The 139,915-nt window shown below is 48.0% G+C and overlaps 6 protein-coding genes and 1 long non-coding RNA gene across 11 annotated transcripts in view; 5 read left to right on the top strand and 2 right to left on the bottom strand.

The window, feature by feature from the left end:
* Positions 1 to 3,123, top strand: part of RPP25 (ribonuclease P/MRP subunit p25) — a 4,659-nt gene extending 1,536 nt beyond the window's left edge. The window contains exon 1 of the mRNA XM_081876060.1: positions 1 to 3,123. This exon is cut by the window's left edge and continues 1,536 nt beyond it. The gene's annotated coding sequence lies outside the window, so the exon portion shown is untranslated.
* A 29,695-nt stretch (positions 3,124 to 32,818) lies between these two features.
* On the top strand, positions 32,819 to 43,349 carry COX5A (cytochrome c oxidase subunit 5A). 2 transcript variants are annotated; one of them, XM_081877502.1, is made up of 5 exons: positions 32,819 to 32,914; positions 38,348 to 38,464; positions 39,598 to 39,719; positions 40,715 to 40,837; positions 43,185 to 43,349. In XM_081877502.1, exons 1-4 carry the CDS (start codon positions 32,830 to 32,832, stop codon positions 40,826 to 40,828), a joined length of 438 nt encoding a protein of 145 aa, XP_081733628.1. In that variant the 5' UTR covers positions 32,819 to 32,829; the 3' UTR covers positions 40,829 to 40,837; positions 43,185 to 43,349. The 2 variants fall into 2 exon arrangements, with proteins under 2 accessions (XP_081733628.1, XP_081733629.1); XM_081877503.1 differs by lacking the exon at positions 32,819 to 32,914 and adding an exon at positions 33,529 to 33,547.
* Positions 43,350 to 46,190: 2,841 nt separating this feature from the next.
* On the top strand, positions 46,191 to 54,700 carry FAM219B (family with sequence similarity 219 member B). 2 transcript variants are annotated; one of them, XM_081876495.1, is made up of 6 exons: positions 46,191 to 46,355; positions 47,936 to 48,032; positions 49,498 to 49,591; positions 50,398 to 50,475; positions 50,904 to 50,952; positions 51,771 to 54,700. In XM_081876495.1, the coding sequence occupies exons 1-6, from the start codon at positions 46,260 to 46,262 to the stop codon at positions 51,924 to 51,926; spliced, it is 570 nt and encodes a 189-aa protein (XP_081732621.1). In that variant the 5' UTR covers positions 46,191 to 46,259; the 3' UTR covers positions 51,927 to 54,700. The 2 variants fall into 2 exon arrangements, with proteins under 2 accessions (XP_081732621.1, XP_081732622.1); XM_081876496.1 differs by having other exon boundaries at positions 50,904 to 51,043; positions 51,771 to 51,907.
* Positions 54,701 to 55,011: 311 nt separating this feature from the next.
* MPI (mannose phosphate isomerase) lies at positions 55,012 to 70,210 on the bottom strand. 2 transcript variants are annotated; one of them, XM_081876369.1, is made up of 9 exons: positions 70,086 to 70,210; positions 67,790 to 67,911; positions 66,622 to 66,749; positions 65,078 to 65,278; positions 64,476 to 64,617; positions 62,210 to 62,392; positions 61,822 to 61,995; positions 59,414 to 59,622; positions 55,012 to 58,196 (listed from the first exon to the last, which is right to left on the bottom strand). In XM_081876369.1, the coding sequence occupies exons 1-9, from the start codon at positions 70,112 to 70,114 to the stop codon at positions 57,978 to 57,980; spliced, it is 1,407 nt and encodes a 468-aa protein (XP_081732495.1). In that variant the 5' UTR covers positions 70,115 to 70,210; the 3' UTR covers positions 55,012 to 57,977. The 2 variants fall into 2 exon arrangements, with proteins under 2 accessions (XP_081732495.1, XP_081732496.1); XM_081876370.1 differs by having other exon boundaries at positions 70,042 to 70,207.
* A 130-nt stretch (positions 70,211 to 70,340) lies between these two features.
* Positions 70,341 to 102,995, top strand: SCAMP2 (secretory carrier membrane protein 2). Of its 2 annotated transcripts, XM_081876416.1 has the most exons (10): positions 70,341 to 70,525; positions 87,573 to 87,653; positions 89,371 to 89,460; positions 90,002 to 90,118; positions 92,484 to 92,601; positions 93,650 to 93,778; positions 94,373 to 94,532; positions 96,035 to 96,136; positions 99,195 to 99,312; positions 100,694 to 102,995. In XM_081876416.1, the coding sequence occupies exons 1-10, from the start codon at positions 70,469 to 70,471 to the stop codon at positions 100,838 to 100,840; spliced, it is 1,119 nt and encodes a 372-aa protein (XP_081732542.1). In that variant the 5' UTR covers positions 70,341 to 70,468; the 3' UTR covers positions 100,841 to 102,995. The 2 variants fall into 2 exon arrangements, with proteins under 2 accessions (XP_081732542.1, XP_081732543.1); XM_081876417.1 differs by lacking the exon at positions 90,002 to 90,118.
* Positions 101,305 to 105,228, bottom strand: LOC309349999. Its single transcript, XR_014160234.1, has 2 exons — positions 104,965 to 105,228; positions 101,305 to 101,432 (listed from the first exon to the last, which is right to left on the bottom strand). It is a non-coding gene; the product is annotated as an uncharacterized lncRNA (long non-coding RNA).
* ULK3 (unc-51 like kinase 3) lies at positions 104,319 to 126,001 on the top strand. Its single transcript, XM_081876290.1, has 16 exons — positions 104,319 to 104,515; positions 106,509 to 106,649; positions 108,076 to 108,196; positions 108,697 to 108,801; positions 109,574 to 109,717; positions 110,882 to 110,964; positions 111,831 to 111,986; positions 112,965 to 113,070; positions 114,947 to 114,987; positions 115,618 to 115,720; positions 118,164 to 118,228; positions 118,665 to 118,743; positions 119,726 to 119,766; positions 120,332 to 120,379; positions 121,708 to 121,774; positions 125,479 to 126,001. Exons 1-16 carry the CDS (start codon positions 104,420 to 104,422, stop codon positions 125,493 to 125,495), a joined length of 1,413 nt encoding a protein of 470 aa, XP_081732416.1. The 5' UTR covers positions 104,319 to 104,419; the 3' UTR covers positions 125,496 to 126,001.
* Positions 126,002 to 139,915: the final 13,914 nt, after the last annotated feature.

Below are 139,915 nucleotides of genomic sequence, written 5' to 3'. Positions count from 1 at the left end.
AATCCTGCCAGCTCAGGTTGGGTGGAGCAAAGGATTCTGCTCCATATACCAGGCAATCAAAGGATGGTCCATTCAGACAGGCCGCTGAGTGTGGAAAACAGCCCAGGAGAGAGGAAGACACAGTTTGGGTGCTGACTGCACGCAGGATGTTTTCACACGCCAGGTGAAGTGGAGGACTCAAGACGTGGGTTGCTCAAAACCACTGACAGCACCTGTGGCTTGTTGCTGGGTTGTGTGTGGGGGGGTGTTAAAGGTCCCAGTAAGAGGCAAAGGCGTTGGCTGTAAACCTGAGAATGGAAACATATTGCTCTATCCAGGACTAAGTGTGTGTGTTTTAAATGGTCTTATGACCAGGGCCATGGTTTCTGTGCCCCTTCCCCTACCCCTTTTAAACTTAAAAGATTGCATTGCTTCCATGGAAGTTTTCCCTCTGAAAGTTGACTTAAATTTGCATCTCCGCCTATAGAGTTGCATATGCACATTTTAGGAAAGTATATGCTGTTGCCTGAGTCTTGTAAGGTCTTAGCAGCCCCCATGTTTATCGTCGCTTTCTAATGAAGTAGGTGGGTGCCCTTGTATTGGAGAGGGCTGGACCACATCCTATGAAATGCTCTGTCCTGCAGAATCCTCTCATATCTGTTCTGTTTTGTAAGAGTTTCTCTGTTTTACTGAAGCTGGAGGTGAATCAGAGGAGACATTCCAAAAAGAAAAGGGGGAAAGCATGATTTGGAGAAAACCGGCAGCAGATTTCTCTCTCTTTTCCATCACACTGGAACTCAGGGTCACCCAGCAAAATTGGCTGGGCGTGGATTTGAGATAGGCAGGAGCAAGAACTGCTTCACACAACACAGAACGGACGTCTGGAATTTTCCACCCCCGGCATAAGTGGCCTGAAAGAAGGATTGGGCACATTTGTGGAGGGCAGAATGCCACTGAAATGCCAGCTTTGGGGGGGGGGGGAGCAGATGAGCAGACCAGTGCAGCCTTCATGGTGTGCGGATGGCCTTTTGTTTGTGCCTCTTAGCAGCCCGTGTGGAAAACTAGATCGATGTGTGGCTTTGGTCAGTATGGTCAGGCATCTGCTGAGGACCCACACCCCAGCAGGGGCCTCGCTGCCAAGAGCCCCCTGGACTTGCTAAAGTGGGGAGATGAACTCAGTGAATGAGGAGGCCCCACAGGAGCAGTCTTGTTCAAGGGTCCTCCAAAGCCTGGAGCAGACACACTGGATCAGGCCCATCCAGCAGAGCTCTTCTTAAGTCGGTAGTCCTGTTTCTAAGCTGTCCCTCTATCTGCTGCTAGGAGGTTCTCCTTATATCAATCCTGAGAGGTATGTGATTGCAGGGGGCTGGGGGGAATATAATGTTGGGTCTCTCTGCCCCCCCTGCCCTTGTGAAATCTTTCCTTCTGACTCTCTCTGGAACAGTTGCAGCCCTCCTACAGCTTCTGTATGGAGCATTATCTTCCTGGCTGGATAAAAAGAAATCTTGCTTCTCCGCCAGGAATGGGTGGGGGTAGAAGAGGCTGTGCAAAGCAGGCAGTTCTGTATCTCTTCAACACTTTGCAATGAGGTTGCTCTTATCAGACACTTTGTAGAACACAAAACTCATTGCAATGGATTTATTCCTTTCCGGAGCTCAGAAGGTGCAGGTTAAGTTGTATTGATTCAGAGTGGGATCATTGTAACTAAAGAATGCTTTTGTCTCATTTCACCGCCTCTCCTTCACATTGCAGTGGGTCCTTCTTTCTTTCTTTTTCTGCTACATAATGTATTTCTTGAGAACAAGGATCTATATGGGCATTTCCCCCCCTCAAGGAATGACTTGATTATTGTATCTTTTTGCCAGGAACACATCACTGTTGAAGACCTCTGCAACATAGTTCTAGAAAGCAAGAGAGAGCTCTGTTAAAACTAAACATCCATTCTAGTCAGTGCAGGCTTTTCATTAGCTTTGTACAGTCATACCTCGGGTTACAGACACTTCGGCTTACGCAATTTCGGGTTGTGCACCGCTCCAAACCCTGAAGTACCGGAACGGGTTACTTCCAGGTTTCAGCGCTTGCACATGTGCAGAAGCGCTAAATCACACTTTGCGCATGCACAGAAGCGGCAAATCGTGACTCACACGTGCACAGATGCAGCACTGCAGGTTGCAGACACTGTGGGTTGCGAATGTGTTTCCCACACGGATCACGTTTGCAACCCGAGCCTTCACTGTATAGATAACCACATTTTAAAAAATCAATACCTGCTTTTCAGGTAAGGTTTTAAAATAAGTTTACAAGGTATGATATGGATGCATGCCATCCCAATCTCTGAGCAGTGTGAGTTTCCAGGCACTCACCCAGCGTTTGTGTTTCCTTTGGAACGAGGCCCAGAGGAGACTGTGGTGTCTTTAGGATATACAGTTTATTTACACATATTTACAATCTGAGTCTAGATGGAGGGGTTCACAGCATTGACACTCCAATATGGTCTTGCTTCTCCCATAGCCACCACCTTGGATTCAAGCAGAAATCAGTCATTGCTCTGACCTTCTGGCTTCCCAGTCTGTTTCGCACTTCCAGCTTCTAGCTCACATAACTCAACTCTCTCCTCTGGCCTTTGTCAAGTTGAGGGAAGGAGATCCTCCAATTTTTCATCTGGCACAGAGCCACTTCCTTTGTTATCATAATGGTCCATACTTAATAGGGACCCACTAACAAGAAACTTGTCTGGCTATTTCAACAATTTGAATCCTTGCTTAGCTGTTAACACTTGCAGAATCCAGGAATTAGAAGGGGGTCCAGGTATATAGCCTACCTCCCCCAAACTCATAACAATGTAAAACCTAGCTAGTCAAATGGGAAACTGTCATGTACTGATTGGACTATTTGTCTATCTAGTTCAGGATTTTCTGAGTGGCAGCAGCTTTCTAGGGTTTCCCAGCCCTACCTGAATATGCTGAGGGTTGAACCTGAGTCTTCTGTGTGCAAAGCAGGGTCCTCTGCCCCTGAAGCGGGTGGTGCTGTGGTCTAAACCACTGAGCCTCTTGGGCTTGCTGATCGGAAGGTCGGCGGTTCGAATCCGCGCGATGAGGTGAGCTCCTGTTGCTCTGTCCCAGCTCCTGCCAACCTAGCAGTTCGAAAGCAGGCAGTGCAAGTAGATAAATAGATACCACTCTGGCGGGAATGTAAACAGCGTTTCCATGCACTCTGGTTTCCATCATGGTGTTCCGTTGCACCAGAAGCGGTTTAGTCATGCTGGCCGCATGGCCCAGAAAGCTGTCTGTGGATAAACTCTGGCTCCTTCGGTCTGAAAGCAAGATGAGCACCGCAACCCCATAGTTGCCTTTGACTGGACTTAACCATCCAGAGGTCCTTTACCCTCCCCCTTTTTTTTACTCTGCCCCTGAGCTATATCCCCCTCTGCACTCGCTAGAAACTTAGGAAGCTGCCTTATGCCTTATCAGTTATGCCTTATTCCTAGTCAGTTTAACTGTCTATCTTACTCAGTACGGTCTCCACTAACCATTGGTGCCAGCTCCCTGGGGCCCTGGGTGCCCAAGTAACCAAAAGGGGCCGGACACCCACAAATTTCAACACCAGGGCCATGCATGCTGCTTGGCACCCATGGCCCTGGGCAGTCTCGGTTGCAGGATCAAGCTGGCACTCCTGCCACTAACTGGGAGCAACTCCCAAGGAAGCCTTATTCAGCCTGAGGACCACACTCCCTTCTGGGGATGGTCCCAAGGAGCCATATTCCAGTGGTGGGTGGGGCCAGAGGCAAAAGAGGGGAGAGCAAGAAAGGTAAATTCAACCTTTGCACAATTGGCTATTTTTTTGCGCACGCACGCATACACAGACACACACACACAGGCATGGGCGTAGCCAGGATTTTTGTTAGGGGGGGCAGAGAGGTGCTCCCCTGCCCCCCTGGCTATGCCCATGCACAGAGGCACACCTCTCTACTCTCCATTCAGACAAACAAGAGGCATTTTCAGAGTTCCATTCCATCCAGGCAAAAGTACAGTGGTACCTCGGGTTAAGAACTTAATTCGTTCTGGAGGTCCGTTCTTAACCTGAAACTGTTCTTAACCTGAAGCACCACTTTAGCTAATGGGGCCTCCCACTGCTGCCGCGCCGCCAGAGCACGATTTCTGTTCTCATCCTGAAGCAAAGTTCTTAACCTGAAGCACTATTTCTGGGTTAGCAGAGTCTGTAACCTGAAGCATCTGTAACCTGAAGCATATGTAACCCGAGGTGCCACTGTATTTGAATTGTGAAGAAGGGATATTGAGGTGTGTGGCTTGGGAAGAGTCCTGAGGGCCTGGTAGAGGTTCCTCTTGCCTGCTCTAGGGTTTCAGAGAGGGCTTTTTCTCAGTCCTGCCTGGACAATCCAGGTTCTGAACCTAGGACTTTTTGCAAGCAAAGCATGTGCTCACTCACAGTGTGCCACACAACCAGAATGTATCCTGAGAAATGGCACATTCCCACCCCCTGCAGAAGGCGCTAGCATGTTCACCACAGGGAATCACCTACAGAAGTTGCACCAATCCCACACTCATCTCACTAGTCAGGGATGTTCATGCATGCTGCATTTTTTTAGTGAAACTAGGCATAAAATTTGGCGTCTCCTTAAGACTGTGAAGCGAGCCTTGAAAGTGTTTGGGGGGGGGTGTCTTGAGTTCCTTGGAAGAACAATGTGACATAAATGTACTGTAGTGAAGAAATATGTTTCCAGTTCAACAAGCAACCACTGTGGACAAGGTGAGAGAGGGCTGACAACAACTGCAAATGGCTTGATAGTTCCTACCGAGTGGGGCTGCAAACTGGTTGGTTTCTCGTCCCAACTATTTTCCAAGTAGACTCTCAAAGATGCCAAAATTGGTGAGAACAGTATTAGTAAGAGGGATTAGCCCCATCTGATGTACTTGGCAAAGTGTTAGCAGGCTGCACCCATCATAATGGAGGAAATTTGCTGATAAAGATCCTGGATCCTGTGAGTTGAAATGTGAACAATAAGACGTTTGGACGTGGGACAATGTGCTTCTCTTCGTCAAAGCTGAGATCACTTAACAAGTACAGGAGATATTATCTAGAGGCTCTACTTACAAAAGGAGTTCATTCCCTTCAGGGAAAAAAGAAACACTCTCATTTTCTTAACTGTTTGTCAGACTTCCCCAACAGGTGCCCTCCAGATCCCATCATCCCTCACCATTGGCCTTGCTTGCTGGGGTTGGCAGGAGCTGAGAGTCCAATCCATGGTAGCTCCATGGTGGAGCATCTGCTTTGCATACAAGTGGTCCTGAGTTCAGTTCCCACCAACATCTCCAGGTGGAGCTAGGAATGCTTCCTGCTTGAAATCCTGGGGGCTGCTGCCAGATAGTGTGGACAACACTATGACCTATGAGGATCAATGGTTTGACTCGGCAGAAGACAGCTTCCTGTTTTCTTACCATCTGGAAGGCACAAAATCAGGAAAGTCTGGTCCCATAAGATCCATAGCAGGGGTGGGCAATCTGCGGTTTTATGGTTGTGTGTGGCCCTTGGCTGAATTTCACAATGCCTATTTAAAAATAAAACACTGAAAGCAATCAGTTCAGACTTCTGGCAAGAGTGATCTGCCAGACTGTGATCTGGCAGGTGGGAAGCAAAAGAGTGAAGGATGAGGCAGGAAGAGGGCTCTAGCCTTGTACACCACTGCCTTCCGGACCCCACCACCACCTCACTCCCAACAGATTACATCTGAGGGACAGGAAGCCTCTCACCCTACCCCACTCTGATGGTTGATCACCCCTAGCTTGTTCTCGAAGTTACAAACATGAGTCTGACCAAACTGCAGGAGGCAGTGGAAGACAGAAGTGCCTGGCGTGCTCTGGTCCATGGGGTCACGAAGAGTCGGGCCGACTAAACGACTAAACAACAACAAAGCTTGGAGCAAGGTTTTGCTGAGTGTGCAATTGGATGCAAAACATTGAGTTGGTGGTGGGAAAGTGCAGTTAGAAAGCTGGCAATGCTCCCATTTGGAAAAAAAGGAGCAGAGAAATTAGCTACTTTAGTTTATAAGTGTTTATTAAGCAGTCAAGGAACAGGCAATGCCAGGGCCAGCATGTGCCCAGGTTATAGAATGTGCTACATTCTTCCAATCAAATGCCCAAGCCAGACCAAAACACCTGCTTCTTCAGGGATGGAAGCTTCTCTACTGCGCTGTCTTCTGGCAGAAAATGCTTTATTTCACCCTTGCAAATACCTTAGTTACTGAACTAAGGCAGATTCATAAATGAATTGTCACTGCAGAGTAGATAAGAACTGCTGACTCCTATAGAGAAACTGTCACGGATAGAGGGTGTAAGCAAGGAGCAAAGCACGCTTTGTGCTTTTTCTTGTTTTGGTGTGGGGTGTCTGATGGAGAATTTGTGCAGTTGGAAAAACTGCTTTTTAAAAAATACTGTAAAAAAGGAAAGCCTGCCTGGCTTGGAGAAGCCAATCCAGAGTGCTTGCTGCTGAATGTTTTTGTTCTGCAATAGGGTGGTGAACGTTTTGTGTTTTGAGTCTTCACTCCTGGGATGGTCTTCAGCAAGCAAGAATTATCCCATCTCTACCTGCTGAATTTCTGCCTGTTGGGCACAGTTTAAGGCACAGGAACTCTGGGGGCTGGGAGGGAGCTGGCAACTATTCCATGTCCCTGCCCGTGCGTCTGTCTCTGCTTCTCAAAAACTAGCCTGTAGAAAACAGGCTCGGATTTTGGCTTCTACTGTCTCTACATACAAAGGACAGTTCCAATCTTCTAGTACTTGTCCATAATTAATTTTTAAAATATTTTTTTGGGAACTTCTTGCTACAACAAGTTGCTAGAGTTGTTATTCTCAGGGTCCAGCTACATACACACAACAATTTATTCTAGAGTGAATGAGGACAGAGCACTCATTTTTTCCTAAATGGTCTGTGCAGCTGATCCAGTGCATATTTTTTGACTCTGAAAAGTGCTTCTCAATAAACTGGTTTCATTCTGAAAATAAAGAAAGGTGGGCACCTTTTTCTTTTTCTTCCTCCTCCTGTACCTGCAGATGGAGCCAAGGAGGATCTGCAACAAAATGTTCCATATGGATTTGTGGCTGTGTGTGTGTTTCTCTGTCCCTCCAGACAAGTGAGGTTTTTTAATCCAGGGCGGCAGTTCAGCTGAGCATGCATTTATTTCTCTTGATTTCCCTCTCCTGTTTTCTGCATGCTACTACACACATGCACAGTCAGTCTTTGTTTTCCTCCCACCCCATCTTATAAAGATTATTATCCGTGTCTGCAAAGCTTGAGATTCCTCCAAGCAAGCCTTTAGATAGCTCCCTCTTAGTCATTGCTGCAGCTGTTTTGTCAGCACTTCACCCCTGAACACTGCAAATATAAGGAACAGTGTTTTCCTAGTGTATCTTGGATCAAAGGAACAAATATAAACCTGGCTTTTAAATTGGGGGGAAATGGAAGATCACAGAGCAAATAAGCACAGCATGGAAAAGGGAGTGTAAATGTTCCAGCAACACCCCCCTTAGTGTGAGAAGCAAAGTTTTACAGATTTGCCCCTATTTCTGCTTGTAAAATGTTGGGGAGTAGGCTAAACTTAGGAAAACTTTCGTAATCAGGAAACACCAGATCGAAACCTTAAGAAAGCTCTGGCATAGCACAGCAAAGAATGCAGGATTCAAATCCTGCTCCAACCATACATCCACTAGGTCTGAAGCCAGCCTTTCCCAGCCCTGTGCTTTCTGCATGCTTTGGACTACAGTTCCCATCCTCCTTGACCATTGGCCACGCTGGCTGCTGGGAGTTGTAGTCTGAAAAATCTGGAGGGCAGGAGGCTGGGGAAAGGTTGTCTTGAGTGAACCTCTCAGCTTCAGTTGTATGAGCACAGACACTGAACAGGGAAGCTGCATCTGGCTCTCGTGGATGCACAGGAGGAGGGCCATTTTTTGAAATGTGGCAACCCATTTTAAAAAGAGCTCTGCCTTGCACTCTCTCTTCCCTGGGGTGCTGGGTGCTCTGGGGCAGCCTGAGGTCTACCAAACATACCCCTGTGCCTGGCATCCTGGGGAGGGTGCAGGGAATGCAGAAAAGCTGCCAGCCGCAGCCGGTTCTTTGCATGGAGTGGCAGGGAGCTGACAGGCGCACATTGAGACATCTGGGCTGCCAGGAAGTGTGGCTCTCTTGAAGCCTGCCGAACTGCGCCTTCATTATCGGCAGGCGGAGAAGGAGCTGTCAGGGTTATTAATGGGCGGCTCAGGGCTCAGGGCCAAATGGTTTGTTTTGAATAAAACACACAAACAGGCAGATGGGTTTGCTTTCCTCCTCCCTCCCTCCCCCCCCTTTATTGCAGAGCATCAGGCCAGGCGCTGCCATGACTTATGAGCTGCCGGCCACACCAGTGCTGGGGGCTGCCGCTGTTCCTTTTACTCTGCTCGCTAATAGGGGGGTGGGGTGAGGAAGGGCCAATGCAGCTTAGTAGCAGGGCATTTGTGCTGCATGCAGAGAGGCCCAGATTCAATCCCCGGTGGCAGCACCTCCAACTACAGTATTGCCTTGCCTGAAGCCCTACAGAGCTGCTACAGGGGTGCAGGCAATACTGGGTTAATGGTCTGACAGCAGCTTTCTATGGGTGCAACCAGCAAACATTTAAAGCACATGACTCCTCCCCCACCTCAACAAACCTGGGAACTGTAGTTTCCCACACAGTGCTACAATTCCCAGCACCCTTAAAAGCTACAGGTTCCAGGATTATTTGGGAAAAACCACAACAGCTAAAGGAAGCAGTGTGTGAAGAGCACCTGCCCTTCCTTGTGGCAGATCTGTTTGGTGCCATGGTATCCTCCTGCCCTCCACCTGCCTTGTACCAGGTAAGGCTACTTATCTATCAAAATATTGTAGGTATTGCCTACTTGGGCAGTGGCTTCCCAAGATCTCAGGCAGAGGTCAGCTGCTCCCGTAAACTGGAGAGGCCTTGTGAAACAGAGAGCAAAGCGCAGCCTCTCGTGCCCTGCCAGGAGCAGGGCCAGCCAAGCAGATGTGACTGTATCACGTTCAGCCCCATTCTGTGAAAGGTGTGGAACTCAGCTCATCAGGTGTCCAGGCCAGGTTACCAGGTGGACTGATGCCAGGCTGCCTTGGCCTTCAGCTACAACAGGGCATGAACTTCTGCTTTCTGTTTATCTGGGGTTGTCCTCCGAGGCAGGAGGAAGGATAAAGGATTACAGTCATACCACAGGTTGAAATTGCTTCAGGTTGAACGTTTTCAGGTTGCACTCCGCAACGACCCGGAAGTAACGGAACAGGTTACTTCTGCTTCTCCACTCACGTATGCGCAGACTGTCAAAATGACACCACACGCATGCACGGAAGCAGTGAATCGTGACCCACGCACGCGCAGATGCACAGACATGGGTTGCGTTCACTTCCAGATCCCGTTCATATCCAGAGGTATCACTGTATCTCCTTTCTTACAGAATTCACACCCAGAGGAGGCAGGGGAAATGAGCACACCAAGGGTCAGCAACCTTTTTCAGCCATGGGCCAGTCCACTGTCTCTCAGACCTTGTGGGGGGCCGGACTATATTTTTTTGGGGGGGAATTAATGAATTCCTATGCCCCACAAATAACCCAGCGATACATTTTAAATAAAAGGACACATTCTACTTATGTAAAAACACGCTGATTCCCAAACCGTCTGTGGGCCGGATTGAGAAGGCAATTGGGCCGCATCCTGCCCACGGGCCTTAGGTTGCCTACCCCTCCTCTAGGAAATCTCTCTGTACAAGTCCTGTGCTTGTTTAGCAAGATGGAGCAGCCCCACTTTGTGGAAGGGCTCTTTCCATGCATATTGACAGGCATGCTCACAGGACCTTTGAACATGTTGCTGCTGCTGCTGCTGCTGTGCTGTCCAGCTGGCAGAGGGCACAGCAATGGGACCCACCATGCCTGCCTTGGGCATGCTTTAAATCAGGGGTGGAGAACCTGTGTCAGCCCAAGGGCCACATTCCCTTCTGGGGGCCACATGCCATTGCTGGGCAGGGCCAGACGGGAAAGCGAGTGGAGCATTGGATACAATTTGGTCAGTCGGGTAAATTCTACACTCTCTCTTACACACCCCTGTATCTTTTTTTCTAAGGTATTATCAGAGTTTAAGAGAACATTTCTGCCAGTGAGTGGTGTGGCGGCGACCCAGTTATTTTAAGAGGCAAACAAATAGCTTTACATTAAGATTCTGGAGACACATTAACAAAGAAAGCTTGATTTTATGAAATGAAAATGACAGAATCCATGCATGCTGTTCCAGACAGTAAAATTACAAATTAGGCAGGCAGCAAATCCTACCATGCCTTGATCTAAAGAGTGAAAGAACCCTTAAAAGGTAAAGGGACCCCTGACCATTAGGTCCAGTTGTGGCCGACTCTGGGGTTGCGGCACTCATCTCGCTTTATTGGCCGAGGGAGCCAACATACAGTTTCCGGGTCATGTGGCCAGCATGACTAAACCGCTTCTGGCGAACCAGAGCAGCGCACGGAAATGCCGTTTGCCTTTCCGCCGGAGTGGTACCTATTTATCTACTTGCACTTTGACGTGCTTTCAAACTGCTAGGTTGGCAGGATTCGAACTGCTGACCTTCTGATCGGCAAGTCCTAGGCTCTGTGATTTAACCCACAGCGCCACCAGCATCCCCTGCAAGAACCCTTACCTATTCTCAAAAGCCTACAGAAGGGAGCCTGACAATTTTGCCAGCGGGACTCACATTAATAGCAAGTTAAGAGATGGACAGGGGTGGGCTGGGAGAAGAGTCAACTTGTCCTTAAGCGAAGTGGACATGTGCTGATTCCAGGGGAGCGCTGAGTGAGTTCTTTTAGTTGCAGCTAGCAGAGTCCGTTTTGTGCTTGTTTGCTATGTACCACTATATAACATGAAGTAAATGAAAATGAAAATAAATGGAGAAAAGCAAACAGAGCGTGTGAGGGGGTGGGGGGCCCTGGAAGAGGAGGAAGAGGAGGCTTCTTCACGGCCTGCTCCTGGAATTTGAAGAGGCAGGTGAAGCTCATTACGATGGGGAGGTAAGACAAGAATGGTAACAATCTGCACCAGTGTGGAAGGGCTTAATATTTCCTGGCTGTAAAAAGGGGGGGGGCTGCTGAAGATGGAAGAGAGTGGAGGAACGTTGCCTCTGTTTATCCACTGACACCCCCCCCCCCAATTCAGAATTTATCTGGGAGACACAGATGGCGGGGGTGGGGAGCTGTCCGCCCCCTCTTTCTTTGCTCCTTTGGTGAGCCCAGAGCAGCAAACTCTGCCCAGGGCACTTCACTGCATGGCTAATTTCTCATCAGAGTTATAAAAAGCCGTCTCTCTGCCAGCGCCTCTGGTCCCGCTTGTCAGCTGGGGTTGCAGCTCAAGTGCTTTCGCCTCTCCTGCTTTCGCCTCGCATTGGTGGTGGTGGCCTCCCTCAGGGCAGGGAAAAGCAGTGGCAGGGATGTCATCAAATGTCGGGCAGGCAAAAGGGCGAGGGAAGGAGCTGTGGCCTCAGCAGCTCTCCAGCCAGATTATAATGCGCACAGATCACCGTCTCCACTGTAATGAGGCCTAGAGCATCAGATATATATAAGGAAATGCACAAAATGTGGTTCCTCAGCATGTGCTTCTCAGCCACTTTTGGCTTCTGCAGAGCTTCTAGAAAAACACTGCTCTGCTCCAGGAGGGTCTAGCACCCTTCTTTTAACCCTGGGGCACATTCCCTTGGGGCTGTCCAGCAGGAGCTGCATCCTGGTGACAGGTTGGAGTTCAAAGTGGGTATTTAATTTTGATTTTTTTTTTATCCCCCCCCCCCACCTACATATACACTGGTGTCTTTGTCCATGGAGTTTTCTTGGCAGGGATACTGGAGTGGCTTGCCGGTTCCTGCTCCAGGTGGATCACGTTTGGTCAAAACTCTCCACCATGACCTGTCCATCTTGGGCGGCCCTGCATGGCATAGCTCATAGCTTCTCTGAGTTATTCAAGCCCCTTCGCCATGACAAGGCAGTGATCCATGAAGGGGATCCGTATAGTCAAAGCTATGGTTTTCCCAGTAGTGATGTATGGAAGTGAGAGCTGGACCATAAAGAAGGCTGATCACCAAAGAATTGATGCTTTTGAATTATGGTGTTGGAGGAGACTCTTGAGAGTCCCATGGACTGCAAGAAGATCAAACCTCTCCATTCTGAAGCAAATCAGCTCTGAGTGCTCACTGGAAGGACAGATCCTGAAGCTGAGGCTCCAATACTTGGGCCACCTCATGAGAAGAGAAGACTCCCTGGAAAAGACCCTGATGTTGGGAAAGATGGAGGGCACAAGGAGAAGGGGACGACAGAGGACGAGATGGTTGGACAGTGTTCTCGAAGCTACCAGCATGAGTTTGACCAAACTGTGGGAGGCAGTGGAAGACAGGAGGGGCTAGCGTGCTCTGGTCCAGGGGGTCACGAAGAGTCGGACATGACTAAACGACTAAACAACAACATTTACACACCCTCTTCTTTCCTCCAAGGAGCTCAGTGTCTCCCCATTTAATCCCCACAACACCCCGTGAGGTAAGTTAAGCTGAGAGAGGCAGTGAGTAGCGCAAGTTCACCCAGTCAGCTTCCTGGCCAAGTGGGGCATTGAATCCTGGTCTCCCATTTCCTAGTCTTACACTCTAACCATCACACCACACTGTCAGATATGGACTACAGCAGGGGTGGGGAACCATTTTTCAGTCAGAAGGCCACATCCCCTTCTGCACAACCTTCGGGGAGCCAAAAGTGGGCAGAGCAATTGATGTAAATTTTATCTCTGTACCAGAGGCTAGTTTCTGTGGGATGTAAACACAGGAGCAGTCAATGACAACATTCCTAGAGTGTACATGTTAGAACATGGGGAGGGATGTCTGTCCAGCAAGCAGGTAAACTTCCTGGGGACGGACTTCCTCCGCATGTGACCAGAGGTGGGTGTGGCCTCACCTGTGCAGGTAATGATAAAAGCACAGGGCAGGCAGCCATTCTCTCTCTTGCCTCTTGTCTCTTGCCTCTTGCCTCTCTGCCATCTTCATCTTCTGAAGGAGCAACATGCCCTCTTGGCTCCCAGCCAAGAGAGGACAGTACTATCTTGCTACAAGATAGATTCTAACTGCATGTAACCTTTTTAAGCCTGCCTACCTTCTGGGATCATATTGTGAACAGAACGTGAGTAAACTCTTTTATACTTTTATAAAGACTGTGTCGTGTCTTGTATTTTAAGAGGGAACAAAGGGGAAATTACCAGAGTAATTATTATAGAGGTTCTAGCGAACCTGTGCAAGCGTTACCGTTGCGAACTTAAAGGGGAATGTCTATAAACTCTGCTGATATTTTGGGAACTTGTTAGCACAAGTTGGATAAGGATATAATTAGTCAATATATCCTCTCCTGCACCCCAGAACATTCCCACAAAGGGTTATTGGCCCCAGTATTGTATATTTCTGCGTATTTTTGAAGGATTGCGTTGGATTGTGATTTTGAGTTGAGTAGTATTTTTCTGAGTTAACTTCCTGGTAAGCACATGGTCCTTTGTTCCATTGTGCAGTGGGGATTAAGCAACCCCCCCCCCTTCCCTCAGAGTTCACAGTGACCCAAGGCAGTGAAGAATTGTTTTGTATTTTGAGATTTTTGAGATTTTGATTTTAAAATTTTGAGAAATTTTGAAATTTTGAAGAATTTTTCAAATTTTTGGATTTTAAGATGGCTAGAGCAGCTTTTGATAGTGATGCAAAGCTAGGAATGCCTGTGCTGAATGAACACAATTTCATACACTGGAAGCAGCGCTTGATAGCATGTTTAGATTATAAGCACATTTTGGAAGCTTTAAACCCTCAACCTACGGGATCGTCTGAGGAAGCTTTAGCCAAGATAAGTGCTTGGAAACGCATGAACAGCGAAGCTAGACACATAATTTTGAGTGGACTTCGTGATGAGCAGCTATCATTAATAAATAGTACAGATGATGCATCTCAAATCTTAAGAGATATTGAGCGCGTGTATGGAGAATCTAGCATAAACTGCTTCAGAAACTTGGTGTGTAAATTAACCAGAGTGAGGATGAATTCAAAAGAGGAATTCACAGAGCACATCAACAAGTTTACTGAGATTATTCAAAGAATTGATCTGACTCCCAAAGCTTTTGATGAAGATACAAAGATAGCATTTTTGTTATCATCACTTGGACCACGCTTTAGCGCATTTGTAAGTTTGATGGATCATAGACAAGGTCTGACTTTTAAAGACTTGATTGGTTATTTAAAAGAAGAATGCAGAGATAGAGCTGAATCTCCAGGGAGAAATGCTAGAAGCAAGGACAGCAGTTATGCATCTAGGCAATGTACAAAGTCCAAAGAGATGCCTAAGAAAGTGATTTGTTTCAATTGTAACAAAGAAGGACACATTGCAAAGAATTGCAAGGCTCCTAAAGCCAAGAAACCCCACCCCTTTCAGCCAAAAGGAGAAAAGAAGGGGAAATGTGAATGCACATGGCTACTGCAAGAAAGGAATTTAACTGTCCAGAATCGTGAGAATAAACGTAATAAATGGATTTTAGATTCAGGTGCCAGTTCGCATTTTTCATATAAAAAGGACTATTTTAATGAGATAAATGATGAAGAAGGATCTGAAATTGAAATTGCAGATGGCAACATTGTTAAAGCAAAAGGTGCAGGTTCCATGAGTCTGAAATGCAATATAAACAATGAATGCATTGAGAACACAATCTCTAGAGTTTTGTATGTACCAGAGCTGAGCTGCAATTTAATCAGCGTGTCCACACTGGACAAGAAAGGTTTCCAGATCACATTTGGAAATGGAGAATGCAAGGTGACTAGAAATGGCAAAGTGTTTGCTCAAGCAGAGCTAATCAATGGTGTATATGAGCTTGATCTTTCAGAGAATCAGTCTGCAAAAGTGGCACATTCCAGCCAGAAGGATGAAGCAGATCTGGACCTGTGGCACAGAAGGCTTGGACATAGAGACACCAACGTCATTCTGGATCTACAGAAAAGAGATCTTGTAAGAGGTTTGCAGGTAAAGCAGAGCAACAAAGCTCCAGCAAAGTGCATAAGCTGTATTACTGAGAAGGCTGTAAAACCTTCATTTCCACGTTGTGCAGAACAAAGAAGCAACAAAGTGCTTGACATAGTGCACACTGACATATGTGGACCCATGAGTGTTCCCTCACTGGGAAAGAATAGATATATTTTAATATTTCTGGATGACTTTTCAAGATTTTGTGTTGTGTATTTCCTCAAAGAGAAAAGTGAGACAGTGGACAAGCTCCAGGAATACATTGCCATGGTCAAGAATAAATTCCAAAGAGCTCCAGCTGTGCTAATGAGCGACAATGGAGGTGAGTACTGCTCAAATGAAATGCAGGCTCTCCTGGCCAAGGAAGGAATTGCACACGTAACCACAATTCCTTACACACCACAGCAGAATGCCATAGCTGAGAGAAAGTTTAGGTCCATTATGGACATGACAAGGTGCATGCTAAAGGATGCATGTTTGCCACAGAAGCTGTGGGCCGAAGGAGTGTACACATCGGTCTATTTGCAGAATAGACTGCCAACTAAAGGTGCAGAGCGCACACCATTTGAACTTTGGCATGGGAAAGCTCCCAATCTGTCGCACATACGTGTGTTTGGAAGTCCGTGTTACTTCCACGTGCCCAAGGAACACAGACACAAGCTTGACTCCAGGGCAAAAGCAGGTATCCTTGTGGGATACGCCTCTGGAGGCAAAGGATATAGAATTATGGACTTACAAACTGGTAAGACAAATGCATACCATGCGGTTTATTTTGATGAATATGGAAAAGTAGACACTAAGAACACTGTTGTGGATTCTTCTGATGAGTCAGAAAGGACTCAAGAATTTGTATATTTCCCTTTTGAGACCCCACAAAGTAATAATCTGCCTTCAAGTGTTACAGCGCCCCCTACAGGCGACACACCAGAAGACGCAGAGGACCAGAACCCTGGCGGCACCAGAGACGAAGATGAGGACTCAGATGGGGACATGCCTGCGTTGGAGGAGGATGAGGAAGCTGATGCGGTCGCAGAACCAGAGGTCAGGCGCTCGTCCAGAACCAACAAAGGTGTCCCACCATTACGGTTGTCCTACTTTGCAGGGTCGGCGTTTCCACAAGAACCTTCCACTTGGGAAGAGATACAGGAGATGCCAGCTGCAGAAGCCAGTCTCTGGAGGAAGGCCGCGCAGGAGGAGATGGATGCACTGCATCAGAACAAGACCTGGACACTCACTGAGCTGCCTCCCGGTAAGAAGGCCATTGGCAGTAAATGGGTTTTCAAGGTTAAGAAGGGGTCAGAAGGAGAAGTGCAGCGCTACAAAGCTAGACTTGTAGCACAGGGATTTTCACAGCGTTTTGGTGAAGATTATGATGAAGTTTTTGCACCAACTGTGAGGTACAGCAGCGTAAGAATGCTTCTAAGCATTGCAGCCTCCAAGAAAATGAGAGTGAAACACATAGACATTGCTACCGCTTTTCTACATGGGCAGATTTCTGAAGAAATTTACATGAAGCAGCCTAAAGGTTTTGTGAAACCACATGAGGCACATTTAGTGTGCAAACTGCAGAAAGGACTTTATGGACTTAAACAGGCTGCTAGAGCCTGGAACCAGAAGTTGCATAAAATGCTGACGCAACTTGGGTACAAGCAAGGCGACGCTGACAAGTGCTTGTACAGTAAGTCAAATAATGGACAATTCTCATATATCTTAGCATTTGTTGATGACCTGATTATTGCCACAGCAAGTGAGAAAGACTATACACAGATAGTAAAACACCTTAGCAAAGAGGTGGAGGTCAAGGAGCTAGGAGATGTCCAGTACTACCTCGGGATCCAGGTGGAAAGAGAAGAGGACGGCTCATTTCTTCTCAGCCAAAGACAGAAGATCCACGAGCTGATTGAGCACATGCAGATGCAAGACGCACATCCAGTTGCTACACCGATGGCTACTGACTTCCTGAAGAATCAGCAGGATTCGAAGCAGTTGCCAGACAACAATGACTACAGGTCGGCGATTGGTAAACTTTTGTATTTAGTTACCACATGTAGACCTGACTTAGCAAATGCTGTGGGGATTCTTAGCAGAAAAGTGAATTCTCCCACTGAGCATGATTGGGCAGGTGTAAAGAGGGTGGTGCGATATTTGAAGGGTACCATGAATTGTAAATTAAGGTTACCAGCCGTCAGAGACCCTAAGTTGGTTGGGTATACTGATGCGGATTGGGCTGGGGATAATGCTGATTATAAATCAACAAGTGGTCATGTTTTCATGTTTGGTGATGGACCTGTTTCATGGGGCAGTTATAAACAGAGCTGTGTAGCATTATCTTCCACAGAATCAGAATACGTTGCAGCAACAGAAGCCTGCAGAGAGATCGCCTGGCTTGATCAACTCATAAAGGACTTTGGGTTGGTGAGAAAAGGGCCTGTCAGCTTGCTAGAGGACAATCAAAGTTGCCTGAAGCTGACGCAGAGTGAGAAGTTCCTGGCCAGAACAAAACACATTGGGGTTAAATACCACTACATACGCCAGATGATCCAGGATGGACTTGTGGAGCTATCCTACTGCAGCACCCAAGAGATGACTGCTGACATCCTGACGAAACCCCTACCAAGAGAGAGTTTCCAGAATCTACGTGTCAAGCTGGGACTCTGGGTGGTTGAATAAAAGTTGTTTATGTTTTGTGTATGTTGTATTGCCTGAGAAGGGGTATGTGGGATGTAAACACAGGAGCAGTCAATGACAACATTCCTAGAGTGTACATGTTAGAACATGGGGAGGGATGTCTGTCCAGCAAGCAGGTAAACTTCCTGGGGACGGACTTCCTCCGCATGTGACCAGAGGTGGGTGTGGCCTCACCTGTGCAGGTAATGATAAAAGCACAGGGCAGGCAGCCATTCTCTCTCTTGCCTCTTGTCTCTTGCCTCTTGCCTCTCTGCCATCTTCATCTTCTGAAGGAGCAACATGCCCTCTTGGCTCCCAGCCAAGAGAGGACAGTACTATCTTGCTACAAGATAGATTCTAACTGCATGTAACCTTTTTAAGCCTGCCTACCTTCTGGGATCATATTGTGAACAGAACGTGAGTAAACTCTTTTATACTTTTATAAAGACTGTGTCGTGTCTTGTATTTTAAGAGGGAACAAAGGGGAAATTACCAGAGTAATTATTATAGAGGTTCTAGCGAACCTGTGCAAGCGTTACCGTTGCGAACTTAAAGGGGAATGTCTATAAACTCTGCTGATATTTTGGGAACTTGTTAGCACAAGTTGGATAAGGATATAATTAGTCAATATATCCTCTCCTGCACCCCAGAACATTCCCACAGTTTCTGCACAGATCTCCCTCTCTCCTCCAACCAGGCAAGTAAAGGTAAAGGGACCCCTGACCATTAGGTCCAGTCGTGACCGACTCTGGGGTTGCGGTACTCATCTCGCTTTATTGGCCGAGGGAGCCGGCGTACAGCTTCCGGGTCATGTGGCCAGCATGACTAAGCTGCTTCTGGTGAACCAGAGCAGCGCATGGAAACGCCGTTTACCTTCCTGCCGGAGTGGTACCTATTTATCTACTTGCACTTTGAGGTGCTTTCGAACTGCTAGGTTGGCAGGAGCAGGGACCGAGCAATAGGAGCTCACCCTGTCACAGGGATTCGAACCGCCGACCTGATCAGCAAGTCCTAGGCTCTGTTAGAGTTCAAGAGCACAGTCCAGCCAGGCAAAAACCACACAAGGACGGTGCCAAGCAGCTGCAGCTGCTGAGGAAGGTGGTTTGGGAGGGTCTCTGGTTTGGGGAGAGTCCCAAGGGCCAGATACAAAGGTTGGTGTGGGCGGCATTTGGCCTGCCAGGCCTCAGGTTCCTTATTCCTGGGCCTAGAGCCAAAGGTGGATGAGGTTACCATTTTCTCTCTCTCTTTCTGTCAGTCCCTTCTCTGTTCTCCCTTCCTTTTTCTGCCATCACCCCTCTCTTCTCTCTCTCTCTCTCCTCTTTTTCTTTCTCCTCCCCGCTTCCTTGCTCCCTCTTTTCCTCATACCCTCTTTTTCTCCTTGAGACTCAGCCCTGTAAGAGCTGGTAGCTCTTCCAAAGGGAGGCAAAAAAGAGGTTGCTGACTTAGGAGCTGTCCTTGGTGCTGTCATGACTGACCAGCTTTGCAGACTCTTCTCCAGGACCAGAGCAGGACAGCTTTGCTCAGGGCGAGTTGGGTCCTTGGAGTTGCCCAAGGTTGTGAGATTCTGGCTGCCTCATCCCATTGATTCCCACTTTAGACAGGACAGAACAACTGCCCAGATCAGGCCAGGGATCCACCTAGTCTGGCATCCTGTTTCCCTCACTGCCCACCTAGAAGAAGGACCGCTGCTCATTGGTAGAGCATCTTCCTTGCATGCAGAAAGGCCCTAGCCACAATCCCTGGTGGTGTCTCCAGGCAGGGCTGGGGAAAATCCTGGAGAGTCCTTGCTGCCAGTCAGCTTGGGCAATACTGAGCCAGGTGGAACAGTGGGCCTGACTCAGCTTTCCTGTATTCCTCATACCCCTGGGGAGACCTTAAGCAGGGCTTATGGGCAGCAGCCCTTCCCTGTGATTAACCCCTGCAATGGGTATTCAGAGATGAGCTGAATGGAGGTTCCATCTAGCCACCACTAGCAGCCATAGAGTTCCTTGAAACTGAGGCATGGACAGAAAGGATGATCAATTGCAAAGGAGGGAAGCTCCTCTATCTTTGTAGTTGCACAGGAGATGGTGCCATGAATGGTGCAACTTGTTTGGTGCTGCCTGGCAGGCTGCAGCTGGTACCATGACTTCAGGATCCAACTTCCCCTCTTTGGGGGATGAGGCCATGGACCTAGAATGGAACTGCTAACAGAGCTACCCAGGACCCCAGAATGCCAGCAGAGGAAGAGGCTGTTCTGCCAACACCCCTCCAGGATGCGGCCCTCCAGGTTTGGCGATGCCGGGTTAGATGTGCTGCTGAAATGTGCAGCTAGAGAAACAAAAATGCAGAGACAACATTTGTTACGGCGCTCACTTTGGCTTCTGCACCCACCACTGGCATGCGGCCCTCAGAAGAGAGGTGTAGGTCATTTCTGCAAAGGGGTTTCTCCCCTTCATACACAGTAAATGTGCAGGGGATTGCCATTTATTTTGTGGAATCCAAACACTTTCCTGTTGCGTTCCAAAAGCAAGAAAGGATTGGACTCTGATTAATAAAATACACACGAGGCTTGACCAGCAAGACTCTGGGAGGCAGTGCGAATAATAATCTGTCACACCCTGGCCCAGGCCCCTTTTATGAACAAACGAACTTATGGTATAACACAGTGCTTGTAAGAACCAATCAGGTGTCCTTTGAGCATTTCAAAAACGCTCCCCACATGGGACAAAGTTATATCAGAGAAATCCTTGTAACTACAAAGAAACTATTTCCTACTTGAGCATGCATACATACGTAAAGGTAAAGGGACCCCTGACCATTAGGTCCAGTCGTGACCGACTCTGGGGTTGTGGCGCTCATCTCCCTTTATTGGCCAAGGGAGCCGCGTACAGCTTCCGGGTCATGTGGCCAGCATGACTAAGCCGCTTCTGGCAAACCAGAGCAGCACACGGAAACGCTGTTTACCTTCCCGCCGGAGTGGTACCTATTTATCTACTTGCACTTTGAGGTGCTTTCAAACTGCTAGGTTGGCAGGAGCAGGGACCGAGCAACGGGAGCTCACCCCATGGCGGGGATTCAAACCGCCGACCTTCTGATCGGCAAGTCCTAGGTCCTGTGGTTTAACTCACAGCGCCACCCGCGTCCCGTGATGCATGCATACATAGTTCAGAGTAAATAAAATAGGAATCAAGGAGGAATGATTTTAAAACCCAGAGCTCATAAACAGCAATAAACAGGAGAGGAAGGACAGGTAGTATTTACCATCTCCTTGTGAACTCTCTTCCTGGCCCTAAGATTAACAAAACTAACAATAGCTACATCAAAGCTACCTTCTATCTTTATGATCCAGGATGCCTGTGTTTTAGAATGCTTATACGTGCCTGTCAAGCGTAGAAAATGAACAGTAGAGAAGATGGGCAGAGATGCAGAGGCTTATGGGATTTAATCAGAAATTATTGTCAATGAATCAAGCCCAGTCAATGTAATGCTTTCATTGCAGACACAATGGCTTGCTCCATATTTTCATAATTCCTCATAGCAATCCCACCTGACCCCCACATCTTCCCTCAGAGCATTGTGCACAGTAAGGATTTGCCTTGCTGAGTCAGGTCAAAGGCCCACCTCATTAACCAGTCTCTTTTTGACAGGAACTTGCCACAAGACTCCAGGTTTCAATCCGGTCCTGCTGAGCCCCAGGAACCATCAGTGAACATCAGAGCAACCACAAGGGACCAAAACGGAAAATGGCAACTCAGCTCTATACAAACGTTGCTAAGGGAAAGCGATAGACAGCATGAGACTTGGCACCTGGGAGGAGGGAGAGGTCTGTGTTTGCTTGGAGGCTGTGGAGAGAATTGCTAGGCAGCAGAGCACAGAGAGAAAGGACAACACCCCTGCTTTGAGGAGATGCTGACACATGAGGAGATGGCTGTCCCATGGGCACCTTGGAAGCATCTTGCAGCCATTGGCCCACGGCAGTTAAGCAGTCCTGTCCTGTCTCCTAGGAATTCACTATCTAAGGTATTGACTGCCCCCACTGTTTGACCTCAGTGTCACTGCTTTGAACATGGAGGCTCCATTTAGTAACCCTAGGTAAGAGCTTCTCTTGAGGGCAGATCATATTCCTTATGTGTTGGAGCATGATATCTTGTTCCGTGGAAAATGTGATTCTTCCCCAAGATAGCAAAGCTATCACCAATGCAGGTGGCCATTGGAAAATGTGATTGCCTGAGTGTTGTGCCCCAGCTGGACGCATTGCTTGCATCTTGAATGGCAGAGAGGCAGTGTATCTCTCTCCAGCAAGGACTGACCCCCACCCATTGTGGGATTTGTTAACAAAACAAGGCACAGGGTGGGAAACACCTGGGAGTCACCTCCCTCACCTCAGAGCTAAAGAGCATAGCAGCATTGGGGGCTTTTCCGTTTAGGAAAAAGGTGAGCAAGGGGGCACAGGATGGAGGTGATAACACTATGCATAGGGTTGAGAAGTTCCCGCTTGGTGCTGTCTGCTGGCTTGCTGCTTGACCTTCTGGGGTCAGCCGGAAAGTGTAAAGTGAAAGGTAAAGTGAACCTGCTGACTCAGGTAGCAGGTGGTTGGGCAATGGGTGACGTTGGAGCAGGGATGGAGAGCCTCAGGACGAGGGCCAAGTACCTCTCTGCAGCCCTCTTCATCATCATCATCATCATCATCATTATTATTATTAATTTATACCCTGCCCATCTGGCAGGGTTTCCCCAGCCACTCTGGGTGGCTTCCAACAAAATATTAAAATACAATAGTCCATCAAACACTAAAAGCTTCCCTAAACAAGGCTGCCTTCAGATGTCTTCTAAAAGTATGGTAGACATCTGGTGGGAGGGTGTTCCACAGGGCGGGTGCCACTACCGAGAAGGCCCTCTGCCTGGTTCCCTGTAACTTGGCTTCTTGCAGTGAGGGAACCGCCAGAAGGCCCTCGGTGCTGGACCTCAGTGTCCGGGCAGAAGGATGGGGGTGGAGACACTCCTTCAGGTATACTGGAGCCTTTGGGACTCTCCCCAGGCCACACCCTCTAATAAGCCATGCCCCTCACCTTGCTGTCTCCTGGAGTGTTTTGGTCCCGTTGGAATGTGTGTCCGTGAACTCTGATTGTGGTTCTCACTTGCGAGAAGGGAGGATAGAAAAGGATATGTTGGTGCTAAGGAATCAGCTTATTGACTACTGGCTTTGCCCTACATTTCGTGGGTCCCACCTCATGGCTCACCTCCGATGGCTACCCACAGCCCACCTTAGACAACCTGAGTAGTTCATTCCTTCCCACAATAGGTGAACATAGCCTACAGGACCAAACAATTCTGATTTGCTCATTGGCACTGATATATTCCCAGAGCAGCCTCTTGTTCAAGTCTATAACATTTTTATGGGGGCGGCGGGCAGTTGAATTATAGAATAAAACTGTAAATCCAACCCATTGAAATAAACAAAAGCACCCTCCCTTTCTGGGAGCATATAATATTTTCCCCTTTACTTTATGTATCACTTTTACAGTAACAAGACAATCACAGCAATCTATTCAAAGGTTTAAGTACTCGCCATAGTGCAATTCCGGGTCACTCAATGAAACTGATTGACAGTATATCCAGGGAGGAGGAAATAAGATATTCCTCTACATAGCAGGCACTTTATTTATGGCTCTGGCTGGGATTGAACCTGGGACCTTCTGCATTCAAAGCAGATTCTCTACTGTTGAGCTACATCCCTTCCCTGCTGTTGAGAAAGGCTCCTGAATGAATGAAGAGGCAGCCAGGCCAGGCCACATATTCCACGCACACATGCTTCTGCAACGCATTCTGGGGCTTGCATTCCAGTTAAGCCCGGAGTGGCCCCCAGTGGGGGTGGGGACAGCAAACCCCCCACTCCCAAAGCAGCTGAGCTGGGGACAAAGGTGTCATTTGTCCAATGGGCAGCCAGTGCTTTTTCTGAGGCCTAGCAGGATCACCAACCAGTTGAGGTGCTTTCGACACACCTGGCCTGGCATCTTACTCTAAGCTGTACCCCTTCCCTGCACCTTCTCAGCAGCTCTGTTGTCCTTATCCCTACATCTCTGCTTTTCAGGGTTTTACAGCCCTGCTCACAAGCTGACTGCAAAAGTCGGAAAGGATGCTGTGTGCGCAGATGGCATCCCCTCCAGCCCCTGAACCGCAAAATCTGCACACCTCCTCCCAATTCCCTATCAGCATCCGCAGGCCGTCAGATGCATTAATTGTTTCCCTAAGCTCTGAGCCAGTGGAGAGATATCAACCCTCCCAGCTCAGCCATTCTGCCCCTATCTCCCCATTCATCACCCAGCTCCCTCTTCTAATCCAGCTGCAGGCCATGGAGCCATGCAAGGAAGAATGACAGATTCTGCCATGGAAAATGTGCAGCCTTTTGGGGAAGGGAGGGCCCTGGCTGCCCACTGTCTCCCGTCTCCTGCCTAGAAGGACTCCTCCCTTTGAAAACAAAAGCCCTGCTGTACGGGATAGTGGAGGGGAAGCGAGAGGGGAGGCTGGATGGGCCATGGGGTGTCCTGGGGAGGGATGAGAGAGGAGGCTTTGTTTTTGTTCTCCTTGCTATCTGCCAGCAAGCAGCAGCTCCTCGCGGCTGGAGGCAGCGGCTTATCTCCTTGCAACACAGATTGATTCATTTCACTTCTCTTGCGTCTGCATAATTGAATATTAATTGTCAGGTGTTGTTGTTATTGTCTTTCCCTCATGCTCTCCCTTCCTCCAGAACCACGCCAGGGCAGGAGGGCAAGGCCTGCAGCAAGGATAGGACAGGTGCCCCCTTACTCTGAGTGCCTCAGGCCTTGGGACAAGAAGGCAGGCAGAGAGAAGGTGGCAGGCGAGGTTGAGGGATGGAGAGTTAATTCGCCCTCCAGGTCTGGAGACTCCAGCAGCCCATCACTCACTGGGCATTCTCTTGCTATAAAGGAGGGAGGCTTATTGCCAGCCCCAGCTCTGACACTGTTTGTACAGAGTGCAAATGCTGCAAGGCATGGCGGAGACCAGGGCCTTGCAGAGCCAGGCAGAGGCCTGGGCCAGGTAGATAATGCGGCCCCCCCTTTTTTTTACCCTGGGGATAACTGAAGTCTTATTTATAAATAATAGTATATATAGTATATAATAGTATATAAATAAGTATATAAATAATTTTCTCAAAAGTTATGCTGACAAATAATTTTATTTCAAGGTTTGAACCGTATCTGCATATAAAGACAAAATGGAAAATATAGATAAATATGCTGACAGAGGCCCCCTTTGGAATCGGAGGCCCGGGCCAAGTGGCCCATATGCCCCCCCCCTCTGTTTGGGCCTGTCAGAGACTGCCTCTTCCTGACACCGGCCTTGACCTGACAACAGGGGCAAAACTAGGCTTTATTCACCCTGATCAAAGACCCAGTTTGGCAGTGCCCGCCCATGCGCATTTGCATACACACACATGCTGGGAGCCTCAGTGGCTCCTCTGGAGGCTTGGCCCAGGGCAAAAAACATGGCTAGCCCCCCCTGCCCCGTAGCTACAGCGCTGCCAGACTGGTTGTACAACCCACCTCTGGCGAGTTGAACAACCCACCTCTGTACCCTAAAGTAACCTTTAAAAAGATAAAGGGTAAAGGGACCCCTGACCATTAGGTCCAGTTGTGGCTGACTCTGGGCTTGCGGCACTCATCTCGCTTTATTGGCCAAGGGAGCCGGCATACAGCTTCCGGGTCATGTGGCCAGCATGACTAAGCCGCTTCTTGCGAAACCAGAGCAGCGCACAGAAACACCGTTTACCTTCCCGCCGGAGCGGGACCTATTTATCTACTTGCACTTTGATGTGCTTTCGAACTGCTAGGTTGGCAGGAGCAGGGACCGAGCAATGTAGCTCACCCCGTTGCAGGGATTTGAACCGCCGACCTTCTGATCAGCAAGCCCTAGGCTCTGTGGTTTAACCCACAGCACCACCCGCGTCCCTCATAAAGTAACCTTTAAGGTACCCCAAATCATAGCCCTCATATATTGGAGAATGCCTATTACAGGTGTTGAGAACCTTAATATCTCCCTCTCCCACTGCATTCCTTTCAGGATAATCTGTTGCAGGCCATATGCCCCCGTATCCCTGCTGGCCCCAAAATTTGCTTTTTTGCAATATGCCCTCGCACCAATCATTGCAGCCACAACCAAGCGTAAGGGATTGGGAGTGGGCGCTTTGTGCCTTACACCAGAGGATGAGGAAAGAGGGGGACTCCCTGCCTGTCACTGTCTCTGGCTCCGCCAATGCTGGCCTCCCTGCTTTCGGCCACACCCTGCTCAGTGGGCACCAGGCAGCACTCACAGTGCTACGGCCACCCACTGCCGCTTGCTGCTACCACTAGGGACCACTGCTGGAAGGGGGGAGTCACCAGTCAGTCCCCCACCTTTGCCCATCCCAATTCTCAGCTCTCCAGCCTCTGCCATCTGGGGTGCGAATAACCTGGTTTCCTCTTCAACGTACAGCAGAGAAGCCTCTGCACCCCGCTCCTCGCTCTGGCTTTCCAGCAAACTCACACAGAGGCAGAGCTGAGCTGATTGATGGGTCTAATTTGTGGTGGTTCGTGCCACTTTGGCATGGAGGAGAGAGATGATGGATGTCTTTCTCTCCTGCATCATGGGAGGTTGTCAGAAGGCCTGTAGCCTTGGCAGAGGAAGCGTCGCCTTGGCCTGGTGGAGTTTGCATTGAAAGGCTTAGCGGAAGTGACAGAGGGCAGAAAGATGGGAAGAGTGAGCTCTTGGTGTTGTGAGTCAAAGAAGGCTTGCTCAAAAGCAAACTCATGTGTTTAAATGGGACTTGCTCCTAAGTGTGCCTGAGATCACAGCAGGAGACCTTACGAGGCAGGTGTTCTTCCTACCTTAAATATCTCAAAGGAAAGCTCTAGAAGGTTGGAACTGACTCCAAACAGAGGCAAGGTTGGCCATTGGCTGGGCCCCCCAGATCAGCAGAGGGCCCACATGGTGTGAAGATGAAGGCAAATCTCAGCATCCATGCCCTGTCTGTCTGGGAGGGAAGCAGGGAAAGCACCCTGCCCCCACCCGCAAATTCCTGGAAGCAGAGAGGCCATATACTGAGTCAGCCCATTGGTCCATCTAGCTCAGTAGTGCCTACACTGAATGGCAGCAGCTCCCAGGGATCTCTCCTGACAATGCCATTGGGGGCTGAAACGGGAACCTTCTGCTTGCAAGGCAGGTTCTCTGCTGCTGAGCTACTTCCTTTCCGCCAGGTGCTGGGGTGGGAACTCAGGGCCTGATCCATGTGAGCGTGAACTTAACTGCCACTAGCATTGTTCCAAAATCCCAGCAGATGCTTTGTGTGTGCCCACGCTGCCAGGCACATAAAATAAAGTGCAACAATTATGCCAACACCTCCATGTCTGCGTGTGAGTCATCAACGTAATTTCTAAGCAGTTGGAAAAAATGCTTTGTGGGTTTGACAGTGCTCAAATCACTATTATTTTTGTTCGGGGAGGCCCTAATGGAATCTTCCAGCTCCATACAAACTCTTCCACATTTTGGACAAATCACCCTCTCCCTTCTAAGCATCTAAAAATGGTAGCTAAGTGGGACATCAGCAAAGATCAAGAGAACAGCTGTGCAGCTCTGCTCCACTATAGTACTGACTATGTAGACTAACAGCACAATCCTCTGCGTACTCAGAGGCAAGCTCTTCTAAATTCAGTGCAGCTTACTCTCAGGTAGGGACCTCAGAGAATTGCAATGGAAATGGGAGTGGAAATTGCAACGGTTTTCTTATTCGTTCCATGTCCTGCATGGAAATCAATGCAGTTGATATGGTCAGTATTTGTTGCTGCTTTCACTCTGCAAACCCTATGTAACTGATTACATTCCCCCTCCTTTTGCATTTTTTCTCCTTTTCATTGAAATAAATGGGGTGGGAATGGCCTAATGGCAATGTAATGTATGCAAACAACTGGTCAAATTATGTAAATAACATAATTTAACTGCAGTGAGACAAATGGTGTATTTTCAGGCAGAAGACAAACTGCAGTGGCACAGAAACAGTGCTGGACGTGACAAATACAGGGTGGCGTAGAAGGCAATGGCTTCTTACACCCCTCCTCCCAGGAAATTGTACAGCCTGGATAACTGAACAGTGCAGAGCAGAAGGCTCAAATGCCCTCCTTGGCCAACTTGTCCGTTTGTTGGTCAAATTACAGTAAAGAAGTACATAGAATCATAAAATTGTAGAGCTGGAAAGGACCCAAAGGGTCATCTATGCATTACAGTCAGTTCTATCCCATTTTTAAAACAACCCCCCCTCCCAGTCATATAGCAACATTGGGGGGCCCCAGTGCACACATGTGGTAAGGCCCAGCAGGGCCTGGCACACCCTCCTAAAGGCCCGACAAGGACTAGTCACAGCAGCAGGAGGGCCCAACGGAGCCCGTCCAGCTGTGGAATATTGTGGGGGCCTGACCCCCTCAGTATTTTTTGGCGGGGGCTTGGCCTCCCACCTCCCCCATAGATGGTGTGCCTGGATAACAAGTTAGAAAAACTGCAATTAAAGGCAGCCATGTTGCCACAGAGAGACATGGCAGAGAAATGCAGGCAGAAAGGGCCTAACAGGGTGGTGTTAATCGTTGTTGTCCCCCCCCGGGGGGGGGGGGCTTCCAGAAATAGTGGCCAAAAGGGCCATCAGGAAAGGTGCTCCTCCTCCACTGAGCAGAACATGGGGTTCTGAGGTAGGACTTGTGTAAAAAAAAAAAACCCATTGTGCAATCATTGTGACTGGTAGGATAATTTCATTTGTGATTCATCTGGTCTGCCATAGGGAGCTGTCAATATCCACCAGCCGATGACAACAATGAATTAGCCATGGGAGTCTTCAGGGCTGCAAGCCACGACATTACCATCTCCTCTGTGTTCCCATCTAGCCATATCTCATGCCTTCCTCTGAAGGGTGTTTTTGTGTGTATAAAAAGAAACCAGTGCCATCCTCTTTCAATTTAATATTTTGCAAAATGTTTTGAATTATTATTAATTGATTTTAGATTCAGGCAATTTCAAGCTATGAAAGCAGCAGGGCTCTGGAGAAGTCAAGCCCATCACTATGTTGGCTGCAGATCAATAATTTCCTGCCTTAGAGGGTGGGAAAAGGCAGGGAGAGTTTGTTAAAACTGTGACCAAATATAAAAGGTATCTTAAAATAGCCTCTAGGTCCTTGCTGCACAAGGTCCTTAGGGTTTTTTACTCATTAAATTGTTGCAATGTCTGAGCTGTAGAGATTAAGCAAACTACATAAGGATTGCCAAAAAGAACATTTTGTTGCAAAGTGTTTTTTTTTGCCTCTAACAAGCAAATTTCATCAGTTGAAGCTTTTCGTGGCATACAAAGGCAGTGATTGGGAAATCTCAGTCTGATGAACTTATGCCTGTCGTGTCACTATTTAGTTTTAAAGCCATGTGACCTCTTGGACACAATGAAAATGCTCAGGCATCATGTTTGCATGAATCAGAATTTTGGGGACAATTCCATGTGATCCTGAAGAAGACTGAACTTTCTTATATGCATAATTCAAGATAGCATTATCTGTAGGGAAGCAGCAGCAGTGGAATCTCCCTGAAGAGGGAGCACAATTTGTAATCTAAAAAAAAAGGGGGGGGGAGTTGAAATACACCAAATTCCAGATACAGTGGTACCTCAGTTTACATACACTTCAGGTTACAGACTCCGCTAACCCAGAAATAGTACTTCAGGTTAAGCACTTTGCTTCAGGATGAGAACAGAAATCGTGCTCCTGCGGCGCGGCAGCAGCAGGAGGCCCCATTAGCTAAAGTGGTGCTTCAGGTTAAGAACAGTTTCAGGTTAAGTACGGACCTCCAGAACGAATTAAGTACTTAACCCGAGGTACCACTGTACCATAATCAAGAAAAATTCTGATTGTGGGGAATGTTTACATCTTTCCCAAAGGGGAGGGCATTATGCACATCCTAATATGGTTAAGGTGCTTAAAAATCACCCAGAAAGCTGATTTTTAAAATACAGGCAGCCCATGAAATCCTGATTATTAGAAATGTAGTAAGCAGCAAGGTTGGCACCGTTAAGCACCTTCCAAGGCCCAAACCCAAATATGCCATAAAAAGTGACATTCCACATAGCAAGGCCACAGACACTGTCCAATTGGCACTTGTGACACTAGCACAACCACAACTCACACAGCACACACTAATCTGAAAACTTGCACCATGTTGTGTGTGTGAGAGGTGGAGAGACCATGTTTTCCAAACAGCCCACTCTTGTGGTTTGAGTCACAGGGAGACGTCATTTGCCTGCAACAGAGGTACTGGATAGAAAGAAGACTGTTAGAGCTTGCACAATGCAGCAGTGTGAGTGTGGGAGGGAGTTGGTTGGCAACCGTCTCTCTCAAAAGACAATAGTGTCCCTCTACAGGTGAAGTGAAGGGAGTTATCCTTCACAAAACCTCCTAAAAAGTCCTGCAGAATCCAGCAGGTGGCAGCTGAGGAACAGTTTGTAGGCCATAATAGCTCAGCAACAGAGCCGCAAATACTTTGAGGGGTGCAGATTCCAAGTTTGGTCCCCAGCACATCCAGCTGAAAGGATTGCAGGTAGTAGGTGATGGGAAAGTCTCTGGAGATGCTGTCAGCCGGAGTGTGCAAAATGAGGACAGCCAAATTATTGGCCTGGTACAAAACAGCTCCCTGTATGTGCTGCAAGACTGTTCCCCTTTTATGCATGGTGGGCTGTAGGCTGACTGTGAAACCTTCACTGGAGGTTTTTGAGCGGAGTTTGGATGTACCAAGGATGCTTCAGCTGTAATTATAGGTGCCGACTTCCTGGGGTCCTGAGTACCCACAAAATTCCCCATGAAGGGGCCAGGCACCCACAAATTACGGCACCAGGGCCATTCACGCTGCATGGCACCCACTGGCCCGGGCGCCCAGGGCCCCAGGGCCCGGCTAGCCCTCCTGGCTGTAATTCCTGCCTTGCAGGGGGTAGCCGCCCTAGATGACCCTCAGGAGCCCCTTCCAACTCTACAGTTTTATGATTCTGTGCTGCCGTTCTGCCCATGGCGAAGCGGCTGCCCATCAGAACTCACGTTGCCAGCAAACCCATGTTCAGCTAATTGGCCCTTGGCCAGTGGCGTAGCATGGGGGGTGCAGGGGGGGCCGGCCGCACCGGGCGCAACATCTGGGGGGGCACGCTCGCCGCCTCCGGAGTCGCCGAAGAGCCTCGGGCACAGGCTGTAGCAGAGCCCCATGTCTCGCGGAACCGACGAGCTGTGCGCGCGTCCGGGCTGAAGGCATCCGGCAGGCAGTGGCTCTCAGCGCTCACCGCGGTCCCCATGCGTCAGGGCCGCGGAGGGCGCACCAGGCAGCCCCTCCTCACAGCCCCGCCGCTGCTGCTGCAGCTGCTGGGCCATGTTGCATTTTCCTTGCCTCTCTGCCCTCCTCCTCCTCCGGGCAAGCGGCGTCGTTTGGGCGGCAGCGCCAGCGGCAACTCGCCTCAGATCACCTGACACGGACCCGCCGCTGCCGTGGCTACCTTACCGTAAATACCCCAGCCCAGGCAGCAGCAAGAAGAAGCTGGCAGCAGCGGCAGGTTAGGGGTTGGGGCGCAAATTACTTGCCTTGCCCTGGGTTAGGAGGCGCAAATTACTTGCCTTGCCCCGGGTGCTGACAACCCACGCTACGCCGCTGCTCTTGGCTTCCTGCCCTGATCCTTCGGAGGGCAGCTCTGCTCACTGCGGGCGTCGCGCTTCCACAACGAAGAGCAACGCGCTCCTGCTTGAAATATGCGCAGGGGCGAAGCTCTGCCAGAGCAAAGCCCCGGTGCTGTGGGACTCCGGTTCCCGTCAGCACCAGCCTGCGTGTCCAGCGGCTGAGGGGGGTCCAGCAGCACCTTAGGGGGGCCACTGGTGCCCCATCGCCGCCTTGGGGCTTCCGCCTGACTCACCTGCACCAAAAGCAGCGGGCCGCGTTCCTGAGTAAATAAGCGCCCCCCATTGCTAAGCAGCAAGAACAACAGCGGCGGCGCAAGGATAGATTGCAAGCCCCTCGGGGCAGGGGAACCCACGTCTAGCGTCATGCACGGGAATCACCCCCCACTACACCCCCCAAAAAAAAACTCCCGGGAACTGTAGCTGATCGAGGGCGCTGAAGAACCTTGAGGTGGAAACTACGGTTCCCAGGGATCTTGGGGTGCGTGCGAAGGTGCCTTAAATATACAGGCAGATGCTTAATTGGCTTAGGATTTTATTTAAGTTAAGTGATGAATTAATATGTTTAATTTCATAATGTGAAGAGCTAAGGAATGTTAATGTTTAAATTAATTTTTTTTAAGAACTGTGATTTAGAAAAGCGTTAAAAGGACATGCAATGAAATTCAACCAAGAGGAAGCGAGGAAGTCACTTAACAATGTTAATAAGTGTAATTTTTAATAAGGCTATGATTTACGTTTGTTTGTTTGTTTATAATTTTGTGAAAACCAATAAAAACTTTTTAAATGGAATATAATATATATATATGGATATATATGAATATAATCTATATATATATATTTAAATGGAATATATACACACACACAGAGGCAGATGCGCCTCGCAAGTCCATGCGCTGCGCCATCCAAAGGGTGCGGAGGTCCCGCCCGGGTCTCTCTGCCAGAGGAGCTCCCATTTACAGATAGGTAGCCGTGTTGGTCTGCCATAGTCAAAACAAAATGAAAAAATTCCTTCCAGTAGCCCCTTCAAGACCAACTAAGTTGGCTGCCCGACTCCGCCCCTCGGAGGAGGAGCCCGCCGCGCCCTCTCCCCGACTGCGCCTGCGCAGCACCGGCTCTCCTCTCTTCCTCCCGCGCCGGCGCCGTCCTTCGCGAGGGCGCGAGGAGGTTAGTCCGCCCTGCGCCGCCGTAGCCTCGGCCCCGCCCTCCTTTGCCCTCGGAGCGTCTCGCCAGCGGAGCAGCAGCAGCAGCAGCAGCAGCGGCGCGTGGCCGTCGGAGGAAGGAAGCCAGGAGGCCGGCCAGGAGCAGAAGCCGCCGCCGCCGCACCAGCCGCCGCCGCCGCCACCCCTTCCCTCCCTCCCGCTTCTCTCCGTCCCCTCAGCCATGTTGGCAGCCGCTCAGCTCCTCCTCAGCCGCCGCTGCGCCGCGCCCGTCCTCCGCGGCCTCGGCCCCCGCGCGGCCCCCGCAGGTGAGGCGCCCCTCCTCCTCCTCCCCCCACGCTCCCGGCCGCGCCGGAGCCGGAGCCGCGGCGCTCGAGGCCTGGCCATGTCCTTGCCGTGACCCCGCCCGCCCGCGGGGAGCCCACCGGCCTCCTCCCGGCGCCGCCGCTCGCGCCCGGCCCGGTTCTGGCGGGTCCCCTGCCGCCCGCCCGCCCTCTCCCGCCGAGGGACGCTCAGGGCGCCCGCTGCGCCCGCTGCTCGGCCTCGTCGCGACCCTGCGAGGGGGGGCGGGCCGGCAGGGGGAGAGGGAGCCGGGTGACCTTGGCGCGGGAAGCGGCGGCGGCGGCGAGGAGGAAGGTCGCGGGCCCGCCTGCTCGTCCTCAGCCGCCCCCTTTCCTGAGCTCCCCTCGGTAGGAAGGTGACGGAGGGCCCCGGGTTCAAATCCCGCGCTCGGCCGTGGATGAAGCTCTCTGGGCGCGACCTTGGGGTCAGCCTAGCCTGCCTCGCAGGGGTGTCGGGAGGAAAGGGCGCAAATGCAACGAGGAAATGATTTTGAAGGGAGGATCAGAGACGGAAGAAGATCTCTGCCCGGTTACTCAGGCGGGATAATGCGCTCTGGAGTATTCCTAAGAAAGGAGAGTTTCCCCGTCTCTTCGGGATGGGTATAGCTGCTTTGTGCTGCCTTTGGGTCTGATCTGCAGGATATCCCCTCAGTTTCTGCTCCTCCTGGTTTCACTTTTTGCATGTGGCTCTGCTTCCATTTCTTGGAATAGCTTGCTTTTCTTAAGGACCAACTCTTAATTTCTAGGTGCACATCCTTTAAGGCTCCCCTCCTGCCTGAAAATGGGCTCATATGCTGATATGCTGTCAGTCCAGGCTTGAAAACAGTTGCAGTCAGAGCTGTACGTGTTCTTAGCTTGTCTAAAGAAATGAACAGTTTACTGGGTGACCTTGAGCCCACCAATCTCTCCCCAGCTTCCCTGCCTCACAGGTTCACTGTGAGGATGCAAAGGAGTAGATCATGGGTAGGAAAACTAAGGCCCGGCGGCTGGATCCGGCCCAATCGCCTTCTAAATCTGGCCTGTGGATGGTCCGGGAAACAGCGTGTTTTTACATAAGTAGAATGTGTCCATTTATTTAAAATGCATCTCTGGGTTATTTGTGGGGCCTGCCTGGTGTTTTTACATGAGTAGAATGTGTGCTTTTATTTAAAATGCATCTCTGGGCTATTTGTGGGACACAGGAATTCTTTCATTCCCCCCCCCCCAATATAGTCCGGCCCCCCATGAGGTCTGAGGGACAGTGGACCTGCCCCCTGCTGAAAAAGTTTTCTGACCCTTGGAGTAGATGATCCTGTTTGAATGCTACCCTGAGTTCCTTGAACTATGTGATAGGGAGGAACTATGTCTGTCTTCCATTCCCATTTAAGGACAGTTAAGGCCATGATCTGCTTAAGGCTTCCAGACAGCCAGTATTCTGAAGGAGGGATTCAGGCACATACTGGAACTTTAGGTTTGAACAATTAAAGTGGAGTTATTGCCCTGATGCAACAAATCCATGTTAAAAAGAAGGGTGTTTTTTTGCAGTTTGGAATGTGGCAGGGCAATGAATTGAAAACTGGGATGAATGAATGGGAAGGTGTATGAACACAGCACAAGCATATCAGAATGAATATTTATTGTTGCATATCAACCCCAGAAACAAGTCAGAATGACGGCTCAGTATAGACTGACATAGACTAATCGCTGAGTAATCTTTGTGCAAGCCAATCAAGATGGGTATTTAGTAAGTGGGTCAAATGGAGGAGCCCTAAGATAGGGACATCTGGAAAAAATACTCTGCCTTATGAACTCACTTATACATGGCTTTGTTGACTTGTTCCAAACCAGGATCTTTTCAAGTCAGTGTGGTCCCAATTTACATGTGAGTTGGCTCTATACAATAGCTTGATTGTGAAAGTAGTATCTAAATTAATTCCCAGCAGGCAAATTGGCTCAATAAAACTTCACTGACATTGAGGCAGTGCATTGGAGAACAGTGTTGATGCAGTCATCAAATTGATGCCTATTCTAGGTGAAGGCTCCTAGATACTTAACAAGTGTTGTACGGCCTTTGTGTCTTGTACTTATCCCCCAAGATGGCAGGTGAAGGTACTGGAAACTAAGAATACCATTGATGCTAAGGACTCCAGCAAATTTTGCATTCATTTAACAGATACGATTTACCACAAAATCTGAGGATGTTGAAATACTGACGGTACTGAAAATTGTCTTTGACCACCAACATTGCAACAAAGCATGTTTTACTTTAGAGCAGCTGTTCTGAGATGGAGGCTTATTAGCTGAAGAATAGAAAAATCAAGCGTGAGATGGATAATTTTCAGCTGAAATGCTAGCATCTCATTTCTTTGGGTAGTTTTAACACCTGGCATTTTAAAATTCCAAGCCCGTCTAGTTTCTTCTGTGGATTGGGCAACAGCAAGACAATGTCCAGAATGAAAGCAGTTTTTTTACTCTTGTTTGAGTTCATTGTACTGCTGAATTGGACTAAATGAATTGAATTTTTTAATTAGATATTATTTATGCAGCAGCAGTAAATGGCACCTTAAATCTAGGTTATGGTCGCTACAACAGAATGTCTATTTCCTGGGGGACGCGTGGGGAGGTTGGACTAGATGACTCTATGGGTCCCTTCCAATACTACAATTCTAATATTCTATGATTGCAGCTACATTGCTTTACTTGCTCTTACAACAGTGCACTTGTCCCAGTATGCAAGAAGGAGAAACATACACTATGGAAATGGTTTTTACTATGGACTAAGGGAGAGGTTTTTAGACTGTGGTCGCCAACCAGGTGCCCAGATATCTCCACATAGTCGCAGTTAGACCCACACCAGTAGCAAAATGCCACTGGCTAATTTCTAACACTGACAGTGATCCTGCAGGATGTGTTAAGTAGAATATGAACTGCTACTCTGGTGACAGACTTTAGAACCCTTAGATATATCTGCTTCAAATCTTTGCCAGAGATAATTGAACTTTGGAACTTGCTGCCTCCAGGTACTTATATCACTCACACACACACACTCCTTATGAAGTGACTGCAGACATATCTATTTTTTCAAGCCTGTTCTATTTAAGTGAGCTTTTAATCTTCTCCATTATCTTCACTTTCTCTTGTGTGTCTGCCCTCCCCCCCCCCCAGTTTATAAACTTGAAGGCAAGGTTTTGTTCTTAGTTCTGTATACTGTACTGTTCAGAACACTGACTTATTTTAGATAGTATTGAAGTGTGATTTTAATTATTATCACTATTATTAACTATCCTTCTGGCATACATTCTTAAGCATTCAGGGATTTCGTGTTTCCCCCTGAAAGCACCAGACTAGCTATCTCAACTATGTAAATAAGCCCAAAGGTGACTTGCTAGCAAAAAAATATTACCGTATTTTTCGCTCTATAGGACGCACATTTTCCCCTTCAAAAATGAAGGGGAAATATGTGTGCGTCCTATGGAGCGAAGACGCCATAGCCCCGCGACCCTCTCCTGGCTGGAGAGGTGATGCACGGCTATGGAAGGAGCCTCTATAGCCGTGCGTCACCTCTCCAGCCGGGAGAGCATGCGCGGGGCTAAAGAAGCCCCCCGCGACCCTCTCCCGGCTGGAGAGGTGACGCGCGGCTATGGCAGGATCCTCTTTAGCCGCGCGCCACCTCTCCAGCTGGGAGAGCGCGTGAGGGGCTAAAGAAGCCATAGCCCCGCGACCCTCTCCCGGCTGGAGAGGTGATACGCGGCTATGGCAGCAGCCTCTCCGCTGCGCCTCTCCGCTGCTCCCTGACCTGATCTTTGGGGCTGGTGGTGGGCTTGCACCGCCAGCCCCAAAGAGCAGGTCGAAAGGAACCTGAAGCCTGGGGAGTGAGAGGGGTCGGTGCACACCGACCCCTCTCGCTCTCCAGGCTTCCAAGGTATCCGCCTGAACGGCACCTTGTTTTAGAGTGGGAAAACAAGAGGGGGGAAATTCTCCCCCTCTCTGCGCAGCGTCTCCTGCCGCTTCGCTGAAGGGGCGCTGGGCAGAGAGGGGGAGAATTTTTTTTTCTTGTTCTCCCCCCTCTAAAACAAGGTGCGTCCTATGGTGCGAAAAATACGGTAACCTAAAGCTGGGAGGGATACCTGTAATGTGTGCGTTAGAAAGTTATGATAATTTACAAAATAGCAATTGGATTGCTGGAAAGCTTATTCTGATGGGATGGTAATTAGACTTTTTAGGTGACTTAACTTGCCATGAATGCTGAAGATATGTTGCTCCAGCAATGCAAATCAATACTCTGCTGTAGTTTTTCTACCCTTCGCCTGCTGCCTCCTGCCCCTCTCTCCCTCTTCGGGCAGGAAATGGGGAAATTCATACAGCAACCCTTGTGCACAGCTGGGCAAACCTTTTAAAGTGGTGTAGTTTAGGGCTGTTTCAGTGCATGTTTCTCTTTACTGGGGAGGGAGGGGGTGATGACATAGTGCTTCAGTAGAAACTCTGGCAGCTACAGTCTGGAAGTGATGTGGGGATGGTTCTGCTGACCAAAGCAGAGAGCTGCGTTCCTGGGATTTCACGTTGTCAGGGACGCAGCGAGAGCGCAGGGAGGGGAGGAGATGGAGAGCGAGGGGGAGCAATCCGAGGGCAGCGTAGGAGAAGATGACAGTAGCCCGAGAGATTCCATGAGCCTCTCCAGCGAATCGGAAGATTCACAGAAGGGGGCGCCGATGGCCAGGGCAAGGGGGGCCCCAAGGGGGACACCCCAGAAGCAAGGGGCCAGCGGGGACTCCCAGAGCAGCAGTTGGAAATCAGGACCAACTTCCCCACCAGAGCGTAGTGGGGGGGAGGAGTCCCAGGTATCAGGGCCAGTGTATTCACCACCAGCGAGAGAAGATGAGTCAGGGTTGGCCACGCCTCCATCGGAGAGTGAGGGAACGGTCAAGAGGAAGGTTGCCGGCTGGGCGCGCGCGCCAAGTTCAAATGTACAGGCGAGCGGCACAGCAGGTAGCCCGGATAGGGAACCAGGTCCTAAAGCCCGCCGGAAGGAGGGGCAAGAATCAGGGGGGTCAGCGTCGGAAGAGTCCAGAAAGGATGAAACCCCAGCGGGCAGGAGGGCCCAGAAGAGGAAGGAGCTAAGGAAGAGGTGGAGCAAGGCTAGAGTCTTAAACTGGTGTGGAAGGGGAGGAGAGTCAGACGGAACTTCGTCGGTCTAGACTTTAAGACGTAGAGCGGCACGCTGCGGCTTTGAAATGGAAACTGAACTTCAATAAAGACTTTTGTACATAACTACAGCCGGGCGTTGGTCCTTTGTGAGCTGGGACCTAGGGGCGGCTCTGACACACGTGTACACTGACTTCCTATGCATGCCTGCTGTGTTGCAGCTTTACCTTGAGCTCTTTAATATCTTCCTCTTCTTCCCACTTTCTGTTTTTGTCACAGCTGTATTGCCTGTGCGCTGCTATTCTCATGGGTCACATGAGTCAGATGAAGAGTTTGATGCTCGCTGGGTGACGTACTTTAATAAACCGGATATCGATGCCTGGGAGCTAAGGAAAGGTAAGTGAGGGAGAGTAGTATTGAAGAGCTTGAGAAACACTCCTTTGTTGTGTGCTGTTGCGGCTGCAGCTGAATGGAGGCATTTCTGCAAGCTGGTTGTGGTAGCTTGCATGGAGCAGTCAGTCCATTTTTCTTCAGTTCCTGCCCAACATTCCACCAGCCTTAATGGAACTGTTCCAGAGCATAGAATCATAGAATTGTAGAGTTGGAAGAGACCCTGAGGGTCATCTAATCCAACCCTCTGCAGTGCAGGGATCTCAGCTAAAACATACGTGACAGATGGCCACCCAACCTCTGCTTTTAAGATTGTACCTCTGGTATTTTAATAGCTGTATGAGTAGTAAAAAATGGTCATTTATCCTAACTTGCTGAAATCGAAACTGATTCAGTGTTTCTGTCAGTCCCTTGATGTTTCAGCCATGCCTCACCTTTCTAAGGCATATCTTTTGTTAGGGAAAGAGAGATAAGACTGACTTCGGCTGTACATAAGAGGACAATGGTATTAGGGCGCTGAACGAGCACTAAACTGATCCCTTTGACTGTTGAATGCCTTGCAATATTCTATTTAAGGTAAGAGGAAGTGTACCGTTTTTATTGTGTTGACGGTTGTCAAGACAAAATGGCACCTTTTATTGGGTGACTCTTCTTCGCTACAGAGGCTGAACAGCAATTGATAGTTTAATAAAGTAAGCTTTTAGAAAACTCCCCAAAGTATGTGAGTTCTTAAATAAGCAGGGAGCATAAAAGCTACAAGCATTCAGAATCTTAAAGTTGTGTTTAACTTTTCAAGTTTAAAGTCCACAATAAATGGAGCTTTGCTGTGGAAATTGGGATCTGTTGGATGGGATGCAAAAAAATTGAATTGAAGTTATGGCACTGAAATGGCATATTACAGATTTGATCTCAGATTTTGTATGTGGAATGTAAGCAACATTTCATGCTGGCTCTACAAATTCTGTGTACTGTGGCAATATCAAATATCAGAAGTCACTTGCAGGAAATTTGGTATTAATAATATGTTCTGGCATATTTAGATATAATCAGAAATGTTAGGAAGAGAAATTGAGCCTGTGTGACACACTCCTGAACTTGTAAGAACAACAGAATATTCTCATTCTTGTTCATTCCCACAGGCATGAACACACTGGTTGGTTATGACCTGGTTCCAGAACCAAAAATCATTGATGCTGCTTTGAGGGCATGCCGACGACTAAATGACTTTGCTAGCGCAGTCCGTATCTTAGAAGTTGTAAAGGTCAGTGAAAGACATATGAGTCTGAGCAGCCAACACCCTGCTTCTCCATTTGCCTCTGTGTTTATAGTGTGTATATTGTGGAGTTCCGGCTTGCTGGTGATCCATAAAGAGCCTTTGCACCCTGTGTAGAGATTTGTTTGACTAGCCTTGAGAGCCTAACAAATCTTTCTAGCCAGCATTGTCTACTTTAATGGTCATTGGCTCTCCACAGCCTGTGACATATGTCCGTCTAACCCTGTTAACCTTGATCTTTTTGACAGGATATGTGCGGCTGAGAGTGGAACTTTCTGTACAAAATACATGTGCCCCTGCCCATTTCCCCACAAAAGTTTACCAGGCTACTTATAATGGAAGCCTATGCATGTAAACTCAAAAGAAAGCCCCACTGAGTTCAGTGGGATTTGCTTTCAGGCAAGTATAGATTTGTAGCCTCATATACTGTAGCGTCTAAACCACAGAGCCTAGGGCTTGCCAATCAGAAGGTTGGCAGTTCGAATCCCTGCGACGGGGTGAGCTCCCGTTGCTTGGTCCCTGCTCCTGCCAACCTAGCAGTTCAAAAGCACGTCAAAGTGCAAGTGGATAAATAGGTACTGCTCCGGTAGGAAGGTAAACGTCTTTTCCATGTGCTGCTCTGGTTTCGCCAGAAGCGGCTTAGTCATGCTGGCCACATGACCCAGAAGCTGTCTGCAGACAAACACCGGCTCCCTCGCTTGGCCAGTAAAGCGAGATGAGCACCACAACCCCAGAGTTGTATGCGAATGTCCTTAACAGTCAGGGGTCCCTTTACCTTTACCTTATAGCCACTTTCACCTCTAAAAGCTGGATTTTGAAGCAGTAAATTGTTGCTTAACTCTTGGTGAAATGCTTTTCTCTCGTGTGTATTTTTTTAATAAAAAAAACCCTTAAGACTATTAAAGAATTAACCCTATTGGCCTTGGATATGAATCTGTCTTGGTTTTGTTAACTTTAAATTCATTTTGTGTTCTTTCAATTAGGACAAAGCAGGGCCTCACAAGGAAATATACCCATATGTTATCCAGGAACTTAGACCAACATTGAATGAGTTGGGAATCTCAACTCCAGAGGAACTTGGCCTGGACAAAGTGTAAACATTATTGGTAAGAGAACAAATCTTCAGTCCTTTGTGGAAACAGCTTTTAAATCATCCATCTTCTTTACCAGGCTCCTAGACAGTAGCATGAGGGTTCCCAGGAGATCTCATGGGGCCATCTGAGATCTTGCAAGCTCTCAAGAGGTGGGAGCAGTTCCAGGGGTTGTTCTGACTGTGTGTGATTTTGCTTTTATGTGCAACCCCCCGGGAACGTAACCCTTGTGCAAGCTGCAATTGCCTTGCACGCCAGATAGAGTTTGAGCTATCTTGAGTAGAACACCAAGGCTTCGTTTTCTAGGTTTGCCTGAGGAAAGGCAGAAAAAAGACTTGCAAATTCCCTGCATTCACCTAGCCCCAACCTCTTTTCTGGTGGACCATTCTTGATGTACTTGAAATGCAGTTCTTATACTTAAGTGATTAAAAAAGACTGGAGAAAAGTACAGTGAACACTTCTCATTCATCAGTGTCAGGCTCCTTATTTCTGAATCTGACTCAAATACAGCCATATAATATTGGTGCTTGCTTAGTTGTCTGCACCAAATAACTTCACTCCTGGCAACCAGGAGTGTTTCTCCTGCTGTCATATGTGCTGAACTTACAGTGGGGGGTCAAGCACTCAGCCTAAGCTTAGCGACTACTGTTCTGTTAATAGAGCAGCATTGGAGACTATGCAGACACGTCACCCTTAAATAGGACAGTGCTATGGAAGTTGGATGTTTAGTGGCAATACATGCAATGCTCTGCTAGCTTTAAGCTGTCACTCATTTAATGTACAGAAAAAAGCAGCAGAGCCCCTGCTAGGTGTAGTGGCACCAGGGAGGAGAGAATGGACAGCATTTAATAGCAAGCCTGCACAAACCTGAATTGACTTTAGGGGTAAAATGCTGTTTTCTCATAAGTATTCATCTGGGGCAAGTGGCCTTTGCAGGGAGAAAGGCTTTTTTTCCAGTGAGAAGAATCTGAGCTGTTACTCTAACGTTGCATTGGTTATAGTGAATTGGGGTCCTCATTTGTGGCCACATAACCACAATCTACTGCTTGGGCACCATATGCTTTGTGTTCTGTGTAAACACTAGAATCCTACAGACTTTGAATGAAGAGCTGCAACTCTGTATGCAGTTAGAAATGTTTTACTGGTTCCCATGCTTCCCTGCCCAAGCAACAGAAGGTGGCCTTCAGTCAGTCAATGACATAGGGCAGGAAGCACATCCATGCCCCCATCCTGGCACCAGTTCTGCTGGGTGCCCTTCTTGGTCCTTGGTCTCTGTGGCCAGTGGCTGCTGCCACACATACTAACTCCTTGCAGGCAGGCAAGCAGGCTTGCGACAGCAGCCCCAAGAGATTTCCAGGCTGAGTTTCTTCTCCCCACACACCGTCCTTATTAAAGTGGGGTGCTCCCCACATTATGCAATTTCACTTATATGTGTGGGGACCCAGAATGTAATCCTTGTGTATGGGTGTGTTTGGGTGTGTGTGTAAAGCCTGTATTCTGGAGATGACTTATCAATTTTATTTATTAATTTGTTTCATACCCCACAAAATGTACTTCCCCCCTTTTTTATAAAAATGACCAGAGTGACTAAAAACAGTACAGTCCTGAATAAAAGAAATAGGAACAAGATAGCCATTGTACAATAAGATAACATAAGAGCAGATTAAGAACGGCAGTAAATCAAAACACAATTATTTTACAAATACAGATTAAGACGCAAAGGCTTGTGTCCAGTACTATGTGCACGGAGTCCCACTTGTGAAACAGGTTGTTGCTCTCCTCTCCCTGTGTGCCATCCACACCTGCTCTGTAGGGGTTATCCAACCCTTTGGAGCAGATTCTGAGGTTGCAGGGAGAGGGGTGTGTGGTGTGTTGTACAGGCAGAAGTCTGCAGTGCTAATGGAACAGTAGCGTTGGATGCAACCCAAAGCAGTAGAGAGAACTAAGCAAAATCAGCCCAGTTTGCCAGATACCTGCTAAAATAGAAAGAATATAGGGCAAAAATGTTAAGCAAATGTTGTTGAAAGAAATTTTTTGAAGGGCTGCTGGGATATATGGTGTGCGTGCGTGCCATATATATATGTGTGTGTGTGTGTAATTCTTTAGACTGCATATATATATTTGGAGATATGAGGAAAACACAAAGGTCACAAGACTGTGGTAGAAAAATGGTCTTTTTACACCACTGGGCAGCAAGCTGTTAATCTGCAGCTGCTTGGTACACAGATCAGATTATGTCCCCCCAACTATCCATTTTTTCTCTTTCAGAAGCTTTCTTGTGTGGGGGGGGGGGGGAGGCAGAAAGAGCTTGAAAAGGGTGTAGAAATGCATGAACTAATCCATGATATCTGTTCTCTTCCAGATGAGCTTCCTGTGGGGTTATTGTTAATGCTATTTGATTGTACAACAATTGCCTGGAATCAGACGTTAAAATATTACTTATTTGAAATTACTACTTCCTTTTATTGAGTCCTGGAGTATGTGTTGTGAAGCTGGACCTAATAAAGGGGAACTGGTTTGAACTGAGTCTTCTTTGTAGCCTGTCTTATTATATACTAGAAAAGAAAATCTTATTTCCCATAATAAAAGTGAATAAACATGGGGTACAGAACTTAATCCTCAATTTCACAACCTGACAATGGGATTCTCAAACTTCATTTATTGGTGGCAATGACATTCAAATTTTTATTGCTTGTGTGTGGATCCCTATAAAGGACATTGAAGGAGGTTATCATTACATGTTTTTGTTTCAAAACACCATATGAGTTCATGAAACTGATGGGGCTAGGAGCTTGACTTCCTTTTCCTTGTGCAGATCCTATGTGTGTACTGCTACACAAAAACCACAGCACTGAACTTGCTTGCTAAGGACAGCCTCTGTTTGATTTATATATCTGGCTCTTCCTCCAATCAGACACACAGGGTGACTAATGGCGAGAAACAGATAAAACAACATCCAGTGAGAAAACCATTAAAAATTCCATAATTCATAAATATAGTACTACTACAGCAATGCAAATTTTTAGCTCTTGAGATGGCAGAAATGCTTGAAGGTATTTGATCAATATTTAGTGGAGTCCTGTAAGTTGGAGGTACTAAATAAGGATCCAGACTAAGTTCATTGAGCTTAGATCAGATTGAAATCAATGGGGCATGTTTAAAATTGGAGAGAACTGAGTGCAACTGGTAATAACCCTTGAGATTTTTTAATATAGAAAATCTTTATTAATTTTCACATAAACAAATACCCGTGAGTTACATAACATACAAAACAAAAAACACTACAAATGAATAGAAACAATAAAATAAAATAAAAAGTAAAGAAACAGACAGAAACAAATACAATATATTACACTTACATGACAAATTAAAATATATATCTTCCAGTAATTCTCATTATACTACTTATATTATCTGAGTGATACTGGTAAGCAAGAAATACATAAAATATAATATTGGATTATATATATATGTGTGTATACACACACACACAAAAAAACCCCAAACAAAATAATACGAATCTCTGCAAGGAATACAGATAACCCTTAAGATTTCTATTGGTCAGATAGCAAGGCTTCCTTGCCTCTTCATGTGAATAGTAAATTGCAGAATCGTATAGTAAGACTTCTTATATGATCATTGTAAGGTAAAAAGTAAAGGTAAAGGACCCTGGACAGTTAAATCCAATCAAAGGCAACTATGGGGTTGCGGCGCTCATCTCGCTTTCAGGCCGAGGGAGCCTGCGTTTGTCCACAGACAGTTTTCCAGATCATGTGGCCAGCATGACTAAACCACTACTGGCACACGGAGGACTGTGACAAGTGCCAGAGCGTACGGAAATGCTGTTAACCTTCCCGCCACAGCGGTACCTATTTATCTACTTGCACTGGCATGCTTTTGAACTGCTAGGTTGATCATTGTATGAATGAACAAGCCCACTACACCATTACTTTGTATGCCAGAGGTGTTTAACCTGTGACCCTCCTGGTGCTGGATTTAAACTCCCATCATCATCTGTTGGCCATGATGCTTGGGCCTGATGGGAGCTGCAGTCCCAGCAAGAGGGCCGCACATCAGCCAGTTCTGTTTTAGTCTATTGCATCAAAACACTGATATTCCTGGAATGTGCAAGAGGGCCCCTGAGAAGCAGCGCTTGCAGCCCTCAGACAATGTATCTGCCATCCACTCCAGGTGTGTCAGTGGCCTGTTGGACCAGCTATTCATCTGCCTGGAGGCTATGGGGGCTCCTGATCTGCTCCTTTACAACTGAGCCAAACACGAGCATTCACACACTGAATTTGACTTGGGAGCAAGATAGTGTGCTTTTGCACATGAGAGGGAACAAAGGGAGAGCCTTGTATTCCCACCACAACAATTCCATGTTCCGTGGGGCTCAGAGACTCATTCATTACCCAGAGAGGCTTGCCCGCTTGCCGTATGTCAGGAAAATTCCTGACATGTCCTGGTTTTGGGGTGGTAAAAATTGTGTTGGGGGGGATTGTTGCCAAATTAGCAAAATGCCAGGGAAAACCTGGATATATATGGCAGTGTCATGAAAAAAACGCAAACTGTTCAAGAAGCTCAAAATCATTGTTTTTGGGGTAGGATGCCGCCAAAAAAGCTCGTCAATTGTGGTGGTTTCCTTAAAAAAAGGTCAACAGGAATCTTACTTCAACAAATGAAACAGATTTGTGGGTTTTTTTTAAGTGTTACGTGGAAAAAACACACGAGAGAGAGCCATTGCACATACTTTTGTAAATCAAGAAAATCTTTAATAAAAATACATTAAAAAAAAGGAAAAGGAATCTAACTTTTTGAGATATGGCAACCCTAGTTAGAGCCACTCCCTTGATGCACTATTTTTCTATCTGCAGGGATTTGTGGTGGCAGGAAAGTGCGTTTAATCAGAAAGCTAACTATAATAATAATAATAATAATAATAATAATAATAATAATAATAATAATAATAATAATAATAATAATTTATTATTTATACCCCGCCCATCCACTCTGGGCGGCTTCCAAAAAAATATAAAAATACTGTAATACATCAAACATTAAAAGCTTCCCTACTAACTCCTGAGACTACGGTCCTAGCCCCGTCCCCCCGTGATAACTGGGCCTTGAGCCCCCTGTACAGCCCCCGCCCCCCCTCTCCCTCTCGCATCTCCTGCCCCCGCTCTGCGACTCCGAGAGCAGCGGAGCACACCACAGACTACGACACCTCCGGAAGCCTAGACCGTCGCCTCCGCCCCGTCCCCGCCTTTCAGAGGCTCTTCCGGCTCCTCCTCTCGCTGGTTGGTTGGTCTCCCCTCAACGGCTAACGCGAGAGGACGCGGGGCGGGCCGCTTGAAAACAAACCAATGGGGGAGAGCCGGCAGGGAGACGTAAGCGGGAGGCGTGGCTTCGCGTCGGTGCCGCCGTGAGGGCAGCGACGATGGAGGCGGCGGCGGCGGCGGCGGCGGCGGGAGGCGGAGCGGAGCCTCCGGGCCGGAGGGAGGCCGCGACGCTGCCCGGGCCCAGCAGAGACACGGTGCGTGGCCTTTCCGGGGCCTCTCCTGCCGGGGCTCCTCAGGGCGGGTAGGCTGCTCCTGGCCAGGGAGGCTCTACTGCCGGCTGCTCTGCTTGGAAGCGGGGCGAGGGGGCCGCCTGCCGGGGCTTTCGGGGCTCGCGTAGATGACCTGCGGGGTCCCTTTCCAACTGCCTCAGACGCGCGAGCTGGACGCTGGAGGGATGGAAGGAGCGAGTTCCTTTCGCGGCGCAGCTCAGCTGCGGAACTCCCTCCCGCAGGAGGGTGAAAGGGCTTCGTGGAGAAGAAGCAAGCCTGTCCCACAGCTGGGCGTGATGCTCTGCCTCCTTGGGCCATGGAAGGAACGCTCAGGGAGCCGCAGGAAGGGAGTGTTCCTCTTGGGCTCCGGCCCCTCTCCTCGCCTGCTTTCCGCTCGGGGCATCTGGTTGGCCACTGTAATAATAATAATAATAATAATAATAATAATAATAATAATAATAATAATATATTAACTATACCCCTCCCACCTGCCTGGGCGGATTCCAACAAAATATTAAAATACAATAGTCCGTCAAACATTAAAAGCTTCCCTTAACAGGGCTGCCTTCAGATGTCTTCTAAAAGTCTGATAGTTATTTTTCTCTTTGACATCTGGTGGGAGGGTGTTCCACAGGGCGGGTGCCACTACCAAGAAGGCCCTCTGCCTGGTTTCCTGTAACTTGGCTTCTCTCAGCGAGGGAACCACCAGAAGGCCCTCGGCACTAGACCTCAGTGTCCGGGCAGAACAATGCGGGTGGAGACGCTCCTTCAGGTATACTGGGAACAGGAGGCTGAACTGGACAGGCCCCCTTTGGCCTGATCCAGCAGCCAGGCTCTTCTTAAGCCTCTTCTTCCCTGCTGGATAAGAGCAAAGGCACCTGCTCTGAGGACAGAATCTGTGGCCAGCAGAAAGGCCAGTTTTGCCCATCATGGCAAATGGATGGGAGATGTTCTATGTGATGGGGCTCAGGTCTTTGTAAAGGGGGATTCTGAAAGATGAGGACCTGAGACAACCCCCTCATCTCATATATACTGCCATATAGGCTGAAGGTCCTGTTATGAGAGAGGGTTGAATTTGGACATCATGGTTATTATTACTTTGCGGGCAGGGAGTGCATGGGTGGGTTGTTAGCTAGTCAGGTGTTCATCAGCAGAGTGCTCCTCATTCGGTGCACTACCCACTCTGTTCCTACCCCAGCCCCAGGTTTCTTTCCCCCTGCTAATAGTCCCATCAACATTCTGCATCCACAGCAGTTCTGCTGATATCTGTTCCTTGTAAATGGATGGTGCTGTTTTGACTACATAATGTCTCTCACAGCCTGAACCTTGGAAATTAAGGGGATTCATATACTATATTTGTGGCTGTTTTGTACTTTCTATCTCCCTTTTTGGGCAACACATGAAAGTGCATCTTGCAGTAAATAAAACAGGCATGTGTTTGATATGGGGCCAACAATGAAATAAGTAAAAAGCTGGGCATCAGTAGAAGGCAGGAAAGCTCCCCTGCTTTGGACTTGTGTGTTCTCTTTGGGGTATAATGGCTGTCAAATGTCTCCTCCTGACAGGGGCAGAGGGACAAGAAGAGGACAAGCAGGGAAACACCAGTGGAGAAAAGGGGGCCGTACCTCATGAGCAAAACTCCTTCCATTCAGGATAAGCTACGTAAGTCAGGACTGGAATCTACGTTACATGAGGGCACAGCCTTCACAAGTATGGTGGGCTCACTGCTTGAGGAGCAAGGGAAGGACCCTGCTTAGCTGAACTGGAGGCTCACCTAGCTCAGTGTCTTCTTCCCACAGTGGCCAGTAAGATGCCCACGGGAAGCCCATAAGCGGCTCATTTGCACAGTAGCACCATTCCCACTCATGTTCCTCCACAACTGGGGTATTCAGAGCACTGAGACGGGTATGAGTCACCCCTTGCATGGTCAATTTAGAGACATTAGTTTTGCTTTTAGCAGACAATAGTTTGTAGTTCATGTGTGTCCCCAAGATTTTGAGGCACCTTGAGGGCATCCCTGCTTTGACTCCGGTTACCTTGTGCAGATCCCACTTTGCCTCAGAGAATCCGTCTGAAATATCCCACTTTTTTCATGATTTGACCAAAGCCTCCACACATCTCTAGTTGGAACTAAATTGCTGTTAGCAACAACAATAATACAATACCTGCTTACCGTCAGCCATGTACAGCCATGAAAGAAGTGACAATGTAGGCAGGAGAAGAAGTGACAGCAATTGTTCCTGCTTGAGCTTCATTGTGGAGGAGCAGGGGTAGCCTCAACAATGGGAGATGTAGCCCAACAACATCTGAAGGGTTACAGCCATCCTACAAGATACAGACACGGGGGTGGGATGTCAAAGGGTTTCATGGATTAATTATTTTCTATGGAAATTACTGACTTAACTAGGAAGGCAGAAATAGTTGTGGTTTCTTCACCGCTGAGCAGAAAGTGCTCCCTCCTTGCTGCAGGAGGAAGGCAAGGCAATGACATGGAGGATAAGACTCGTCTATGCTTACCAGCCACAATAACTAGGTGCTCCCCCCACTGTTTCAGATAGGAAGCCTCTTTATTCCAGTTGCTGGGATGCGCAAGTGGAAATAGTATTGTTACGCTCAGGTTATTCATGTGGGTTTCCCATTGAGGCATCTGGTTGGCCAATGCGAGGACAGGATGCTGGGCTGGATGGGCCCTTTTTGGCCTGATCCAGCTGCAGGTCTTTTATGTTCTACACCCCATCCTACACCTGGAAGCGTTTTTGCAACACCAGCAGGTGGTGTGGATTCACCTGAATGTTTGCTGCAGGGGTGGGAACCCCTGGGACTTCACCAAGATGGCTTGCACAGTTTAGTTGCCACGCCAACCCACTTTAATAGATGGCAAACCCCTGAGAGCGTGTTTTGGCATCTCCTGGGCAACCAGAGGATTCAGATGATTCATGTCCTGTGCAGGCAGCCTTTCCCCAGAGTGGGTTTTTCTGCTGTCCCTTTGCAGTAAATATTTGTCTGAACTTGCCCCACAAGCAGCACTTGGCTGGTGGGGTGGGGTTTAAGGGAGGCAATCCTCCCCAGGAACGTGGAATACAGCAAATATTCACTGAGTTTGCCTTGGTCATTTTGGGGGCTGCAGAGAAACATCGTGAGATGGCAAAGGCGATGCTGCGGAGGAAGGGAGGCGCATTCTCAGGAGCCGTCCGGCACCAGCCCAAGCTACCAGCCAAGAGGTCCAGTCCATTTTCTTACTGTTTGCGGGGGGGGGGGGATTTTGGGGTTTTTTGTGAGTTCAGTGGCCCTTAACAACTCCGTATGCGTTAGGTTAGGCTGCTAACGTTGGTGTCCTGCTAACCTAATCTAGCGCTCTCTCTACTGCTCCCCGTGATGGGGTGAATTCAGAAAAGCAGCCAAAGGCCTCCAGAAATGACACAATTTAAGAGATGGGCCAGTGCAGCTCAGAGGTAGAAGCTCTTGTGTTGCAGGAAGGTGGTGCCAGGTTCAGTCCACGAGATCTCCAGGTGGGGCTGGGAGACACTCCTGTCTGAAAGTGGAGAGCTGTGGGCCAGGCTTGGGCAAAGAGTCCTCTGCATTTGGCCTGCCAGGCCTTTGGGGGCAAGCTGTACTCACCTGGCATCATACTGCTGGGTGTCAGGAGCTTCTGAAGCTTTGAACCAAGCAGGATTGTACTTCTGCAAATCTGCTGATACTCGGAGTTCAGTCCTGCTTGGTGCAGAGCACAAACAAGCTCACTTGGTTGAGGTAGCTTCCTCTGTCCCTGTTGTTGATAAGTCAGCCTTGACTGCAGGATTCAGCTTTGAATGATTTGAAATGTGCTTCCAGAATACGCAGATACAGAACCTGACTTTTTTGCATCTTGAGTCGGTGCCAAAAGCCACATCAGGTTTGTCCAGTTGAGACAGTGACTTGCCCAAGGCCATCTTCTGCCTGAGTGACACAATGTCCTTTGCACCAACACCCTTCCCTTCACCTTCCCCCCTCTCAGGTGCTTCATATTGGGTTTTGCCTCTTTCTCTAGGTCAGTGAAGTTCAACAAGGGCTATGCTGCCCTCAGCCAGATCTCAGATGAAACCCTGGTGTCCCTGGACTCTGACAGGTGAGGGGTGAGTGGGACCTGCTTGCTGATTGTGGGTAGGGAAGGCCAAAAAGGTTTGAACATTGCCACCAATTTTAAATGGCTCTAAAAAGGAGTGTTAGCAAAGAGGATCAGTCTGTGAACGGGATACCAGTCACATTAGCCCTGTAGAGCTTCCAATTTCAGAAACAGTCTTCCCCTGAAGATATGGGGGAGCAATGGCAGGAGTCAGCATTGCTTGTGGGCTTCCCAGAAGCATCTGGCTGGCTGCTCTGGGAATAGGATGCTGGACTAGTCTGATCCAGCAGGGTCATTTTATGTTCTTATGGGAGACAAACTTCCTCTCATGTCACAAAACCCTATTCATTCTTAGCAGAGAACTGGGAGCCGGAAGTGTGCTAGAAATACCCTTTCAGTTTGTGCTGACCCTTGGTGTTTTTCTCTCCTAGTGATGAGGAGCTGGAATCAAGATGTTCCTCCGGTTACTCCTCTGCAGAGGCAAGTCTGGTGCATGGCTTGCTCCTTACAGGCATTGAAATTGACCTGCAGGTGGTGGGGTTTGTCTGCCTGTCTGTTTGACCTTCTGATGGTTAGTGAGCAAAGGCTTTTATGGCAGGTGGGGGTGGGGTGCAAGATGAACCTCAGATGCTCATGTTGGCTGCTCATTAATCTTGGGGTGCAAAGACCCTCCAGATGCTGTCAGACTCCATCTCTAGCCAGCCAGTTGCCAAGGATGGGAGAGCGTGCAGTTCGGGAGCCCTTTCTTACATGCAATGTCTATGTGTGCATGTGTCCCAGTAAGCATGTTGTGACTGACCATGAGTGAGGAAATGTAGGGACATGGAAGTGTGTGCACACACCTGCATTTTCTCACTCGCATGCTTGCTAGGAAGGAGAGCTCTCCAGCCTTTCTTCCTGTCCAGTCCTATAAGGGGACACAGTTCTGAATAGATAAGCATAGGAATATGCTCTTAAGTGTTCTTAGGATTTGAAAAAAAAAACCATAATTAAAATGCACAATAAAAGAAAACAGTGAAGAAGCATAGCAAGTAAAACAGTGGGGTAAAAACAGTTAAGGTAATTAGATCAGGAAGTTCAGGAGAATGCTTGCCTCAACCGGTGTGTCTTCAAGAGCCAGCAGAATGCCACTACTGATGGGGCTCTCATATTTCTGCATGGAGCCCAATGCAAGTCACTGATTCCACCAGTGGAAAACCCTGCCTCCGTGTTACCACAAACTGATAACCAGCAGGCCATGTCTAATTCCATAGTCCTCCAGCAGGTGTTTTCAGCTTGTCCCTCCTCTTGCTTCTCAGGTCAACCAGGATCTCAGCCGCCAGCTGCTGCAAGATGGGTATCGCCTCGATGAAATCCCAGATGACGAGGACCTTGACCTCATTCCTCCCAAGCCTGTGTCATCCTCACCATGTCCCTGCTGCTTTGGGGAGTCTGCCTCCTGCTCCATCCAGTAAGGATCCAGAGAGCAGGACTGCACTGCACAGGTCAAGAACTCAGCACTTTCCCCCCTTCCTTTCAGACGCCTGGAGGTCCAGCAGAGGCAATGGAGTCTGGCACCGAGCCTTGACCAAGCCGATAGGGAGCAGGAAGAGGGTGCTTTGGTTGCTGGGAAAGCGGGGTGCACCGTTGCCTTGCTTGCACTTGCCTGGGCACCAACCAGCCTCTTGAAGCTCTTATCTGTGGTGCACATACAGGACTGTTAAGTGGAAGCCCTTGGAAGGCTCTGAGCCAGCTGGCTCCCTTGCCTGGGAGAAGGATGCAGATGGGACAAGAGGACAGGGCAAGTGTTTCCTCCTTAAAGGCAAACAGCCAAGATTTTTGTGTGAAAGGGAATGAAGAATGGACTAGGACAAGTTAAAACTTTAGTTTACAAAAATTACGATTGGGGAAGAAAAGCACAGCAATCACTACATCGCGTCAAACAGATTTTCCTCACTTGCTCAGGATCCTTTCCTGGACTCCAGTGCTTGAGCCACCATCTCCTGGGGGCCTTGTAGAGCTGGACTATTATGTTGTCATGCGGATTTCTGGGATGGAGAAGTTCCTCTATCAAGCTACATGGATGGAGTGCTGCCTGCTAGCTCCTCGCAGTCTCTTGAACTCCCATCCAGCCCTCTTCTGGCTTTGCTGCCTGGAAGCTGCTGCTCTCACCCCTTTCCCTTGAGGAGCTTTCAAAACAGTTTCACCAGCTGCTTCATCGTCTCAAATTGACCCTCAGCATTAAGTCTTGGCCTGGTGAAAAATGGACCTACTGAACCTTTTTTCTTGGCGTGGGAGGGAGGTGTATTCCTCCCCTCCCACAGATAGAGGGGAAGGGTTCACTTGCCTTGCCTTGGAGGCTGGTCCTCCCTGGCAAAAGGGCCAACAAATCTGACATCCCTGGCTCCGGATGAGAATCCTGGTTAGTTTAGGTCATGGCTGCCTCACTTTGACTAGGGAGCTGGTGCTGATTCAGACTTGTTTGCGCCTCTCCCCTACCCTCTTCCAAAGTGAATAGAGACCAAGCAGAGGAGGAAGGCTAAGGTGCTAGCGCCCATAGCCTCATTTCTGTGTTGCCTGCCTTTGTGTGATGAGGGGTCTAGACCAGGTGTGACTCCAAGCGCCATCCAAGCGCTGCTGTTGGACTTCAGCTCCCATCATCCCTGACTGTTGGCCCTGCTGTCTAGGGTTGATGGGATATGGAGTCTCCCCAGTCCCTGGCGGGTACCAGGTTGAGGAAGCCTGATCTAGTGGGCCACAGCTCTTCCATCCCTTCATCAGTTCCTGTTATTCTGACTTAATTCCCCCATAATTAGAATTGGTTTATGCAGCCTCCTTTTGATTTCAAGCAGCGCATAGTGTGTTTCCCATGCACACTAAGGGACGCTTGTGAGCAAGAGCTGCGATCTAGCCTTTCTGATTTGCTAGCACCAGCTGTGGTTCGCTTTATGTGGCAGTTGTGGAGAACAGGGAGGGGAGGAATTTCCAGCATTTGTGAGTGTTGCTTTGTGAGGTACCCTGCTAGCATGCAAGTTGGGGCCATGATCTCCCCTCCATCTGGTGCTTTCCAGTTGTGCTGGTGCTTTCAGCCTAATCATGGCCAGCGATTAAGGATGATAGGAGTTACGGTCCAGCAACACCTGGAAGGCACTAGGTTGAGGGAGGAAGATGTGCCCTGTATATTTGGGCAGCCTCATTGAGTAATAAATCCGTATGAATGGGACCCCCCTTTTGCTGCCTTGGTCTGGGGACCACAGCAGGCTATTACCTCTGCCGTCTAAACTGAAGCTTTAGTAGCAAGAGATCCAGAGGTCTCTGAAGGCACTAACACAACTTGAGCAAGATGCCACTGCACTGTTGTCCTCTGTTACTGTAAGTAGCTAAAAGTGGCGGCTGCTTCCCCCACCCCCCCACCCCATTTCCTGGAAAACTTGCCAGTAGGGATGAGATAGTCTTGCCCTACTTGGCAGACTTGATCCTAAACTGGAGTTCTCTCTGCTGTTTAGCTGTTCCCAGGTGAATGGCACCCAGGAGGCCATTTCCAGTTGGATATATGTGCTTTGCTAGAATTATTTGTCAAGAGATAGGCCACGTGGCAGGCCATAACACAGGCCAGTGTTTACTCACTGGGGAACATGCTTAGCAGGAGGCGGCCAAGTGAACTCTGCACTTTCCAGCCCTTCAGTAGAGAGAGTTGGTTGCTGGTGCAGCCACTGGGTTACATAGGCAACTTTCCCCACCTCCAGCTGCCTTTCATTTTCTATATTTATTTGTGCTGCCTGCAGCATCCTCTGGAGACAACTTCTCCATGGTAAAAGGTTGATGTTCCTGGACAGGTTTAAGCTGTTCAGTCCTAGTTGCAGTAAGCTTTTAATAGTGTGTAACGTTAGATGAGGTGGACAGTGGAGAGCCAGGACACTAGTAGACCTGTAGAGAGAAAACTGCCCGCTTTCTGCTGCAAAGTAAGCTTGGCAGGCTGACAGTGTTGTGTATGTTGGGGTTTCAGGGTGGAAAAAGGAGTTCAGTGACTGTGTCCTATAATGTGTTTAATAAGCTGCCTTAAAATATTGAAATGCATTAAATGAAGTGAAATTGAAACACAAACCAACCTTGAAAGGCACAGAGGACAATCTTATTGGATATTAATGTTATTGTATATGCAGAGAACTATCTAGCAAATAGTTTTATATTTACTGAGCAAGGGAAGTGTGCATTAATAAAACTCTACCTTGTATTCACAAGGCTTGGATCCTTTTGTATGTGAAATGTTTGTTCCTTACCTGCGTGTTAGTGAAGAGGCCTGCAGTAGGATTCCTCCTGGGGTCCACTGTGGTGGTGGTGGAGGAGGGCAAGAGGCCGTTCATAGTAGGCGTGAGGAGCCTGTGGTCCTCCTGGCATTTGTGGGACTCTCTCCAGCCTGCTGTTCTTTCCGCCTCCCATGCTCCTTCGAGGTTTTGAATGTCCTAACCTCATCTTACTTGGACAAAGCTCTTTATTCGGCCTTTTGAAAATGCAATTTTAAAAGCAACTTTAGCCCAAGAAAAACATACACCAGACAGGTTATTCTCAGGGCCTGTCCTCTACAGCACCTTCTTTATTTAGTCAACTTTAACTCGTTGCATTTGACTCTTAAAACAACTGATGCTTTACACTGGTGGGAAGATTTTTTGTTTCTGAACCCATCTGAATTTCATCTCCCTGTTTCATTCTTTGGGGATTATTAGGCATAACCATACCTGTGAAATGTGGAATACAGTACAATGGTAGCCGGAATACAGGCTCTTCCAGGGGTCTTTACTTGCACACACTCTGTACATACATCTCAAACCTCCAGTTAATTTAGGAACAAAATAGTTTGTATAAAGTGTACAACTGGGTCCACACATCTCTTAACACAAATGGTAAGAAGTGGTTGACTGCAGCTATCAAAATGTCAAATGCTGAAACAACAGTTCTACAATTTGCAGCGCCAGAATCTGGAGTCAAAATCCATTTGACGGATGACCTCAAGATTCAAATTCTGATACACAACCCCTTAAGACAACGCATGTATTCTGCCAGTCCCCCAACATCCTATTTCTTTTCACTTATAACTGTTATTTCAGTCTCTGAAGGTTCTGTATTTCCCCCCTGCACTTTTCTCTCTAAAATCATTATGCAGAAGACAACAGTCGCTCCTGCTTGGCACTCCGCTATGGTAAGGCCACACTCCTCCTATTTGGCGGGAAGCTAAAGAGAAACTGGGGCAATTCTCTTTGCTGAAATATACTGAGCCCCAAATGAATGAGCATGCAAATCAAACCAGAGTTGTTGAATGGAAGCGAAAGTGGACTTTCCCTCCCTCCACAAGCAACAACTTATAACACTGCAACTTCAAACTGTATTGAAGGTAGAGTGGCTGGGCTTCCTGCTCCCCAAACCACAGAACTGAACTTTGGGTGAGGAACCTTTGACCCCTTAGATCTTGCAGGACCCCAACGCCCATCAGCCAGAATGGCCAATGGTTCTGGATGATGGGAGCTGTAAGCCAGTGACAACTGAAAGGCCACCGCTCTGCCCTGCCCCAAGGCAGCGCCTGTTCCTTAGCAATGCTTGAATTTATAGCACTGACTTACCCAAGAGTTTAGGGCACCATCATTCAATGATTCTAGTTACAGGTAGGTAGACGTGTTGGTCTGCTGTAGTCGAAACAAAGTAAAAAAATTCCTTCCAGTAGCACCTTAGAGACCAACTAAGTTTGTTGTTGGTATGAGCTTTCATGTGCATGCAAGGTATCTGAATAAGTGTGCATGCACATGAAAGCTCCTACCAACAACAAACTTAGCTGGTCTCTAAGGTGCTACTGGAAGGAATTTTTTTATATCGTTCAATGAATTTTTCTGCAAGAGGTGGAAGCAAGGGGTAGCGCAGAGTGATTATAACACTCGCTTTAGCTATTGGTACTTTACTTTGAAATGCCAGGTAAGTAGCTTCACCATACAGTGAAGATGTGGTTATCTGATGTTTTTAAGGGAAGAGCCATTCTCTTCCTGTTGGTGCAAAAGCCAAACATGAGCTGCCAATTTGATCATCTTATAACCACAGCCCCTGCAGGCCACAAAAATCTGAGCCTGCCTCCAAACTTAGCACACTAGTTGGGCCAGGGGACCCTTTTCCTGGTTGCTTGGGAAACAGGTTCCAAACTACTGCAGGGAAAGCAGGTACTGGCTACGTTTGGATAGAAAGGAGCCTCTACGCCACACAGCCTCTCTCACCCCAACCAATTTGAGGGAGAGGAACAATATGAAAATTGGGCTGCCAGTTTTAATTAATCATCTCAGCCCTAAACTGTTTTGTCTTCACTGTGTTTTGTTTGGAACAAGCCAGCTCCATCAACCCCGTGGTGTGCTTGTTTCAAACAAGGAAAAGTGAAGACACATACTGCACTTGGAGCTGGAGCTGGAGCAGGGTCAGGTTTGTTCTTATCACAACAAGCTATGGTTTATTGTGACACCCACATGGAGACAGTGGATAGAACCACTCAGAGCTTCCTACATGGTGCTGGGAAAATGCTACTGGGGGGAAAGCAGATGGTGAAAAGCACCCAAAGCGAAAGCCCTGCCCCCCAGGCCTGTAGCATTAGAGGACTTCATATTTCTGCCACCTGGCCCAGGATGGAAGTCCAGTGACATTGCACCTGAAAAGCCACCGGTACCCAAAACGTACTACTGGCTTGTCCTCCCATCCCGATATCAGGAGTGTTGGCTGGGGGTGGGCAGCCCATGGTTCCCCAGGAGTTGCTGGACTCCCAACTCCTATTAGGGTCAACTCACATGGCCCTGCTGTGGGCAGACAGAACCATTCCTAGATTAAGCAACCACCCACAGCTGGCCCTCAAGGAGGAAGCACTTTCACACCAGAACATGCTGTCCACTACAGCCAGAGCAAACTTTTGTCAGCCAGGAATTAGAAGCAATGATAGCCAACCACTCTCCATCGGCAGGAACTGGGGCGAGGTGGAGAAAAGCTTTTGCCTGCCCTCCCAGGTAAAGGGCAGGAGGCAGAATGTCCTGGCTAAGAGGGAATTCCAGTGGCTGGGAAGCTCAAATCATCACCAAGCCCTTCTTCCAAACTTCCACCCTCTTCCCAGGGTGGGTGGGTGGGGGGGGGAGAGAGGCACACCATTGACTGCTGGTTTCATAAGTTTTACAGCATTTTTAAAGTTCAGGGTGTGCAGACCGCTACCCCTCAAAAGCAGAACGGTCTAGCACAAGGTGGAGATGGCAGTTTTTTTAAAAAAACGACAAGGTCTACTGGAGAATTCCCAGCCCCATGTTTTACAGAACCGTTACAGGAACAGGAGGGTTCTCCCTGGATAGAGTCTAGCTGTGTGGGAAACGAGGGCCCACAATACAGGGGTGAGCGCCAATGCTTTGGGCTTTTGATACAGTGGTTTGATGGGTCAGGGGAGTAACTGGCTGTGCAGAGGACACACAGCCGTTTCTACTGGAGTCTCAGCAAGAGAAGAAAGAGCCAAGCACCCCACATTATACGAGACAGCAGGCTCGGAAGAGCAACATCCCATCAGGTGCAGACAGGTGCAAGGAGACACTCTCGTTGGCGGAGATGAAGAGCACAGAGCCACGGCGGACAGCCATTTCTGAAGCGGCTGCAGTGGAGGTCCCGACAGCAGTTCCTTGTACCACCAACAGGATGCTGGCTGAGTCGATGGCTGAAATGAGGTACAGCTTGATGGAGGAAGGAATCTGCAAGAGAAAGCAGAACCCTTGCTCAGTAGAGGTGGGGCCTGGGTATTTTATCTTCCTGCCTCACTAAGTGGGAAGCGAATGAGCCGGGCGTGCGACAAATCCAGAGGCAATGGAAGATCCTGACTTCCCTCCAGCCTCCAGAGTGCCCAGCAGTGCAAGCTGGTCTCCATCTCAAGCCAAACTGAGATTTCAGCAACTGTAAAAGCAGGCAACAACAGGCATGTCTGTTTCTCGCCCACGCTAATTTCACGGGTGTCCTGTGCCACTTGTGTCTTAAAGGTAAAGGGACCCCTGACCATTAGGTCCAGTTGTGGCCGACTCTGGGGTTGTGACGCTCATCTTGCTTTACTGGCCGAGGGAGCCGGCGTCCAGCTTCCGGGTCATGTGGCCAGCATGACTAAGCTGCTTCTGGCGAATCAGAGCAGCGCACGGAAATGCCGTTTACCTTCCGGCCGGAACGGTACCTATTTATCTACTTGCACTTTGACGTGCTTTTGAATTGCTAGGTTGGCAGGAGCAGGGACCGAGCAACGGGAGCTCACCCCGTCGCGGGGATTTGAACCGCCAACCTTCTGATCAGCAAGTCCTAGGCTCTGTGGTTTAACCCACAGCGCCACCCGTGTCTTAATGTGCATTAAAAAAATATAGAGTTTCACACAAAAATCCCCATTTAAACATAAGGAGAGAGAACCACACATGCCACTCCAAGCTCCTTGGAGGAAGAATGTCATTATAAATAAAGTTGGGGCCCATGTAAGGACAGGGAGGCAACTTTGTAGAGTTTGCATTAACATGCAAAGCTACCTAATTCACACTTTTCTGAACCAACATGCAATCTGAGAGCAGGTATCCCTGGAGATATGCTGTTCTCCAAATGTGTGATGCACTTCTCCAACCCATCATTTGGGGAAAGTGTGTATCAGTGAAAATAATGCGCCAACATGCATTATATTAGAGGCAACAGTGTGCATAAATGTGTTTTACACATTTTCCATGCACACTGTTTAAAAATGAACTGCAAAGAGATCCATAAAGAGAGCAAACTGAACCTAAGATTCGGGGTGAGGGCAGAATGAGAAACCAAAGTGGACGGATCCATCTGAGCCAAGCTGCACAGGGAGCAGGTGCCTCACACCACCTCAGCACTTGAAAGGATCTTGCAGCAGGAACCCCCTGCCGTCATCAGGGCAGGGGAAGCCCCCCGAGAAGCTCACCTCTATCCTCATGACAGAGAAGTCTGGGACAGGCGGGTCGTAGAGGTAGACACAAGGGTCCAGGCGGCTCTGGACGGGGCTCAAGAGCTTGGAGCTGCCAGGGGCCGGCGTGTAGTTGAGCATTTCGCACAGCGTGAGGACGTCAATGAACTTGGGCGTCAGGCCAGCACGCACCGTGTTGTCAGAGCAGGCCATGCACTCAATGCAATCTGTGGCAAGGCAGGAAGGAAAGAGAAGCTGCCCGTCAGGAAGTGCAGAGGCTGCTGGTGGTGGCATGAGAGGCCCTCCAGAAACACCCTCCTGCCCCATCTCAAGAAACCCTCTTTTATCATCCCTTCCCTGTCATCTCAAACTAAGAGTTTCAGAGTTGGCAAGGCCCTCTGAGGCCAGCGCAGGATTCTTGCAGCTGCAGCATTGATGGTGAACCTAGTGACCTCCAGGCACCTCTGGAATACAACTCCCATCATCCCTGACCATCAGCTGTGCCAGCTGGGGCGTGATGGGAACTGGAGTCTAGCACATCTGGAGGAAGTGGCTGCCAAGGAATTCCGTTGCCGGAACCGCCATTGGGCGGTGTGGCATTTGCCCTCCTAGGTGTGTGACATCATAAGGAAAGGGTTAACTAATTGTAAAATGACTAACCAATGGGAACCCAAGGGGAGGCGTTAAAGTTAGAGTTAGGGTGGGGTTGAGAAGTCAGTCTGGAGTTAGAAGAGACAGAGAAGATAAGTCTGTGTGTTGGGCTAGTCTGATGTGAGAGTGAGAGAATTTGTTAAGAGGAGTCAGTTGAGATAATCAGTCAGAAGGTATTAGGAAGGTATAGGCCGCTAAAGTTAAGATACTGACAGGAATATTATCTGAGAAACCATAAACTTGTTAATGTTTATAAAATAAACTTGTTTATTTGGTTCACTTTTAACAACTGACAGGACTCAGTGTTTTACCCAAGAGTAACAGGTTGGTGGCAGCGGGGAAGCGAGCACAGTGGTGGCACAGGGATCAATAGACCATTAAACGTCCGGGGACCCTGTGTGATCGCCACAGGTGGCTTCCTCTCCGCTTCCACCTTTTGCTCTACTCCTGCCCTCCTGAGCAACAGAGAGCAAGTCTGCCCCATCTTCTGCAAGGCAGCCCATCAGGTCTTAAGATGCAGCTGCGCTCTACGCCGCTTGATCTTCACAGACTCAGTGCACCCAACTGTCCTTTGCGGGACTTGGCCACAAGACCTGCTTGCCACCCTGGCTGCCTCTCCTCTGAGGGCTGCTCTAGTTTTTCAAAGCGCTAATTACAATGGAGCGCCCAGACGCAAACCCCAAAGTGGGGAGCGTTAGGCTTGGGCGCCATACGTGACCCCTTCTAGGTTTCTCCCACGGCCGCAGCCCTGCTCCCCCCCCCCCACAAGTGCTCAATCCAAGTGGTTAAATCCCATAAACCTAGGAAGCTGCCTTGAGAGGAGATATGGTGGCCAAACAAACAAACAAATATAATAATAATAATAATAATAATAATAATAATAATAATAATAATAATAATAATTTATTTGTACCCCTCCCATCTGCCTGGGTTTCCCCAGCCACTCTGGGCGGCTTCCAACAAAATATTAAATTACAATAGTCCGTCAAACATTAAAAGCTTCCCTGAACAGGGCTGCCATACAATGTCTTCTGAATGTCAGGTAGTTGTTTATCTCTTTGACATCTGATGGGAGGGCGTTCTACAGGGCAGGCGCCACTACCGAGAAGGCCCTCTGCCTGGTTCCCTGTAGCTTTGCTTCTCGCAATGAGGGAACCGCCAGAAGGCCCTCGGTGCTGGACCTCAGCGTCCGGGCAGAACAATGGGGGTGGAGATGCTCCTTCAGGTATACTGGGCCGAGGCCATTTAGGGCTTTAAAGGTCAACACCAAGACTTTGAATTGTGCTCAGAAACGTACTGGGAGCCAATGTAGGTCTTTCAAGACTGGTGTTATGTGGTCTCAGCGGCCACCCCCAGTTACCAGTCTAGCTGCCGCATTCTGGATTAGTTGTAGTTTCCGGGTCACCTTCAAAGGTAGCCCCACGCAGAGCACATTGCAGTAGTCCAAGCAGGAGATAACCAGAACATGCACTACTCTGGCGAGACAATCCGTGGGCAGGTAAGGTCTCAGCCTGCGTACCAGGTGGAGCTGGTAGACAGCTGCCCTGGATACAGAATTGACCTGCGCCTCCATGGACAGCTGTGAGTCCAAAATAACTCCCAGGCTGCGCACCTGGTCCTTCAGGGGCACAGTTACCCCACTCAGGACCAGGGAGTCCTCCACACCAGCCCGCCCCGTCCCCCAAAAACAGTACTTCTGTCTTGTCAGGATTCAACCTCCAAGCCTTTTGCTTGTATGCTTGTATGCTCTTTTGCTTCTATGCCCGGAAACTCACCTCCGCAGATGTAGGCGTGGGGTTCATTGGCACCCAGGAACATGCACTCCCCAGGCTGCAGCTTCATCAGGTTCAAGAAGTAGATGGCAAAGCAGCCGATATCTCCGGGGTACTGGGAGTGGAGGCGGAGGAGGAGCTCCCCACAGCTGGCCGAAGTATCTTTCCCTGCATCTGCTGTGGGATGGAGACACATGGAGGAGTCTGGTGAGCAGCAGCTGCTGGTTGCCAAGTTTCGCCTTATAGTGGAGGCCCTAACCCCCCAGACAGGTCGCTCCCATCAGCCTCCCACAACACGGCCAACCACGATTAAGGGTGCCTGGAGTTGCAGTCCCAGAAACACCTGGAGGGCCACAACTTCCCCAGCACCCATGTCTCACACCAGACCCACCTTCCTGAGAAATCCGCTTCACCAGCATGTTAAGCTGGTCCACAAAGACCTTCTTCTCGCTCTTCATCATCCGGGTGAAGCAGATGCGCAGTGCGGCAGAGACACCCCGGGGGTCTTCGCCCACGCTGCGTTCCAACTGCTCCGCCGCCACATTCCCGATCAGGGCCCGGAATTCAGGAACGTCTGCAAGGAACCCAAAGGACACTGAGAATGGCTGCATGGAGTCTAGCCAGATTTAAGACTGTATTATGAAGCATCCTGTCTATGCTGGCTAAAGGAATGGATATCACTAAAAATTCTGAAGTTTTAGATCTTGAAGGTCATGATAACAGATATGGTTGGCATGAATATTTGTGGTACGAGGTTAAAGTACATAGAGCTTTCCTAAACCGTGTAGTAAGGAAAGTGGTTTATGAAGTATGGGGAAAATATAAAAATTTATTAGAACGAAAAACACCATGATGACTTTCCCACTGAAAGCAACATCTCCAAAAAAATTAAATATGAGAAATGACCGGGCATCTTATAAAGAATTATTAATGGAAGTAGAACATCAATTAAAATTAAAGAGGTTTGAAGATATAAGACAACTATTAACTGGTTGGTCACAAAAATAAATAAAATAAATAAATATTATTCATTCATTCATTCATTCATTCATTCCCCGCCCATCTGGCTGGGTTTCCCCAGCCACTAGAATACCATCCACTTAATGATATATTTAAGATGGATAAAAAGAAAGGCTTTTTAATGAAACATCTAAACTTGAAAAAGAACTGTTAGAAAACAAGACCAAATTGCTTTCTAAAATGTATAAAGTAATATTAGAATAGCATACAAAAGATGAACAGGTTAAATCAGTTATGATACACTGGGTGAGGGACTTTGAATATAATATACAACTTACAGCATAGGAGAAGTTATGGAACTGGGACTTGAAGTTTACAACATGTTTTACTTTGAAAGAAAATTATATGAAAATGATGTATTGTTGGTACTTAACTCCTAGTAAATTAGCTAAAATGTATAAAACAAGGTCAAATACATGCTGCAAATGTAAGGGAAAAGAAGGCACCTTTTATCATATGTGTTGGACTTGAAAAGTAGTAAAAAAAAATTGGGAGATGATATATAATGAAGTGAAAAAAATGTTTAGAATAACTTTTTCTTAAAAAAACTTGAAGCTTTCCTTTAAGGAATTCTGCTCTGGTTCGCCAGAAGCGGCTTAGTCATGCTGGCCAACATGACCCAGAAGCTGTACACCGGCTCCCTTGGCCAATAAAGCGAGATGAGTGCCGCAACCCCAGAGTCAGCCACGACTGGACCTAATGGTCAGGGGTCCCTTTAGGAGCCAAAATTACAACAGAACAGAAAAGACTATGTATGTGACTACTGCTGCCTGGTTGTTTCTAACCCAGAGATGGAAAGAAGAAGAATCCTTACCAGAGAAGAATGGCAAATTAAGCCAATATGGCAAAAATGACCAGAAGAATCAGAAATCAGGAAGACCAGGAATGGGGAAAATAAATAATTTACCTTAAAAATCATTTTAAACAATTAAAATTGTTAGTTGGATTGGAATAATAATACTTGTAGTTTAACATTGAATTATGGTTGTAATGGAGATTTAATAGATTGGGATTAATAGAGAAGATGCAGGAGGAAGTTAATTAAGGACCCACAAAGGGGAGGAGGGAAGTCCAGAGGAATCTAGGGAATTCTCTTTTTATTTTGGATGTTTGACAATTGACTGTAAATTTCAAAATTTGAAAAACTAAAAAAAAATATTAAAAAGAAAGGCTACATGGAATCTAGCCACCCTCCAGGCTGCTGCTGCTGCTCCTCCACCTCTGGCAGGTCCCTGAGGGGGCAGTTAGCAGCTTCTGCTTCCAGTTCATGTCATGTTAACCAAGCCCAACTAATTGTGTGGTCAATCTTAACTACAGCTTGCTTGAAACAAGCCGAATTCAAACTATAGTTCAAGAAGCTAACTTGATTTCAACATACTACTATTAAGCAAACCACGGTTGAGGGCTGGGCTGTAACACTAAACTGTGGTTAACCGAAACTGAAAGCAAGTGCTGCCACCTGCCTCCTCGTGGCTGTGCTAGGGGAGGGAGAGGATGGGTGAGCCTGCAGGGAGGCGATGCTTGTTTCCATCACAACACGGTTCCAAGGACACAATTCCATCCCCAGTTGGGACACCCAAGTCCCTGTATCTTGCTGGTACTTATTTCCTTCCCTTTCCCTCCCCTCCCATGCTTACTCTGGAGAAAAGACACAATCTCCTCAACAGGCCGGAAGCCACACATGCCCTCGAAGGGCGTCAGGGCGATGGCCATCTCCGGCTTGTGGTTGGCATCTGGGTAGTGCTCTGGATACTGGGCATGAAGCTTCTCTGCCAGCTCCTGGGAGGGGGGAAGAGGGAGGGAAGAGGGGGGACAGGTGTTGAGCCCCAGGCTCCAGTCTCACAGTCAGTCTGCTCAGGCAGGGGGGCGGGTGCTCTGCCATGGCTTCAGCGAGCCACAGAGCACCTGGGGAACCAGGCAACACACCCAGGGGTGGGCTAATACGCCAAGGATGGGAAGAGAAGCAGGAGGAATCTGTGCTGTGACCCCAGAAGGATCGGACATTAACCCATTAACGTGAAACTTTGGGCTGGATCCAAAAGGTTCAATTTGCCTGTTGGTGGAAGGCTCCTTGTGGAACCTCTGGACCCAACAGATGAGCACCTGCTTCCCTTGCACGCCATTCCGAACTCCGGCTTCAACCGCTGATGCTCCTTCAAGCTCCTTGTCCCTGACCTGCAAAGTCCAGAAAGCTCAGCGGGATTCCATGCCGTTTGGCACCCTGGGAAGAGGGCCTTACCTTGGTGGGGTGAGCCTGGATGGACAAGGCTGAGTTAACAGACAGCACTTTGAACAAGAAGGGCAGCTGGCCTTGGAAGGCCTCCTTGACCTTGGTGCCCAAGCAGTCGGGGTTGTCCGCGATCCATTGCCGCAAGGTCTTCTGGGGGATGCGATTATCTAGAATCACGGCGTCTCCTTTGGGGTGAGTGCCCATCCAGAGCTAGGAGGAAAAGAGAGCACACAGATGATGCACAAAACTTCTTAGCGCACATCTGGGCAACCTGTGGCCCTCCAGGTGCTGGTCTCCAATTCCCATCAGCCCCAGGCAGCACAGCCAGAAATCAGGCCTGATAGGATTCGGAGTACAGCATGTTTCTTGCACTCCGATCAGCTCCAACCACTAGCCTTGTTGGCTGGGGCTGATGGGAGTTGAGCATCTGTCAACAAAGGAAAGGTGGCACCTTGTCTCCCCATTTCGGAGCCCTGAGAAATCAGTTTCTGAGCAGAAGTTGTGACAGTTCCGCCGTGGCCACTTTAGACAGGGCTGAGAGCTCAGACTCGTGAGGTTTTTTTGCTTTTTAAAATTGAATTTACATACTACCCTATACCCAGAGGTCTCAAGGTGGTTCATAGAACAAAATCAAAATATGAAACCACAATATATTTAATCAAAATAAAAACAACCAAATAGCACCCCCCCCAAACCCCCCACATTTTAAAAGGGCATAGGATGTCAATCAAAAGGCCTGGTTAAAAAGGAATGGTTTTGCCAGGCACCTAAAGGTGTAAAATGAAGGCACCAGGCGAACTTCCCTGGGGAGAGTATTCCACAGACGGGGAGCCACTGCAGAGAAGGCCCATTCTCGTGTTGTGACCCTCTGGACTTCTCAAGGAAGTGGAACACGAAGTGGGGCCTCAGAAGACGACCTCAGGGTCCAGGTAGGTTCATATGGAGAGATGGTCCTTGAGGCATTGCTGTCCTGAGCCATTTAAGGCTTTATAGGTCAAAAGCAGCACTTTGAATTGGGCCCAGAAACTAACTGGTACCCAGTGCAGTCAGACTAGGATCGGTGTAATATGCTCAAACCATCCTGCTCCAGTGAGCAACCCGGCCGCTGAATTTTGCACTAGCAACCAAAGCAGTTTCTGTGCCAAAACTGGGCCTAAACTGAAATGGATGCAGAAAATCAGTTTCTTCCAAAAGCAACTACTCGTTCCAGAACCTTGCTCAGGAAAGGGAGATTAGCAACTGGCCAGTAGTTTGTTAGGTATTCTGAATCCAGGGAAGGTTTCATAAGGTGTGGTTTTACCACTGTCTCCTTCAAACAGGCAGGGACCACCCCCTCTCAAAAAGAGGCATTGATCACCTCCCTGGCCCAGCCAGCTGTTCCCTCCCTGCTGGTTTTTATCAGGCAAGAGGGGCAAGGGTCTAGACCGCAAGTGGTCACCCTGACTGATCCGAGCACCTTGATCCAAGTTCCCTGCCATATAACGGAATTTGGGAATGGGAGGGAGGAGGGGATGGAGCCTGGCTCCAAGGGCCCCCAGGCAGTTTGCACTCACCTCCGCATAGGGCTTGCTCGCTTCGATGTGGATCATTGGATCACTGCTTGCCAGGAGGCTGGCCACTTCACTGTCCCGGCCCAGTTTGCCCCAGGAGTAGTTCTGCACGGCGCAGGCCAAGGGAAACACTGAGCAAGCAAAAGACACAGGCACAGGTGGGAGGTCATGCACAAGGACACAATGTGGGAAGCTGCCCCCAGTCGGCCCCAAAGCTCCAACGCTGTTGTCAGGATGCTCCCTCTTAGGGTAAATGAGCCCACCTCACCCTTACCCTGCATCTTGACACAGGCCCTCACCTGCACATTTAAAGCAGGATCACCTTAAATAGTCATGAGTTCCCACAAAGGATCCTGGGAACTATAGTTTGTTAAGGATGCTGAGAGAGCCCTAGTTACCTTTTAGAGTTACAGTTCCCTCTGGTTTTCACAGTCCACCCCTCTTAATGGGGAACTGCAGCTCTGTCTCCTAAAAACCCTCAGTGCCCAAAACAAACTACAATTCCCAATATGGTTTGGTGGGATGCGGTGGCCAGAGACACTAATGGGAAGGAAAGAGATGGCTTGAAGAATTTTTCTTTTCTTTTAAAGGCCTGAAGCAGTAAAATAGATTTGCCAGGCCTTCAAAATTTACTCTTGGCCAACGGAGCCGCTGTGAAAAAGGCCCTATCTTCCTTGCAGGGTTTTAAGCAGAGGTTGGGCGATCATTGGTCAGGGGCGCCAAAATTGCGCGTCCTGGATGGCGGGGGTTAGGCTAGATCAGTGTTTCCCAACCTTTGGTCTCCAGCTGTTTATGGACTACAATTCCCATCATCCCTGACCACTAGGTCTTGCTAGCTAGGGATGATGGGAGTTGTAGTCCAAAAACAGCTAGAGGCCAAAGGTTGGGAAACACTGGGCTAGATGACGCTCGGAACCCCTTCCCACCCCCGGCAGGCGCAGGAGGGACCGGGCTTCCCCCGAGAGCGGGCACCGCTCCTGCCTGCTCGCTCCGCGGGAACGCCTCTCTCCTCCCCACCCGGAGCGGCTGGCTCCTGCTCCTGCTCGCCGCCGCTTTGTCCCGGAGCCCCTCCGTCCAACGCGGGCGGGGAGCACGAGGAGCCGCCCTCCGCCGCCCCCCGGACCCCCAAGGCGGGCAAGCAGGCGCCCTCCTTTGCCCCGGCCTCGCTCACCTCGCAGCTCCGCCATCCCCGCGACGCTGCTCGGCTTCGCTCTGCCCCGCCTCTTCCAGGCGCCGGCCGGCCGGCTGGCCGGGCACGCCGGGAAAAGTAGTCCGCCGCTCCGGATCAGGTGTCTGGGGAGGGAGAGCGAGAGCGCCCGTCAGCCTCAGCCCCGGCCAGGCTGCCGCGTCCTGGAGCTGCAAGCAGGAATTGCACCGGTGCAGCGCAGCAGCCACACAGGGGCTCCGAACAGCCCCCGAAACGCTCCGCAGCATCGCAAAACGGGCAGCTGGACTTTATTAAAGGTTTATGGTCAGATTCGGGAGTGAGCGGTTAGATTCGAACCCAGATCCGAGTCTTCTCCCGCACTCTCAACTGATCCGCGCCGAGTGGCGTGTTATAGATGAGGGGTTGGTGGTTTCCCCCCTGGAACGAGTGAAAAATAAAATCCCTCTTGTGTTCCAGGAAACGTGGCTCTTTAGCCAGGCTAGGCGCTATATTACGCACGAGTTGCCGGAAATGTATTAATGCAATTAATTAATCAAGCTCTTCCAACATTTAGGTCTGGCAAGTATTAAGCCGTTCCGCAAGCCTTTTCTCAGAAGTAAACCCTGCTGCAGCTGGAATAGTCGGTACAGCAGAAGACTCTTACTCTTAATAGGCTCATTTCACAAAAGATTCCTGCATTGCTGGGGTTGGACTAGATGACCCTCGTGGTCCCTTCCAGTTCTACAATTATATCATTTTATGCCTTGAGTGGGACTTGGGCCCAGGAGGGGCCAACAGTTCCTGCAGGGCAGTTGCAGGCTATGCTTGTTGCCCCCCCCCCCCCGCCCCATCCCATTCCTCCTGTTCTTCCACAGCTGAATCACTTCCTATGAAACATCTCGAAGCAACACCACAATGGAAAGCATAGAGAACAATCACATATATAATGACTGTTCGAACGACAACATATACAGAAACAGTTTCAAATCTAATACAAATATTGACCAGGACAAAAATCTCAATTTAGAACTAGGCTTGTTGGAAGAAGGCGGTGATCAGTGGTTTCAGTTTCAAAGTACTGGTTTTCGCCAGTAAAACCCCAAATTGGGTGCACAGACCTCCAGCATCTGGGACTTGTTTTGCTTTAATGAGGATACTGGAGTCCATCACACTTGCATTCAGCTGCTGCAAAGTCAGGTACTAAATGGTGAATCTAGGAGGGGAGCCGATTAGCTGCTGCAGGTATCCCACATGCAGTGCAATGGGATGGCCCACACATATTCAAATGCAAATCTGTTAGTTTTATTCTTATTTATTATATTTCCTATTTTTATATCCCACTTTTCCAGCAGGGAGCTTGAGACAATGTAGATGGATCCTTTTTTCCTCCACAACAGCTCTGTGAGGTGCATCTACAACAGGCATCCCCAAACTTGGTGCGCCAGATGTTTTGGGACCACAACTCCCATCATCGCTAGCTAACAGGACCACTGGTCAGGGATGATGGGAATTGTAGTCCCAAAAAACATCTGGAGGGCCAAGTTTGGGGTGCCTGATCTACATCTAAGACTAAACCTGCCATCCTAACCCTGGGGGTACATCCCATGGAATTGCATAGGACTTCCTTCTGAATAGATGTGGCTAAAACTGCCCTGCAGGTTACTACAAATCAGAGATTGTAGCAGCCTATATTCTTAAATTAGGTGGTTAGAATATTGCAGCATATATTTGTAGATTTCTGTGAGTTGCCTTGTGTAGTTTTTAAGAAAGGCTGCTAAAGCACTTGATGACGAATATGATGACGCACAACAACCCTTGTTGCTGCTATTGACAGGGAGGGTGAAGTCAAAAACACTTTGGGGCCTACTGCAAACTGTTCAGCAACCTGCAAGCTGACCTTGGTTCCTCTTTTCTTGCTCACCCTTCCCCCAAAAGGCCTTGGGGATCTGAAGGAGCGTCTCCTTGTGGGTGAGCCTGCCTGTGTATGCTAAGGTTGCCTGGAAGGGCTCTGGCCCACCTTTGGGGGTTCTGCAGGCGACCACAGGGGACAGGGCCTTTTCTGTGGTGGTGCCCTGATTTTCATGTTCATCACTGTTATTAATTAAAGTCCAAGGAATAGCCTCAAGCAAGCTTGCCTGGCCCCTTCTTTAATACCTTTAAGGCATAAAGTAAAGAAACTACTCAGAGGAGATGGGGGAGATATAAATGTAATTCAATTCATATACAGTAGTGTGTTGCTGTTAGTATTTTGGCTGCCATTCTACATTCACGCTTACCGAGTTAAACAGACTGCTGCGCACTACGCGGCACACTACGGTACCTGGAGCGCTCTCTCCGCTCAGTGCGCATGCCCGGAAGTCAACTTCCCCTTCATCTTGAGATCTATTTCTCCTCCATCTCCGGAGCGACAGAGCGAGAGCGCGAACAAGTGCGCGTCCTGTATTTGCGCATGCGCCCTTTCCTCTGCGGCTCGATGAGGTCACAAAGGCGAGAGAGAGAAAAAGGCGTCTTTGTCACGTGGCGAAGGAGTGCGCCTGCGTCTTGCGGGTCGTTCTGCGCAGGCGCGCGAGGGGAAGAGGCGGAGGAGGAGCGGGGAGGAGACCCCTGGTCCCGGAAGTGTGCCGTTTCCAGGGAGCGGACCGGGTTGAGAACCGGTGCGGCGGAGCTGAGTCTCGGAGAGCGGCGGCGGCGGCGGCAGCAGCCATGTCGGCCTTCGACACCAACCCCTTCGCCGACCCCGTCGACGTCAACCCCTTCCAGGTGAGCGGGGGGTGTGTGTGTGAAGGGAACACCTGTGGCCGCGGAGGGCGGGGGGGGCATAGGCCACGCCCCTCGGCTCTGGCCCCCTCGACTGCAAAAGAGCCCCGGGGTAGGGGCCGGGTGGAGGGGTCTCCGTGGGAGCAGGAGGGCGGCAAACCCCCTTCCCGCTCCTTGTGGCCCCCGAGGTGGCAGGGCCTGGAGCGAGCCGGGCTTAAGTAAGCTCGCTCCGTGTAGTCTCCTAGCCACGTTGGGGGATCTTGGCCCTCGAACCAAGAAGCCCTGTTTCTCAATCACCCCTTATGGCAGGCATCCCCAACCTGCGGCCCTCCAGATGTCTTGGCCTACAACTCCCATGATCCCTAGCTAGCAGGACCAGTGGTCAGGCATGATGGGAATTGTAGTCCAAAACATCTGGAGGGCTGACTTTGAGGAAGCCTGGGTTAGGGGTTAGGCTGGGTCAGATGGACAACGACTGGGAAGATCTGAGTTTTGGGATTTGAGCTCCTTGGAGGAAGACTGGAATGAAAATGCAATGAATGAGGGAATTGATAAATAAAATAAAAGCGGTCACGTGTTTCTTCACTGCCCAGTGCAGTGTTCCCCAACCTTGGCCCTCCAGCTGTTTTTGAACTACAATTCCCATCATCCCTGACCACTGGTCTTGCTAGCTAGGGACGATGGGAGTTGTAGTCCAAAAACAGCTGGAGGCCCAAGGTTGGGAAACACTGGCCCAGTGAACATAACAAGCCCTCCAGAAGCAGGTGTTGTATCACAGTGAACTGCAGGAATGGGAAAGGGAAGTTATGGATTTAAGCCCAAGGTAAATTACAGGGGGGATTTCCAGTCTGGCCTCAGACAAGATTTGGGGCTTCTTCAGTTATGAATGGATGTAGCCTGTAACCTTAATTCTAATGGAAAATCAAGCCCTGTGCTTTTAAGATTACCCATCTCATAGTCTGTTGCTTCTTAATACACAGGATCATCTGAGGATGGGATGGGGGCATGTCCATCCTTAAACACAAATTTTGTCTTGGCAAACAGGTTTTTCCTTTGAGAACCAAGTGGCAGGGAGGCAGAACTGTATCTTCATTGTTGAGGAAAAGGAGTGTTTGCTTACTGACACTTTTGGGGAGCTGTAATTTTTGTAGCAATTTTCTTAATTCGTTGACTTGTACCAGGCAAACTTTTGTAGCAAAAGTTTGTAGCAATTTTCTTAATTCGTTGACTTGTACCAGGCAGAGCTTGCTGCTGCTCCATTTCTGCTTGCTGCTCCTTCTCATGACAGAATCATGAGCAATGCTCTGTAGTGGTGTTGCAGTTTCCTTTCCTGAGCTGCTCTGTCAAGAACACACACCAGGTTTTTGATACTACACTGCATTATCTCTTGAAAGGGGCAGAGTTGCATGTGTCCATACTGTTAACAGTTCTACTGATAAGTACACTTTTTAAACTTTAGATTATAAGCCTGTAGGTAGGAATTTCTAGGTTTGAATTCATGCCCAGTGCCCAGTATCCTTTAGGCACTTTTACAATTATTATATGACAACTTAACCATTCATCATGTACAGTGCATAGTGTGCTTTAGGCACTTAAGCAAATAATAAATGACAACTTACCAACACGTCTATTGCAAATGCCAGCTGCTTCTGTCAAGCAGGGGTGAAGAACCTGTTGCCCTCACTAAATTGGTGGACTCCCACATGCCTCAGCCAGTATGGCCAGTGATCAGTATCAATGAAAGTTGTCTGGCAACATCTGGAGACTGCCAGATTGGCTACCTGTTGCAGAGCTGTCTGGCTGCCAGGCATCCAGCTTCATTGATCTGAACACCTCTTTGTGTGATGGGGTGAATTTGAGTGCTAATTCTACTGTTGCTGTGGGAAATCGTAATCCTTTTGGCTTTTTTATAACAGCTTCGACTCTTCTTCAGTTTCTCCAGTATTGCTTTTCCTGTTAGCACATCACTGTCATATTGCTACTTTGCTTTGACTCTGCCCTCCTACATCTGATGCTTCTCAGGTGTACATGAGATGGGTGGAATGAGAACATTACTGCCCACTATGAAAGCTCATAATGTAGTTCTGATTCTTTTAGGACACTGAGTTTGCAGTCCTAAACATATTTGCTAGGTAGTCAGTCCTATGAATACAGTGGGACTGACTTCTGATTGAAGACACATAGGACTGCACAGAGAAGCTGGACTGCTCTCCTCTCTGTATGTGGTCAATTCAATCTGATGTGCCTGGGTTTAAAGGAGCATAATTAATGGCTTAAATTGGTTCTTCAGGGTTAAGCTGCAGAACATTCTTTTGATTACTGAGTTCCTTTTTTGAATCCATCTTTATCAACATTTATGACTTTAAGCATGTCTTAAGAATCATTAATGAAAATGCATACACATGCAGAACAGATTATATATTTTACAACCTTTTGGGTGTTTACTTGGAAATAAGGCCAACTAAATTCAGTGGTAATTTCAAGGAATTGTGCATTGGATTGCACTCTGTAAACCTCCAGAGCTTAGATTCCCAGCCTGCATAGCCAATCGGAGTTGTAGTCTAGCAATAGAGTGCAGTAGGTTCCCTGCTCCTACTTCAATATAGCGAGAGCCTGTGGTGAGGAAAAGGCCCTATGCCTGACACACTTTAAGCTCAGCCCTACAGCGTGGTGAGGCAGCACATAGTAAATGCAGGTGCCATGACTTTCCTTTTTTGAAGGCCTGATCTTACATGTGAAATTAGCCTTGTGATATGGCTTGTATACACACTTTCACACAAGTTGTTTGTATGAGTTGTAGTGAGAACCCCTGGAACTAAGGGTGTGTGGGTGTGCTTCTGACAAAGAGCTTCCTGTGTGGAGTAGCCCCTGTGTGGTTGTGTCTTCAAGAAGTTTCTGCACTGCTGAAGGCATGTATTAATCTGGCCTAATAAATGCCTCCAAGTTAGCAAGTCAGACATGCTTGCCAGGAAAGGGCTTTTTCTTTGCCGGCAAGGATCCTCAGTTGTTGAAGCCCCCAAGTGGGAAGGGCTGGGCCTCTGGGATGAAGCAGTTGTTGCAATTGTGTCAGGTGACACTGGTGCAAAACAACCTTGTATTGAATAAGCTGGTTTTATAGCCAGTGTGGCAAATCTGTGGTTCTCCAGGTGTTCTGGACTCCCAACTCCCACCAGTCACAGCCAGCATGGCCAAACGGTCAGGGATGATGGGAGTTGCAATCTAGCATGCTTGGACATCAGCAGGTCCCCCATTCCTGCTCAAGTGATGCATTCTCCCCCGGCACTACAGTGTTTTTTTTTTCCTTATCAAACCGTTGGGTTCAGAGGTAAATATACGAAACTCATGGGCACTGTCCTCTCTTTTCAGCTTTCAGGGGAATGAATCTCCCTAGGAGCTTTTCTGTTCCCAGAGTGTCACTCATATTTTACTAAACAACATTGGCAGTGCTGGCCATCTCTGAAACATGCCTTTGTTTATCAAGGGAGTTGGCAGATGGCTCCCGATCCAGCATTTTAATCTTGGAGACCTGGGTGTGGGTGTGCAGATCAAGCTATTCAGGTAGCTGCAGTTCTGAACTCCCATGTGAGAACCAAGGTTGCTTTGTGGCAATCAGCTGTTGAAGCCTTCCAGTTTAAAGGGCCGGCAAACTGCAACAAAGCTAACAATAGCATAGAGACCTTTCCTGTTCTAGTTACTAAAAGGTGTTTTTCAACATTCTTTTCCTTGGACTGTGTATGGTATTGAGCCTTTTATACTTAAGTTGTGTATGTGCTTTCTAAGGCTGTAATTTTTAATTGATTAAAAATTTAGTAAAAAGGCAATTGATCAACATATTTTCAATTTCAAACAGTATTTAGTACTGTATTTTTGTTTAAAGTAAAAACCACATATAGGAGGCAAAGTTTTGGAAGAGGCACTTCCCATTTCAGTCCCTCTTCCAGGATGGTACCTGCATTCACCACAGAAAACAAAGACTGTATGTGTTTTTCCTCTTCAAAATATGGACACTTGCACAGATTTTATCCAATTAAATTGCATAGATACTGAGCTAGCACTGATCTAATGAAACATGTTTATTTGCCTTTCTCTCCTTCGATCAATACTCCCCCCCATCAAGTCCCCCTTTTTTTCTTCTGTAGTTGTATCTGTTTTCATTATAAATATTTGCCACTTTAAAAAGAAAGGGAAAAAATGAATGTTGATCATCACCATGTGACAACCCTGGCGTCTTTTCTTTTTCTTTATTTACACATAAATCTGAGAACAAATGAAAATTATGCAAAAAAAAAAACAAAAAAAAACAAAAACCAAAGATGGTGGGGCAAGGGGATAAAATGATAAAAATAAAAGAGTTGGGATGGTTTTTCCATAGTACCACCTATGATCTGAGCAGTCTGGAGGTGGTGAGTGATGCCCTGGTTTAACTGTGTGTCTCTGTGAAGGTGGACCAGGTGTCCTGGTCTGGGTGCTGTTGTTTTACATAGCACTACTTTGTGTGTGAAAACAGCTGATAGGCTTTTCTACCCAGGAGTCGTCCATGGTACTGCGCTTCCTTTTGATTCTACTTTTTGAGAACAAGTCATTCTGCCACGGGGGCAACTCACAGGAAGCATTCAAGGGACAGCATCTGCCTTCCCATAATGGTGCTTAGGAGATTTTCCCAACCCTAAATTTCCAGAAAGGGGTCACCGCTAGAAAGCTTCCTTTTGCTCTGTTTCTTGGTACAGTGGTACCTCAGAATGTGAATGGAATCCGTTCCGGAGCCCTGTTCGCATCCTGAACATAACATAAGATGCGACAGCACGTCTGTGCGTGCCGCATTTCGCCGCACATGAGCGTGACGTCATTTTGACTGCCTGCGCATGCGTGAGCAGCGGAACCCGGAAGTAATGCGCTCCATTACTTCCGGGTCGCCGTGGAGCGCAACCCGAACGCGCTCAACCTGAAGCGTATTTATCCCGAGGTATGACTGTATTTCATTGGATCAGCTCTTCTTCCTTTCCTGTAATTGCTATCAATGAAGAATAAATCTGAACTCAAATGAAACCCATGTTTTCATGTTATCTTGGAATTAGATCCTTTTTAAAGTCTAGCAGTGAGTCTTGCACAGGCTTCCTCAACCTCAGCCCTCCAGATGTTTTTGGCCTACAACTCCCATGATTCCTAGCTAGCAGGACCAGTGGTCAAGGATAATGGGAATTGTAGTCTCAAAACATCTGGAGGGCTGAGGTTGAGGAAGCCCGGTCTTGCATAATGAAATTGGAAGCTTCTGTAGTAACCCACTTATTGCTTTTAACAGACGCATTGTTACTTCACTTTCCTGAAGGTGGTTATGTTAGCCTCTTGCAGGGAAGACAGCAAAAGGTCTAGTGATGCCTTAAAGACTAACAATAGTCTACAATGTTCCAGGGACATTGATTTCCCTTTGCTTCTGCTTTGATGCCATTGTTTTTCTCCCCCTCCAAAAAGCAAATCATTTGTCATTTAGCTTAGAGAAACATAATCAAAAGATTTTGTTAAACAAAAACCTGTTTTTGAATACTCTGTAGTAGCTAATTGACTGAATTGGCCTTAAATTGAGCTGTTTACTCCCCATCTTTTTTTTACTCCCGTAGACTAGCCATCTGGAGTCAACTTTTTGAGTCCTGAGGATTCATCTCCACTATCTAGCCAGCCTGCCTCTGTCTCCTATTCTTGCATGTTGGCATCTAAGAGACTCCCATCACATTAAGCTAAAACCTGCTATGGCTTATGAGCTGTGATTTTGGGCTTCCCTACCTTGATTGTGATAGACCAAGTGCAAATCATTTTAGTGAGCAGAAGGCACTGTAGTCTTTTCCTGATTTTGTTTCTGCAGCGGGGGGGGGGGAATACAGGTGTACGGTTTGCTTAAGGGTGAGCTAGATCAGTGTCTGTGCATGTCTACCTTCTTAAATTAAACCTGCCTTCTCACATCTCTTGTACTTCTTGCAAATTCTAAAGAATAATTTATATCTAGCGTGAAAACCATTCTATGATCCCTGCTCCTGATTTCCAGATATGTCTCTGCTCTGTGTCTATAATCTTTAAACTGGCATAACTTCGCAGGGAGATCTTGTGACTTTTAAATGGATACTTCCTTGTATTTTGCTTCACTTTTATGAGCTAAAAGTCTAGATCAAGACAAGTAGTGTGCTCACAACAGCTTCACAAGAACACAGTTATCCAGAGGGAAGATATCACTAGAAGTAGGAAGAATTGGGGTGGGGAGATTTCTAAATGCAAGCAAGAGGCCGTATTTTAGTGGTTATGTGCATTATATATGGAAGATGCAGGTTAAATTCACTTGGTGTAGGTGGGCAAGTCCTCAGTCTGAGGCCTTCGGTGGCCCCTGCAAGTCAGGTTGGAGAAGACTGAGTTGGGGGAACCAGTGGCCTGAGTTTGAAAAAAGCAGCTTCTTATGTTGCAGCTAGGCAAGATTTGGAAAGCTAAACTGCTGGTGACACCAGTGACACTGCAACATGCCTCCAAAGCAGAATAGACTTGAAGTTTTGCAACAGGAAATAAACCATCCATTTTGCTCACAGCCAGAGCTTTGAACGTCTTTCTTCGTCTTCTTCCCATCAAGCTCTGAAGCCAAAGTCTCCCCTCTGCCTGGTGTTGTGCTCTGGCATCGGTGCAGCTTGATCACTCAAAAATATTTGTAACTGCTTCAGCTTGAAATTAACCAGTTGTCAGGCTTTTTTTGAGTGGGGGGACAGGGACTCAGGAGTGCCACCTAGCAACCAAGTTGAGATTTCCAGTCAAGTGGTTTGCAAATGTTATCTCAGCAGGAGAGCTGAAGGCAGCTTCTGTTCCCTTTCAGGAAGGCTTTTGATGTGCTGAGAAGAGGAAACCTTTCCATTGTTGTACAGTTGTCATAAGTAAGCAAACTGGGAAGTAGCTCTTTCACACACTTGCAGGAGGGGAGATCTGGTTGATTTTATCCCCCCCCCCCCTCCAGTCTTTTGCTAAGACATGCTGTGGTTTGCAAACAAGCAGTAAGGGTAAAGGGACCCCTGACCATTAGGTCCAGTCGTGACTGACTCTGGGGTTGCGGCGCTCATCTCGCTTTACTGACCGAGGGAGCTGTCATACAGCTTCCGGGTCATGTGGCCAGCATGACTAAGCCGCTTCTGACGAACCACAGCAGCACACGGAAATGCCATTTACCTTCCCGCCGGAGCGGTACCTATTTATCTACTTGTACTTTGATGTGCTTTCGAACTGCTAGGTGGGCAGGAGCAGGGATCAAGCAACGGGAGCTCACCCCAGGGGATTTGTTTTTTTTTTTTTAAATATTTTTATTAATTTTACAAAATAAAAAGGAACAAAGAATAAAATACAAAAGTTTCATAAATCATATTTCTTTTACAAAATCTTTTGGACTTCCCCACATCTTCCCGAATCTGCATTATTTATAATACCAATTTCAGCATTTTGTTATCTTATTTCATCGCTTATTGTATCTTTCATTTTGTCATGTTACCCATTTCAATATATTTATAACCCAATGTTCATAATACAAAGTCTTCAGCTATTTATTATCTTATTTCATTACTTATTGTATCTTTCAATTCATTATTGTATCTTTCAATTTCAAGTTACCAAAATCAAAGTTATTGTGACCATGATCTTATATATTGTGATTAAAACGCAATGCAATAAAGATTTTTCTTAATTTCACCTCTCTTTTCTTGTGCCTTAATTTTGATTTCACCTAATTACCATTGCTGGGGCTAATATTTCCTAAAAAGTGCATTTTCTTAACATTCATACAGCTTATAATATTTTTGTAAATAGTCCTTAAATTTTTTCCAGTCCTCTTCCATTTTTTCTTCTCCCAAGTCTCAGATTCTGCCAGTCATTTCCGCCAGTTCCATATAGTCCATCAACTGCGTCTGCCATTCCTCCAGTGTGGGTAAATCTTGTGTCTTCCAACACTTTGCGATGAGGATTCTTGCTGCTGTTGTAGCATACATAAAAAAAGTTCTATCCTTCTTTAACACATTCTGGTCCACAATGCCCAGAAGGAAGGCCTCCGGTTTCTTAGGCAAGGTATATCTAAATACCTTTTTTAATTCATTATAGATCATTTCCCAAAAGGCCTTCACTTTCGGACATGTCCACCAGAGATGAAAGAACGTCCCTTCCGCCTCTTTACACTTCCAGCATTTATTATCAGACAGGTGATATATCTTAGCAAGCTTGACTGGGGTCATGTACCACCGGTATATCATTTTCATAATATTTTCTTTCAGGGCAGTACAAGCCGTGAATTTCAATCCGGTGGTCCATAACCTTTCCCAGTCCTCAAACATAATGTTATGTCCAATATCCTGTGCCCACTTTATCATGGCGGATTTGACTGTCTCATCCTGTGTATTCCATTTAAGCAGCAAGTTATACATTCTTGAAAGTAATTTGTCTTTAGGTTCTAACAATTCTATCTCTAATTTCGATTTTTCCACCTGGAACCCAACCTTTTTGTCTGTTTTGAAAATTTCCCGAATTTGGGCATAATGCAACCAGTCTCGCACCTTACTTTTTACATTTTCAAAACTCTGCAGCTTCCAATTGTCACCATCTTTTTCTGTTAATTCCCAATATTTTGGCCAGTAGGCCTCCATGTTAAGTCTCTTGCGTGCCTTGGCCTCTGCCGGTGAAAGCCACCTCGGTGTTTTACTCTCCAATAAGTCTTTATATTTTGTCCAGACCATAAAGATTGCTCTTCTAACAATATGGTTTTTAAACATTTTATGAACTTTAACCTTGTCATACCACAAATACGCATGCCACCCAAAAGCGTTATCAAACCCTTCCAGATCTAGGACATCGGTGTTCTCTAACAAAAACCAATCTTTCAACCAGCAGAAGGCTGCAGATTCATAATATAACCTCGTCTGGCAGGGCAAATCCCCCCCTTTCTTTCGCATCTGTTAGTATTTTAAACTTAATTCGGGGCTTTTTGCCCTGCCAAACAAACTTAGAAATATCCCTCTGCCACTTTCCGAAGCATACCACTTTGTCCACAATCTGCAGGGTCTGAAACAAAAATAGCATTTTCGGCAAAACATTCATCTTTATGGCTGCTATTCGGCCTAACAAGGAAAGTTTTAGTCTTGTCCAAGTTTCCAAATCCCTTTTGATTTCTGACCAACATTTCTCATAGTTGTCCTTAAACAAATTCAAGTTTTTAGAAGTCAAGAACACCCCTAAATATTTTACCTTTTTAACCACATTTAATCCTGTCTCTTTCAAAAACTCATCTGTTTCTGTAGACGTTAGGTTCTTAGCTAAAACCTTAGTCTTTTGCTTGTTCAACTTAAATCCCGCCACCCGACCATAATCAGATATTAAATCCAAAACTCTTTTTGTGCTAGAAACTGGCTCCTGTAATGTTAGTACCAAATCATCTGCAAATGCTTTCAATTTATATTGTTTCACTCCGACCTCAATGCCCCGAACTGACCGGTCCCTTCTAATCATATTCAAAAGCACCTCCAGGACCGAGATAAACAATAATGGGGATAGAGGGCACCCTTGTCGTGTCCCTTTTTCAATATTGAATTCCTCCGTCACCACATTGTTTACTATCAATTTAGCTTTTTGGTCTGAATATATTGCTTCTATACCATTTTCAAACCCCCGTCCCACTCCCATCCCTTCCAAATTTTTCTTCATGAACATCCAAGAAATGTTGTCAAAGGCTTTCTCCGCATCAATAAAAATTAACGCTGCTCTAGTGTTAATATTTGTTTGTAAGAGTTCCAAGATGTCAATAATGTTTCTCGTATTGTCAAACAAATGCCTACCCGGGAGAAAGCCTGCTTGGTCCTTGTGAATCACTTCATTCAATACCTTTTTAAATCTATTTGCCAAAATGTCTGCAAAAATTTTGTAATCCACATTTAGGAGTGAGATGGGACGGTAGTTCTTAAGTTGAGTCTTTTCAGTTTCTGTTTTAGGAATCAATGTGATGAAAGCTTCTTTCCACGTTTCTGGTGCCTTCTTACCCTCCATAATCTGGTTACATACCTCCATCAGGGGTTGTATCAAATAGTCCTTCAAAACCTTATAATATTTGGAGGTAAGTCCATCAGGGCCTGGAGATTTGCCTAATTGGAGGTTCTGTATGGCACTCTCGATTTCCTGCTGTGTAACTTTAACATTCAGGGTTGTTCTCATTTCCTGAGGAATTTTTTGTAATCCGTTAGTTTTAATAAATTGATCTATCTCAGATTCTTTCTGCGGCCCTTGTGCATAAAGATCTTTGAAATATCTCTGGAAACATTTCCTAATTTCTTCAGGCTTCTGAACCATTCTTCCTTCAATCTCTAGATTTGTAACTGTATTTAATTTTTGTCTTTTTTTCAACTGCCATGCTAGCAGTTTCCCACATTTATTTGCTGAATCAAAAGATCTTTGTCTCATTTGTTTAATTTTCCACTCCACTTCTTGGTTTATCAGTTTCATATATTGGGCCTGGAAAAATTTCACTTCTCTCAGCACTTCCTTAGACTTGGGCCTAGATCTTAATTTCCTTTCACCCTCACTTATTCTCTCCAATATCTTCTGCTTCTTTTCATTCCAGAGTCTTTTCTTTACAGTGTTTTGTTGTATTAGAAACCCTCTCATCACCGCTTTACTTGCGTCCCAGATTGTTCTTTTTTCCACCGTAGTGTTCAGATTTATCTCAAAGTAATCTTTTAAAGTTTTTTGGGCCTTCTTCACAATCTCCTGATCTCTGAATAAAGTGTCATTCATTTTCCATCTGAAGGATCCGGTTATGTTTAGTCTCAATTCCATTTTCAAAGCATTATGGTCGGAGCAAGTTTTTGGGCAGATTTCCACTTTTCTAGTTTTAGGTGCCAGTCCTTTAGTTATCCATATTTGGTCGATTCGTGTCCATGACAAATGAGCTTCAGAAAAGAAAGTTCCTTCTTTTCCTAGGGGGTTCTTGACTCTCCATATATCAATCAAATCCATATTGTCTGTCATTTCAAAAAAAGTTTTAGGTAGTCTGCCTTCTTTTGTTATGTTTACACTCTGCGACTTATCCATATTTACAGAGACAACCCCATTCATATCTCCCAACATAATAATGTTGTTATAATCCAGATAGTCCAGTAAAGTCTCATGCAGCTTCTTAAAAAATTCCGATTTTCCATCATTTGGCGCATAAATTCCTAATATCAAAAATTTTTCACCATGTGTGTGAATTTCAATAGCCAAAATTCTGCCTTGTTCATCTTTAAATAGAAATTTCGGTGACAGGCTCTCCTTTGCGTAGATCACTACTCCTCTTTTCTTAACTCTGTCCGACGAAATAAATTCTTGGCCTAGCCTTTTATTGATTAGCACTTTCCGATGAAGCCTTGTCACATGTGTTTCTTGCAGACAAATAATGTCCAATTGCTCTTTCTTCAATATATGGAATACTTTCCTTCTTTTTTCTGGAGAATTTCCGCCATTTATATTCCAACTAAGAAGTTGCAGAGACATCCTGAGTCAATTTGTAGACCTTACAATGGGGTGTCTAGATCTCCCGTTCCCGGCGGTGGCAGTGATGGTCCAGCTCCAGGCTGTTTAGTTCCTGGTGGTGGAGGTGGCCAAGACGCAACTGCTCCTTTCTGTAGGTCTTCCCCGTTGTCGTGAAGAAACTTCTGCTGGTCCTCTGGTGTTCTGATTCTTGTTTTCCTTCCTTTATAACTAAATGATAGTCCTTGCGGGAACTCCCACCTATAAGGGATTGTGTTGTTTCTCAACAACTTTGCCAGTTCTAAGTATGAGGCTCTAAGATCCAATAACAATTTGGGTATATCTCTGTAAATTTCAGCCTTTTTACCTTCTATCTCTAGAGATTTTTTGAAATGTAGGCCTAGTATCTTGTCTCTTTCCTCTCTTGATTTCAGAATAACCAAACAATCTCTGGACTTGTCTTTCTTCACCGATCTGCCCAGTCTAAATGCAGTCACAATTTTAAAGTCTTTATCCTCTTCTATTCCCCAAAATTTGGAGAATAAAAGTGTCAAAAATCCCTCTAAGTTGCCTTCCTCCAATTCTGGGACAGCTCTCAACCTGAGGTTATTCTCCTTGTTTCTCAATTCCACCATCGACAGGTAGGCCTGTTGTTCCCCTACCTGTCTTTGCAGAGGCTTGATTTCGCCTTTAATCTCATCAACTTTTTTACTTGCTTGCTCCGCTTTTTGATAGGCTTCCACAGCTAATTTATGATTTTCAGCTGTAGCTCCTTGTAGATTCTCAATTGCCTGTGTGTTCTGAGAGACCTTTTCAGAAAGTACGCCAATAGTAGTTGTTGCTTGGTCTATTTTTAGTGATTGACTGTCCACTTTTTGATTTAAAATTGCTAGTTGTTCTAAAATTTGTTTCAAAACTGTGTCAGATCCTCCTGTTGCCATGTCCTCTTCAGCAGGCTGTTCGGCCTCCACCTCCTGTGCTATCAGGACGGTTGGAACAGATGATCTGCGATGATGAGCTAAAGTTGTTTGGACAAGTTGCACAGGCTTCCTTTCTTTTTCTTTTTCTTTTTCTCTTTCTTTAGCTTTGGCTGCTCTTGTTTTCCCTGTGCCACTCATTCCACACCTGCCTCTTGTTCAAGGTCAAGTTATCCTTTATTCCATGAGAAAGCAAGTCCAGAGTACACACAATTAAACCACAGAAATTCCAAACAAAAAATGTTTCCCAGGCCTCTATAGCTCCACAGTCCTCTAGGGGGAGTATCTTAAAATTTCAGGGAAGGAAAAGGTTTTTCCGCCATTTAAAGTTTCTGTAATCTCTTTTTTAGTTTGTAATTCCAAGACAAAAAGGAAGATTCGCAGAGTCCTTTACTTTTTAAGCTAAAGCCACTAGGAGCCAGACTGGTAATTGCAACAGTATTTCAAACGTTTAAAGTTTCAATATATGTAGCAACTTAAAATCTTGTTACTATAGTCCGCAGTTTGACAGCTCAGTTACATACTGACAGCCCGGCGACTTGCGTTCTTAAAACAAAGTCCCAAATATAAATCCCATAGGCAAAAATAAAGTCTCTCTTGGTCTTTTAAATAAGAAGACTGCAAATTCTGTAAATGCACGATAGTTCCACTTTACAAAGTTCCCATTAAGCGCCTCAGCGCTCCTCTGTACTTTTGCTTTTGATCTTGTAAGCAGTATCGGGAGACGGACTTCCTTTTACTCGTCACCCGTTTTCAAACCCGGAAAAAGGATAATTAAAGTCCAAATTGTAGTTCACTTTACTCACGGGTATGTTACTTGCCAAATTGATGTTCACAGGAAGAAAGGTCGACGCTCATCAGCAGCAGCTGCGCGGCTTCGCCTCCCGCAGAAAGAGCGATGAACTCACAGCGCCGCTCCCCCTTTCGCGCTCCGGAGCCCCTTACGGGGTCCCTTCCGCACTTCTGGGGAAGTTCCTGGCGCCCGCCGAGTCCCACGGCCACGGGCTCCCTCTGCCCGTGGTTTTTTCAAGCGGGTCGTCGCTATGCCGCAGCGAACGACCCTTTTCTGCGGAGCCCCTCTTCAGACGACGAAGAGGACCGCCATCGCTGTTTCGCGCCGCCTCCGGAAGTCCACCCCAGGGGATTTGAACCGCCAGCCTTCTGATCAGCAAGTCCTAGGCTCTGTGGTTTAACCCACAGCGCCACCCGCGTCCCTTGCAAACAAGCAAGCAAGCTGCAAATACTTAATGGATTGTTTCTCTCTTTTGGAGGCAGAGGAAGCAGGAGGGCTGGCTGATTATTAAGGGATCTCTCTTGGTGATCTATCTTCTCAAAAGTGAAATGGTTCTAGCAGTAAAGCAGTGCTTCCTTTCTTTGCCTTGCCTTTCATTTCTTCTCCTAATAATATTTTTGCTGGCTGGCTTGGAAGAATAAAGGTTGACCCCCTTTATTTGGATTCTACTGCATTCCCCCCCCCCCCAGGAATGCAGGTTGAACCTGGGGGTGGAGAGAGCACGCTGCAAATTATGACAAAAAGTTTTTGTGTTTTTTTGCGGGGTGTCTGTTCCTGTGTACCTGGCACTCTGAAGTTTGCTTTTGTGCATCTGATGGCATGTTTGGTATGGAGGGAGGAGTGTTAGAATAAATATTCTTATATCTTGAAATATATAAGAAAACCATTCTGATCTAGTTCTTGGTTCCAGTCCTGCATATTTGTGACTGCCAGTGAGATTTACTGGATGTGTGTTGTCTGCTTTTTGAACCTGTCTGCAGAACAAGACAGAGCATCTTTCTAGCTCTTCCTGGAGTTGAGTTAGCAAGGTTGGCTGATGACACCAAGTTGTTCAGCGTAGTTTTCAACTACAAGAGGATGTGAGGCACTCCAAAAGGATCTCTCCGAACTGGGTGAATGAGCATTAAAATGATAAATCTGATTCAGTGTGAGCAAGTTTTAAGTGATGCATGCTGGGGCAAAATATCCTAGCATTGCATATATGACAATAAATATATTATTATTATTATTATTATTATTATTATTATTATTATTATTATTATTATGCTATTGAGGTCTGAGGTGGCAGGACTGAACAAGAACCGAGATCTTAGGGTCATAGTGGATAACTCAGTTAAGATGTTGACCCAGGTTGTGGCAGTGGTAAAAAGAGGTTAACTATATTTTAGGGATCATTAGGAAAAGGATTGAAAGTAGAGCTGGAAATATAATGGCCTTATACAAGTCTTATTCCAAGTGCAGCTTATTCCAAGTGCAGCTGCACTTGGAATGCTGTGTGCAATTCTGCTCACCACGTCTCTTAAAGGATATTATCATGCTGGAAATATTGTTTTTAAAAATGGTGGAGTATCATCACCTAACTGTAAAGGAAGTGCTTTCCTTTACATAGATTAAACACATTAGAACTTTGAAAATAATCACGTTATGTGGGCCTGAGGGACAACTCCACTCATCACAGAAGCTGTGACTTTGCAAACAGAAAGAAAAAGGCTCCCTCCAGTGAGAGCCAGTGTGGTCTAGTGGTTAGAGTGTCAGTAGGACTAGGACCTGGGAGACCAGGGTTCGAATCCCCACTCAGCCATGAAGTTCACTAGGTGTTACTGTCCTATACGTGCCTAAATTTAAGTCCTGCTGTGCTCTCTGTATTACCTGTTTTGCTATAGCTGGTTACAAGCCTCCAAATACCACAAATCGCAAAAAGAGCCAAATAAATTCTCTATGAAAAAGTAAATGGAAAGTGCTGCTGCATTTGGGGAGGGGGGAGAGAGAGAGAGAATAGCAACTAGCCACTTGGTTTTTGTGCCCTTAACCCAGGTTCCATTTTTCTGATGTGATTTTCCCTCTTGAGTCTGCACCTATTAGCGTGCAAGGCAAAGGAATGTGCAACCCAGCCCTGTAGATGTTTACTTAGGAGTAAAGGGAGCCTCCTTATACCATTGGTCCATCTAGCTCTGCACTGCCTGCACTGACTGGCAACATCTTGTCAGTGTTTCAGGCAAGGGACATTCCCAGTCCTACCTGGAGATATGGGGGGTTGAACCTGGCATATTCTGCTTGCAAAACAGATCCTCTGCTATGTGTAGGTCCCTCTGGCCAACAGGAGCATCCTCCATGGTACACTTGTATCAGACCACAGCCTTCGTCACAGGTTGGCTTGCACCTGTTTCTTCTTCCTGGAGTGATTCATGAGGTTGTGCAACAACATGCTTATGCAAGGAGTGTCAGGGCTCAGGCTGTTTGCCTGCAGTTATTCATTAAAGGAGAGCTTGCAGCGTGCAGATGAAAGCTGGGATGAGACTAGATTTTTGCCCAGCACCACAGGCCTCCTCTCTCTGGACGGATTTGCAGCACAAGCTCTCCTCTCCCGTTCTTGCTTACGGTCTGATTCTCACTGCTTGGTCATATGTGAGCAGTTTAATCTGATTCATTATTTGTTTGGAGGCAAGGCCAGCCACTTCTATTTCTGCATGTTTGGATTTATATGACTCTTTCTAAAATATGCTCTACAGCCATAAACAAAGCAGTTAGGAGTGAACTTTCCCCTGGGCACTCGAAAGATGCCTCATCTGGGCATTTGTGTGGAACTTTGTCACTCAGTCTGCCCAGCCCATAAGGTGGAAAAAATTGTTGAGATCCCATGGCAAAAGGGGTCCTGCACCACTAAACGGAAAGGGACACCACTGTCCTATCTTAGTTCTCTTTAGGCCAGTGTTTCCCAACCTTGGGCCTCTAGCTGTTTTTGGACTACAACTCCCATCATCCCTAGCTAGCAAGACCAGTGGTCAGGGATGATGGGAATTGTAGTTCAAAAACAGCTGGAGGCCCAAGGTTGGGAAACACTGCTTTAGGCAAAAACTCTGCTCCAGGAATCCTGCATTTCTTCCCTCTCCAGATCCCTTCATTGGCTTTCCATTCTCTGCTGTATCCAGCATAAACCACTTTCAGAGTGAGTCAGAGGGTTTCTGCAACTTATCATTTGACCCTTGTTTTCTTGTTCTGTTCCTATTTGTGACCTCTGCCCTTCCAATACAGTCACCCTCAGTTGATCATTTCCTGCTTCCTGAAACAATGCTTTACAGCTACAACCCCATGTCAATTTCCTCCTCGAAACCTTGGTTTACTTTAAACTTCATTCTCTGCCCAGTTAAGCTTTAAATTAGTGTAACGACAGTCAGCCACATTCTCCTCTCTCTATTCCTTACTATCTCTATTCTGGACAGTAAGCTCTTTGGGAGCAGTGGCCTGTCTGTTGCTTGTATAACTCTTGTAAAATCCTATGCATTTTAAATAAATAATAAGGAAGTATGGTCAAGAGGGCGTGTGGATTTGGTGTTTTTCTTTCACATTAGGAGTCAGTGAAGCATTGTAGCTGGCTAGGAGGAGGGCAAATCCCACTGTGCTTGGGATGAGAGTGAGCAAGGAGCAAGGAAGTTCACAGGCAATTTTTACAAATAAAGTGCAGCATGCATGCATGCCCTGTCTACTGGCATGAACACCCAACTGCACATACTTATCAGGAATTGCCATGTGTTAAATAGCATTTCCGCCTCTTCTCTTCCAGGATCCTTCAGTCACGCAACTGGCACACGCTAACCAGGGTGGCCTGGATGAATTCAACCCCTTCTCTGAGAGCTCCCGGCTGGTAAGTGCAGCATGGGGTCAGGCCCTGAGCCAGCTAGCAAGGCTGCCTTCATGGAGGGATCTGTTTGGAACTGCCAAGGATCAGCATGCTTCACTTTCTGGGCCTACAAAGCACCTCTCCCTTTCACAACTCCCTCCTTTCAGTGCCTCTTGGCACAGGGAGAGGCTCAGTTCAGCATTTGTTTCTGTGACCACGTGCTATCACAGAAATGCAGAAAATACAATGTATATTAATCATGTATATTTGGAATTTTGTATGAATTGGTTTCGAATAGTAAGTTAACCAATGTTTGTTGTTATCACAGCAGTCTTGGGGACAGTTCACAAAGATTTCTTTTTTTTTCTTTTTCTTTTTTTAAAATAATATTTATTGCTTTTAAACCTTACAAACAAGAAGAAAAAGAAAAAAAGAAAAAAGAAGAAAAAACAGAAGAAAGAAAAAACAATACAATACAATATATAAACAATATACTACACAACATTAACGCATTAAACTAAACAAAACAGAACAAAAACAGTTTAAAAAACATACATCATACCATTTCAATGCCTTATCTTTCATTCCTTTGTTTCACCGACTTCCTCTCACCTCCCTTTTTGTATTCCACTTCTATTAATTGTTTCAGCAATTCCTTTCCATCTTTCACTATTTTCTGTCATATTAATATTTTAACTTATTTTAACCATATTTTCCATTAATACTATAATACTTATTTATGCTTAACTCCTTATAACACTTATACTAAAGCCATATAATTTCATTCCAACATTTTTCTAGCTCTCATTAATTTTACCATATTTCTATAAATAAACTTTAAACTTTTTCCAATCTTCTTCCACCGTCTCTTCTGCCTGGTCTCAGTTCACAAAGATTTCATACAAGTAGCACAAAACGGAGATAATGTTAAAGTGTAAGTTGCAGGCTTGAGTCATAATCCTTGGCTTCTGTTTGCCAGTAAGTCAATCTTGCTAATAAAAGTTCCCCTAAATTGACAGTAGCTTGGAAAAAGATTTGTTTCTAACTGATTCTCTTTGAAAAGGTAATACATAGCATCCCCAGATTCTCCTGGGCCACGGGAACATAGATGGGCATCATATGGAAGTCAGACAAATCTCCTTTCCAAAACTGCTGTTGGCATCAGATTAAACCCAGCTTTCATTCAACAGCAGTGCACCTGGTAGCCCCTTCAGGCTACCACATGTAGGTGACTGAATAGGCTGGTAGAGGGGAGGTGGATTGCCCCGTCCCTCCTCCATGGCCTGCATGGAAACTAAGCAGGTTGGCAGAAGAGGGACAGAACACACTTCCCCTCCTTCAGCAGTACATTTGACAGAAGACAATTCTTTAGCCTGTGTTTCATGGCTGGCAGCAGAGCCAAGATCTTCCCAGGCAGCATGACTAGCAGGCTAGTAAAACAACAACAACAATAATATGTTCATGATAGTATCTTTTGTGGTCTTAGTAAAAAGGTTGGACTGAATTTTGGAGTAAGTGCCTTTCTGGGGCACATTTGCACTATACAAGCAGTATCATACTACCTTAAATGATCATGGCATCCCTCAAGTAATCCTGGGGTGCTGAGATTTGTTAGGGGACCCCCCACATTCCCTGGGAAGAGGGGTGGGCTGTCTGCCCGGTGCTTCCACAACAGTAAAGCCAGAAGCCCTTCCAGCTCGTCCCTCACAGCCTTCTGATGTTTTCCTTTCTCTTGACTCAGACGAATGTGGCTCAGACAGTTCCAGCTGCTCAGCCCACTGGGCCTTCGCAACCTGCTGTGCTGCAGCCTTCGGTGGAACCCACCCCACAGGTAAAGACCTCCCACCACACCTGGGTGGTGCCCTGAGGGCTGATTGATCACTAGGAAATGTATCACTTAAGCTCTCCTCTTATTGGGATGCACCCATCTCCCTCTTGGCAAGCACTGGGGCGGAGTGTGCTTTACAAACATGTTCCCTGTGACCCAAGATCCAAATTCAAGGCTTCCAAATTCCTATCAGCCTGTGACACCCCCTTGACTAGAATGGCCCAGACTTTAAAGCCTCCCTTCTGCCCCATGCTTTTCTGCTAGTGGCACACTGATCAGGGTTATGGGAGCTGTAGTCCAGATGAGCACTAGGAGAGCCACAGGGTCACTAGCCCTGGGCCTTGTGACTCTTTGTGTGTGTCTTTGTGCATGCGTGAGAGAGCGCGCACACGGCTCTCCTTCTGCCCCCATCCCACCTGTCCTTCCATTTTTGTGTGTCTCATAATCTAACCTGTTAAAGAGCCTTCTTAGTGCCTTAGTTCCAGTGAGTGATCAGGCCAGACCCACCCAGTGAGTTTAGACCCAGCCTAGTTGTGTGTTGCAGCTGCTGCTTAGACAGGCCAGCAAGTACCTGACTCCTAAGTTCATCTCGGCAAGCTCAGAAGGCTCAGAGAGGCAGAGGTTGCTTGGAGAAGACGGCAGCTCTCAGGGTAAACATCAGGTAAAAAGGGAGGGCAGGGAAACCCGCAGGAAGGTGAGATGCCTCCCCAATATATTGATCCTTTTCTGATCACAGAGTCCACATCCACACATTTAAAGCACTTTAAAAGTCATGGGTTTTCCCTAAAGAATCCTAAGAACTAGTATTCTTTGGGTGAAGCCGTGTGCTTTATATGTGCACAGTGAGTGTGGCCAAAATCATACAGAGTTGGAAGAGACCTCAGGTGCCATCTAGTCCATCCCTCTGTGGAAGAAGGGAATGGTGTTTAATGTTGCTTGGAATGGTCTTTAAAATGTAGGAGGTTCCTTGCATGGAGAAGACAGAGAAATGCTTTTGGGTGACAGAGAGAAGCTGCATCAAAGGGTACTAAAGGAGTTTGCAGATGTAATCTCAGAGCCTTTGCGTAGAATCTTTGAGAATTCTTGGAGAACAGGTGAGGTCCCTGCAGTCTGGAGTCGGGCAAATGTCCCCATCTTCAAAGGGGGGGGGGGAGAAACCCCAGGTAAGGACTGACTGGTGAGTTTGATGTTACCAGGAAAGGTCCTAAAACAGATAAACAGTCAGTCTGTGAGCACTTAGAAAGGGTTACTGTGATTACTAAGACATGGGTTTCTCAAAAACAAGTTGTGCCAGACAAATCTCATTTCTTTTTTTTCTTTTTTTTTATAAAGTTACAAGCTTACTGGATCAGGGGAATTCTATGAATGTACTGTATCTTGATTTCAGAAAGGCTTTTGACAAATTACCCTAGAATTCCTTGTGGAGTAGCTGGCAAAACGTGGCCTGAACAAGCTAACAGTTAGGTGACTTTGTAGCTGGTTCACTAATGTTTCCTCATCATCCTTGAAACAAGGGACAAGTGGGGTGCTGCAGGGTTCTGTCCTGGGCCGGTTGTTACTCAACATCTTTATAAATGACTTGGGTGAAGGAATTGAGGGGATGCTCATCCATTTTGCAGATGACACCAAACTTGAGGGAGTAGCTAATGCTGCAGAAGACAAACTTGTGATTCAAGATGACACCTGGGACACCTGGTTTGCCAGTAGTATGTGTGAAAAGGATCTAGGGGTCTTAGTAGACCACAAGCTGAAGATGAGTCAACAGGGTGATGCAGCAGGGAAAAAAGCTAATGCTGTTCTAGGCTGCATCAACAGCAGTCTAGTGTCCCAGATCAAGAAAAGTAATAGTCGTGGTCTATTCTGCCTTATTTAGCCCATGCCTAGAATACTGTGTCCAATTCTGGGCAGCACAACTGAAGAAGGATATTGACAAGCTAGAACATGTGCAGAAGATGGCAACCAAGGTGATCAAGGGTTTGGAAACCAAGCCTTATGAGGAATGGTTGAAGGAGTTAGGTATGTTTAGCCTAGGAAAGAAGAAACTAAGAGGAAATATTATAGCCATCTTCAGATATCTGAAGGGCTTTCACATGGAGGATAGAGCCAACTTGCTTTCTCCTGCTCTGGAGGGTGGGATTCAAACCAATGGCTTCAAGTTACAAGAAAGGAGATTCGGACTAAATATCCGGAAGAATTTTCTGACAGCAAGAGCTGTTCAACACCAGAACAGACTCCCACAAGAGGGTGTGTACTCTCATTCCTTGGAGGTTTTAAAGCAGAAGTTGAAGGGCCATCTGTCACGTATGTTTTCGTTATGATTCCTTCATCACGGGGTTTAGCCTAGATCACCTTGGGGTCTTTTCCAACTCTGCAGTTCTGTGAGTAAGCAGAAAAAACATAATTAAGGGAGATATTTTGCAGGGCATGGGGAATGGCATGTTTTCCAACAGAGGGTAAAATGTTGATGAAAGCTCCCATTTATGCAGCTCTAATATGCTCTGTTGCATCCATAAGCTGATGGTTCTTAAAAGGAACCTGCCTGCCTGCAGTGTCATCAAAAATCATGACATCCATCCTTGAATAAAACTCAGTGTACTCAGAAAAAGTGAACTTTTCTCTTTAAGAGGGAAAAACAGTTTCTAGACTTTATTGGTTTCTAGGAAAATTCAGAAAACCTATGATTAGAAAATTAGAAACCAGGAAGGGTTTAACTCTGCTACTTCAGACCACTCTGCAGAGTGAAAGTGCAGGACCTGCAGAACCAGCCACTGTGCATGGCTTTGGGGGGCTGGCTTTTTTTAGTCATGTAGTGAGACCTCCCAAGCATTGCTTACATTTCGTACGAAGCTCCCTCTCGATGTCAATATATCTTTCTTTATATATATATATGTTTTATATATATATGTTTATATATTTATATATAAACAATATGTTTTCTTTTTAGAGACTCTCACTGTCTTTGCTTTGAACCTTGTGTTCTTCATTTCCCCTGTTGATTGTTACTATTCTTATTTCCTTCCACTCAGGCTGTGGCCTCAGCAGCTCAGGCTGGGCTCCTTCAGCAGCAGGAGGAGCTGGAGAGGAAAGCAGCAGAGTTGGACAGGAAGGAGCGGGAGCTGCAGAACAGTGCAGCAGGATTCAATCGTGAGTCTCCATTTAACATTTTCTTAAAACTTTTCTGTGCCTCCCTTCTGTTGTTGCTTCACCTGGAGTCAGAATTCTTCCAAGCAGTATAGATGTGCAAACCCAGCAAGCTGCCAAGCAGCAGAGGCAGCTGCCTTATTCTAGGTCATAAGAACATAAGCAGAGCCGGTTGGATCAGGTCTTTTCATGCCCATGTCTTGTTGTGTTTTGTAACCCACAGAGCTCATTGAAACAAGTCAAACATGTTAGAGTAACTGGACACCAGAAGGGGTTGATTTCCTTCATGAGTGTAAATTACTCTGTGGCTGAGCTAATCGTAGGTGCAATGTCAGCCAAGCCAGTTGCTATGGCAATGGTCCAATGCCCTGACTATATCTGTGATTAATGCATGTAGGCTTCGTAGTGCGTGTCTGTTATTCTGCAGTTTGTCTGTCTGTCTGGTAGTCAGTTAACCAGTTGGTGTTACTTGTCCGGTCTTGAATTGCTGAACTTATTTAGAGCAACGGAGATACTTGATATTTGTAGTTATCTGTATATATCAGTATTTGTAAAAGCCTCAAAGCTAATATATAGTACCTACGTCCTGAAGTATTTTACCGAGCCTTATCTTCTGCAATAGTAAAATATCAGAACCTTTCTCTGCTTCCATGTGGTGACTGGTACTGGGAGCAACTTCTGCGGTGTGGGTATCTCACCTGAGATTCCCATCAAACACCTGAAATTCCTTTTTTAAGAAATGTTCCCAGTAAGAAATAATCAATGCAAAATTAAGTTCAGTGTGTTTAGTGTTTGCTTTTCTTCTTTTCTTGGCAGCAGAATTAGCTCCCTGTAGAATCATATAACTGTGTTATTACAGGCGGTGACCATTTTGTGTGGGGGTTCCATTCCTTAGCAGAGCGCACATAAGCCCGTTGCACTCCCTCTTCCATGTCCGAAAGGACCTGTGTGTCAGCAGTTGCGCATCATTTGCTGTAAAATGGTTGCCTACATAATTTGAACCCTCCACTTTCCCCATATCACTGTGCGAAACCTCCCTCTGCCCTTGCAGCGAAACAGAACAACTGGCCTCCGCTTCCCAAAAGCTGCCCAGTCAAGCCATGTTTCTACCAAGACTTCTCTGCAGATATCCCAGCCGACTACCAGCGGACTTGCAAGATGCTATATTACCTGTGGATGTGTGAGTAAAACTGGCGATGGCGGCTGGGAAGCTCTGCTCAGGAGAGTGGGTGATGGTCACAGCACAGCCTTTTGACTCTGGAAGTGCTACAGGAATTAGAATGGGTCTCAGTGCCCAGAATGGCACGTCCTTCTAAACCAGACATGATGTTGTTCATGTCTTTAGTCGTCTGTGGCTGTTGTGCTTTGTTTTTAAACCTGAAACAGTAACACAGTTTCCCAGTGCGCACATAATGAAGAAACCTTGGTTATCTAAAGGTTTCCTGGCTTATCACAGCATGCAGAAGAGTGGAAGGGGTTTCTGAAGGACAGAGCATGCCAAGAAGCGGTGGTGGGGATGGGAAACTGCATGTATGCAAAGCCAAGATTGGGTTGTCTGAACCAGACTCCAGGCTGTTGGAATGAGCAGTGCCAAGGAAGTGAATCAGTCTTGTTTGGCATAATGAGTGCCAAACTGGGAGGTTGGTGCAGTTGTTTTTGGTACAGGGTGAGCGTGCACACACATACATGATGTCCTGGATCTGCGTTCATAGACACCTCACTCTTTACAAAGGTCGCTTACTCACTGATCGACTTGTTTTTTTATCCCGGACAGTCCACTCAGTTACACTGCTGCTGAACCTGCTGGCCTGCCTGGCGTGGTTCACAGACAGAAGCGAAAGAGGGGTAGACTTCGGCCTTTCCATCCTGTGGTTTATCATATTCACCCCCTGCGCTTTCCTCTGTTGGTATCGGCCAGCCTACAAGGCTTTCAGGCAAGTACCACATCCCAGATTGGGAAACTGATCTTCAGTGTACATGGTTGATCATAATTTTCCTTGGGAGAACTTTGCATGTTTGTAATTTTATTGATGAAAATACTTCTGTACTGCAGCATCAGGGCGATGCATTCTGGAAGCTTAGGATCCGCTTCTGAATGTGTGCGTCAGACATGTTTCAAAGCAAATTGTCTTGAAAACTTTGGAATTATAAAACTTGTTGAACATTATATACACTAGAATCATAGAGTTGGAAGAGACCCCAAGGGCCATCGAGTCCAACCCCCTGCCAAGCAGGAAACACCATCAGAGCACTCCTGACATATGGTTGTCAAGCCTCTGCTTAAAGACCTCCAAAGAAGGAGACTCCACCACACTCCTTGGCAGCAAATTCCACTGTCGAACAGCTCTCACTGTCAGGAAGTTCCTCCTAATGTTTAGGTGGAATCTTCTTTCTTGTAGTTTGGATCCATTGCTCTGTGTCCGCTTCTCTGGAGCAGCAGAAAACAACCTTTCTCCCTCCTCTATGTGACATCCTTTTATATATTTGAACATGGCTATCATATCACCCCTTAACCTCCTCCTCTCCAGGCTAAACATGCCCAGCTCCCTTAGCCGTTCCTCATAAGGCATCGTTTCCAGGCCTTTGACCATTTTGGTTGCCCTCCTCTGGACACGTTCCAGTTTGTCAGTGTCCTTCTTGAACTGTGGTGCCCAGAACTGGACACAGTACTCCAGGTGAGGTCTGACCAGAGCAGAATACAGTGGCACTATTACTTCCCTTCATCTAGATTCTCTACTCCTATTGATGCAGCCCAGAATTGCATTGGCTTTTTTAGCTGCTGCGTCACTAAAGGTTGAGGAGAAATTTTAGCGGTCACATGGTTACCTGAGTTGTCTCTCACTCTTTGGCCAAGGATTTCAGTGTATGGTAGTCCCTCAGCAGCAACAACCTTGTGAGGTTGGTTAGGATAAGGCATCTTTCCACAACCTGATTCCCTCCGTATGTTTTGGACTAGAGCCAGAACTAGAACAGAGCCAATCTGGCAAAGCCCTGGTTGCGGGTGTCTACCCCTTGCCTTAGTGGCACAGCTGGCCAGAGGCTTCTTCACTGGCACAGATAATGGGCAAGTTGCTCCCTTCCATCAATAAGCTTTGCGACACCATAAATCTATAGGGCCAGCCATAGTCCTGGTGAGTAAACTTGTAGGTTGGGTGGGGCATGTAGAAAGGGAGGTGATGTTTGGCGTGCATAAGAAGGGTTGGCCTCTTGCCCCAGTGCCTGGCTCTAGGTTGGCTAAGCTGGGACACTCACTCTCACTGCTAGCAGAAACAGTTTCCTTCAGTGACAGAATCCCTGTGTCTCTTGCAGTCACTAAACAGGATCTGGAGGTTTGCAACAGCTTGGCTCAGCACCCTAGCTAAGAAACATCCCATAGTTCCTCTTGTGCACCTCTGATGATATTTGGCTTGACATCGCCTGTTCTTTCTCTTTGCAGGTCTGACAGTTCCTTCAGTTTCTTTGTCTTCTTCTTCGTATTTTTTTGCCAGATTGCCATCTACATCATCCAGACTGTTGGCATTCCTAACTGGGGCGTCAGGTAGGTCTGAATTGCTGCCACCCTGGATGAGAGGCAGTCCTGGGCAGCAAAGGGCCTCTTTGGATCCGGGCACACAGTTGCCTGCGAGGCCTCTGTATAGCTGTGCTCTTCTAAAGCTTCTCTCTTCTATTCTGCGGCTTCCACAGATCCCAGCTGAAGCGCCTCTAACTCCAATGCTTCCTGCTCTTAAGTCCTTCGCCTGAAAGGCACGTATCTCCTCTAACCTTTCCTAATGCATCCTCGTCTTGCCATCATTTCCCTTGCATGCTCTCCCATGCCTGCCTGCCTTCAGCAGTCCCTCTTCCTTGTTTTCTTGCCTGGCAGAGACCTCTCTCCCCACCCTTCAAGCCTTGCCTGCTCTCACTTGTTCAGCCCAGCACCACATTGGTGAGATGCAACAGCAGTATCTACCTCCTGCACAATCAAAATGAACTCTGCTGCTGGGGAAGGAGAGAGAAAAGATGGGCATGTAGGCTCTGAAGGAGAGGAGGGGAACACGCGTGCTGTCCCAGATGTTGCCAAAGAGCAGCTCCCATCAGCCCCAGCCACATGGCCTGGGAGGAGGGGGAACTACATCAGGAGGGCCACAGGTTCCCTACTTGCCAGCTATGGGGTGTCTTTCTGGGCTCAAAGAAGGGACCCCATGCAAAGGGAGGAAACTGTCTCCATATATCGGCATGGCTCCACCATTGCCCTCCGCTATTCCCAGATGTTGCTGGACTACAACACTCCCCTCACCCCTGACTACCAGCCATGCTGGCTGGGGCTTATGGGCGTTGTAGTTTAGCAAGATCTGAAGGGCCACCGATGGAAAATAGGCCAGTGGGAGGTGACGAGGGACTTGCAGAGGTGGCAAGTGAAATACAGGCGGTAGCTATTTTGCGCAGGGGTTCCCTGCCTAGCCTCCACACACATTGGTGGAGCATGCATAAGCCTGCCCCACTTTGCCCCTGTTCTGCCCTCTTCTGGGTCCAAAAGGACCTGTGCGTCGGCAGTTGCAAGTCAACTGGATGCGTGCAAAATGGTCCCCACCTCTTCTTAAAAGAGGCGTTGTGACTTCAGCTCTGGTTGCTTAGAGCCCACTTCATCAAATGCTCAGGTATGTACAAGTGAGGTGGGATCTCTTTCATTTCATGGTCTTCTGTTTCCTTATTTACTACTTTCTCTCCCACATGTGTGGGTGTGTTTGAATGGGAGAGAGTGATCTCAGCTGAATGCAACATTCCATGCATCTGATGACATGGGCTCTTTTCCACATGAGCTTCTGCCACAATAAATTGCACTTCATTAAGAGGCCACAGGACTCCCATGTTGTTTCTGTTGCAACAGAATGACCCAGCTTCCCCTCTGAAAGTTGTCTTTATATATATATATATATATATATATATATATATATATATATATATATATAAAATATATAAATTGACGTATCTGTGAATAATCTTCAGTATCGTATGTGGCAGTTTTAGCTTCAGGGGCCCTTTCAGGTCAGACTTGGTGTTTATTTTTCTATGTAGCCTGGAGAAGAAAGTCCTCTGGGCTTTGCCATATTCCAGCCATCCCTGACTATCACATTTAGTCATGCTCAAAACTTTCTTTCTTTCTTTCTTTCTTTCTTTCTTTCTTTCTTTCTTTCTTTCTTTCTTTCTTTTTGCTTGACTTTAGAGAGTTGGTTGCTTTTATGATTTTAACCAAATCTGATCCTGAATAGCAAATAATTTTCCCTGTTGGCCTATTCTCATGATTTCCTCAGAGGGGCAAAGAGAAGATGGCTGATGAAACAAGAGAAGGTCTTCATCTCCTTCAGTTGTAGCCCAAATTATGAAATTTGGATTAACTACTAAATGTTTGCAGTTGCTTGTAGGCTGTATCAGCTGGCTTGGGTTTCCAAAAGGCAGTGACAGGGTATTTGTATAAATAAAATATAATTTTGGCATTACATTTTAGTCTACAGTCTTATAGGGACATTTCTTTGCACATGCATTCACACTTTCCTGGAAGTAAGTTGGACACAATAGGATTCTTACTTCTGGGTAAACAAACATCAGTGCACACCCATGTAAAGTGGTGATTTCACATCTGTACAGGAGAGTATTTGTACTTTTTTTTTAAAAAAAGTCCTTAATAGACAGTGTGTATTCTAGCAAAGCTTGGTTAGTCTTGAACTCTTTATGATATTGGCATTGGACACAATGGAAAGGCAAAATCTATGTGAATGTTTGTAGATAGCTGCTGCCTCAAAGAAGCTTGGATTCAGGGGACGGCCATAGCTCAGTGGTAAGCGCATTGGGTTTGCATGGAAAAGGTCCTGTGTTCAGTGCTCCAGTGTCGGCAGTGCTGAGCCAGATGAGCCCCACGGCCTGATTTTGTATAAAGCAGCTGCCTATGATATTTTCCCTTCTCTTTGTCTTTGGTCATTGCAGACAATGATAGACACCCAGGACTTTCCAAAATTCAAGGTTCAGAGAAGCTAAAGCAAAACACATTGATGTGCAGAATATGGGCTCCCGCACAGAATTTCCTTTCCTTAGAAAATAAATTTGATTTATTTAAGACACGGTTTCTCGATTAAAATCAGTTCAGTATATTTCTCATATCCGGGTAATGTACTTTTAAAGGACTGAACTGCAAACAAAGTATTTGTGGCTAAGGGTGAAAAATAATAAAATTTATTAACTAAAGTGTTCAGCTGAGTTTATAAAAGCATAAAGATCGTGGATATGGAATTTGTGGGGCAGCAGAAAGTTTCCAGCTGGCTCCCATCCAGAACTGTCCAGCCATAATAGAAACTCCCTACTCAAGACACAGTATATTCAAACATATGAGTTGCTCTGGGCAGTGGCTGGAAAGGACCATTTTGCCCCTGCCTGCTTCTAGGTTTCCCATCAACATGGTCAGTCACCCAGGTAAGCAGAATGCTGGACGAGGTGGGCCTTTGGTCTGATTCAGAAGGGCTCTTTTCCAATTTACGCCCGTAGAGTCTGTCCCCCTAACCACCGCCCACAGTCTCCTTGCTCCTTTCCTTGCTCACCCGGGTTTTTATCTCGTTCTGTTCCAGCGGCTGGATTGCAGCTCTCTCGGAGACTGGGCATAACTTGGCAGTGGCAATCATCATGCTGGTGGTGGCTGTGTTCTTCACCGTCTGTTCCGTTCTCTCTCTCTTCCTCTTGAAGCAGGTGAGTTGGGGACCAGATGGAAAAGCAGCTCGCTGAGTCCAGGGCTGCAGCCCTTGCCATGCTGCTTTACAGATGGGAACCAGGAGCAGAAGTTTTGTCCTTGCTCATGCATCCTCTCTCTCCTCAGTGTCTTCAGTGCCAACTGCTGATGGGCTGATCAGCAGCTTCTGCGGTGGATCAGTAACATATTATAACCTGACATTTGAGAATTGCGATCTAGAAACTCAGAGATTGCATCAACACCTTGAACTTGGTCTGGAGACAAATTGGTGGCCTGTGCAGATGTTTCAAAATATATGCTATGGGAGAGAGTGACTATTGGACAACTAAGCCTTCCCTGACCCTGGCGCTCTCCAGATGTTCTTAGATTCCAACCCTCATCTGCCCTAGCCAGCATAGACAGTGGTCGGGGGGTGGGAACTGTAGGGCTGTCAGTTCACCCCCTTCAGTGTCACCAGGAGTGCTGCCTGGACCCTGTGGTGAAGAAAATGTGCCACATTCAACACTGATATTGCTGGACCACGGCTGCCACATCCCTGACCATTGGCCATGCTGGCTGGGGCTGGTGGGATTTGGAGGACCACAGGTTCCCTGCCCCCTGCCCTAAACGAATTCCACTTGCTCTGCCAAGGCATCTATTTAATTCAGGCTTGCAGACACGCAGCCTAGAATACCTTCCATGTAAATGTTGTGTGACACCCTGCAAGAGAGTCAGTTCGAAACATTCTGGAAACGCATCTGACGCAGAAGAGCTGCTGTGAGGTGCGATTTGGGTGTTGGATCAGGAAACCCAGATTTAAATCCCTGCTCATTCACAAAGCTGACTAGAGGACCTTGGGCCTCATCACCCTACCCCATGGGTGGTTCTAAGTATAAAGGGCTGGGGGTGACTCTGTATGCTGTGAGCTATTTTGAGGAAAGGGGGAGGGAATAAACCCCCCCCCAAGTTTAGTGTAAGCTGTCTTGGGAGAGTCCCACTTCAAATTGGGGGTGGCATATTCAAACGTTTTCCCAAGGAAAACAGTGGCCTGCGTAAGGAAAACTTCTCAGCATCCTGAGAAATAGATCATTTTCTCACCTGGTCACCTCACTGAAATGCTAGTTTCTTACATGTGTTGTGCTGCTTTGCTTTGATTCAGACATAATCCTTCTCCTGCCTTTTGTGTGTGTGTATACACACACTCACACACACACTCTCACACACTTATACTGCCCCTTTGGTGTTCCAAATAGGTAACAAGATATCCATGGACTGTGGCTCTCGCTGCTCCTGGCCTTTGATCTCTGGGTGGCAGGTGGGAGGGGCGGCAGGTAGTGCTGCACACCGGATGCAGAAGCAGGGAAGTGGCCCTGCTGACGCCTTGTCTCTTCTGCTCCTCAGGTCCACTCTCAGTATCGCCGGACGGGCGCCAGCTTCCAGAGGGCCCAGGAGGAGTTCTCGCAAGGCATCCTCACCAACCGGACCGTCCAGAATGCTGCTGCCGGGGCCGCCTCAACTGCTGCCCAGAGCGCTTTCCGGGGGAACTGAAGTCCCCCAGACAGGGCCAGCGTCTTGCTCTCTTCCACACTTGCTCTCACCACTCCCTGGTCTTCCACAGTTCAGGAGGCTCTCTCCATGGGTACCAGTCTTGGCACCAAGATACTTGCTGGAAGAGGCATATCTTGAGCTTTGTCCTGCCTGCATCTGTGTCTCTTCGGTGGGAAGGGCCTGGGCAGTGTATGGTGTTCTCTTCCCCACCCCCAATCTCATAAATCAAATATATTTCCCCATTTAGATCTGGGTGTGTACATTTCCTTCACTCCTTCCTTCTATTGCAGGGGTTTGGGGGAAGCCAGATTTGCACTTTTTAATTTCTCTTCCATAAGGAATGGACTTTTTCCTTCCTAACATCAGCCCTTGGGGTGCTATCAGAAGTCACCTCTTGCTTTTGGGTTTTAATTAGTTGCTGATCTTTCACCGCCATGGTAAGGGATGTTCGGGGCAAGTTTTGGTGTACGCGTCTACTCTGTTATCCAAGGGAGTGCAAGTGGAGAAACGACCTGCCTTCTTGGTTAATTCTGCCCTGCTGCCCCGTTAAATGTAACTTGACTGGTAGAGCATATAATCCGTTCAGCCCCACCTTAGCAAAAGGTGGTTTCCTGTGGGCGCATCCTTCACCCTAGCCTTAATTTTTTGGGCGTTGGGGACTCTTCACCCACTCCATGGCCACCCTGGAGGCTCCTTGCTTGCAACACTGGTTTTTGGATCCAGGGATGGAGTCTGAGTCATCAAATCAGCTTTGAGCGGAAGGGGCAATCATCTCCCAGCAGTCTTTTCAGTAGTTGCTGTGATCCTGTCCTGATCTCAGTTGATATCCCAACTTCTGCCCCAAGGTGTTCTCCTCTTCCCCAGCCAGCTGCTCTCTCGGCACTCCAGGGAATGAGGAACTCCAGGAGGCAAACAAGAGTTGTCAAGAGAAAGGGCAAGATTAGCTGAAGAGCCTGTTTGCCTAAGGGGGGACTTAACATAACCATTGCCTGGCTGGATGTGTGACATGGCTCCTAGTTGTGATCCATGCAAAGAGCCTTCATTGGCAGTGATTTTGGTATAGCAAATGAATGGCTATTTTCACCATACTTCCATGTTTTTCTATCCCAGGGGAAGAACCCCATTATCCTGAGACGCTTCTCTCTCTCTCTCCCTCCCTCCCTCTCTCTCTCTTTCTCTCTCTTACACACACACACACACACACACACACACACACACACACACTAAGGGAATCCCTAGTTTTTGTTTGCTTGTCTCCTTGAGCACAAGCTGTGAAGAATATTCATTCCCTTAAGCTTCACTTGAGTGAATTGGAACCGCAGGTTATGCCTTGGAGTCTGTTTGAATGGGTGGTGCAAACTGTGAACCTCGTAACTCCCATGGACTGAAAGGGGCAGGATTGCGGGGGGGGGGGAGGCAGTAATTTGACCAGGGGCAGAGAAAGGAGCATGTGTGAGACCCAGGAACTGAACTTGGGCTTCAGAAATGCCTTGAGGTACGCTGGGTGTGTAACTGGAAGCACCATTTTAGCCTGTGTGAACAAAGGGGTGTAGAAGCAAGAACCAGCCACGCCTACCACCACCTAAACTGCATGCTTGCTTGCTTTGACTCTTGTCTCCAAGAGGTGTGCTTTGTCTTGGGGAAATGTAGATGACCAGGAATAGTGCTCTTAAGTCACTAAAAGATCTGTCACTCATGGCTATTTCTCTTAACACTTTGGCTTAGCTGATCTGAAATGCATATGGGGCTCCATGAGCTGAGTTGCCTGCAGGCTGCTTTCAGTGGAAGCACAAGGGAATGTTAAGAGGAGTAAGACACTGGAAGTCTTCCTGACGGCTTTTCTTTGCTTTTGCTTGTTTTCACGATCTCAGTGTCTTTTCCGAAATAGTTCCTTTGATTGTTTCCAAACCTCTCTCCTGGAGGGTTAACATAGCCCATCACATCCCAGAAAAGTATCTGCTGATGTCTGTCTTTTTGTCTTTCCCTCCCCACCTCCCCCTTTTGAGTAAAAGTAATGATGGCAGAAATGAGATTTTTAAAATGTCTTCCCTTCCTGGGTGTATTTTCCAGCCCTCTGATCTTTTTCATGTAAAAATGTATATGTCGAAACTTTTTGTGCTCAGATACAAAAATAAAAATGTCAAGACTGTTAGTACATGCTTGTGAATCAGACTGCTTTTGAAGATCCATGTGTCTGCCATTTAAGCCAAAGGGTCGGCAGCCAGTGAGTATCCAGATGTTGGACTCCAGCCAACTCCATTTTATTGCTTTCTCTCTTTTAGGGGCAAGGGCCACAGGTTGCACATGTCTGCTGTAGGGGCTGACACTTGTCAGATTAAACAATACGGGGCCAGATGCACCAATGACCCCAAGTTATGTTCAATGCAGGTCTAGCCAAGGAGCCTTTAAACATCTGGAAAAGACCACAGCTCCCATCAGCCCCAGTCAGTCTGGTGCACTGGTCAGGGGTAGGGAGAGGACCCTGGCTGAACACTTCAGCTGACCAGCAGTTTCATGCATTACTCAGCAGCAGCTGGGCACCCTGAGAGCAAGTGAGAATACAGGGAATGGCCATAGCTCAGGCCCAGCAGCTTCTGCCTGAAGCTCCTGCCGACCAGCAGTGGGTAGATGGTCCAGCGACTGGATGTGGCCCAAACAATGGGTTAGATAGAAGAGGATTTTTTATTTTTAATGAAGTATTTACTGTATTTAATGCAACACAAGTTAGTTATGCAATTGAGCCTTTTGCAGAGAGCGAGAGTTGGGTGTCCCCAAAGGGGGACTGGTGGTGCTGCGTTAAGTATTGCTTTCCAAATCAAATTTTTGTTTTGTGATTATTGTAAGTTGCCTGGAAATGCACGTGCAAAGCTAATGCCCTGTTAATATTGGGGAATTTCAAAGGATGAATCAGGTTTTGGCCAATGCAATTTTATTGCAACAACTAGGGCAACCCCACCTTTCTGCTTGTCCTTCAGACAACTTCTAGAAGCCCAGCACTTGTCAACATTTATTTTATTTAAAAACGTGTTGAATACAGTTACCCACAGGGACATGCTAAAAAAGCACGGATCAAAAGCCACTCTTAAAATTAAAAGTTTAGTACCAAAGACGATCACAGCAGAGGACGGGAGCCTGAAGCCGCGTCGAGATCGAGGGCGACAGACTTTCTTGCCATCACGCGCGGGGCTGAGCTTGCGTCCAGTCCTCTTCCATTTTTTTACTAAAGGTGCGCGCTTTCCAAAAGGGGAGTTCAGCATTTCGCAGCGAGGCTTATTCGGGCCAGAGCTGCTCAGCTTCTGCCGACGCTTCTCTCTCTCCTCCGTCGACCTGCTGCGAATCCAGGGCTCGCTTCTCCTCTTCCCCGCCCCGCTTTGCAGACGCGCGACCGCGGAGGCGGAGTTCCCACGAGCGCCGCCCCGCCTCGCCTCTCCCGCGAGGGGGCGCCCGAAGGTGCGCTTCTGCCGGCGCTGCTCCGCCTCCCGCGCCGCCGTTCCGGGAAGCCAGGCGCCCCCGCGGGGTCCCAGAGAGGGCCGGGTTCCGCTCGCCAGCCTCCGGGGGCCGCATGGGGTGGTCGCCGGGATGGCCGGCTGGGCGCCGCCGCAGCTGGAGGACTTCATCCTGACCGAGAGGCTGGGCAGCGGCACCTACGCCACTGTCTTCAAAGCCTACAGGAAGGTAGGGAGGGGAAGGGCCCCGCTTGGGGGGCTGGCGCGAGCTCCGGGGTTGGGGGGCGCAAATGCACCAGGCGCAGGGAATCCGCCCGCCTGACCCAGAGGCCGCGGCGCGGAGCCTCCACGCCCGGGAGCAGCCTACCTGGGAGCAGGGAGAGGACTTTCCCGGAAGCACTTTGGCTGTCCTCTGTCGGAGGCAGGACGCAGGGGGGTTGATATTGGGTGTGGGCGTAGGAGACACCCGGAGTCAGGGGTCGGGAGAGCCTCTGGCGCTCAGGATGTTGCTGAACTTCGGCTCCCATCGTCCCTGGCCCTTGGCCGGGCTTGCTGGGGCTGATGGGAGTTGGAGTCCAACAGCAGCAGGCGGGCCAAAGCGTCCCCCATCGCTGCCCTGCGTGGTTTGGGTCCCAGGTGTAACTTGACTGGTAGAGCATATAATCCCTTCAGCCCCACCCTCAGCAAAAGGTGGTTTCCTGTGGGTGCATCCTTCACCCTAGCCTTAATTTTTGGGGCGTTGGGGACTCTTCACCCACTCCATGGCCACCCTGGAGGCTCCTTGCTTGCAACACTGGTTTTTGGGTCCAGGGATGGAGTCTGAGTCATCAAATCAGCTTTGAGCGGAAGGGGCAATCATCTCTCAGCGGTCTTTTCAGTAGTTGCTGTGATCCTGTCCTGATCTCAGTTGATATCCCAACTTCTGCCCCAAGATGTTCTCCTCTTCTCTTTTTTTATTTTTTATAATATATTGATTTAATTTTACAAAAGAATAAAAGAAATTCAAAACAATAAAGCCAATCACAAACATATATCAGAATACAAAAAACAAATTAAAAGTAAAAACTCCAATTTTTAAATTCATGTTTACAAAGCTTTCTTTCTTGACTTCCTCACGCCTCCCTTTTTTGTGTTCCTCTTTGTCCAATCAGATACAGCAAATCCTTACCCTATTTCAAAGCTCATTTCTAATTATTAAAATCACTTCTATTATGTCTCCGATCTTTCCTCCTTATGTTTAAACACCTTTAACATATTGTTTACTTTTGACATAATATAACTTTAATCTTTCACCCTTTTTCTATTACGTTTTTGCATACTTTTTAACACTGTATCATCAATGCCATATTTTTTTTATATCCAACATCATTTTAGCATTCATAAACCTTGCAGTATTTCTGCAGATAAGTCTTAAACTTCTTCCAGTCCTCTTCCACCAACTCTTCTCCCTGGTCTCGGATTCTGCCCGTCATTTCTGCCAATTCCATATAGTCTATTACTTGCATCTGCCATTCTTCCAAGGTGGGCAAATCTTGTGTCTTCCAGTACTTTGCAATGAGTATTCTTGCTGCTGTTGTCGCATACATAAAAAACGTTCTATCTTTCTTTAACACCAATTGGTCGACTATGCCCAAGAGAAAGGCCTCTGGTTTCTTAAGGAAGGTATATTTAAATACCTTTTTCAGTTCATTATATATAATCTCCCAGAAAGCCTTAATCTTCGGGCACGTCCACCAAAGGTGAAAGAATGTACCTTCAGTTTCTTTACATTTCCAAGATGTTCTCCTCTTCTCCAGCCTGCCGCTCTCTCAGCACTCAGATTTGGCCCTCCAGCCCTCAGTGACCCTCCTTAGCTCCCTCCTTAAATGTTTTCACCTGCCTGGAGTGTGCGTTCTTGTACCTCTTTCTCCCTTGGGTTGAGGGTGAAGATCAAGGGAATGTAGAAACTGCCCCGTCACACAAACCTGTGTTTGTTGCTCTGCCCACTTTGCCCTCTGGCCTTGCCCATCAGTGGCCCGTGGCCTCCAGATGCCTCTTCAGAAGGGAAGGCGGCCCCTGATGTGGAAAAGACATTCCCTCTCCTGATCTGAAGGAATGCTCATCTCCATAGCAACTTCCCCGGACCTCGCAAGACCTTCCCTGAGATTTCCACCGTCAGGACTGAAGGTGCTTGTGTTGCTGATGTTCGTTTGTGTGGTGTTGCGTGTTCTTTTCCTGGCTAGAAGGACGTCCGGGAGGTCGTGGCCATCAAGTGCGTCAGCAAGAAGAGCTTGAACAAGGCGTCTGTGGAGAACCTCTTGACAGAAATCGAGATCCTCAAGACCATCCGCCATCCGCACATTGTGGAGCTGAAGGACTTCCAGGTGGGGAGGGGAGACCGGGCTGGGCTGGGGTGTCAGCCAGGAGGACTCTGGAGCCTCCAGCTGGAAAACTGGGGAGCTTTTATTCCTCGGATGTGTGACTCATCCAATAAGGTGGGACACCTTTGGCGCTCTGGATGTTGCTGAGATTTCTGTACCACTATATCATACAGAAAACAATACCAAAGCAGTTTACGGTAATCTCACTATATAAGAAAAACACATTAAAAATATGAAATCGGAGACTTGTCAGCTAACTATTATGAAAAGATGTATTCTGTATTTCATGCATGAGCCTGGCAGAATAGCAAAGATTTCAGCAGGTGATTAAAGGCCGAAACAGAAGGCAGTCCTTAGCTTGGTTTAACAACCGACCTCTGGGACTTGTAGCTCCAAGAGAGGAATAGGGGTCTCCTAACAACGGGGTGCAGGTAGCGCTGTGGTCTAAAACACTGAGCCTAGGGCTTGCCGATCAGAAGGTCGGCAGTTCAAATCCCTGTGACGGGGTGAGCTCCCGTTGATCGGTCCCCACTCCTGCCAACCTAGCAGTTCGAAAGCACATCACAGTGCAAGTAGATAAATAGGTACCGCTCTGGCGGGAAGGTAAACAGTGTTTCCGTGCACTGCTCTGGTTTGCCAGAAGCGGCTTAGTCATGCTGGCCACATGACCCGGAAGCTGTACGCTGGCTCCCTCGGCCAATAAAGTGAGATGAGCGCCACAACCCCAGAGTTGGCCACGACTGGACCTAATGGTCAAGGGTCCCTTTACCTTTACCTAGTGCCCCTTAAACTACAGTTCCCAGGATTGCAGGGGGAGGGTGGGAGAGGGAAACCGCGACTATTTAAAGTGGTAGGATATTGTTTCAAATGCAGAGTGCAAAACTGCCCCAGTGAAGCTAACTTAGCAAAAGTTATTACCTTTAAAACCACCTCCAAAAGTCAATTCCAATTATGACCCTCACACCTGGAAAATAAAAATGCCTCTGCCCTTTGTTTGCATGTGACTACTATGGGGGTAAAATGAATGTCTCCTGGTGGGGGAGTCCCATCAGCCACAAGAATGCTTGCTTTGTGTTGCCTCCCTCCTGAGGATTGCAGTCGAGGAGACACATAGCAAGGGTGATAGATGCTCTGAACAATTAAAGCCATTTATGTGTTAATACTGGTTTGAGGCACCCACTTTGCTGACTCTTGAGATTAACAGTGCAATTGTATTCATGCTTACTCAAAAGTAAATTCCTGAGTTTTCAATAGGGCATATTCTCAGGTTGCTGTGCATAGGATTGCACTTAATGGCATCACCCAGCTGCTTCCACATTTGTGTTTTCATTCATAAGGACTAGGAAGTTGCAGACAGAGGAATGAACTTGATGGAGATAGGACAGGGTTTGTCTTTCTAGAAGCCTGATAGCGCCTGTCTGCCTTTTAGTGGAACAAGGACTACATCTACCTGATCATGGAATTTTGTGCTGGGGGTGACCTGTCTCGCTTTATCCACGCACGGAGGATCCTGCCAGAGAAAGTGGCTCGCATTTTCCTACAGCAACTGGGTAAGGAGTTGGAGGGGAAAGGAAAAGAAGTTGGGGATGGAGCTCATAGGTAGAACGTACCATTTGTGCACAGGAAGTCCCAGGGTTAAATCCTGGCATCTCCACTTTAAAAAATCTCAGCCATGGGCTTTGGATTCAAACTGTGCTCACAAAGAGACCTATTTCATCTGCAGAACGGCAAAACCATTTGCAAAGAGAAATCATCATTTGTGGGTGCAAACTTTGCCTGCAAACTTTATTTGGTTGGAGAACCATGTTGCAAAATGCAGAGAAGTGTGGCTTTTCAAAGGATCGCTGTGTTTCCCTTTACATCTTGGCTCGAGATGTGCGGCAGGAGGGAGTTGCATTTTCTCCCCTATCTCTGTGCCAGAGAAAGGAAAGGAAATCTTGGAGGCAGAGGAGTCTGGTTTTTTGGGAAGGAGCCTGTTGGCCTGAGAGGGATGCCTTGACAGTCCCCTGCCACCTGCAGCACCACTGCTCTCTCCTGTTTGTCCTAACAGCCTGTGCCTTAAAGTTCCTCCATGACAAGAATATTTCTCACTTGGATCTGAAACCACAGAACATCCTGCTGAGCTCCTTGGACAAGCCTCACCTCAAACTGGCAGGTTGGTGTGGGGCAGGGCGGGGCAGGGCTTGCCCCCCAGGCTCAGGGGGGCTTCTTTCGGGCTTTCAGGCTCAGGTGCTCCTCCCCCCCCCCCATTATTTTTCTCGTTCATGTGCCAGTCTTTTATTTCAACCAGTCAATCCCAGTGGCTAGTATTATAGCCACACAGAGAGTCAGAGGTTCCCCGTGCCTTCTTTAGCCATTTCGGTACACCTTTTGGAGATATTTTTAATGTATAGAAATAGTTAGGATAAATCATAATAGATAATGATAAAAAAAATTAAAAATACCAAATGCAACAAAGTAGAAAGCTATAGCAGTACAGTCACTGATAACTGTACAGTGGTACCTCGGGTTACAGGCGCTTCAGGTTACAGACTCCGCTAACCAAGAAATGGTACCTCAGGTTAAGAACTTGGCTTCAGGATGAGAACAGAAATTGTGCAGTGGCAGCGTGGCGGCAGCAGGAGGCCCCATTAGCTAAAGTGGTGCTTCAGGTTAAGAACAGTTTCAGGTTAAGTACGGACCTCTGGAACGAACTAAGTACTTAACCCGAGGTACCACTGTAATGTACAATGGCCCTGATTAGGGCTAGCTTTCCTCACTTTCCTCACACAGCTGAAAATCCTAGGGAGATTCACTTTCTTTCACCAGTGTGGGATTTCTGGTTGGCTGTGGATACCAGGCCAGTTGATAACTGCAAGGTTACAATGTCATGCCCGATGACGGTTTTTCTGGGTCACCCTCCCCCAACCCCCTCCCCTCCATGCCAGATTTCGGATTTGCCCAGCACATGTCCTCAAGGGATGAGAAGCATGTGCTGAGGGGCTCTCCACTCTACATGGCTCCCGAGATGGTGTGCAACCGGCAATATGATGCCCGCGTGGATTTGTGGTCCGTGGGGGTGATTCTCTACGGTAAGTCCATCCTTCGGTTTTGAGGGGAGGTTGGGGCTCTGTCTTGACTTCCCAGGCGCTGGCTAAGCTCCATGCTGGAGCTGAGAGACTGTGCAAAATGAATTGGGAGGATTGAATAATAGAATCACAGAATTATGGAGCTGGAAGGGACCCCGAGGGTCATCTAGCCCAACCCCCTGTAGTGCAGGAATCACAGAATCCCTGACAGGTGGCCATCCGGCCTCTGCTTTAAAACCTCCAACACACACACATTGCATATTCTTATGTTCTGGATAAGGTGTAAGGGAAATAAAATGGCAGAAAGTGCTGCGTGTAGCTGTGATCTCCGATGGGCTGGAATTTCAGTTGCTCTTTTGAAGTCCAGAGTATACAAAGCCCTGCCTGTATCAGGGTTCTTTATTCCCCCTTTGCCAGCATTGAGGGCTAGAAACTTAGCTCATTTTTAAAAGGGAGAGAAGCAAGCGTAGTTCTGCCTGCAGTTGCTCTTGTCTAATCCTAAATCCGCCTCCCTGCCCACTTTCTGACTATGCCCCTTCCCGCCTTCACTGGCCCCAATCACTTCCATTTTTGTGGATGCTGGTGTCAATAACTATAAAGCTGACTCTGGTATCCGTGGCTACTCGCCACAATGGCCTTTGCCCCACCCCTCCTTCGGAGGCTATCTTGGGTTCTTGTGGCAGTTGATCACTGCTGAGCATTGGGGCTGGGTGGTGGTAATTCAGCCTAGCGGGACGCGGGTGGCGCTGTGGGTAAAACCTCAGCGCCTAGGACTTGCCAATCGCATGGTCGGCGGTTCGAATCCCCGCGGCGGGGTGTGCCCCCGCCGTTCGGTCCCAGTGCCTGCCAACCTAGCAGTTCGAAAGCACCCCCGGGTGCAAGTAGATAAATAGGGACCGCTCTGGCGGGAAGGTAAACGGCGTTTCCGTGTGCTGCACTGGCTCGCCAAATGCAGCTTGTCACGCTGGCCATGTGACCTGGAAGTGTCTGCGGACAGCGCTGGCTCCCGGCCTATAGAGCGAGATGAGCGCACAACCTTAGAGTCTGGCAAGACTGGCCCGAACGGGCAGGGGTACCTTTACCTTTACCTTTTTAATTCAGCCTAGCATGTGACACACATGTGGCTCCCTGTCTTATTAGGGGATGGGGGCTTCTTTCCCTTCTTAGAGGCTGTGTTTGGCCGGCCACCTTTTGCCTCCAAGTCCTTCACTGAGCTGGAGGAGAAGATCCGCAGCAACCAACCCATCGAGGTAACCTCATGGCTCCTGGGGGTGTTGGTATTTGTGCATTCCTGGGGAGGGACGGAAAGGAGGTTCCTTGCCCTGCCCTGCCATCCTGACCCCAACTCCACCACCACCTGCCACCAGCTATTTAAAGATTCCCATCACAGTTCTTCCAACGTCCTGCCAAGATTGGTCCAACTTGACACTCCTGTAGGGTTCAGTTTGCAGGCAGAGGTGAATGTAACTTGGTCTGATCATCTCAAAAACGTCATTCAGCGGCTTGGCCTGGTTCAATCCAGACCCAAGGGTGGGGGGGAACGACTGCTGTCAGGCAGAGTGTGGGGGATTCTGCCTCCCCCTGCCCCTAATTGGTCCTCAGACTTTTTGGGACCACTCCCTTCCCCCCCTTGGTTCCACAGACTCACCCCCAGTGCCCCCGACCCCACCCTATAAAAAGCAGTATTCAGAATAGCCGTTTGCATGACCCACTAAGGAACGCAATAATGCAAGAAAATTCAAAACAGCAATCGTTAATTGCACATATATCTAAAATCCAATTAAAACAGTTTAGTTTAATTAATTCAACAAATCATTTGCACCTCCAGGTTCCTCCTAGGGAATCCCACTGCCCACTGCCTGGATTAGACTGTAAGCTCCTTGGGGCAAGCACCTTCCTTTTCTCCTTTTGAAAATACGTGTTACTCTCTCGAGAGCCTCATGGCTATGAAAGTACCAGCATGGGCCAGTGGGCCCACAATCCTTTGCGTGGCACTCCTGCGTCCATGAAGGGATTTCTTCCCCCGTTCCGTTTCCATCTCAGCACTGCTGGTGCCCAGAGGTGAGGTTGGGAGCTTCTCTACCTGTGTCTCAGCCTTCTGCCTTGCCCCCCACAGCTCCCCAGCCGCCCCCGCCTCTCGCTGGAGTGCCGGGACCTCCTCCAGCACCTGCTGAAGAGGGACCCCCAGCAGCGCCTCTCTTTCCAGGAGTTCTTTGCCCACCCCTTTGTGGACATGGAGCACATGCCCGGCTTGGAGAGCCTGGGCAAAGCGGTGAGTGGGAAGAGGGCTAGAGAGAGCGTGCGGGGGGCGGATTTGCAGGATGTGGGTCTGGGTTACCAGCTGGGCACTGGAGCTGGTGAGGTGGGGGGCTGCCCCCTCCTCTGTAGGCATGAGGGCAGCCATCTGGCAACGTGGAGGGGAACCATTTTCTGAATGTGGGCATAGAAATGGGTCCATTTCCCCATCACCCCAAACATTGCTTCCTGTCTCTCTTTGGGGGCAAGATCTTGCTGAGAATGCTGGTTCTCAGAGGCAAGAGTTCCTAAACACAGAGGGATGCAGCTGTACAAATAATAATAATGATGATAATAATTATTATTATTATTATTATTATTATTTATTTATACCCCACCGATCTGGCTGGGTTTCCCCAGCCACTCTGGGCAGCTTCCAACAAAGTATTAAAATACAGTGGTCTGTTAAACAAAAAAAGCTTCCCTAAACAGGGCTGCCTTCAGATGTCTTCTAAAAGTCTGGTAGTTGTTCTTCTCTTTGACATCTGGTGGGAGGGCGTTCCACAGGGCGGGAGCCAATTCCCTCCTCCAGACACTTAACCCGGAGGAAGGGGGCCCGAGGGCCACATTGCCTTCTGGGCAGCTTTCCAGGAGCCGCATGCTGGTGGAAGGCAGCAGGTGTGGCCCTCGGCTTTGGCTCACACCTGAATTCAGCTGTTATTTTACACACATCTCTATCCAGGCAAGCAAGATTCATCAGCTCCAAGTCCAAGGACGCTTTCCAGCCAAGCAGAAGCATGGGGAGAGTGTGGGGCAGGGCCAGGGAGCGGGTTGGCCTGGAGAGGGCCCTGAGAGCCTGATGGAGAGGCTTGGAGGGCCACATGTGGCCCCCAGACCTAAGGTTGTCCATCCTCCGTTTAGCCCAAGCTGAGCCTGCGCTTGGTCCTTGAACCAGTTCCCTTCTTCCATTCCTCCTCTCCCGCTTTTCTCCATCCTGTTTCTCTTCCCTTTGCAGTCATCTCTCGTGACGGAAGCGATAAAGAAGGACCAGGAAGGCGACGCTGCCGCCGCCCTTTCCCTCTACAGCAGGGCCCTGGAGTACTTCGTCCCCGCCTTGCGCTGTGAGTGGCCCAGAGGCTTTTATTGTTCCCCTCTTTACGAAACTTCCTTGCCCCACAATTGCCGCTCGGCTGCTTTGATTGGCAGAAGCAGGTTTGTTACGGGGCCAACAAAATTCCCATTCCGTATTTGCAATAAATTGATCTTTTTATGGTGGCAACTCCTGCACTTTGGAACTCCCTGCCTGTTGACATGGGGCCGGCACCTTCAGCGTACTCTTTTCGGCACCTGCTAAAAACATTCTTGTTTAGACAAGGCTGCCCAGATGCTTAGAAAGGTGGTGCAAGTAAATCTGGGTTTAGTTTATTCTTGATTTTAATTTTTTGAAAGTTTTAAATTATTGTTGTTAACTCTTCTTATTGGTCATTTTATCACTCTTTTTGTAAACTCCTTTGAGTTTGGGTTTTTTTTAAAAATCAAGCAATATATACATTTTATGAAATAAATTAAATGAGAACAACATATTTATTTTCGTATCTGGAGCTGCCTGCGTCGCCTGTCCCAGAGTCCACTTCTAAGAGGGGCAAGTTCTTGCCCACAGCAGGTTGCATTCCTGGCCCTGCCTTGCTCTTCTTCTGTCTCTGGTAGGCAAGCAGGACACATGACAGACCTCCCTCCGTCTTAATCCCATTAGGACCTAAAATGAAATGATTTCAAAGGGGAAGAAGGGGGAAGACAGGTGTGTTCTTATGCCCCATCCTTGACTATTTCCATGGTCAGGGGATCATGGCTCAATTGGCAGTGCATCCATCACCTGGTGAGACTAAAGGCAGCTGCCCCACAGTGCAAGGGCTTCGTGGATCACAGGGCAGATGGGCACATGCCCAAGGGCAAGGGGCTGACCCAGCTGGCTAGCCAGAAGTGGGCTGTCTCCAGGAATTCCCTGTAGGAATGTCCAGAGTGTTGAGGCGTTCCCAAAGCAAAGGAAGGATTAGACTCTGATAATGAAAATACACACAGAGGCTTGAACCAGCAAGACTCTGGGAGGAGTGCATATAACAAGAATTCCTGCCCACCCTCCGGCCCAGGTCGTTTTATTCACAAAAGAACTTTTTTACACAGTGTTCGTAAGAACCAATCAGATTTCCTCTGAGCATTTCAAAAAAGCCCACGTGGGACAAAGTTAGACCAGAAGAAATTCTTTTAACTACAAAGAAACTATTTCCTACTTGAGCATGCATAGTAGCCCAGAGTAAATAAAATAGGAAGCGAAGAGGAATGCTTTTAGGAAGGTCATAAACAGGAGTAAACAGTATTTACCATCTCCTTGTGAACTCTCTTCCTGGCCCTAAGATTAACAAAACTAGCAATAGTTACATCAAAGAAACTCCCTACTATCTTTTATGGCTCAGGATTCCTGATGAAGCAACTGGCGACTGGGCTGTGTACGTGACCTGTCCAGCAGAGAGAAATGGACAGTAGAGGAAATGGCCAGAGATGGAGAGGGCTGTGGGATGTGATCAGAAATTATTGTCAATGAATCGAACCCAGTCAACACCATGCTTTCATAGCAGACACAATGGCTTGATGCATATTTTATAATTCCTCAAAGTAATCCCATCTGATCCCCACACTCTGGACATGTTCCCCTGCCCAGGATCTTTGCAACGCCTCTGAAACATGGGGGAGTCTCTCCATCTCTGAGTCTGGGAGGAGATACTCTGCTCTGAGCAGGAGGCGGGGGGGGGGGGCTTCTGCTTGCTCTGCCTACAACCCCCTCTAGGCGTGGAGGCTGGTTGATGTCTGTCCGTCTCCCTGATGCAGCTCAGAGCTGACGATTGAAGACAGGGAGTTGTACTGGGACAGTTTCCCATTTTCTTTGCTCACTCCATGGACTTTCCCCTTTTCCCTAACCTGCCTCTGTCTTGCCACCCTCAGACGAGGTCGATGTCCGCAGGAAGGAGGCGATCCGATCCAAGGTCAGTTGACGGTCCTCCTTTTCAACCAGTGGGAAAGCTGTGAATTGGGGCGCCTTTGGGCCGAACTGGAAATATTGGGTGGGTGCATGAGGTCATGGCCAGGGTTCAGCCAATGAGGGAGCAGAGCAGTGGTGGCTGGTGCTCATTGGGCAGAAGGCTGGGTGGTCAATGGTAGGCGGAGCCCATGACAGGCGGAGATTTGTTCTCGTTTTGATCGACTTAGCCCAAGGGCTGCTCAGAAGAGCCGGAATTTAGTCTGATGCCTTGGAATCCATGTCAAGGCCCAGGCTTGCAGGCCTTCCTGAGATGTCACACCACCAGAACGTAAGCAGATCCCTTATGCTGGATCTGGCCAGTGGTCCATCTAGTCCAGAATCATCTTCTTGCAGTGACCTGCCAGAAGCCCTCAAGCCGGACCTGAGCCCAGCAGCACCTCTCCCTGCTTTTGGCTCCCAGCAACTGGCCCCCAGGAGCAGGCTGCCTTGGTCAGTGAAGGTAGAAGATAACCTTCGTGGCTGGGAGCCGCAGGGCTGGTGCCACAAGCAAGAAGGCCCTGGAGGTGCCTGCTTTTCTCTTGCACCTCTGAGAATGAAATTTCGTGACTGTGTCGTGTTGTTTCCTTGTGCTTAGGTGAGCGAATACATTTCCCGAGCAGAGCAGCTCAAAGCACTGGTTGCTTCCAACAATAAGGCCCTCCTTCAGCAGGGCTGCCCTGCCAGGGACATCTTGAAAGGTAATTTCCAGAGCAGAGGGCCAAGCGGGGCACAGGGGGCGGGGGGCAGGGGTCTTGTTTTTGAGAATAGCAGCCAAGAGCACTCTGCGCTTTGCAACATGTTTTTGTTAGGAAATAGGAGTCAAACCAAAAGGCCCGATAGCTCCTTCCTTTCAGGAATATATGAATACAGTGGTGCCTCGCAAGACGAAATTAATCCGTTCCGCGAGTCTCTTCGTCTTGCGGTTTTTTCGTCTTGCGAAGCACGGCTATTAGCGGCTTAACGGCTATTAACGGCTTAGCGGCTTAGCGGCTATTAACGGCTAAGCGGCTTTAAGAAAAAGGAAACAAACTCGCAAGAACTCGCAAGACGTTTCGTCTTGCGAAGCAAGCCCATAGGGAAATTCGTCTTGCGGAATGACTCAAAAAACGGAAAACTCTTTCGTCTTGCGCGTTTTTCGTCTTGCATTCGTCTTGTGAGGTACCACTGTATATGAAAAAATATGGTTCCAGAACTGGAATATTAATAGATAACGTGTAAAACGTGCAGGGATAAGCAAGGAAATAATATAAGAATCAGCTGAACAATGATTAAATTATAACAACACGACAAGACGGAAGAAGAAGAAAAAAGATCACACATGGGTGAAGGGAACGGGGGTTATAGGGGAATTTGAAATATTATTTATAATATAAAAGCTTTAATATAAAATTTCTAACTGGGCTGTATTTGTTTACAGCAAAGAGAAGTTTAAAGTAATTAGCTATATTTTAATTTAGTTAATTATGCAATAGGTTTATGTTAGAAAATGAATATGGATGTTGAATTTGATGTTTGTAATTTTTCTTTTTTCGGTTTTGGAAATAAAAAATTAACGTCAAAAAATAAAAAAGGCCTGATAGCTCAATGGCAAGTCAGTGCCTGAAATCTTGGAGAGTCATAGCTGCCAGTCAGTGTAGATAATACTGAACTAGATGGAGCAATGGTTAGACTCAGCATAAGGCAGCTTCCTGGTTCCTAAAATGTTGCATTGCCGAGTGTTCCTGTTCCCGGTCCTCAGCCTTGTCCTCCAGTCTGTTCTTCCTGCAGCCAAGTTTTCTCTCCCCCACCCCAAGTCAATATTTTGTGACCCCTGAACGTATTCGGTCCCCGCTGGGCTGTTAATGGGGTTTCCTTTTCCCAAAGGTTTATTTTATATACTCCTGCAGGAATGTGAGGATTTGCACCAGCCTGCCGGTTCTCCCTCCTTGGCACAACTGCTGTTGTTTCAGCTGATAAGAACTGGCAGTGAAAAAACTGAGGTCGCTATCGGTAGATATCAGGTGCAGGGAACCTTTGGCCTTGCAAATGTTGCTGAGCTGCAACTCCCGTCAGCTGCAACCAGGCAAGCCAACGGCCAGGGATGATTATAGAGTTATAGCTCAACAACATCTGGAAGGCCAAAGGTTCCCTCACCTGGTACATGTGACGATAGTGCCACATGTGTGCATCACATGTAAAAGAAGAAGAGCAAAGTCCCTTCCCCCCGTAGAGCTTGCAGTTTAAAATTTGGCATGGGGAAGACAACCAAAGTTGTGGGGAGCGAGATGGAGGCAAGGCTAAGCGGAAATAAGTAGTAAATTCAGCAGTAGGTAGCTGGGCTTCCTTTCAGTCAGGGATTGGGGCTAAGGCAAGGAAGAGGACTCTGTGGCTTCCAGATATGTTTCTAGACTCCAACTCCCATTATCCCTGATCATTATTCACGCTGGCGGGGCTGATGGGAGTTGGGGAGGGCATAGTTCTCTCATTCCTGTGCTCTCTTCTCTGAAAGTTTTATGGGCTACTAGGGAATGCTGTCCAAAGTCAGTCTGTGAATGCCTTTTGTCTTTACATATATGCTGTAGTAGCAGAGCCCCACCTATGCTACGGCCATCAGCAATTTCCTATGGCTACAGCCATCAGCAATATTTTGCTGCTGTTTCTAACAGCTAAGAAGCCTTCTCTTTCCAATCTCTTAACTGCATGTGCTCAGTGAGTTGTTTGCTTACCTCTTCGTGTTGCACTCTCACTTGCCAGGCACTTCCAACCCTGGTCTCATCCTTCCTGTAGGACACACAGCTGCTGGTCTCATTTTACAGATGGGCAAGTTGAGGCAACCTGCGGCTTAACCATGTTGCAAACTGCTTAGATATTTTCGTTGAAATATGAAGTAGTTTAGTGAACCAGGACCACACCAGTGAGCAGGCACCTGGACTAGAACCTCTTCCTGTTAGGTTTTTTACTTGCAGGCGGGTGTGTTTGAGGGGCTGTTGTGACTTGCAGAAGTTTTGAAAGTGCTGCCCTCTCCTCTGCTTGCAGCCCGAAGTGGTACAGCCTGCTCCATCCTCACAGGACTCTACCACCTTGCTTTGTTGCATCTGGATACCGCTTGGCCTTGCACATGCTGGGTCGCACCCCTTTTAATTTAATTTATTTTTTCTGCAGAGATGTCCAGGGATAAGCCTCGCCTCTACGCTGCTCTGGAGGTGGCGTCGGCCGCTGTTGCTAAGGTCAGTCACCAGAGGGGAGCAGAGAGTTGCTGATTTGTCATTGACCCCCAACCTCTGTCCTGAAATGAAAACTGGAGTCTAACATTGCACTGCCTTCCCCGTCCTTGGAGGCAAGGGAGTATACCTGTCCCTGGGGAGGGACGGCATAGAGGAGAGGGCTATTGATGGCTGCTGCCTCCACGGTCAGAGGCAGCGATACTTATGAGTCTCAGTGGCTGGAACCCACAGGAGGGGAAAGGGCTGTTCTTGTGCATGATTCCTGCTTGCGCATTTCCCACAGACATCTGGCTGACCATGGCGAGAGCAGGGTGCTGGAATAGATGGGCCCCCACTGACCTGATCCAGTTCTTGCATTACGTTCGTTAAGGGGAAGGCGGCTGTTTGCTCCTTTTTGAGCCCTGAGCCCTGATGGAGCTGCTCTGTGTTTCTCTTCCAGGAGGAGGAGGGCAAAGATGACGGTGAAACCCTTGATCTCTACCAGCAGAGCCTGGGGGAGCTGCTGCTCATGTTAGCTGGTAAGGGGGGCAGCTTGTGGTGGGTGGGGGCTTAATGGGGGGTGTAATTCAGGTAGCAAGGGATACGGGTGGTGCTGTGGGTTAAACCACAGAGCCTAGGACTTGCCGATCAGAAGGTCGGCGGTTCGAATCCCCGCGACGGGGTGAGCTCCCGTTGCTCAGTCCCTGCTCCTGCCCACCTAGCAGTTCGAAAGCACGTCAAAGTGCAAGTAGATAAATAGGTACCGCTCTGGCAGGAAGGTAAACGGCATTTCCGTGCGCTGCTCTGGTTCGCCAGAAGCGGCTTAGTTATGCCGGCCACATGACCCGGAAGCTGTATGCCAGCTCCCTCGGCCAGGAAAGCAAGATGAGTGCCGCAACACCAGAGTCGGCCACGACTGGACCTAATAGTCAGGGGTCCCTTTACCTTTAATACAGGTAGGAAAAACAACCCTGCTCTAGTAAAAGCCCTTTCCTTTAAATAAGGATTCCATTCCCCAAAGCCTGCAGGAATAAAACTATGTTCACCTGCTGGCGGGAGGACATCAAGGAGGGAGCCAATGTGGCTCCTCTAGGGAGGGAGTTCCAATGTTGTCTGGCGGCAGCCACCACCAAGAAGGCCCTTTCCCATGTCCCCACCTAGTGTGCCAGGGGACGACGACGAGAGAAGGGCCTCTGCTTGAAATCTCTGGGCGAGGCTACATGTGGGAGAAGAGCCTGGGCCTAAGCCAGAGAGGGCTGTGTAAGGTCTCCTGTGCAGTCTAACCCCACCTTCCATGATTGACTGATTGATTGATTGATTGATCGATTGCACTTCTCTGCCACTTCCCATTCAGTCAAATCCTAAAGTAGCTTACCACGTACAACGTAAGTCATATTAAAGACTTAACAAATCATCGGCAAAGCAACTACAATCCATAAAACACCATGAGCAAAAGCATGCTAAACATCACAGTTACAGCATAAATCATATTCTATGGTTTTCTTTCCTTCCTGCTTCCAGCTGAGCCTGCGGGAAGGAGACGGGAGTTGCTGCATGCTGAGGTCTGTATCCACCTGGTCCCTGGAGCTGTGCTTGGTCCCTTTGCTGCTGCTGTTGTTTAGAAGTGGGGGGGGGGAGCCCTGCAGGATGCATTTGGGGAGCCAGGGTGCCCAGCAGGGGGCACTAAAGGGTGCAGGCGGCAGAATGGACATGGCTCAGCAGCTGTGGACCTGCAGCAAAATGTTGCAGCATGGGACACTCCTGGTCCAAGATTCTAACTGCTCCATTCTACCCCCTGCAAACTTCAGTCAGCAATCTGTCACTTCTGAGCCCCCTGTTGAGCTTTTTTGGGGTTCCCCACCATCAGGGCATTTTTGCCCCACTTTTGTACTTCTGCAAGCCTGCTGCCACAGCTCCTTGCGATTAGTGCCCGTTTGGCTACCTAAATGATTGGCACTCACAGCGTGGACATTGGAGATAGAGGGGATTGTTATATGTATGGTGCCCTACCTTTTTGAGGTGTCGTGCAGGAGGGTTTCCATGTGGTTTGCCTTCCTGCATGACCCTCCTTTGGGGCTCCTTCTTCTTCTTTCCTCCTAATTTGACCGAGTGAATGACTGTTTGCAGATCCAGACGCTGATGGGCCGAGCGGAATACCTGAAAGAGCAGATCAAGGTACAGGAGGGCACTTTGCGTTCTGTGGGGGCTGCAGCGAGGGCACGCCTGGGCATCACGTGGCTGGCAGAGGAGGCTTGGCTGGGGCAGGACATGGAAAAATAGATTTGGGTGGTTTATTGTTTCATAAGGTTTATACACTGCTTAATTGAGTTTTAAAAAACCACAAACCCAGCCTCAAAGCAAAGACAATATTTTCTGAAGATGGGCTGTGTCATTGTAGGCTCTTAAGTGCCATAGAGTTGGAAGGCCCCTCCCAATGCTGGAATCTCAAGTAAAGCATCCTTTGCAGAATCCGTGCTGTGGGAGCGAGGTGGCATTTGGGTTTCCGTTCCTGCCTGGCGTGTGCTTGGTCCCTGGGCTCGCTTCCTGGAGAATCTCATTGCCTTTGGAAGAAGGGCCTTGGAAGCCCCCTCTTGGCCTGGCGCAGGGGGAGGGGGCCTGTGGGGCCCTCCAGCAAATGCAAGACTCCCAATTTGCCGTGTTAGCTAGGTCTGGTGGGAGTTGGGTGCCCCAGAGGGCCACCTGCCCCCTACCTGTCCCCTTCTGGAGATCCAATTCCAGAGCCCATTCCTTTGCGTGTTCAGAGGCAGCGGGCCATTGGCTGACAGCTCTGGAAGGAGGAAGGAGGCAGGGATTGGGAGCAGGAAAGCACTGTTGCCTTCACATCCTCCTTCAGAGAGCCAGTGGTTAAGAGCGGTGGACTCATAATCTGGTGAACTGGGTTCGCTTCCCCGCTCCTCCACATGCAGCTGCTGGGTGACCTTGGGCCAGTCACACTTCTCTGAAGTCTCTCAGCCTCACTCACCTCACAGAGTGTTTGTTGTGGGGGAGGAAGGGAAAGGAGAATGTTAGCCGCTTTGAGACTCCTTCGGGTAGTGATAAAACAGGATATCAAATCCAAACTCTTCTTCAAGAATATGCAGGTCCTTTTGAAATACTTTAAATAAATAAAATCTTGATGGCTTCCTGGCTCATTGGGCCGGCTGCTGCATGGGGCAGAATAGTAGCCCCCGTGGACTTTGGGGTCTCACCCAGCAGATTTCTTATTCTAGCCCTGCTGTCTAAGTGGAGCTTCCATATGCAGAAACAGCCTACCCCTCAATGTTAGTTGGGGTGTGTGTGTGTGTGTATGGTACTCCAGTGGGGAAGGGCTGTTGCCTTCCTGTTCTCCTCATGGGCATCTCAGAGGCCCCAGTGGAAACATGATCCTGGTCTTAGATGGGCCCTTGCTCTGATCCAGCCAGGCCCCTCTCGCCCCCTCATGGAGATCAGAGGAGATGACACACCTCACTCCTCTCCCTCTCTTCCTTCTCCTTTTCCTCCAGATGAAGGAGTCACAGTGGGAAGCAGAAGCCATTGGCAAGGAGGGGATGCTGGACTCTGTGAGAAGCTGTGAGTGCCCGTTCTCTTCCTTACCAAGACTTGGCTGGGTTCTGTTGGCATTCTTTCTTCATAGACTCATAGAACTGTGGGTCCCCCAAGGGGCATCTACTCCAACCCCTGCAGTGCAGGAGTCTCAGCTAAACAATTCCTGGTGGATCACTAACTGTATTTCATAGAACCCTAGAATAGTAGAGTTGGAAGGGAGCAGAAGGGTCATCTAATCCAACTACTTGCAGTGCAAGAATCTTTCACTCAACGTGGGGCGCAAACCCATGACCCTGAGGTTAGAAGTCTCGTGCTTTACCGACTGAGCTCTTCCTCAGGGTTATCATAAAATTCTTGCCTCCCAAAGCATTTCACAGCAGATATTTATACTTCAAAAAACAGAAAGTGACCATCCATGGCTACTAACCCTGACGGCTTTGTTCTGCCTCCTGCTGGCTACCTTTTACCTCCACGCCCAGAGGCAGGAAACGCTTCTGAATCCTAATTGTTGGAAACTGCAGGAGAGGAAAGTTGCCCTTGTGCTCAGATCCCTTCTCGTGGGCTCCCCACGGGAATCTGGCTGACCCCTGTGAGAGCAGGATGCTGGCCTCGGTGACGGGACACGGGCCAGATCCAGGGCTCTTCTTGCATTCTTTCATGCAGGACAAATTTTCATTTTTGTATAGCTGTTCCCGAAAGCAAGCCAGAACGAAGGCTCAGTAAAGGCCAGGCATCCTCTCAGCTCCCTGGGAGATTTGTTGCAAGCAAATCGGGGCGGATGCTGGACTGAGCAGGCCTGGTGCCCGCTGGGGCTTTCTGGGCACAAGGCAGGGAGGCAGCCAGAGTTCATGAGAGGTGGAGCTGGCTAATTCTACCTTTGGTAAGAAAAGAGGCAGGTGTAGGCTGACCGAGAGTGGCGAGGCAGTGTGCCCTTCACCCAAGTGGCCTCCGCTGAGCAGGTAATCTGGGGGAGCCCAGAGAGACACAGAGCTGCAATCTTGCAGCCCAGCCCAGTCTCCCCACTTCTGGGTTCTGGCCGACGCCTGCCCTCCCAAGCGAATCTGCAGGCCGGTTTCAAAAAACAAAGTTTCCCCATCCCTGCTGCAGGTCATCTGGGGTGAACAGTTTGCACATGCGCACATGTGCTATTTTGAGTGGAAGGGAATGGGGTCAAGCGCCTCGTGCAGGTGTGCAAACGATACTTTTATTTTGCTTAAAGTCTCAGTTGAGGGTTGAGTCTGCAGACTTCATAAGATGAAAGCAAGGGTTGCCCAGCCCAGCCCCCCCAGTAAGCAGGACTAATTGTTCCATTGCAGGGGGGCTGGGTGTGTGGAGAGGGAGAGTAGGGCGGGCGGGTTGTGGGGGGGTTGTATGTGTGTTACTATATAGACAAAAACTATAGGAACGGCAGAGCCCCCATTTCAGAGCTCTGCTGTGCTAAATGGAGTGGAACAAAATCCTCATGGGGGGGGGGCAGATCAGACACAGCAGGGCTGTCTGTGAGGTTTTTTGGTGGGGGGAGGTGGCCACATAGTTCCTCCTTCCCAGGAGGCAGGAGATATTTGTGTCTGTCTCCTTCCAGTTTGGGAGGTGTCTGCAAGTCGCCCCTCCCCTCTCCCCCTTTTGAGCTTGGCTGGTTAATTGGAATTAACGGCCCTGTTGGTCCTCTCTCCCCACACTTTCTTTCCTGCAGCTGGGCCTCAGAAGCATTGGTCTTCCCCAGAGGAGGAAGGGGAAAAAGAGACCTTTTCTTCTCCCTGCCAAATGGCCTGGAAACCATAAAGCCTGGGAGCAGGGGCCGTGTTGCACGCTTATTGAATCTGGAGTGGGGGGAGAGGCCTCACTCTGTTTTGCCCAGGGCAGTGGGGGGTGGGGGGCAGGCAGATGTCCAGAAGGACCCAAAGAGACAATCCTTTGAAGGGGGGGAGTGGGGAAATGCTTCTCCAGGAGCAGCCACCATGCCAAGCAAGCAGCAGTAGTGGGGATTTGCTCTTTTTATTATTTTTATCAAAGCAAAATGCATTTTAGTTTGGGGGTGGGGGCAGAAACACTCAGCCTCACATTTGACACGGAAATCTCCCCAGAGGCTCAGAGGGCGCCTTTTATGATGATGATGGGGATGGTTTATCGTTTTAATCCTTCATCTTTGCTTGCCATAAGCTCCTGAGCCTGGGAGAAGTCAAATGAGGTAGAGGGGGGTCCCGGCCGGCAGCAGGACCTTCATCTGGCCAGAGTCCTGGCCTGAGCTTGTGCATGGGCTTCCTGGGCTTAGTGGTGTCCCCTCGCCAAGTGGCTGCGTGTCAGTTTCACAAAACACACACGCGCGCACCCCAGGCTGACTTCTCTGGCTCATTCCCTAATCCAACAAAGCGCAGCAGTTAATCACATAAAAACATTTGCATCCTGCATCGCAGGGGGTTGGACTAAATGACCCTTGGTGTCCCTTCCAGCTCTGCCATTGCTGCTTTCCCCTTCCTCTACAGCAGCCTTCCCTGTCTATTTGTTTTTTGTTTGGTCACCATGGGAAGTATTCAGTGCCAGTCCCACTCAGAGTGGACTCACCGAAGTTAATGAGCAGGGCTAACTTCGGACCATTGATTTCAGTGGGTCTACACTGAGCAGGGCTTATAGTCCCATTGCTTTCTTGGCTTGGGTGGTGGTAGGTAGCTAAATCAGACTTACAAGGGAAGCCTGCTTCAAAATATTGTTGTGTAAAGTGCTTATGGTGAGAGCTGTGCCCTTGTGCATGACACTCCATTCTGTACCCATTCCTCCCTCAATGTTCCCACCTTCTGTGAGTTGCAGCCAGGCTCCCCCAGATGTGCTGTTTTTCTTTTTCCCCAGGATAATCTTTATTGGTTTTTTGATTACATACTATACATACAAATACAGTCATACCTCGGATTACAGGCGTTTCAGGTTGCGTTTTCTCGGGTTACGGACCGCCGAAACCCAGAGGTACCGGAACGGGTTACTTCTGGGTTTTGGCAGTCGCGCGTGCGCAGAAGCTCCGAGTTGCAACCCGCACGTGCGCAGACGTGCCGCTGCAGGTTGCAAATGCTGTGGGTTGCAAATGTGCATCCTGCACGGATATTGCACTACATTTTACATTTATACTTGCTCCTAGGAGCAGGTGTGCTGTGTTTCAAGGAGGTAATAAAGGGAGGAGGAGGAGGAGAAAAAACCTCCTTCTTGCAGGAAAGCAAGCATGTCAGGGAGATCCATTTGGCCCTGAGCAGAGCAGCTTTCCACATACAGAGCTGTTCTTGAAATAATCATTTATCACTTATTAAACTAATGATTACAAAATAATAGTTAAAATTTTGCCTCAAATTTTACTGCCCACTTCTTGAGCAACAGCGGGGAGGCTCAGGCCCAGGAGTTGGATGTGGCCCTCCAAGCTTCCTCGTCTGGCCCTCAGGGACTCTCCCGAGCGACAGCCTCCCTGGCACTGCTTTGCACCCGGGTAGAATGTGCCCCTGAACTCAGAGCCCCTTCCTTCTCTGGGGAAACTTGCATTAACTGCTGGGCCTGCTTTCCCCCCTGGCTTCGCCCACCACTGACATGCAGCCTGTAAAAGGTTACCCAGAAGGGAGCGTGGCCCTCGAGCTAAAGAAGAGTCCCCTGAGATTGCTGCGTCGGATTTGAAAGTAGGGATTTTCGTTTTCAAACAAAGATGTGAATTTATTTGGATGCTAGTCAGCCTCTTTGTGTTTCCTCTTCTGTAGCCTGTACCTTGCAGTAGCTGCCTGGATGGTGCCCACTGGATTCAGCCCTTCGACCCCCACGAACAACAGACAGTCCTCTTGCCTGGACACAGTTTATGCACTGAAGATTCGCGGTGGCTGTTGGCATGGAATTGGGTTTGGGTTTTGAACACACACACACACACACACACACACACACACACACACACACGGAGGGAGCATTCTTTGTTAAGTGTGCGGTTATTTAAACGGTCATTGCTTGTATAGTGTAATTAATTTATATACTGCAAATTCTAATTTTGTTGAGCAGCGTTAAGTCTAAACGGAGGCTCTTCTAAGTGTTTTAATGTACAGGAATTAAGCTCAGGGCAGCTACATGCCCCTCTCAGGAGATGCAAAGCATGGAATCAAGAGGGGGGCTTCCGAGGGTCCGATTGTATGGGGAGGGTCTTTGCTGTGGGGCTTTAGGTTCTCTGGTAGGGGGAAGAGCAGGGCTCACGCTGAGCACTTTACTGTCTTCACCTATAAACTGCTTTCTACTTCATGCCCTCGAGAGAGATGTGCTTATTCCACCAATTTTGTTGAGCACAGGTCATGGGAGTGGAAGGAGTTGTTCTGTTCAATGAAAGAGCTTGATTAGATTTTTTCCCCCAAGAGGAAGGAAACTGCTGTGGTTACATTATCCACTAACTGGGACACCCCACAGTGTTTTATTGCTGGTGGGGAGAAAGGGAGGGGGCTTGTAGAAGAAACTGAGGATAGGAAGCTGCCTTCATGTACTCAGACAATGAGTCTGTCTAGCTTAGTATTGTCTGCACTGACCGGCAGCTGCCACCTAGTATTCCAGGCGGCGGAGTGGGGTGTGTGTGTCTCACCCCGTCCTCCCTGGAGATGAACCCGGGACCTTCTACACGCAGAACTCCTGCTCAGCTGTGAGGCCCTTTCCCCACACGGGGGCAGCGGGGAGAGACGGAAAGGCCTTTGTTTTGCCTTGGCTGGGCCACAAAGGCTGCTGTAGCAAAAAGGCAGCCAGGCCCATCTGCCTTCTGTGCTCCCAGGGCGGTTGCAGGAGGTTATTAATAGAGCTCTGGGAGAACATTGCCAAGACCCGGCTCGTCTTAGCCACAGATGATGGAGGCCCCCCCCCCCCACTGTCATGGTTTGGGTCGGAGAAGCCTTTGATTTGTCTCCCTTCCACTCTCCTCCTCTTTCCCCACCCCCCTTGAAGGCGAGGACGGGCAGTTCCCCTCCCCCTTAACATCTGGCTTGTGCTGCTTTCCAAGACCCTCCAGGTCTCTAGCGAGGCTGCGCTCTGGAGTCGCAGCGCTGCCAGACGAAGCCTCGCTCAGAGGAAGCAGAGCGACAGCAAAGATGATCCTGTATGAAATCCTCTCTGCAAAAATCTCTCCCAGGGCTGCGGCCGGCGTGAAGGGGGGCTTGTCAAGGTGTCCCTACCTGAGTTAAATACCGTCGTAAAGCATCATTTCAGCGGCACCAACCAATGAGCAGTTTACACCTTTCGTCCTGCGCAATTCGTCCCCTTGGCTGCTACCTTATTTTACACCATCAGCGAGGCAGAAGTGGTACACCTGCAGTTCTCTCTGAAGCTTCTGCAGCAGGAACTCCTGCGGTCTCCAAAATGCTTCTGTGACAAAGCTTGCTCACTCCCTTTCTATCACGCAACATATGGCCTTGTTCTCTTCCCACCCAGCAGCTTCCCTTCAAGAACACTCTACGATTTAACCATTTGAGTCTTCAGTTATGCATGGAAGTGTGCAGAACTGAACTTAGGGCAGCAGGAAGACTGATCAGGATCCACTCATCCCTTTCCCTGTGCTAGTGCTCAGCTGCCCACGGCACCAAGAAGCTGACCTGGTGACCAATGCCCATTGCAGGCCAGTGGGGGGTGGTTGAGCGAGCAAATTCTAGTTTTGTCCCATTCTGCTCCCTCCTGAGCCTCACCACGGTCAGTGCTGAGCCTAAGGAAGAGGAGAAGGCTGGCAGACAGGGCCACGCTAAGGGGCCCACCATGGCTGGTGGCAGCACAGACACTGTTCTGGGTTCCCACAATGCCCTGAGCTTGGTCTCTTTCCTAGCTGCCTGCCTGATGGACCCTTGTGAGACTTCAGCTCTCATGATCCATGGCCATTGGTCATCTTTGCTGGGGCTGACGGCAGTTTCTGATTTGATCCCGGAATGTCCCGCTTTCCCTTAGGATGTCCCCATTTTCATTGGTAAGGGACGTTGGTGGCACTGTGGTCTAAATCACTGAGCCTCTTGGGCTTGCTGATCAGAAGGTCGGCGGTTTGAATCCCCACGATGGGGTGAGCTCCCGTTGCTAAGTCCCAGCTCCTGCCAACCTAGCAGTTCAAAAGCATGCCAAAAAGTGCAAGTAGATAAATAGGTACCACTCCGGTGGGAAGGTAAATGGTGTTTCCGTGCGCTGCTCTGGTTCGCCAGAAGCAGCTTAGTCATGCTGGCTACATGATCCGGAAAAACTGACTGTGGACAAATGCCGTCTCCCTCAGCCAGTAAAGTGAGATGAGTGTCGCAACCCCAGAGTCGTCTGTGACTGGACTTAACTGTCAGGGGTCCTTTATGTAGGAATGTTCTGGGGTGCAGGAGAGGATATATTGACTAATTATATCCTTATCCAACTTGTGCTAACAAGTTCCCAAAATATCAGCAGAGTTTATAGACATTCCCCTTTAAGTTCGCAACGGTAACGCTTGCACAGGTTCGCTAGAACCTCTATAATAATTACTCTGGTAATTTCCCCTTTTGTTCCCTCTTAAAATACAAGACACGACACAGTCTTTATAAAAGTATAAAAGAGTTTACTCACGTTCTGTTCACAATATGATCCCAGAAGGTAGGCAGGCTTAAAAAGGTTACATGCAGTTAGAATCTATCTTGTAGCAAGATAGTACTGTCCTCTCTTGGCTGGGAGCCAAGAGGGCATGTTGCTCCTTCAGAAGATGAAGATGGCAGAGAGGCAAGAGGCAAGAGGCAAGAGAGAGAGTGGCTGCCTGCCCTGTCCTTTTATCATTACCTGCACAGGTGAGGCCACACCCACCTCTGGTCACATGCGGAGGAAGTCCGTCCCCAGGAAGTTTACCTGCTTGCTGGACAGACATCCCTCCCCATGTTCTAACATGTACACTCTAGGAATGTTGTCATTGACTGCTCCTGTGTTTACATCCCACATACCCCTTCTCAGGCAATACAACATACACAAAACATAAACAACTTTTATTCAACCACCCAGAGTCCCAGCTTGACACGTAGATTCTGGAAACTCTCTCTTGGTAGGGGTTTCGTCAGGATGTCAGCAGTCATCTCTTGGGTGCTGCAGTAGGATAGTTCCACAAGTCCATCCTGGATCATCTGGCGTATGTAGTGGTATTTAACCCCAATGTGTTTTGTTCTGGCCAGGAACTTCTCACTCTGCGTCAGCTTCAGGCAACTTTGATTGTCCTCTAGCAAGCTGACAGGCCCTTTTCTCACCAACCCAAAGTCCATTATGAGTTGATCAAGCCAGGCGATCTCTCTGCAGGCTTCTGTTGCTGCAACGTATTCTGATTCTGTGGAAGATAATGCTACACAGCTCTGTTTATAACTGCCCCATGAAACAGGTCCATCACCAAACATGAAAACATGACCACTTGTTGATTTATAATCAGCATTATCCCCAGCCCAATCCGCATCAGTATACCCAACCAACTTAGGATCTCTGACGGCTGGTAACCTTAATTTACAATTCATGGTACCCTTCAAATATCGCACCACCCTCTTTACACCTGCCCAATCATGCTCAGTGGGAGAATTCACTTTTCTGCTAAGAATCCCCACAGCATTTGCTAAGTCAGGTCTACATGTGGTAACTAAATACAAAAGTTTACCAATCGCCGACCTGTAGTCATTGTTGTCTGGCAACTGCTTCGAATCCTGCTGATTCTTCAGGAAGTCAGTAGCCATCGGTGTAGCAACTGGATGTGCGTCTTGCATCTGCATGTGCTCAATCAGCTCGTGGATCTTCTGTCTTTGGCTGAGAAGAAATGAGCCGTCCTCTTCTCTTTCCACCTGGATCCCGAGGTAGTACTGGACATCTCCTAGCTCCTTGACCTCCACCTCTTTGCTAAGGTGTTTTACTATCTGTGTATAGTCTTTCTCACTTGCTGTGGCAATAATCAGGTCATCAACAAATGCTAAGATATATGAGAATTGTCCATTATTTGACTTACTGTACAAGCACTTGTCAGCGTCGCCTTGCTTGTACCCAAGTTGCGTCAGCATTTTATGCAACTTCTGGTTCCAGGCTCTAGCAGCCTGTTTAAGTCCATAAAGTCCTTTCTGCAGTTTGCACACTAAATGTGCCTCATGTGGTTTCACAAAACCTTTGGGCTGTTTCATATAGATTTCTTCAGAAATCTGCCCGTGTAGAAAAGCGGTAGCAATGTCTATGTGTTTCACTCTCATTTTCTTGGAGGCTGCAATGCTTAAAAGCATTCTTACGCTGCTGTACCTCACGGTTGGTGCAAAAACTTCATCATAGTCTTCACCAAAACGCTGTGAAAATCCCTGTGCTACAAGTCTAGCTTTGTAGCGCTGCACTTCTCCTTCTGACCCCTTCTTAACCTTGAAAACCCATTTACTGCCAATGGCCTTCTTACCGGGAGGCAGCTCAGTGAGTGTCCAGGTCTTGTTCTGATGCAGTGCATCCATCTCCTCCTGCGCGGCCTTCCTCCAGAGACTGGCTTCTGCAGCTGGCATCTCCTGTATCTCTTCCCAAGTGGAAGGTTCTTGTGGAAACGCCGACCCTGCAAAGTAGGACAACCGTAATGGTGGGACACCTTTGTTGGTTCTGGACGAGCGCCTGACCTCTGGTTCTGCGACCGCATCAGCTTCCTCATCCTCCTCCAACGCAGGCATGTCCCCATCTGAGTCCTCATCTTCGTCTCTGGTGCCGCCAGGGTTCTGGTCCTCTGCGTCTTCTGGTGCGTCGCCTGTAGGGGGCGCTGTAACACTTGAAGGCAGATTATTACTTTGTGGGGTCTCAAAAGGGAAATATACAAATTCTTGAGTCCTTTCTGACTTATCGGAAGAATCCACAACAGTGTTCTTAGTGTCTACTTTTCCATATTCATCAACATAAACCGCATGGTATGCATTTGTCTTACCAGTTTGTAAGTCCATAATTCTATATCCTTTGCCTCCAGAGGCGTATCCCACCAGGATACCTGCTTTTGCCCTGGAGTCAAGCTTGTGTCTGTGTTCCTTGGGCACGTGGAAGTAACACGGACTTCCAAACACACGTATGTGCGACAGATTGGGAGCTTTCCCATGCCAAAGTTCAAATGGTGTGCGCTCTGCACCTTTAGTTGGCAGTCTATTCTGCAAATAGACTGATGTGTACACTCCTTCGGCCCACAGCTTCTGTGGCAAACATGCATCCTTTAGCATGCACCTTGTCATGTCCATAATGGACCTAAACTTTCTCTCAGCTATGGCATTCTGCTGTGGTGTGTAAGGAATTGTGGTTACGTGTGCAATTCCTTCCTTGGCCAGGAGAGCCTGCATTTCATTTGAGCAGTACTCACCTCCATTGTCGCTCATTAACACAGTTGGAGCTCTCTGGAATTTGTTCTTGACCATGGCAATGTATTCCTGGAGCTTGTCCACTGTCTCACTCTTCTCTTTGAGGAAATACACAACACAAAATCTTGAAAAGTCATCCAGAAATATTAAAATATATCTATTCTTTCCCAGTGAGGGAACACTCATGGGTCCACATATGTCAGTGTGCACTATCTCAAGCACTTTGTTGCTTCTTTGTTCTGCACAACGTGGAAATGAAGGTTTTACAGCCTTCTCAGTAATACAGCTTATGCACTTTGCTGGAGCTTTGTTGCTCTGCTTTACCTGCAAACCTCTTACAAGATCTCTTTTCTGTAGATCCAGAATGACGTTGGTGTCTCTATGTCCAAGCCTTCTGTGCCACAGGTCCAGATCTGCTTCATCCTTCTGGCTGGAATGTGCCACTTTTGCAGACTGATTCTCTGAAAGATCAAGCTCATATACACCATTGATTAGCTCTGCTTGAGCAAACACTTTGCCATTTCTAGTCACCTTGCATACTCCATTTCCAAATGTGATCTGGAAACCTTTCTTGTCCAGTGTGGACACGCTGATTAAATTGCAGCTCAGCTCTGGTACATACAAAACTCTAGAGATTGTGTTCTCAATGCATTCATTGTTTATATTGCATTTCAGACTCATGGAACCTGCACCTTTTGCTTTAACAATGTTCCCATCTGCAATTTAAATTTCAGATCCTTCTTCATCATTTATCTCATTAAAATAGTCCTCTTTATATGAAAAATGTGAGCTGGCACCTGAATCAATTATCCATTTATTACGTCTATTTTCACGATTCTGGACAGCTAAATTCCTTTCTTGCAGTAGCCATGTGCATTCGCATTTCCCCTTCTTTTCCCCTTTTGGCTGAAAGGGGTGGGGTTTCTTGGCTTTAGGAGCCCTGCAATTCTTTGCAATGTGTCCTTCTTTGTTACAATTGAAACAAATCACTTTCTTAGGCATCTCTTTGGACTTTGTACATTGCCTAGATGCATAACTGCTGTCCTTGCTTCTAGCATTTCTCACTGGAGATTCAGCTCTATCTCTGCATTCTTCTTTTAAATAACCAATCAAGTCTTTAAAAGTCAGACCTTGTCTATGATCCATCAAACTTACAAATGCGCTAAAGCGTGGTCCAAGTGATGACAACAAAAATGCTATCTTTGTATCTTCATCAAAAGCTTTGGGAGTCAAATCAATTCTCTGAATAATCTCAGTAAACTTGTTGATGTGCTCTGTGAATTCCTCTTTTGAATTCATCCTCACTCTGGTTAATTTACACACCAAGTTTCTGAAGCAGTTTATGCTAGATTCTCCATACACGCGCTCAATATCTCTTAAGATTTGAGATGCATCATCTGTACTATTTATTAATGATAGCTGCTCATCATGAAGTCCACTCAAAATTATGTGTCTAGCTTCGCTGTTCATGCGTTTCCAAGCACTTATCTTGGCTAAAGCTTCCTCAGATGATCCCGTAGGTTGAGGGTTTAAAGCTTCCAAAATGTGCTTATAATCTAAACATGCTATCAAGCGCTGCTTCCAGTGCATGAAATTGTGTTCATTCAGCACAGGCATTCCTAGCTTTGCATCACTATCAAAAGCTGCTCTAGCCATCTTAAAATCCAAAAATTTGAAAATTCTTCAAAATTTCAAAATTTCTCAAAATTTTAAAATCAAAATCTCAAAAATCTCAAAATACAAAACAATTCTTCACTGCCTTGGGTCACTGTGAACTCTGAGGGAAGGGGGGGGGTGCTTAATCCCCACTGCACAATGGAACAAAGGACCATGTGCTTACCAGGAAGTTAACTCAGAAAAATACTACTCAACTCAAAATCACAATCCAACGCAATCCTTCAAAAATACGCAGAAATATGCAATACTGGGGCCCATAACCCTTTGTAGGAATGTTCTGGGGTGCAGGAGAGGATATATTGACTAATTATATCCTTATCCAACTTGTGCTAACAAGTTCCCAAAATATCAGCAGAGTTTATAGACATTCCCCTTTAAGTTCGCAACGGTAACGCTTGCACAGGTTCGCTAGAACCTCTATAATAATTACTCTGGTAATTTCCCCTTTTGTTCCCTCTTAAAATACAAGACACGACACAGTCTTTATAAAAGTATAAAAGAGTTTACTCACGTTCTGTTCACAATATGATCCCAGAAGGTAGGCAGGCTTAAAAAGGTTACATGCAGTTAGAATCTATCTTGTAGCAAGATAGTACTGTCCTCTCTTGGCTGGGAGCCAAGAGGGCATGTTGCTCCTTCAGAAGATGAAGATGGCAGAGAGGCAAGAGGCAAGAGGCAAGAGAGAGAGTGGCTGCCTGCCCTGTGCTTTTATCATTACCTGCACAGGTGAGGCCACACCCACCTCTGGTCACATGCGGAGGAAGTCCGTCCCCAGGAAGTTTACCTGCTTGCTGGACAGACATCCCTCCCCATGTTCTAACATGTACACTCTAGGAATGTTGTCATTGACTGCTCCTGTGTTTACATCCCACACTTTACCTTTACCTTTTTTATGTTCATTGGTGTATAAATCTTATGAAAATAAAAAACAGTGACCACTAGAATCTTAGTTTATTTTTAAAGGGAAGGGCCATAGCGCACTGGTTAGAGCAACTGCTTTGTATGCAGAAGGTCCTGGGTTCATAGAATCAGAATGGTAGAGCTGGAAGGGACCCCAGGGTCATCTAGTCCAACCCCCTGCAATAAGGGTTCAGTAACCTCTCGTCCTATCCATGTCCTACGTTAACTTTACAAACTTCTATCGTGTCAACTTTTACTTGCCTTTTCTCCAAACTAAAATGTCCCAAATGCTGCAGCATTCCTTCCCTTGGATTATTTGAGTCTGCCCTTTTCTGAACTTTCCCCAACTCTACAGTATCCTTTTTGAGGTGAGGAGATAACAAATCGATGTGCTTTGACTGTGTGAACTGAATCCCAAATGTTTCTGGTTTTTGTCTAAGACCAGCTTTTGGGGTTCCTGTTAAATCATCCCTTTCTTTGCCACCATGAGAACTGAAATAGAGTAGACCTATTGAAATTAACATGCAATTTCAATGGATCTGCTCTGATTAAGACTAGTACAGAATGCAGTCCCTTCTTTCTTCAAGTATGGAAAGCACTACTAGGTCCCCCAAAGTGCAGGATAGCAAGGCTTTCTGTGTCTGGATCACAACCGCAAGGTGCATTGTGCACAGCCCACGATTTGCTGCCCCTGCTATGCAGGCAGGTGTAAGATCCTGGCAAAGCACATGCAGTCTGTCAGTTCTCAGGCTGCTCCCAGGATTCCAATGCAGCAGAAACCGCCTGCAGATCCCACTTCAGGTTTCTGGCCTATAAAGGCTGTGAACAGGTGAGCAATGCCTGGAAACGATTTCCTGCTCACTGGACAAGTCACTGGATATTTTATGGCAGCTGCTACTCTTGAACTGCAAACCTGCTGAGTCTTAGCTGCACTCCAAGAGCTGTGGGGTCCGGAAATGTCCTTCATCTTAACTAAAGTTTCTTGGCTTTAAATTCATTTATGGGTTGGCAAGTGAAGCCTCCCTGTTGCATCTGGGAGTTCTTTGGAAGGTCGTCAAGAGAAGATGTCAACCATCTCTTTGTTAAGTCATCTGCCGCCACCGCCACTCTGGCCAGCATTTGGGACCTTGTCTTTCTAAATTTGCATCGCTGCAGACCTCAGATGCATGTAGAGAAAAACATTGTCATGTGCATATTTTTGTATATAGAATGGCCTCAAAGGCATGAACATTTTGTTGCTGCTAAGAGTCAAGTAGCATTAAGGACCAGGCTGCATGCGGATATCATTAAGGATATCATTTAACATTCCACGTGCCTTTGGAAAAAAATTTTTATGCGTAGCAGCTGTTTGCTCACATGGATATTGGGACATCAGGGGGTGGGAGGGATTTTGCCCTTTCCTCTCATGCTACAGTCCCAGCAGACATTCACACCCACCCACCCACAGCTCAGAACTGCTGCTCATCCCAGGTGAGAAACTTCCATCAGCACCAGCCTTATATATATAATCTCCAGTTGGTGCTAGCAGTTGACTACAAGGCACCAACCCAGTTAAAGGGAGAGGGAGGGAAAGATCAGCCCCCATGTCATCACTCATTGGTTCTTGCCATGCTGACCACTGTGATTCAACATGGAGTCCTGCCTGCCATAACCTCCCTGCTCCTCCACAAGAACCTTGGCTGGGTGTGCAAGACCACCCTCTCCCCGCAGTTGCCTGCAGGGTGAGCAATGTGCTCTCACTTCACCTTAGAGCTGTGGTAGGATATTGGAGATTTTTAAGCATGCTTTAGTTGAGATTCCTGCATTGCAGGGGGTTTCACTAGATGACCCCCAGGATCCACCACAACTCTACAATACTATGGCAGTTGAAGATACCAATGCAGATGCAAAGTCAAAGCACTCTGCACATGCACAGATACTCGGGGGCTCTCCTCTCTCCCCGCAGAAGTTAATGTAGGGGCTGGGTGGGTTGAGGAAAATACTGAATTGCACTTCGCAGCAAGAAAAGGTTGGTTGGAAATTGCTTATTGTTGCCTTGGGTAAGGCAAAAAGTGATGTAACAAATTTTAATAATAATAGTTATAATACTAATGGGCACATTTGCTTATCTTGCATTGTGTCGGGCAAGGCGCTGCTAGAGCCCTGCTGTTCTCTTTCTGATCTGGCTCAGCCCAGCCTTGTTCCACAGCTTCTGAAAGTTCACTGAGCTCAACCTTTCAAGCCTCTTTTAACAATCACGGGGGCTAGGAGCTTGATTTCTAAGGATGCCAGTGTTTCTGCAATCAGCACCAAATGTCAGAATGTAAACTTTGCCCAAGACACAGGTAGCTGACATGGTGTTGGGCAGATGTCTTTGACATCCCAGACATCCCACACTGGAGGGAATGGTAGTACAGTCACACCCTGGGTTGAAGTAGCTTCAGGTTGAGCGTTTTCGGGGTGCGCTCCGCGGCGACCCGGAAGTAACAGAATGCGTTACTTCTGGGTTTTGCCGCTCGCGCGTGCACAGACACTCAAAAAGACATCACGCGTATGCGCGGAAGTGGCAAATCGCGACACATGCAGATGCGGGTTGTGTTTGCTTCAGGATGCGAACTGGGCTCCGGAACAGATCCCGTTCACATCCAGAGGTACCACTGTACAACAATCTCCAGAGGACACCTTGTTGAATATCTCAGGTCTATGAACCTGAGGCACATGTCAACAAGAGAAACACGAACAGCGGTGATGTCACTTTTGTCAAAAAAATTATAGAAGTTGCACCGAAACATTTCCCCTAAAATTCTGCATCTTCTCTCCTGCACAGAGATGGTAAGTTCACATGCATTAACATTATTTGGTTACCATTCAGTTCCTACAGGTCTAACTTTCTATATACATGTCCAAGTTTGTACATCGTACATACTGTATGCCCAAAAGGACAGCAGCTGATGCAGACTTAGGTCTGCACACGACAACTGAGCAGCACATAGCCCAGCCGATTGAGCTCAAAACTGTCAAGGAAGAGTCAAGCCTGGCAAAACTCAGCCACTGGCCATAAGTACCACCTTCTATTACCACCACAGCCACCACCTCAGAGGTTGCAGACAGGGTGAAGGCAAAGTCATCTGCTGGCTTCTCCATTCCTTAAAAAGGTAAAGGGACCCCTGACCATTAGGTCCCGTCACGGACGACTCTGGTGTTGTGGCGCTCATCTCGCTTTATTGGCCGAGGGAGCGGGTGTACAGCTTCCGAGTCATGTGGCCAGTGTAACTAAGCTGCTTCTGGCGAACTAGAGCAGCGCATGGAAATGCCATTTACCTTCCTGCCAGAGTGGTACCTATTTATCTACTTGCACTTTTTGCTTTCAAACTGCTAGGTTGGCAGGGGCGGGGACTGAGCAACGGGAGCTCACCCCGTCGTAAGGCTAGGCTCTGTGGTTTAACCCAAAGCACCACCTGCGTCCCTCTCCATTCCTTAGGCACAGGTAAAAAGGCTCCATCGGGAAGAAGGTGGCTCCACTGCGCCTAAGGGAAGCTGGGCCGGTTTGATGTGTCTAAAAATACTGATGCAGCTTCTTAGTGGGAACCATCTGTGGAAGGTAACAAAAGGAATCTGTGGGAGGTAACTTTGCAGAAGTGTCGTGTAAATGCACTCTCTTGCAAGGTATTTAATTCTTCGTTTAGAAAACCGAAATCAGATAATTCTTATCATTTACATTCACAACTGCGTTGAGGCCATTCACACGTTCACGGGGAAGCTGGGGGGGGGGTTCATGGCCATTCAGATGGGGGGACGTTCTGGCCCGGGATCCGTGTCGCCAAGGAAAACACGCGGCCCCCTGCAGCCGCCAGCAACTCGAGGGGGGGGTGGGTCCTGTGAAGCGCCCGCTGCCCTCGTCCCATTTTGAGCAGAGCCCGTCGGGGTGAAGGGCAGCGGTGCAGAGGGAAGGCTCTTCGTGTCGTAGACTCACAGGGCTGCAGAGCTGGGAGGGACCCAAAGGTCATCTAGTCCAACCCACGCAATGCAGGAAACAGGGCCCTTTAGCCCCGAGCAGGGCTCCTAAAGGAGCCCCAGGGCTCAGACCGCCAGCGCCAAGGCGCGCCACGCCGCCGGGGAGAGCCGCGCCCGCGCTCCTCGCCCTCGTGCCCGTCGTGCTGCTCTGGCTCCTCTCTCCCCGAAGCAGGGCCGGCCCACGCTGGCCTGGAGGACCACCTGGCAGAAGGATCGCTGGGCGCCGTCGCAGCCGCACTCCTGCCGGGCGGCCCGCCTTGCGCTCCAGGGCCGGCCAGCTCCGACTCAGGTTTCGCCGCGCCAGCGCCGCGGTGCCCTGGCTGGGGCAAGCCGGGCCGCCGCTCCTCCTGCCCAGGCCGGGCTCCTCCCCGGCCTCGGCTGGCTGGCTGGCTGGCTGGCAGGCCGCCCGGGACTAGCTGCTGTAGGCGGAGCCGCAGGCCGGCTTGCTGTGCTCGGCAGCGCCTCCCAGCCCGGCTCTCGTGCGCCCCGGCCGGCGAGGGGCTCCTTAGCGCGGGCGGCGGCCAGCCGGGGGCGCGTCTGGAGAGGGCTTCCCGCCGCCCTCTCGGGCCCCCTCGCCCGGAGGGAGCCCCGCTTGGCGTCCCCCCGTCTGGTGCCGCTGCTTTGCGCTGCCGCGGGGTCAGTCCGCTTTCTTGCAGGGCTCCTCGGGGTCTCCGCCCGGCCGGCTTGCAGTTCAGTTTAGTTCCGTCGGTCGGGGCTCGGAGCCGGTTGCAAGTCCCGGGCGCGTTGCTGGGCTCCCCGCTCTCTCCCTGGAGGCTTGGAGGAGCTGCTTCGGGCACGAACAGAGCGGAGGGACGCGGGTTGGGGGCTCCTTCCCATTCATCTTCCTCGCAGGCTCTTTGTTCCCTCGAATCCCGCTCCATCGCCCCTTCCTCTCCTCTTTCCCCGCCGGCCTCTCCGCCTCGCCCCCCTGCAGCTTCCAAGCGGAGCTGGAGAGAGAAAGAGACACTGTTTTATTTGTTGTTTAGTCGTTTAGTCGTGTCCGACTCTTCGTGACCCCCTGGACCAGAGCACGCCAGGCACTCCTGTCTTCCACTGTATCTCAGCTGAGGACAGCAAATACAAACTTTCTTGCCCTCCTGCCCACCATTTTGCACACTTTCCTGGACATAAGGGGGATTCCTAGAGCCAAGAGGATAGGGGCATCCTTGAAATGATAGTGAGGCTGGAGCTCCTCAGTAATAACTGAGAAGGGGAATTGTTGTTGTTGTTGTTTAGTCGTTTAGTCGTGTCCGACTCTTCGTGACCCCCTGGATCAGAGCACGCCAGGCACTCCTGTCTTCCACTGCCTCCCGCAGTTTGGTCAGACTCATGCTGGTAGCTTCAAGAACACTGTCCAACCATCTCGTCCTCCATTGTCCCCTTCTCCTTGTGCCCTCCATCTTTCCCAACATCAGGGTCTTTTCCAGGGAGTCTTCTCTTCTCATGAGGTGGCCAAAGTATTGGAGCCTCAGCTTCAGGATCTGTCCTTCCAGTGAGCACTCAGAGCTGATTTGCTTCAGAATGGAGAGGTTTGATCTTCTTGCAGTCCATGGGACTCTCAAGAGTCTCCTCCAGCACCATAATTCAAAAGCATCAATTCTTCGGCGATCAGCCTTCTTTATGGTCCAGCTCTCACTTCCATACATCACTACTGGGAAAACCATAGCTTTAACTATATGGACCTTTGTTGGCAACACTGTTTTATAGGGTCCCCTTATACATCGGCGAGGCGAGCATCTCCTCCGCGCTCCTGCATCCAAACTGGAATAGTCACCTGTCTGAATTATAAACACTGCATTAAGCTCCCGAAATCTCGTGGAGTGGGATAGGGAACTGAGTGGGCTGGTGGGGGAAGCAGGGAGACCAACAGTAGGTGGCGCCAGAGAGCCAAGGGCAGGCAGAGCCCCCTAATCCTAGTCCTACCCCCTTCCTGCTGAGTTGTTCGAGGGCAGCATTGAGACTAACGAGGAAGAGGCAGCTGACAAGGGATTGGCTTACAGAATTGCAGAGTTGGAAGGGACCCAAGGCTTGATGTTATGTACTGAGCTGAATAGGATCCAAACTGCAGCAGTCTAGTTGGTCCTAGAACAATAGGATTCAGAATGCAGCAGTCTGATTGGTCCTAGAACAATGCAGCAGTATGATTGGCTGGCAGGAACCACCCAATCATGCTCCAGATATAAGTGAATCCACAACCTGATTGGCTTACAGTAGAATTCCAGAATTAGCCAATCATGTGCAGCCCATTGTGTAAATAATGTATATAAAGCAGATACTTTGAGGGGACATT

This window comes from Podarcis erhardii (assembly GCF_964252035.2).
Source record: "Podarcis erhardii genome assembly, chromosome: 9".
In the NCBI taxonomy this organism is placed as follows: Eukaryota; Metazoa; Chordata; class Lepidosauria; order Squamata; family Lacertidae; genus Podarcis; species Podarcis erhardii.
This window is presented reverse-complemented; position numbering and strand designations above follow the sequence as displayed.

Excerpts from the sequence above, each read along its gene's own strand:
- FAM219B (XM_081876495.1), top strand. The coding sequence starts at position 46,260 with ATGGAGGCGGCGGCGGCGGCGGCGGCGGCGGGAGGCGGAGCGGAGCCT. Across the intron at positions 46,356-47,935 it reads CCGGGCCCAGCAGAGACACG|GGGCAGAGGGACAAGAAGAG; the intron begins GTGCGTGGCCTT and ends TCCTCCTGACAG. Across the intron at positions 50,953-51,770 it reads CCGGTTACTCCTCTGCAGAG|GTCAACCAGGATCTCAGCCG; the intron begins GCAAGTCTGGTG and ends CTTGCTTCTCAG.
- SCAMP2 (XM_081876416.1), top strand. The coding sequence starts at position 70,469 with ATGTCGGCCTTCGACACCAACCCCTTCGCCGACCCCGTCGACGTCAAC. Across the intron at positions 70,526-87,572 it reads TCGACGTCAACCCCTTCCAG|GATCCTTCAGTCACGCAACT; the intron begins GTGAGCGGGGGG and ends CTTCTCTTCCAG. Across the intron at positions 90,119-92,483 it reads GCTCTCAGGGTAAACATCAG|GCTGTGGCCTCAGCAGCTCA; the intron begins GTAAAAAGGGAG and ends CCTTCCACTCAG.
- MPI (XM_081876369.1), bottom strand. The coding sequence starts at position 70,114 with ATGCGCACTGAGCGGAGAGAGCGCTCCAG. Across the intron at positions 61,996-62,209 it reads GAAGCGGATTTCTCAGGAAG|CAGATGCAGGGAAAGATACT; the intron begins GTGGGTCTGGTG and ends TCCATCCCACAG. Across the intron at positions 59,623-61,821 it reads CCACGCCTACATCTGCGGAG|ATTGCATTGAGTGCATGGCC; the intron begins GTGAGTTTCCGG and ends GCCTTGCCACAG.
- ULK3 (XM_081876290.1), top strand. The coding sequence starts at position 104,420 with ATGGCCGGCTGGGCGCCGCCGCAGCTGGAGGACTTCATCCTGACCGAG. Across the intron at positions 110,965-111,830 it reads GCAGCAACCAACCCATCGAG|CTCCCCAGCCGCCCCCGCCT; the intron begins GTAACCTCATGG and ends TGCCCCCCACAG. Across the intron at positions 113,071-114,946 it reads CTTCGTCCCCGCCTTGCGCT|ACGAGGTCGATGTCCGCAGG; the intron begins GTGAGTGGCCCA and ends TGCCACCCTCAG.
- COX5A (XM_081877502.1), top strand. The coding sequence starts at position 32,830 with ATGTTGGCAGCCGCTCAGCTCCTCCTCAGCCGCCGCTGCGCCGCGCCC. Across the intron at positions 32,915-38,347 it reads CCCCCGCGCGGCCCCCGCAG|CTGTATTGCCTGTGCGCTGC; the intron begins GTGAGGCGCCCC and ends TTTTTGTCACAG. Across the intron at positions 39,720-40,714 it reads GTATCTTAGAAGTTGTAAAG|GACAAAGCAGGGCCTCACAA; the intron begins GTCAGTGAAAGA and ends TCTTTCAATTAG.